This window comes from Sycon ciliatum, chromosome 11, assembly GCF_964019385.1.
Source record: "Sycon ciliatum chromosome 11, ocSycCili1.1, whole genome shotgun sequence".
NCBI lineage: Eukaryota > Metazoa > Porifera > Calcarea > Leucosolenida > Sycettidae > Sycon > Sycon ciliatum.
In genome coordinates this window covers 10,249,800-10,375,668 of record NC_088653.1, presented here as the reverse complement: position 1 = coordinate 10,375,668, position 125,869 = coordinate 10,249,800, and the positions used below count along the sequence as shown (strand labels likewise).

At 47.9% G+C, this 125,869-nt stretch overlaps 4 protein-coding genes across 4 annotated transcripts; all 4 read right to left on the bottom strand.

The window, feature by feature from the left end:
- Positions 1 to 6,114: 6,114 nt before the first annotated feature.
- Positions 6,115 to 7,322, bottom strand: LOC135827673 (uncharacterized). The gene is made up of 3 exons (XM_065340128.1): positions 7,184 to 7,322; positions 6,629 to 6,919; positions 6,115 to 6,481 (listed from the first exon to the last, which is right to left on the bottom strand). Exons 1-3 carry the CDS (start codon positions 7,299 to 7,301, stop codon positions 6,156 to 6,158), a joined length of 735 nt encoding a protein of 244 aa, XP_065196200.1. The 5' UTR covers positions 7,302 to 7,322; the 3' UTR covers positions 6,115 to 6,155.
- A 5,942-nt stretch (positions 7,323 to 13,264) lies between these two features.
- LOC135827072 (uncharacterized) lies at positions 13,265 to 19,881 on the bottom strand. The gene is made up of 9 exons (XM_065339596.1): positions 19,850 to 19,881; positions 19,446 to 19,450; positions 18,664 to 18,764; positions 17,894 to 17,985; positions 17,123 to 17,224; positions 16,523 to 16,575; positions 15,626 to 15,699; positions 13,925 to 14,031; positions 13,265 to 13,371 (listed from the first exon to the last, which is right to left on the bottom strand). Exons 1-9 carry the CDS (start codon positions 19,879 to 19,881, stop codon positions 13,284 to 13,286), a joined length of 654 nt encoding a protein of 217 aa, XP_065195668.1. The 3' UTR covers positions 13,265 to 13,283.
- A 129-nt stretch (positions 19,882 to 20,010) lies between these two features.
- On the bottom strand, positions 20,011 to 22,486 carry LOC135827071 (uncharacterized). Its single transcript, XM_065339595.1, has 2 exons — positions 22,480 to 22,486; positions 20,011 to 20,420 (listed from the first exon to the last, which is right to left on the bottom strand). The coding sequence occupies exons 1-2, from the start codon at positions 22,484 to 22,486 to the stop codon at positions 20,011 to 20,013; spliced, it is 417 nt and encodes a 138-aa protein (XP_065195667.1).
- A 2,612-nt stretch (positions 22,487 to 25,098) lies between these two features.
- On the bottom strand, positions 25,099 to 77,855 carry LOC135827362 (uncharacterized). The gene is made up of 11 exons (XM_065339870.1): positions 77,763 to 77,855; positions 66,200 to 66,322; positions 62,891 to 62,959; positions 58,692 to 59,085; positions 56,430 to 56,656; positions 37,022 to 37,228; positions 34,543 to 35,643; positions 33,987 to 34,164; positions 33,595 to 33,655; positions 27,222 to 27,298; positions 25,099 to 25,551 (listed from the first exon to the last, which is right to left on the bottom strand). Exons 3-11 carry the CDS (start codon positions 62,954 to 62,956, stop codon positions 25,235 to 25,237), a joined length of 2,628 nt encoding a protein of 875 aa, XP_065195942.1. The 5' UTR covers positions 62,957 to 62,959; positions 66,200 to 66,322; positions 77,763 to 77,855; the 3' UTR covers positions 25,099 to 25,234.
- Between the last annotated feature and the right edge of the window lie 48,014 nt (positions 77,856 to 125,869).

The following is a 125,869-nucleotide window of genomic DNA, read 5'->3' as shown; positions in this document are numbered from 1 at the left end:
GAAACATTGAAGTATTATTAAAAGCATGTCCGCGTAGGTGGCGGGGGTGCCACTTTCGCTTATGCCATTCAGGATTGATGTCTGACGAATAATACGATACAATGAAATGACAGAAGTGACGTCAACAAAAGCCGTTAGGAACAATACCAATATGACTAATGGAAAACTTCATCCAAAGTATAAATAAAATAGAATATGCATACAACATGTCTGGTCAGTCCTGTTAGGTGGGGCGGGCCCCACGCCATGCCTGTCGGTCTGCTGCCATTGTGCGGACTGCGTCAACATCCAGCGGCTGGTGGAGGGTAAGTCCATGCCATGATAACAGTTCCGTCTGCAAGACCGTTACCAAAGTCGTCCGAGGTCGACCCCTGAAGCGTTCAGTGCCCTCGTCGTTGGCCAGGCGAAGATACATATCCACTGCCAACTGTGGAGGAGCAGTTGGGGCCAAACGAAAGATATGGCCAGCGAGACTGTAGCGCTGCCTTGTGATCATCTCGCTGATGGGGACAGCTCCGCAGCTCTTATACAGAGTGTCATTGCTAATTCGTTTAGGGTACCGCATCAGGATGCTCCTTAGCTGGGTCCTGTGGAACGAATCCATTCGCGCGAGCTCCGACATCGGTAGGCCCCAAGTGCCGCAGTTGTAGGTAAGGACTGGGATGACGTAGGCGTTGTAGAGCCTCAGCCGAAGACCTTCACTGATCTGGCGCCTCCGGGTCCAGATCTTGAGGAGTGAGTTGAAGGCGGCGGCGGCCAGTTGACGCCTCCGAGCAGCATCTTCGGCGTCACCCAGGAGGGAGCCCTAGTTTGCGGACAGTACGCCACGTTTCTTGGTTCCTATCGGGAAATCGGGCGACGGTGGTATGCTCTGTCTTGGAGGGATTAACGTTCAGGTTCCATCACGCAAGAACTGCTGGAGCTTGTTGCTCAACTTCACTGAGAAACGTCTCATCCCGGCTCACAAAATCAACATCGTCCGCGTATGCGATATCCAGCGGCAGGTCATTGTCCACAGCAGGGCGAGATGGCAGCTCCTGTCGTAGGTCCCGGAGAGCAGCCTCCAGGTAAATGGTGAAAAGCACTGGAGAGAGACTGTCCCCTTGAGGGACTCCGATATTTGTCTTGAAGGAGCTTTTCGATGCACCTTTCACACGAGGTTCAAGCCAGGTTTCCGTCAACAGTATACGGATCATTCGGAGCTCACTTTCTTGGAGGAAGGATTCAAGGATCTTCATCAGGACATCGCGGCGGACAGTGTCGAATGCTTTACTCATGTCAATTCCCAATATGTGGATGGACGTATTGAATCGCTGCGTCATACTGCATAGCCATCTATGGCACCACACCACATCACTTGTGCTGCGACCACGGCGAAAAGCACTTTGGGATGTAGCCAGGTACTGTTCAACCGCTGGCTGTATCCTCTTCAGCACAATCAGGGACAGCGTCTTTCTCAAAGCCGAGAGCAGTACGATAGGACGCGTACTAGTAAGCGGCCCTAGTGGTTTACCGGGCTTCTGCAGCAGTATTAGGGTTCCTCTGCCAACTTCGAGTGGGTCATGTGTCTCAATAGCTCGGTTCAAGATGTCGGAAGTCATCTCAGCGACAATGGGAGGACTGTACTTGACACTGACACACACTCTCTCTCTCTCTCCTCTCTCTCTCTCTCTCTCAAAAAAATGCCACCCATGGGCTCCGAAAGGGGGAGGAGGATGAAGCCCTAGACACTACGCACGCACCACACGAACACTCTGTGTCCCTGGACGATTCTGCTGCGCCATATGACGATCCGTTGGGTTTGACCTCAAGCCAGCGGAAGCACTCCAGTACACGGCATGACACAGGTGAACATCATACATGTCCGAAATGTCACACCACCATCAAACAAGAACATAACCTTGCACGACATATGCGGACTAACAAATGCAAAACATTGGCTGCATCGCAGGCTGGAGCTGTGTCAGCAGTCTCTGCATCACCACCACACGAGACTCCAATGACTTTAGAGGCAAGTACACCAACCATTACACCATCAGACCGGGAAACAACATGTCCACACTGTTTGAGAAAACTCAAATGGAAACAAAACTTGCCACGACATCTACAGACCTGCCCGGTCTACAAATCACTTTCAACCACCTCAGCCAAAGCAGACGGCAGTAGCGGGATGGTCGGACGACTTCCATGATTGATTCAATGCACTTCAGCCCATCTGTAGGTCAGACAATGACTCCTGGAGATGAATTGCGAACAATCCCGCACGAATCCACTCCCTGTCATAATGAGTCTTTACTTCATGTCCTGAATCAACGGGACATGGACAAGGTAGAAGTCCGGCAGTCCCTACTGCTACCGTCAGCCAAAAACACCAAGGCATGGCACACAATAAACGCTCAGTTGAAGATCCATCTCACTCAACATTTCCCAACCTCATACCTCAAAAACACTAACATCGAAGAGACTCTGGACAAACTAGAGAACTTCATTCACTGGTTTTTCGACCAGAAACCACCACCACCACCACCTCCACCAAAACACAAGAATGCAAATAAAAACCGTGCAGTGGAAAAACTCCGGGCTCACAGGCGTGATTTAAAGCGCCAATTTCGTAAGATCAAAAACCCGGACGAAGTACCTGCAGCGCTCAGAAATGAGTATTTTTCAATTGGAAAACAAATCAAGCGTCTTTTGAAACAACAAAAGATGTACGACGATCGATCCCGGAACAAGAGGGACCAGGATGCCTTTCTCAAGGACCCATATGCCTTCGGAAAGAAATTGTTTCAACCAACCAACCATGTCAAACCCACTTTCTCTGACACTACCTGCTTTGAGTACTTCCAACACACATATGCAGACCAGGATCGTGCCACTTCGTACGAATCCTGCCCCAGTGCAGGGAAGCCCCGGGTTTGCACCCACCCAGTCGATGAGGGGACCCCTACATGGACTGAATTTCAGAATGTTTTGAAGAAGTGTCGCAACACCTCTGCACCGGGTCCTGACAAGATACCTTACATAGTTTGGAAGCTTTGTCCCTCCCTTCAATCCATTCTTTTCACCATCTTTGGGCGGGTTTGGGAGAGCAAGATCATTCCAAGGCAGTGGCAGGTAGCGTCTATCACACTCCTGGCCAAGGGGGAGGTGTCTGATGATCCTTCGAAATTCCGACCGATTGCTCTAGCGAACACGTCCGGGAAGATCTTTTTCACCTTAGTTGCAAAGCGCCTCTTGAAACATATGCTAGGCAATAAGTTCTTCGATGGTGACAACCAGAAAGGATTTATGCCTGCAAAGGCTGGGTGCTTAGAGCATACATCACTTTGTTATGAGGCGATGCGTGATGCAAAGATGCATTGCGTGGATAGATTTGAAGAATGCATTTGGTTCAGTGCGCCACAATCTGATACAGTATGCTCTAACCCACTACAGCCTTCCTTTGCAATTCAGGAAATTAATTTTTTCCTACTACGACAGTCTTTGCGCTTTCGTCGTACAACCACACACCCCCACCTTTAATTACAACCAGGAGTCGTCAAATACCGGGAGTGGAAACGCCGTTAATCTTGATTATCCATGCTCGCCTCGCGCAAAATTTTTGCAGTGCCTTGAGTACCTCAGCGTCGTCAAATGCAATTTAGAGTAGCCTTGAGTATTTTTTGGGAGAAAGCGTCCATCAGAACGTGTATACAGAGATATTTGCAGTGGTCTGCTCGTTTGATAGTAGGAGGACACCTAATTTATCGGTAGGCGTTATCGCAGTGTTGCGATGTTTGACTGGAGGCCCGATTCACGCGCGAATAGTGACGTGACTTTTGATGTAATTTATCGAGGAAAATAGCTCAGCCTCAGTAATCAAAGCCACTTGGTTCGACCCACGAAAAAACTTCTCGTAACCATTGTCCTTTCCATATAGGTGCTACCTGTGAATTTTCTCGGTGTAAGATGATATGCCACTGACTTTTTGAGGACCCTTCGTTTCTAAAACATTATCGTTTTTTAATGACGACCACATTATTATAAAGTCAAGGAATTTCTCTTATTTTCTTCTTCAGTGTAAGAGAACATCACCGCTTTCAGTATGTCTCATGTCAAGAGGAAGCATGACAACGTATATGCACCACCAACACTGAGAATCCAATTGCAGATTTGGCCGGTTGTGGCGAGTATCACGGAATTGACAATGCACACCGAATTAAACTGTTCTAAATCCCTCTCTCTTTCTGTCTCGCTTCTCTTTGCCTACTTTGGGTGTCAGCAGTTACGCATGTGTACATGCACGCACCAATATACGGGTGCGCACGCACTCATTGGCATGCACAAACTGCACATGCACACACACGGCATGCACGAACTGCGCATGCACGCACATTCACACACACTGGAATGCATGCATGCATGCACACACACACCGGGTCCTGGTAAACACTGCCATTACGGTCACCTGTCCCCTTGCGGGCCAGCAACATGGAAGCGACGGCAGAAAGTCGGCAGTCTGCCAAGAGATCAGGGACCATATTCAAATCGGCACGACGAGAGAGCCATCTTTGGCAGCACACACACACATACACACACACACACACACACACACACACACACACACACACACACACACACACACACACACATGTAACATGTTGCACATGTTCCGTTTGGCGTAGTAATATTTCCACTCTTGATTGTAGCTATGAATGTGACTCTACTTCATGACATGTATGCATACGTCATTTGTACACACTCACAGGCACACACGCATGCGTATCTTTTCGCTGGCTCGCTCTGTTATGATGCTGGTTTTTCCTTTTGCTTGGAGAGAATGTTTTGGACTTGAGAGTTGCAGTTTTGATCTCAACGTCTTGTCATGGTTGGAACTGGTGCCTGGCTGGGGCTGGGGAGTTTATGCTCCTGTGAATGTAATTGTAACCTCAGGCCAAGGTTACACGTGGTGGCAGCGAATTCGAATTCCACGTCTTGTGAGAGCACGCGTACCAGGGAGTCGTAAAATACCGGGAGGCGACACGCCACACATTTCACGATCCGAGGATTGCCGCACTCGACCCGCGAAATTTGAAGCGTGATTGAAACGTCGTCGTCATCTTCTTTTTCTCAATTGTTTTTGCTATATGCTTCGAGGCTATTCTGGATCTCCAGAGCGAAAGCTGGTTGTTTCTGATACGTACCACGCATTACCTTAGGTTGAGCCGTGGCTTTTAATTTTTTTTTGGAAGTTCACTGCTTTGGAGACGACGGAATGTCAAGGTAAGTTATTCACGAAATGTACTCAAATTTGAATTGAGTCAATGCGAATGACACCCTGTTTTCGGAATAGTTCTCCACTAAACACACCATGCCCATGGCCCCTTCATGTTGTCCAAGTTCCATTCTAGGTTTGTGTGAAGTTTCGAGATGAAGTTCGACGATGTACTCACCTTTCCATGGAAGGGAAAAAAAGTAGCATATCAAACAGAATCCATGCAGTATTTGATGCCACTATCCTCATTCTTCTGCATTCAAAGTGTTTCACATCTATATGGCCCATGAACTGCAAACAATATTAGTCATTTCTTAACTGTTCATAGCTGTTCATAACTGTTCTGAACACATTGCCTTCAGGAAACGTAAGGCCGAGTCGCCTCACCGACTGAGCAAAGTTCTCTGAGACGAAAGTCACACTATCGGCGAATGCACTCAAGGTGAATACCCGTCAATATCCTGTATACTGCTTGTACCGCTTATCACAGTAGCATACACACAAGCACACATACACACACACACACACACACACACACACCACACACACACACACATGCATGCTCGTGCACACACAAGCGCAAAATTCACATATCACTGGTTCAGTTGTTTTTATCTGTGTCGTATTTTGTCTTATACAGAGCTTCCGAGCCACGCCGAGTCACCTGACCAACTGAAGAAGGTTCTGTGCGACGAAAGTCACACTATCGGCGAATGCACTCAAGGTGAATACCCTGTGGACTGCTTATACCACTTATCACAGAAGCACACACACACACACGCACACACACACACACACACACACACACACACACACACACACACACACACACACACACACACACAAGCGCAAAATTCACATATCACTGGTTCAGTTGTTTTTATCTGTGACGTATGGTGTCTTATACAGAGCTTCCGAGCCACGCCGGGCCACCTGAATTCTCCAAACAAGGCTGAAGGCTTGTCACGGCATCCTTGCCAAATAAAGGTATAAGCTGCAGCAAGTTGTCGTTGCGACACCTTGCTCCTTCCAGCTCACGCCGCACGGCCACCAAGCACCAACCACCATGGTACTTTTCAGCAAGGTGAGACAAATTGTCAATCACCGGTTCGGGGATGGCTTCAGCAGCTTTGGATGGTGCTATTGACGCTTTCCTGATAGCAGCGGCAGCCGTGGCATGCAGGTAGCTTATCAGATTCGCTAGCACAGCAGATGTAACTTCCAAATCTGAAGAAGAGAAAAGAAAAAGACAACATATAAGGACTGGTGGTTGCAGAGACTGTACTAGTATTCAAAAGCCAGCGTTTGCATACCTAGTCTGCATACCTAGTCAGAAGCCAATTTTTTTCCAACATGCATGCAAAACGCACTGACCTTCACAATTGATTTTCACTTCGGGAATAGCTGTTGCGATGACGGACAGCATTTGTTGCCATGCTTGCGAAATATCAGCACCCTTGCATGCCTTCAGCTGGCACACTTCCTGGCGTAGCAGATTTGCAGTACCTGATGCCTTGTGTAACCGTGTCATAATAACATGCAGGAATGACTCCGTCGCCTCAGTAACACTCGCCTGTCTCATTGTCAGCAGTTTGCAAATTCCATGGATCACTGCACCTTCCATAGGCCTGTACACCATGATGGCACTACCACTCTTACATCGATCTGCACATAGACAAAGTATGGTTTGAGGATGGAGGTTTACATCATCTACGGTGATGATACATACTAGGTACACACGTAAATTTTCAGGACTTCAATAAATATCCTGTCACAGTGAACAGACAATGCATCGTGGGCAGACTAGGATGAAAAGGATGGTGTCGACCACCTAATTTATCGGGTCAGTTCGGGCACTTAGGTATGCTACAGATTATACATTCGTGTCCACAAGGAAGAGACAAAAACATGCAAACGAAAGAATCTCACCTGTAGCCCACAGCTGAACATCCCCACAACTCAGGTCACCAAGTGAATACGTGGCGTCATCTACATCTTCCACGGTGGACTCATCACTTTGGCAGTCATCTCTGTCAAGCTCCATCATCCTTTACTTCGAAGGCCAAGGCACAAAGTATTATTACTTAGAAAACAAAACGAACTGCTGACACTGGATTCGTTGTGTGCAGGATAATTTTATTGAGTTTTCAAATTTTTTGGACCAAACAGCGAACGCGTCCTTTGGCATGACCTGCGCCGCTTTGACCTCATGGGAAGTCCCTCGCCATGCAGCGCGTGAGGTCTCAGCACTCGTGCCCGAGCTGAGGCAATCATCCGACGCGGTTGTGCATCTCGTGTCGCCTCCCGGTATTTTACGACTCCCTGACGCGTACCAAAATTATTTGTGGAAGACTGATCGTGTAGAGATGGCTCAGCAAGGTGGCGCTCCTCCGCCCCCTCCACCACCACCACCGGGCCCAGCGCAACAACCAGCACGTCCACAACAGCAGATGCGGGTATGGGCCACGCCAGAGAAATTCTCTGGCGAGCGCAACGCCGACTGGACGTCATGGATTGGCCATTTTCGCCTCGTCGCGAATGCAAACAACTGGACACCGGCAGACCAAAGCAGGTACATTGGGTTGTACCTCACCGGCCACGCACTGTCTTACTTCCAAAGTTTGGAAGCCCATACGAGGACAGGCCCATTCGACCAGCTGCTGCAGGCGTTTGAACAGCGATTCGGCGACGCAAACTTCATCCCCACGTTCAGAGCAGAGCTGCAGTCACGCCGGCAAATTCGTGGCGAGTCCCTGTCGGATTTTGCGGAAGTCGTCCGCAGGCTCAGTAGACGGGCGTACCCCACGGTAGCTGGAGCAGTGCAGGATACCCTGGCGCGCGACACCTTTGTAGCCGGCCTTGACAGCAGGGACCTGCGCCTGCATGTTCGTGGCACGGACCCACCAACATTGGATGATGCACTCCGACGGGCTATGCATTTTCAGTGCATCCTGGAGGCAGACCAGCAGCAGCAGGCAGCTAGCCCAGTTATATGTGCGGTGCAATCTCAGCCCAGTGACCCTACACTCAACGCCCTGCTGTCGAGGATGGCAGCCCTGGAGGACAAGATCTCCAGGCTCACGCTGGAGAGGCCAACTAATCTGCATCGGAGTGGAGATGGTGACACCAAGCGGTGCTATGTGTGCGACAGCACAATGCATTTCGCACCTGACTGTCCGCACCAGAGATACACACCGGCTAACCGTGGTGGTCACCGGGGTCGTGGACGCGGTCGGGGAAACTGAGCGTCGCTGACAGCCAGGGTCCGCCGTCAGCAACCTCCCCAATGGACCCATGTACCGGTAAGCAGAGTGAACCGTGTTCGGTGTGTCATGAGGCTGTCTGCTTACCTACTGAGACAACTTGTCAGGCCTGCACAACTACTCCAGCCGAGTGTCCAGACAGCTCGATTGTCCTGCCTCTGTCGTGTCTTGCAACACAGTCCGACAGCACGGTGCAGATCCAAGGCACGGTCGAGGCTGTACCAGCCAACATGCTTGTGGACACCGGCAGTTGCGTAACGTTGTTGAGCACCAGCTTTGCTAAGTCTCTCTCTCATCACAATGTTCATTTATCTATCTCACCCGTTAATACTGTTCTTAAAGCGGTAAATAATTCTTCTGTCCCTGTGCTCGGGGAAGCTGTCGTATTGTTAGCAACTGGCAAGCTTGCTGTACGCCACAGAGTCATTGTTGCTGACATTATGCCCGATGTGCTAATCGGCATTGACTTCTTGCAATCTCATGGCTGCACAATTGATTTCGGTCGCAACATGCTCGATGCAGGCGGTGTCGATGTACCCCTAGAGCCCACCCATAATGCTAATCCTGTAGTCTGCCGTGTTCATCTTGCTAATTCGGTTACTGTACCAGCGTATACACAAGTCATTGTTCAAGCTCAGCTGCGTACCGATGATAATCATTTACCTAGCTCTGCTGGTTTTGTTTCACCCTCAGAGAAGTTTATTTCCAAGTTTAGCACTGCTATGTCACGTGTGGTGGCTACTCCTGACTCTGCTGGCCGTGTTTGGATTCGCCTACAAAATTTTCTTCCTCATTCCACAACTGTCCCGAAGAATTATCAAATTGCTGAATTTGATTCTGATATTTACATTGACGATGATCTCAATGATTCGCCTACGCATGCTGCCTCTGTTGACGAGCATAGCTGTAGCGCAGTACAGGAAGAGAGCTGCTCACCTTCCGAGCCAGACGATCTATTTGACTTACGTCACCTCGATCCGCAAGCGCAGTCTGCTATAGCTACTGTGCTCAACGACAATGCCGATGTCATCTCGCAGGGACAATTCGACCTTGGGAAGACTGATGTAGTAACACACAACATCCAGACTACATCTGATCAGCCTAAGAGACAGCCACCCCGCCGAATTCCTCTCAGTCAACGAGTCGAGGTAAAGCAGCACGTTGATCAACTGCTTGATCATGAGATTATATCTCCATCCAGAAGCCCTTGGGCTGCTCCGATAGTTGTCGTACGCAAGCCTGACTCTTCTATCCGGCTATGCATCGACTACCGGCAGTTGAACAGTATCACCGAGAAGGATGCCTTTCCCCTTCCTCGTGTGGACGATGCTATCGACGCTATGGCGGGTGCACGCTACTTCTCTACCTTAGATCTCGCAGCTGGCTATTGGCAGGTGGAGATAGATGAAGCTGCCAAAGCTAAGTCGGCGTTTGTGACACCGTTCGGATTATTCGAGTGGAACCGTATGCCGTTCGGCCTGTGTAACGCACCGGCAACTTTTCAACGCCTCATGAACCGGGTCCTTGGTGACCTAGTACCCAATATCTGTCTGGTCTACTTGGACGACATTATCGTGTTCTCATCAACGATTGAGGAACACATGAGTCGTCTGCAAACAATATTCAGTCGTCTTCGTCAAGCTGGCCTCAAGATCAAGCCCAAGAAGTGCTCACTGCTTCAGTCCTCAGTCACGTACCTGGGATTCTTATTCTCAGAGCAAGGTGTGGCACCGGATGCAAGCAAGTTCACGGCTGTTCAAGACTGGTCATCCCCAACATCACTGAAAGAGGTGCGTAGCTTTGTTGGTTTCGCATCGTACTATCGCCGCTTTGTGCCACATTTCTCAGAAATTGTAGAGCCCCTGAACCGTTTGTCCCAGAAGAATGCCACTTTCAACTGGACACATGAGTGTGAACAGGCATTTGCTGAACTGAAGTCCCGACTAGTCAAGTCACCTGTTCTAACATATCCTGATCCTGCAAAGCGCTTCATCCTGGACACTGATGCGTCAGATCTCGCCATGGGAGCTGTTCTCTCGCAAGTCAATAGTCACGGTGAGGAAGTAGTGATTGCCTATGCCAGCAAAGCATTAACGAGATCCCAACGTAACATGGGCAGTACACGCAAGGAGCTGCTTGCTGTTGTCACATTTACTGCACATTTCCGCCATTACCTACTTGGAAATCAGTTCACATTGCGAACTGATCACAAAGCGCTCATCTGGCTACATTCGTTCCGGGAAGTGGACGGTCTTCTAGCCCGGTGGATTGAGCGTTTGGCCGTCTTCGACTACGTCGTCACACATCGGCCCGGGAAGCAGCATGTCAATGCAGACGCCTTGTCAAGACTCCGCTACCACAGCCCGGCTACCGCAACCTCACCGACGCCAACGCCCGAGCAGAGAGTAGGTGAGCAGAATATTGTTGTCAATCACCTGTCTAGCGCTAGTCCTGATAGTAATCCTGTAACAGTCAATGCTGAAGTGTCGCCACCCAATTGGTGTGAGTCTTTCACTGTTGAAGAGTTGCGCAGAGCTCAATTAGAAGATGCAGATGTGAGTACAATGATCGGCTGGCAGGAGGCATTACTTGACAGGCCCCTGCGTAGTGATTCTGCCATGCACGGTGCGTCTATTGCATTGATACGATTATGGAGCCAGTGGAAGCGTCTAAGACTGGTTGATGGAGTGTTGTACCGGGTTTACCACCCCGAGAATAGCGACACACCGTACCTACAATTTGTTGTACCACAGTCTCTGCAATCCCGCATGCTTCAGTCTGTGCATGCTGATGTCTCTGGAAGCCACTTAGGTATTGAGCGAACACAAGACAAGCTTCGCAAGCGGTGTTATTGGCCCTTCATGTCGTCTGCAGTTAGTGAATTTTGCCAAGCATGTGATATTTGTGAGAGCCGCAAAGCACCGCTACCAAAGGCCAAAGCCCCGCTTGTCCAAGACCGCCCATCATTCCCGCTAGAGAAAGTTGCTATTGATATTATGGGCCCACTGCCTACTACGCCTAGCGGTAACAAGTATTTAGTCGTCATTTGTGACTATTTCACTAAGTGGCCAGAAGCGTTTCCTGTACCGAATATTACTGCTGAAACAGTAGCACATGTCCTTGTTGACGGCTTCTTCTGTCGTTATGGTATTCCATACCAGCTGCACTCTGACCGTGGTGCGCAATTTGAGTCGAGGTTATTCCAGCAGATCTGTCAGTTGTTGGATATCAGAAAGTCACGTACAACAGCATACCGGCCCCAGAGTGACGGCTTAGTCGAGAGGATGAATCGCACACTTGAGCAAATGCTGGCTGCTCACGTCGACGACCACCACACCAATTGGGACCGTCATCTGCAACGTTGTCTGCTGGCCTATCGGTCTAGTGTGCACTCCTCGACCAAGGAGACGCCAGCGATGCTCATGTTAGGTCATGAAATACACCTGCCTGTTGATGTGATGTTTCAGTCACCAGACTCTGAGCGCTCCCATGTGAACACGTATGTTATCAACTTACGGCGCAATCTACAACGAGCGTTCACGCATGCCCGTGATGCTGGAGCAACAGCTCAACGACGGCAGAAGGCCCACTATGACAAGCACGCTAAACAACCGAAACTCAACGTTGGTGACATGGTTCGGTTGCATTCTCCTGCCGTCAAACCAGGTACGACTTCCAAGTTCCATCGACCTTGGAAAGGCCCGTACACTGTGCTAGAACGTGTTGACGATGTAGTACTTCGGATAGCTGACAAATCCGGCACGACCCAGACTGTTCACGTTGACCGTCTGAAGGCTTGGACTGGCTCTGATCTGCCTGCAAGTGCCAATGAGCTCGTACCGAACTCGCCTCCGACTTCTATTGCCGACTACATGCCTGATGTTGAGTATAATATGCAACCAGTACCAATCCCGGCTCCAGTGCAGGCGCCACCTGCACCAGTAATTGCTGCTGCGCCGGTGCCGCCACCAGCCGCAGCACTGAATCATGCACCTGTGCCTGTTGTGCACCACTATGATCTGCGGAACCGTGCAAACATTCAGCCGCCAGCAAGGTTTGCTCAGTGAGTGTCTATGACTGTACAGTGTGATTATTGAGAAATTGTACATTCTTAGTTCAGAAATACACATATTTCACACAGTCCTACCTGTTGTTAGGTTAGTATGAATAATGTCGAGCATTTCACTTGCTGTTTCACAGTCCACTTACATAGCATTAGTAGTTTCTAAACTTTCCATTATACCTCACACCGATTAACTACACTTGTACCATACTTGCGCCACACTATTTCACTTTCCAGTATTTAATTTTCTCATGTAGAAAGCTATCACGGATATGCTCTAAGCTTTGTAACTTTCGGTCACTATCGTTCCCTCTGTAACGAGGGGGGAGGTGTAACATGTTGCACATGTTCCGTTTGGCGTAGTAATATTTCCACTCTTGATTGTAGCTATGAATGTGACTCTACTTCATGACATGTATGCATACGTCATTTGTACACACTCACAGGCACACACGCATGCGTATCTTTTCGCTGGCTCGCTCTGTTATGATGCTGGTTTTTCCTTTTGCTTGGAGAGAATGTTTTGGACTTGAGAGTTGCAGTTTTGATCTCAACGTCTTGTCATGGTTGGAACTGGTGCCTGGCTGGGGGCTGGGGAGTTTATGCTCCTGTGAATGTAATTGTAACCTCAGGCCAAGGTTACACATCTACTGCAAGCATACATGTGTATGATTTTGCCTAGACTGTATGCACAACACCTCACTCACAACTTACTCTGTGCTCTCTTCTCAGTAGCGAATCGCCTTGCAAGCGTCTCCAATGTGTCTAGCATTACAGACATCTCGGCATCGCTGCAGACAAAAGCAATACAACAAGACACATGGTTGCAGATCTGAATAGAAGTTTCTTTTCTTGATACCAAGAGTAGATAAACAAGAGTGTGCAACTCCGGATCTCTCCTGCACAATCTGCAGATACCCCTGCCCAAGGCGGATTTTTTTGTTGACGTCACCTTTTTTCAGAAAAACTTGCATTTTGCCGCAGAGCAGTGTGAGGGCGTGTGCTGGGCACCGACCTTGTAATGTTAAGCCGGGCCAAGTGCACAAGGCAAAACTTTCCAACAGACTCGCAGCGCGTGCGTCGTAGAAAAGATGAAGTCAGCAAAAAATTCCGCCGTGGGCCAACCCATCCCGGAGTTGCACACTCTTGTTTATCTACTATTGTTGATACTCATTTCCTCCGAGTCCAGTAAACCCAAGTCACTGTACTTATTTCTACAAGATAGCATCATATCCAGTCCAGCAACAGCACATAGAAGTTGAAGTCTGGTTTGCAACTTAGTTTCAGGGCCATGATACATTTCCAGCTCTGTGCAAGCACAAGTAAAACAATTCAACAACGCACCTCTTCTCCATGATGGCCACGTATTCCGAGAGGTCGGGTGGAATCATGTCCTCCGGCGCGGGCAAGCCTTCTAGGAACAGCTTGTTTTCTATGAACCGCTGGGCAGCCTAGTGGAACATAAATACAAGGTTAACAGGAAAGAAGGTCCCTAGCAACCAGTCCTATAAAATGGCAATGATCTTGCGAACCACCGTCCTAGCAAAGGTACTGGGGACTAAGAAGATGACAGGAAAAACGAAACTAAATGATGGCACCCTGGGTACATGTACTTGTGCACCTTCACTTCCACCTACATGATGTGTACCGGTTTGTCAATGGAGTGCACACCTGGCAATGCATTATACTAGATGGTGCACTCAGGGAGAGTTATGGCAGCTCGAGAGAGTGTCATGCATGAGCAGTACCGACAGATATTGGTATCCTGTTTTGTACAATTCCTTTTTTCGCAAAGCTTCCCCTTCCATTTTATCTTGGATATTTCGGGTGTTGTTGCTTTGCTGCGAATTGTAGTAAGACCACATTGTCAAGTTATCACCTGGTCTTGGCATCATCCTGTAACAGTATACATGCTTTGTTGCCGTCTGACATGGCTTTTGCGCATTTTCGCTGCGGTCACCGTCTTCCCCTCTTAGGTCCTACCATTACCTTGAATCTTTCCAAGTTGGAAGGCTGCTGGGTTTGCGCACTGGAGATGTGTTGACGCTAGGTGAGAGGTCGTTGAATGTATCAGTAGCCCGTCACTTTTGTGCTCAGTCATAGCACTTTCTGACTGCTTATTATCATCTTGTTGCAGTAGTTGACAGTTACCTATAACTCATACTACCATGTGTCTTTTATATATCTACATTTAATATTGGCTCAGTATCCGAGATAAATTAAAATCTTCATTATAAATAAACACATTTATAGAATAGAACAGGAAACAGATAGCTAGCTCTAAAACGAGGTCAAGTTTTCATGCGTTCACGCAATTTCGCGTATCCAGCCCAGAAGACACTTCACATAAGTCCTCATCGATTCCTCGTCACGGTGTGAACAATGCCACATAATTCGTTCACTGCGGTTTTCAACTCGGATACTGAACTAGTACTTGTAGTAAACGTAAAAAAGAGAAGAAACACATGAGAATGAGTTAAGCAGCAACTATCCACGACCGTAACAAGATGATAAACAGTCAAAAAGTGCGATAATAGAGCACAAAACTGACAGGCTACTGAGACACATTCAGCGACCCGAGACCTAGGTCTAACACATCTCCAGTGCACAAACCAACAGCCTTCCAACTTGGAAGGTTCATGGTTACGTAGGACCGAAGAGGGGAATGATTTTGTCGTTGTTATATTTTCCTTGTAAAACTTGATAAATTTCTACCTTGTTGCGAGTGTTGTACCTCACTACATTTATGCCATATAAATTTTAGTCTTTTTTTTCCACTTCAGCCATTCCCTGTATTGTCCTTGAAGTGAAGGGAACGAAAACGTTCGAAACCTTATGTGAAGTGTCTTCTGGATTGGATGCGTGGAATTGCGTGGATGAATGCGAACTTGACCTCGTTATAGATAGCTAGTTGCTTGTTTTTCATGTTTTAAAACATGGTGGCACAGAATACAGGGGAAATGCAGCACGGGACAGGAACACCACCGGTTGGGAATACCGATTGCAGAATAACACAAATGAACATGCAATGATCATTTTCCTCACCTGCTCAATGGCACGGTTGCAGTGTGACATCTTCACCTTTAGTTCTTCGTACACCGCAAGAGCTTGACAAGACTCTGTGCGTCATAGAAAATAAAAGACGGCAAATGGAGGGAGTAACGCTCAGAAACACTGCTTTGTTGACAATCATCCATCACATCTCAAGACAGGTGACACAGATCTAGCAATGTGAGCTATAATTGTGCCACGTGACCATGACAGGTTCCTACTTTGACCTTGTCGCAATTCATCTGCATGTGTCATGATAGGCGCAAAGCCAGCAAGGATTGAAAATTTTCACGCGAACTAACGTGAACACATTGAAATGCCGAAGAACAAATGTACAATAGAAAGCCATACATTACTCTTTATTTGAACTCGGATGGTGAGCCAATGTAATCATGGCTATAAAAGGAGAAGGACAAAATAGTACGAGTTATGACTAACTGTCCATCAATATAACCAGAGCATACACCGTCAGCGAATGCGACAAAAAGGCACAAAACTGACAAGGAGTGCCGAGACGTTCAACAATCAGACACCTAGCTCCAACACTTCTACGACACGCACATCAACAACCTTCCAACTTGGGAGACCTGAGCTTGACCTGACTTGAGCCTCCTAAGTTGGAAGGTTGTTGGTTTGTGCCTCGAAGAAGTGTTGGAGCTAGGTGTCAGGTCGCTGAAGGTCTCAGTACTCCTTGTCAGTGTCGTGCCTTTTAGTCGCACACGCTGACTGTACATTATCTGGTTACAGTGGTGGACAGAACTCGTACCATTTTGACCTTCTCCTTTTATAATCATGATTACGCCCTATGGTCACATTTACCGCCATATATGGCACATCACAGCCACATTACAGTCTCATGGGGCACATTACAAGCTTTGTGAGGCACATTACCGATCTCTAAGATACTGAGTATCTGGATGAAGCTGTCTGCCTCGGGTTGGAAGCTACAGCACAAACACAAAAAAATGTAAGAGCTCCATTTTTTAGAAGTATTGACAGAGGTCAATTAATTGCATTTTGCAGTAAATAATTCCACTTCTTCATTGGTACTGGCATACTGCACTCATAAAGAGAGAAAGAGAGAGAGAGAGACAGAGAGAGAGAGGCGGGGGGGGGGGGAAGACGGAGAGAGGGAGGGAGAGAGGGAGGGAGAAAGAGAGAGAGAGAGAGAGAGAGAGAAAGAGGGAGAGAGAGAGAGGGGGTGGGTGTGGAGAGAAAGCATGAGAGGTGAGCTGCCAGATAAGGTACACGTATGAGACTCCCATTTAAAGTAGCGAAGAGCCGCTGCAAATAATTTTACGAGTAGAACACCAACAAGTTTTTGAACCGTTCGTGGCACGCGAACCTAAAGAAAAGATAATACCACTGCATAGTGTGCAAAACAATGCCAGCACGTGAAGAGTTAACGAAGCAAGACTCAGCTGCAACTCAGAGAGAAACGGATGTACACCATTGTTCATAGTATCAGGCAGGCTCAGACAGTTAGCTTACAATGAAAATACAGCATTCCAAATCTTCTGCAGCTGTGACAGAGACGCCTTCTGTTTGGTAAAGTACTCTAGCGTGTTCTGATATTCACCGCTGATAATGGTACTGATAACAGTGAGAACAATACAGTGGGGAGACAGACAAAAAAAAAGGTTAAGCTCAATGATGATATTATCTTCTGCTTGCTATTTGCCCCAGAAACATGTGCTGGCTTCCTTGTCTCAGTTAATAGGGCAAGTGAAGCATTGCCGATTACCTACCACATACCGATACTCTACAATGTTCTGATATTCTGGCAAACATATGTCACAAGCCGTAATCTGGACACACCTAGGCGATGGGCCCAGGTATCACACAGCAATTTTCGCCATGCAGTTGTTCACAGGCAGCATTGGCGGAATTGTCTTTCTTTAGAAGTATCTGTGTATGTACAGTAAAACTCCCCAGATCCAGACACCCCTAATCCGGGCATGTCCATCTACCAGGCACCTTTCTGACCCATCTTTAAAGTCACAAAAATGGCTTTCCAACGAAAAACAGCTCCAAAAAATATTAACTAAAAATGCTTGCTTGCATGCAGTAAGTAAGTATGTATGTTCTCAGCTAAGGTCAATTCCTAGGTACACACGGACAGTGCTGGGTCCCAACCTGTTCGGATTACGATAGGTTTACTGTACTTGCAAGATTTTCTCGCCAAGCATGGCATGCATTTTCGACTATCGACAAAGCAGTCCACACAAGCAATAAGCCCACTCTCACTGGCTCGTCACCTACCCAAGGACGCTGACAGAACGGTCTGCGCACAAAACATTGCGCTTCAGAAATCGTATAGAGTTCTGAACAAGGTGAGCTCTTTGCCAGAATCGCTGCAACAATGGAAAGTAGATCAAACATGCAAATACAATACATACACAACAGGATCAGGTACTGCAGCATAGTCCAAGAGAACTCAGTGCAATAGAGGCAAAGCCGTGAGATGGCAATGATGAAGCTTGAAGGTGTGAACTAAATCGGGCCATCTGTTGTTTCACACGGAACATACAAATGTGGCGAATTAACTTCTCGGGATTTGCTGTTCTCATGGGGTGTGGCGCTACTATGCAAATCTTGCATACAGGGATATGCTACTAGAAGACATACTGTGAAATAGTTGAACAATGACCAAATCGGTGCAGCCAAGATATAATAGTTGCAACACACCATCCTTTCTCCCTGCCGGATGGGTGTTTGTGCGCATGCTTGTGCGTAAGCCTTGCGCATGCACTCCAGTCACATCAGGTTCCCGCATTGATAATAATTCTCAAACGTCTTCCCCAGGAATGCTGGTCGTTACCGCATTCTTACCTAATGCTAATACCAATTCAACAGCAGAAAACGCTCCAAGGAATGGTGCATGACAGTCACTTTCTCGTCAAACTTGCAGCTAATACAACCATGGTTCTATGCAAGGAAGCTGTACCCCTACCAGGAATTGAGCACAACGAGAGCTGAGGAAGAAATCTGCTGTGTAAACATACACAGTATGCGTTACCATGGTTACACACCTGTATTTGATAGAGATCGTCACTGATGGTTGGTTGGGTGACAGCGGACGCAGTAGCAATCGGCTCCAATCCTGTGCGGCCATATAACAGAGAATGGTAGACTAATTTTGATTAGAAAACATAATGTCACAGTGAGACTACGATGTGTTTTACTCCGAACCAAAATTTCATGGCTCTGCGATGACCAGAAGCGCCGTTGCTTCGCACTGTGATTTGAGTTTTACGTCTTTCGAAAAATCAACTTCTTGTCGCAGGTAAACAGCGGCTCGCCTCTCGCCAATAAAGCACCGTATACCAATGAAAACTAATGGAAGCACACACAATACTTATTGTTACTCTGTACTGGCCGTCGTGGAGCGATAGCAATTACCTAATTTCAGAACTCAGAGTGAATTTGGCGTGCACTCTAAAACCTTTCCGGTTTGGAGCCACCTCTGATTTGAAGCGAAAATTGGGCAACTTGGAGGCAATGGGCCAACACAAAGGAGTGGCTCAGTTTGATTGACTCTGGCCTCAGAGCAAACTTCAACATGCCAGTTTCCTTCCACAAACATATTTCGAGTGAACAATCCACGCTGATGGTTTGGGTCAATACAAATTTGGCTGGCTGTCAAAACGTCCCGGCTATCGAGCCGTCTCCTCTACTGGATGTGCACCCACAGATTTTCTCTTATAGCAACGATAGCGAACAAGATCTGAATGAAAGAGATCAAGACTTGCGCCAGGTAACAGTCTAATCCACACAACTGGCGAAGCCATGTGAATCGACCACCAATGCACACCTGGTCTGCACCACACCGAGTACATCGGCACAAAACGGCAAAGACAGTTACCTATGCACACCCTACACTTGTTGGGGTAACCAGTATAGACAGCACGCTGCTTTGATAGAAGCAGACACTAGATGCACAGGTACCTTGAAGTGAAATTGGAGTTACTTTACCAACCAGCCTCGGCTACTGAGTACTGGGAACCCAGAGCCAACAGACATACCAACAACCTCAGCCATGAAAGCTATTATAGTAATGACACACTGGATTGTGGAGCCGAAACTAGTCCAACTTCCAAATGCGTACACACACACACACACCCCCACACACACACACACTCACACATACACACGCATATACACACGCACACACACACACACACACACAAACACACACACACACACACACACACACACTTGAACTTGAACTTGAACTTGAACTTGCCCATTGCCGTAGGCAATGATAGCGAAAGGACTAATTCGGCGGCAACCGGCAGAAAGGTGCGTGGTGCTTGAGATCGCCGGGGCGGCAACACGTCTTCTCGCAAGCAAAATGATACTCTGGCTCGGCGGAGACATCACAAGGCTGACGGCTGGATGACCTCCCTCCACTCCCAGCGGTTCTGGGCAGTGTCGAGCCATTCCTTCTCCGGGACACATGGATGAATGCGGTTAAAGTCATCCACAGCCACATCCCACCAACGCCTGCTTGGGCCGTGCTGCGGTCGAGTTGCAGAGAGCTCCCCAAACAGGGTACACTTGGGCAGGCGGTCATCGTCCATGCGGCCAATATGGCCGAGCCATCGTAGCCGACGCTCACGGATGATGTCGCCGATGTCCGAATCAATTCCGAGGGTCTTCGCCAGTGTTGAAGAAGTGACTCGATCATCCCATTTCTGGTGTCTTGAGATGCTGACAATAGCCCGCACGCACTGATGGTGGAATGCGTTAAGACCGCGCAGATCAGGAGCCTTGCTCGTCCAGGTCTCTGCTCCATACAACAGGGTCGTAAGAACGAGAGCTACGTAGACACGACGTCGACATCGGAGGGACAAGGAGCGGTTCCCGAAGACAGGTGCCCGCAAGCAACCAAACACTCGAGGCGCCTTAGAAATCCACGACTTTACATCATGCGCACAAAGACCATCCCGGGGAATCACGGACCCAATATATGTGAATTGGTCAACGGCGTCGCACACACACAGACACACACACCCCATTGGACCATTGGACGCCCATCGCCCGAGGCGATGATAGCGAATCTACAGCAGAAGCCTCATCAGCTTGTGCTGGGATTGCACCATTCAACAGCTTGCAAGGCCGAAGAATTGACCGCCACTATTCAGCCTGGTCTATACCACACAGCTATGAAGTGGCTTTTTCTGGCCAGTGAATCCCTACTTTTTGGTCTTTTTCGGGTTTTTTTCACGCACACACATCACACCACATACTCCGGCATTCACGGGCTGTTGGTAACCACCCTGGAGAATGAAAGAAGAGTCAGGAGTAGTCTGAGAAAGAGAAGAAAGACGTGTGTGACCAAAATCGTCGGGAATCGAACCCGCAACCTATCGATTGGAAATCGCTGCACATACCCCTGCACCATATGGGACACAAACACACACACACACACACACACACACACACACACACACACACACACACACACACACACACACACACACACACACACTACTGTATTTCTTCACAGCCGCCAGAAATGACCACACTGCTCTCGAATATGCTGTGTACTTCAGTACACGGTTGGTGATGGTGGCAGTGACATCACCACTTTCATCAACACCAACAACGAAAACAATAACAACAAAACACTAGCGCACACACATGCACACACACACACACACATGCCTGCACACACACACACACACACACACACACACACACACACACACACACACACACCACGCCTGCACACACACATACACATGCACTAAACGCACTTCAGTGCATACTCGGTCCGTCTGTTTAAAATTGGCGCTTATCTTCGAACTTGATAATAAGTTGATTTTTCGGTGTTCTGCCAGTGTTATATTACATGGAACCACCAATTCACCATCTTAACATAACCATTGAGTCATGCTTCCGACAACATGGCAGCACAAACCACCGCTGAAGTTGCGATCGGTTCGTTTGAGTCTTTTTGACTGGAGCTGCCGCCAACGGACACTTCCGTCAGTGCAAGAAAACGCTGCAACCACCGCTCCAGCCCGTAAAATAGGTCGGGATGTTCGCATTTCTGAGCGAAGGAGAATACAGTTTCTGCTTACTTCCAGCTGTCTGGTGGCAAGGATGGTTTACTGCGGGACTTATAGAAAAGCTGGAAAAGTGCTTCGCGAGCTTGTATTTCAGTGCTCGCACAGTACAGCGCCTAGTAAAGAGTTACCACTAGCAAATCGCGAAGAAACTGCAGCTCATGCCGAATTCTCCAGAACGTGAGACCAATCAGGAAGACAAATTTTGAAGTTCACAGAGGACCGGGCAAACGATATAATCAAATAAACACCAAGTCCTGAGGGAAACGCTCGTTCAAAGGACTTTCAGGAAAGCAGCCGAAAAGACTGGTGCAAGGCGTTGTGACTTAGGAAGTGAGGTGCAGTAGATCTACGCCCAGGTGTTACATCAATCAAGCGGAAGCTGTCACTGCGCTGCATGGGCAAGCACCAGCGGCTCACGTGGGCGCTGATGAGCAGAGTACGACAAGCGTAAAACTCAGAGGCGATTTGAAAAACAGGACACTGATATGGCTTTGCCTTTTTGTCTGAAAGAATGGCATTATTGCGACGAATGGGATAACACTGACAGGCAACACGTGGGCAGTCTCGCTCAGCTTCTGAGCGGCAACGTGACAGGCATGCACTGGCTTCTGAGCGTGATTCAAGACGAGGAGAAGTGGAACAAGCTATGAAATGTGCAGCAGCTCGCCAGATCAAACAATTTGGACTCTTTCTCCAGCGACGATAGTGGCGAGGAGACGTCTAACTTGCTTTTAAAACTAACTTGCTTAAAGTTTCGGCCGAGTTGCTTACGGGCCATCCATTAATATAGATATTTATTTAGAAAGGAAACTAGTTGTTCAGGGGGAGGGGGAGTTGAGCGCCTGTTCGTTTCTCAATAATTATCGATGCACAATTTGTATGTGCGGGCACCTCCAGAAAATAATATATAATATCGATACAACACACACAACAGAGGCGAAAGGCTGTGTTAGCTGTAACATAAGTTCCACGCATCGGAGCGATCATCAGACAGCAGCATCCACTATCGAATTCTCTCCGAGCAGGCCTAGATATTTGATGCTAGTGTGGAAGTTAGTGCATATGTGCGATGTGAAGACGTGGCATTGGGACAATGGTATTGGGTTGTTTATATCGATACAATGTACCATTTGTCTGTGTTCGTTTCTCGGGGAGGTGGGAGGGCTAGGGGGTTGAAGAGAAATGACTAGTTTCTGTTTGTATCGGTATTTACGGATGACCTCTAATAAATACTGACATGCAAATAGTCATGTACATAGTGTTTTGTAATCGTGGCATGCTTCAAACATATGTATTTCCTTCCTGAGACAAGTGTGAAGATAAGTGCCAATAGATGACTTGCACAAAGATTGTCTGGGTTCGAGACGGGGCAAGTGGACCTTCTGACTCTGACTTCCCCACCTTTTGAGTTCGTGACTTTCGAAGTTTCGCTTTTTGCCTGACAAACACTGAGCTAGTTTTTTGGCTAGAGAGTAGAGTTGTTTTGATTCGACTTGTATCGTCATGCCGAAGCGCTGCTGCGCTCCTGAATGAACTAGCAGACGAGAGATGGAACTGATGCTCCCATTCCATACGTTCTTTTCCGAGCCGGCCGGGCGGGAGGCAGAAAAATGAGGGAATATTATTTCAGTATCATTGGTGTAGGCTGCAACAAGCACGTCGTGGTCCTGAAGTGTGACTACTTTCCCGCAGTGGAAGCGAAGTCAAGCACAACGAAAGTTTGTGGACGTCTGAGAAAGAACTCGATTCCCTTTCAATCGGCTGCACTAGCTCCAGAGCGACCCTCTCCTGAGGACAGACTGCGGAGAGGCCAGGAACTTGCCGAGTCACGAGTGGAAGCCTAAACCACGAAAATGAAGGGTGGAAGGACTGAGTATGAGAGCCAGATCATCTGGGCCTTTAGGTTAGTAGTACTTCAAGTAGTATCTGAGTTGAAGGAGAGAATAAGTGTGCTGGAGAAACGCTGCAAAGTCCTCAGGCCTGATGTGTACTAGCTACTGTTGAAGTCTCACTTGTTCCGATATGAACATTTCATCAGCCCTGACTCTGCGCAGCTGTATCTAGACTTGGATCTAGGCCAGAGACATAGCATTGTAAACTTTACTGAAGCCATATGTATCCGATGTCTGGCTCTAGTGAGAAAGCAGTTTGTCGCAGGCTCGCAAACTATGATTGAATCAGGGAGTGGTGAAAAGTCACATTATACCACTTTATGATTAGCTGGTAATGACGACGCTGCGGCTCCGGCTGGGTCTCATGGGTAAATAACTTGCATACCTGCTTAGATGCAACGAGGCAACGGTATCCCATGTACTGAAGACATGATTGAACTACATTTTATCTCCTCCTGGGAGAATGTGGAACAAATAATGCCAGAGTGTGTCTGATACACATCACAGTCTGCTGAGTATGTTCATTATTGTGGACGTGACAGAACTGCGCTGTGAGGTACCTTCTGCGTTGGACCTACAGTTGAGCCACTACTCTTCTTACAAATTCCATACAACGGTGAACGGATTTGTTGGAGCATCCTCAAACAGTGCATTCGCCTTCATCATACACTGGCTCCGTTGCCTACAGTAATTCACATCTTGACGGGGCGCGCTGGGACGATACGGAAGGAGCGGCGGGAACCATTGGAGTGCTCATGATGCTGGTTAGCGGAGATGGATGTGAGTGTCAGGAACGGGAACGCAACCACGCTACGGTACAGATCAGGAAGCGATGGAAGAGTTGAATCTGTTCAGCCTTCCATGCCGTGTACAGGGACACAAGCGTAAAAATGGCTACATTTCGAATGTGAACTGGCGATGGCATTGTGTGGCGACGTATGCCATATTATTGGGTGCATCGAGGTTGCTTCTATGCTCACTGTTGTTAGTAAGACAACTTTTTATAACTATTTCACCGAAGAATATGGCAAGAGTATTTTAGGTTGGTTTGGACGCCTGGCTTCTCTCACATAATATACAATCATGTACTTCCACTAACCCTACAAGTGCACATAACTCATGAGCTTCTGAAGACAGTGACGGTACTGATCATGTACATGTACATGCCGTGCACCGTTCATTCATGCTGACAAAAAAAGTACACTACAGACGGTGTAGGGTGCCTGCAGTGTAGCCTGGGTCACAGTGGGTGCACTTGCCCCGTCTCACTCGCGACTCGGATCTTTGTGCAAGTCATCTATTGTCACTGGGCGGACCAAGTAGGAAATTCACTCTGGTACTACTTCAAAATACACCATCCAATCCATGGCATTAATGTCTGAGTCATGACACCTGCATGAAATACAATCCATGACCTTAATTTCTGAGTCATGGCACCTGCATGGAATACCATCCATGGCCTTCATTTCTGAGTCACTCAACCTGCATAGAATACCATTAATTTTTCACGAGACGAGTTTATAAATATTTGGTAATGGGAGGACCTTCAAGCAGCCAAACAATTTTCAAGCAGTTGTCATGGCAACCGGCAGTGGTGATGTAATGAGATAGGAGTGTGCTGATGACTGACCTGATTAGACTCGATCACTCTCCGTCAGCAAACTGTTCATCTGCTCAAGCTGCGTTGTGTACTGTCCATAACCCTTGACGATCTTGCACAGCTTGATGTAGCCATCACGTTCCTGTGCCATGATAATATCCAGTAGTTCAGAATTGTGATCTCTGCCACCGTGGTTCCTCAGGGTCAGTTTGAGCTTTTCAATCTGACCAAAAGCTAAGAAGCCGTACTCCTGTGCTTTGTCACGCAGGCCATTAGCATCCAGCTTTTTCAGCCAGATGTGGATTTTTGTTATGAAGATGGCATGGTCGAATGGGTTATCCAAGAACGTCTCTGAAAAGCAGAAAAGAACGTGATCATATATTGCAGAGGCCAATATACAATCTGATCCGGTACTGTTTCTGCCAAAGCAGCAATGCGAGTATAAATGATCTGCAGACAAAGTGCCTGTTACGCCAAATGATCAAATACCCTTAGAAACTCTTCCAGCCTGTCAAATCTATTGAATAAGCAACGAGGAGATAATAGATTTCCCTGATGAGTGTCTCATGAAAATAGATTAGGAATTTTGTTTTTAGATTCATCATATTTTTTGTTTTAGTTTCGTAACCTCTGCCTCACTTATACTATTCTTTACTTGTTTTATCGTTTGAACGCGTCCTTATCAACATCACGTTTTTAAGTTGTGCATTTGCCTCATAATGCATGCTGCCAGAACACTCTGGTTGACTTTGATATGAATGAAGGCACAGTTTTCACATCTGACAATAGCGAGATTGTTTCAAAACTTCTACACCTAGGTACCTGACAACAACGAGATTGTTTCAACACTTCTACACCTAGATACCTGACAATAACGAGATTGGTTCAACAGTTCTACACCTAGGTACCTGACAATAACGAGATTGTTTCAATACTTCTACACCTAGATACCTGACAATAACGAGATTGTTTCAGCACTTCTACACCTAGGTACCTGACAATAACGAGATTGTTTCAATACTTCTACACCTAGATACCTGACAATAACGAGATTGTTTCAATACTTCTATACCTTGGTGGATCTACCTGGCGTGGAATTTGCATTCACGGTGCTAGCAGTACTTTTCTTTTCTCCAGCACATTTCAGGACAGGATGATACAGATTTTGCTCTAGCTCGTTTTTGCTCTCGCTTTCATTTTTAAAACTCACACTTGTGAATTTCACTGCTGTTGTTCTTAGTGTTATTTCTCTAACTTAGATTTTCTATGATAGCTCCATTTTGTTTCAGTGTCCTTTAGTACAACAACGGTTTGTGATGAGTGGTGCACGAAAACTTGTTCGAATCCTTGTTTTCTCTACACAATTTCTGCATATTTTCATCGCTTTATTGTACATTGTCTCCACCGTTTCACATTGTATGAATAAAGTGTACACAAATGTTGATTCAGCTTGTCTTATTGATTGCGGTTATCAAATTATTGTCTCCTTGCCGTTTGTTTAAGTATACTTATACCTCTCCATATTCACCCTATCATCCCTACAGCTCAACAAACGAGTCACGTTTGTCATACATGTACATGTACGCAGAACTAACGTAAGTCGTTGTTACTTCACTACACACTGGCATGTTCTTGCATGAATCGGAGAGTGATGTGTTCCTGACAGAGTCTTGTTCAACTTTTTGTTAGGATCGATCGTGTACACATACAGCACCGAGTACTGCTCTCTTTACAGTAAGTATGGAAAAGTGGTGAATAAGTGGTGAATATCAAGCAATATCCACCACTTCTGTTGATGGTCAATTGCATGTGGGTGAATATGTAATGAAGTATAAGCCAGTGTATATAGAGCAAGAAGGTAGACAAGAAGGTATGTATTTTTGTGTGTTTTCGTGTATGTATATAGCATACAGACAGACTAAGACAACAATGGTAGCAGCACACAAATTGAAGGGCATTTGAGTGCAGATAGATGAGAACAGGATAAAGAGAGCAGTCTTATGTTAAAAGGAATAACGCACCCGTTTCTTCAGAGAGCTCCGCTTCATCCTCCTGATACAGGTTTGCAATGCGTTCGTCCGTTGACCACATGGCATGGCTGAAGATACACACACACACACACACACACACACACACACACACACACACACACACACACACACACACACACACACACACACACACACACACACACACACAAACACACACACACACACACACACAAACACACACACACATTCAAAATGAACAAACATGGAACATACTAACTATTTGATGACATAAATCGATACTTGCACACACATGTAGATGCCTATATTGCTGGCCGCACTCCTGAGCGCATTCCTGCTCACACTCTTCCCAACGCCCAAACTCCTGCCCACAATCCTGTCCGCACACTTTGCCCACACTCCCCTGCCCACATTCCCCCCCCCCCCCCCCCCCGCCCACACTTCTATGCCCACACTCCCCTGCCCACACTTCTCTACCCAATCTTCTCTACCCACACTCCACTGCCCACACTTCTCTGCCCACACTCCCTGCCCACACTCCCATGCCCACACTTCTCTCCCACACTTCTCTGCCCGCACTCCCTGCCCACACTCCCTGCCCACACTCTCCCCTGCCCACACTCCCTGCCCACACTCCCCTGCCAACACTCCCCTACCCACCCTTCTCTACCATGGCTCCGGGTTCACGGAGGTGTGTTTACTCGCTGACATTATGCCATCCTTGGTTAGTGCACCCACACAGTTACTGGCCACAGCGTGAGCGGGTCTAGCTTCCCCAGTTGACCCCCTTTCAGAAGAACAGTGTACACTCTGCCCTCACTCCCCTGCCCACACTCCCCTGCCCACACTCCCCTGCCCTCACTCCCCTGCCCACACTTCCCTGCCCATACTTCTCTGCCCATACTTCTCTGCACGCATTCCTGATCACACACCTGCCCACACTCTCCTGCCCACCCTTCTCTGCCCACACTCCCTGCCCTCTTTTCTCTGCCCACACTTCTCTGTCCACACTCCCTTCCCACACTCCCCTGCCCACACGTCTCTGCGCGCATTCCTGATCACACTCCTACCCACACTCCTGCCCACCCTCCTGCAAGCCTTTATGAACATGCTCATACTCCTCCCCTCACTTCTCTGCTCGCATTCTTGATCACATTCCTGCCAGCCTTTCTGAACACGCTCATACTCCTCTCCTCACTTCTCTGCTCGCATTCTTGATCACACTCCTGCCAGCCTTTCTGAACACGCTCATACTCCTCCCATCACTTCTCTGCTCGCATTCTTGATCACACTCCTGCCTACACTACTGCCTACACTTCTGCCTGCACTACTGCCTACTCTACTGCCTACACTACTGCCTAAACTACTGCCTACACTACTGCCTACACTACTGCCTACACTACTGCCTACACTACTGCCTACACTACTGCCTGCACTACTGCCTACACTACTGCCTACACTACTGCCTACACTACTGCCTACACTACTGCCTACACGACTGCCTACACTACTGCCTGCACTACTGCCTACACTACTGCCTACACTACTGCCTGCACTACTGCCTACACTACTGCCTACACTACTGCCTGCACTACTGCCTACACTACTGCCTACACTACTGCCTGCACTACTGCCTACACTACTGCCTGCACTACTGCCTACACTACTGCCTACACTACTGCCTGCACTACTGCCTACACTACTGCCTGCACTACTGCCTACACTACTGCCTGCACTACTGCCTACACTAATGCCTGCACTACTGCCTACACTAATGCCTGCACTACTGCCTACACTTCTGCCTACACTACTGCCTACACTACTGCCTACACTACTGCCTACACTACTGCCTACACTACTGCCTACACTACTGCCTACACTACTGCCTGCACTACTGCCTACACTACTGCCTACACTACTGCCTACACTACTGCCTTCACTACTGCCTACACTACTGCCTACTCTACTGCCTACACTACTGCCTACACTACTGGCACTGCCTACACTACTGCTTACACTACTGCCTACACTACTGCCTGCACTACTGCCTACACTACTGCCTACACTACTGCCTGCACTACTGCCTACACTACTGCCTGCACTACTGCCTACACTACTGCCTACACTACTGCCTGCACTACTGCCTGCACTACTGCCTACACTACTGCCTGCACTACTGCCTACACTACTGCCTGCACTACTGCCTACACTACTGCCTGCACTACTGCCTACACTACTGCCTGCACTTCTGCCTACACTACTGCCTGCACTACTGCCTACTCTACTGCCTACACTACTGCCTACACTACTGCCTACACTACTGCCTGCACTACTGCCTACACTACTGCCTACACTACTGCCTGCACTACTGCCTACACTACTGCCTGCACTACTGCCTACACTACTGCCTACACTACTGCCTACACTACTGCCTACACTACTGCCTACACTTCTGCCTGCTCTACTGCCAGCACTACTGCCTACTCTACTGCCTACACTACTGCCTACACTACTGCCTACACTACTGCCTACTCTACTGCCTACACTACTGCCTACACTACTGCCTTCACTACTGCCTACACTACTGCCTACACTACTGCCTACACTACTGCCTGCACTACTGCCTGCACTACTGCCTACACTACTGCCTGCACTACTGCCTACACTACTGCCTACACTACTGCCTACACTACTGCCTACACTACTGCCTACACTTCTGCCTACACTACTGCCTACACTACTGCCTACACTACTGCCTTCACTACTGCCTGCTCTACTGCCAGCACTACTGCCTACTCTACTGCCTACACTACTGCCTACACTACTGCCTACACTACTGCCTACTCTACTGCCTACACTACTGCCTACACTACTGCCTTCACTACTGCCTACACTACTGCCTACACTACTGCCTACACTACTGCCTACACTACTGCCTACACTACTGCCTACACTACTGTCTACACTACCACCTACACTACTGCCTACACTACTGCCTACACTACTGCCTGCACTACTGCCTGCACTACTGCCTACACTTCTCACATCGACGAAGGCATTGCCCAACTACACCACAGACAGAGCATCTGTCCTGTCCTTGTGCGTCTGGAGGAGCATGACTGAATTTAACCGACTCTGGCCCATTGTGGAGCGGAGATAGGACTTGATTCTCCGCATTGCTGAGAAGGATCTCTCGCTGATGGCGTTGGTAGCTGGGCTTACCAGAATCAAGCGCACCAGCTTCACAACTTCAGACAGAAACTGCCTCTGAGATGTGGAGTAGCCCCGCAAGAACTTCAGCACAGACCTAAACGTGACATCGTCATCAGAGGTCAGCTGCGTCTGAAGGAGGGAAAACTGGGTCAGAAGGAGGTTGGAGTCGAGATCCTCGCAGTACAACTCTGTCACTGCCTTGAACTCGTCTGTAGCGTCAACCCCTTTGGCACTCTTCAAGAGAAGGTTCTCCATCTGCGTGTATATGGCGAAGCCCTTCTGATTAAACCGGGTCTGGATGGAGGACTTGGCACTGTCAAGCACTTCATAATACAGCTGCCGATAGTGGCCTTCCGGGGAGCTGGGGTGGCATGCTGGCTCATCTCCACCTTCAAACCTCTGTGGACGTTTGCGTTTGCGAGGGAACTGCGGTTCAGAGACATCAAACTGGTGACTTTTTGCCACAGTAGCCTCCCAGAACATCGAGAATGAATTCTCTGTTCGCATCTTTGTGATTGTGTTCACCGTCAAACGTGCTATTTTCTGGGCTTCGGCAGCAGACATTGTTGAACTCTGGAGGGAAACAGAGAGGTTGTCACCATGTGCCAGGACAAGACGGGCCAAACTGATTCCAAAGAAGAAGTTGAAAGTCTCCATTTGAGCCTTCACTCCGATTACGCGAGCACGCACGTCGGGGTCCACACTCCCAGCCAGAACTTCATCCCACAGTTCTTGCAAGACCAGATACTTATCCAGGATGCTTTGCAGACTCTTGCCTCGCACTGTCCAGCGGGTCGGGCACAGCACACGGAATCCTGGTGTGTCGGGCGAGATCTCACCCTTCAGGACGTCAAATCGGGCATTCCGTTTTTGCGAGTACTTAATTAACTTGCTGATCTCGCTGGTGACATCGAGGGAATCTCTGGTCAGCACAGTCGTCTTGATGGTGTCGCACATTGCCAGGTTCAGAGAGTGCCCGTAGCAGTGCACAAAAAGAGCCCTTGGCTCTTCATCTCCCAACTGCTTCGCGACACCAGATCTGTGGCCAGCCATATTTGAGGCACCGTCGTAGCATTGGCCTCGGCAACGGTTGAGTTGGAGGTTGAGTCGCAGCATGCAGTCCCGGATAGCCGCAACGATCGTATCTGCAGATATGTTGTCAATCTGGCACAAACCAACGAAATCTTCATGATCTTCCAACTTCTGGTCAACCCACCGGAAGCACAACGCCAGCTGTTCCTTGTTAGATACGTCTGCGCACTCATCGGCCATTACGCTGAACACCTCAGCAGTATGGATGGACTTGGCCACATTCCGGAGTATGCTATGCGACATTAGCTGAAGGATTTCGTTCTGGATTTCGGGGGAGCAGTACTTATCCCCTCGTCGCTCCAGCCAAGCACGCAACTCGGGAGTATGTAGCTTCTGTAGTTGCAGCAGTTGCATAAAGTTCGACTCTGCATCGTCGTGGCCACGCAAGGGAAGACCTTGGCGACCCAAAAACTTCATGTTCTGTAGGATTCTGACAAACATTCGCCGATTCAGGGCTTTCTCCTTGGCATGGGCTAGACTTAGCGCCTCACCAAAGTCCTGGACAGTCTGCGGTAGCACAAGCATCTCCTGGACAGCGCCGATATGACACAGCGACTTTTCGTGCCGGCGGAACTCCTCCGTGGCATCTTTCCAATTCTTGAAGGCCTTAGAAATGAAGGCCGAGTCCTTCGATGGCGCTTTCAGATTCCCTTGCTGATCAGCAAAGGAACACAAATGGCAGGTCACAGAATCCGTCGACTCGTCGTAGTGCAACCAGTTGAACTTATCGAACCAAGCTGGTTGAAACGGACGCTCAACGATCGATGTTCGCCCGAAACTTCGCTTTGGAAAAGCAATGTTCCGAGGCTGATGAGCCTCCATGGTGTCCACACAAGCAGCAATCAGAGAGGAAAAAGACACACAACTACGAGAATTCTTTGGAAAAAGTGGAACACAAAAAGCAGCGGATCAGCGAAGGCGTGAAAGCGAAAAGCGTCCGTGGATGTGCATCACACAGTGTACATGGTCGTAGGCCATACCGGTAGCCCTATATGCACGTACACTCGCATGTGTTACGCGTAGGGCTCCCTGGTGCAAGCCAGGAAGTCGTACGACCCCCTACGACTCCCTGGTGTAGGCCGTGCAGCCTTGCAGGGCCTTCAAAAAAACGTGGTCGGACGAAAAAGTGGTCATATCATTAAGCAAGCAGTGTAGGGAAATTATTGCCACTGCCTACTGACCAGTACTTTGGCCGAGTGGTTGTGGGCTTGCCTGCGAATCGCAAGGTTCTGAGTTCAAGACCAGTGCTGACACCAGTGAGCGTGTACATTGTTAACAAATGCTGTGATGCAAGCGTAAAGCACTTTACATGCAGTTAACTGCTCTGACAACCACTGTTAACTGGCTACTCACTACACTGTGTTCATAGTGAGGGTAACATAGATGCAGCTAACGAGGTTTTGCACCTTGTCAGGCATTGCTTGTGATACTAAGTTACCCTCGCTGTCACGTGCTACATCTGCCACCCTGGTATATCAGGCATGGTGGTGGCCTTGTACAAGCAAAACTTCCTAAACTGGTTGTGTTTCTCAACACAATTGCACAGCCGGTTTGGTTGCGTATCTGCGATCTTTACTTTCTTCTGCTTATGTACTTCAAAATAGGGAAGGGTGTTTTAAATAGGATCTGGGAACTACACAGCTCAATAAGACCTTTCTGGTTTCTAGGGATGACGACACCGCCACATGAAAATAACACATGAAAAGACTACATGAAATGACCACATGCAAAGGCGTCAGATGCCGCTTTTTTACGGATGGAGAGGAAAATTGAGATCCACCAATTTCAGTATATGGGCAAAGGTGAAAACCCAATTTCTGCATCAATGTTGCCCTGTTTTCCACACCTCGTGTTCCCAACTCACTGTGGTGTACAGCACAGTTGAAACAATTCTCTTCAAGTCAGGACTTGATCATGATACATATAGCTATCATTGCACAATCATGGTCTGAGAACTCAGTCACTGGGCCGGCCTGACTCATTATGTTGGAAATGGTGCAGTACATTTCACTGAACTTTACACAGGACTGATTCAACGGTTCTATACTTCATTGTTGAGTAATGCATGCGTAGAACTTACAGTGGTGAAGTGGATAGGAAAATTCCACAGCTGCCATCAGCAGCGTGATGCTCAGCATGGCCTGATACATTCAACAGGAAAGAACAGAAAACAGATTTTAAAACTATCCCTGTCTCTGTGCAGAAGTATTCGATTATAGGAATGGGTATCAAATCATCAAGGTTAGCATAACACATACCTAACCAGTCATGTGTTCATTATCCACAGAGAAAATAATTCATTTTTTTTTTTTCGCATAGAATCCCATGCAAACTGAAGTTCTCTTTGAGACCTGAGCAAGCCCATAGATCAAGTTGTGTTGCAAGATAGTGTGAAGTAGACATTTGCACACAAGTAAACTAACACTAGCATACAGGGAGCACACATGCTGTATTGAGCACATTCAACTTTACCAGCATCATCTTGCCGAGCAGCAGTGGACTGACTGGCTTGATCAGAGTGTGACTGGCTGTTCGAAGGAACGCTCTCCGCGGAGTCTGATTGAACAGTCGAGGAAATAGCTCTGGCAGAGACCGGCTGGACGGCTTGCACCCTACGCTTCCGGAATATGTCCGGGAAATCGGTGGTCAGCTGCAGTGTGGAGAGTAACAAATATACAAACAAGCAATAAACATGGCTCTGATATCAACATCAGCTAGTGTCAATATCATCCACACCACTGAGAGTGAAATCAATGAGAGGTACACAGCCGAGAATACATTGTGCATTGGGTAATGGTAGGTGACAGATGTTTTGTTGAGTAAAATGATAGAACAACTTGCATACATCAACAGAGACACATAGGCAGAGAGGGGGAGAAGTAGAGAGAGACTGAGAGAGAGGAGAGAGAGAGAGGGGGGGGGCAGAGAGAGAGAGAGAGAAAGAGAGAGAGAGAGAGAGAGAGAGAGAGAGGGAGAGGGAGAGAGAGACTGAGAGAGAGGGGCGTGCGCAACAGGCCATCACACTCACCAGTTCTTCATGCTGCCGTAGCACCTTGCAGATCTTTGCAAAGCGCTGGGCGTTCGGTGATTTCACTAGCAGCTGGTGAAGCTTGGTCGAGGTGTGATGGTAGTCGGTAACTGCCCAGCTGTGGACCGATGCTGCTGCAGCGTGTAGATGATTACTGTGCTCACGTGATGAAGATGATGATGTAAGGCCCAGGCAGGTGTCTAGCGCAGGCAGGTCGGACTCACCAAGGCTTTCTCGGATGGACTCAAAGGACTGTGCAGAGAGCAGTGAGGCATGGTTGACCGGCCATTCGAGAAGAAGCGAGGCACGATCAACGTAACGTTGGCTAGTGGAGAGATGAACCTTTGTTGCTACGGATGATCGGACTTCCTCTGCATCGTACACAGCGAAATCAAACTTGTCGCTTGGCTCGTGGAGGTGCTGACGAATGGAAGCAGAGCTGATGATGCTTGTGGAATAGCTAGTACCCGGGCTATACTGTGCTGCCAGGTCACCAAACACCTTGCGCAACAGAGCCAGCAGACAATAGCCGTCTAGCGTATCTTCTACGGGCGCATGGACAACAGCGACAGCTTGGCGCAGGCTGTCCGTGACGGAGATGCAACCACGGGCTGTAGAATGGACTGGAGCCACTACCACCAGATTCTTCCAGAGCTCAGCAGGAATGCCGTGAAGCTCGTGGAAATAGGCGTACAGCTCTGTCTGTAGCCGGATAACAAGAGCAGTGGAGAAGCAGTGCTGAGTCGTGAAAGAGACTCCTGCGCACGCCGACCGAGATGATGAATCTTTCTTGGCCAGTGAGCCGAGGCAGTTGTCAGCGGTCGGAAGACGGCTAGGTGCCAGGATCCTTTCTTTCTCCTGCAGCAACACACCTAGTTGTATTACCATCTGCAGCAGCAGAGGGCCTTGGCGATCTGCTCCCTCGCAGCTGTTAAGCTTGTCAAGGACTTCCTGGACCTTTGCAACACCATCTTTGAAGTGGAGCATAACTTCATCGTCAAGCCCAGGTGGTGCAAATATCAGACCAATGACCGTGGAGAGCAACCAGTTGGGTCGGTTAACAATGATGTCGTCCAGCTCAGGTGATGAGAAAGAAACAATCTAGAAACAAAAACACGACATGCAAACCCATACACACAGCAACAAACATAATTGTAAGCCGACGCACGATATATGCCAAAACATGGATACACACACATTCCACACGCATGCGCAGACAGGATATTAAAAAGGCCAAATACCTCCAAAATAATACAAAACAAAGCAAGTCACCCAGGCAATCCTCGACGCGTCATGACAGCACACTTTGCCAGACCCCACATTGAGTGGCAATGAGAAACTGTTAAATTAAATGAACCCTCCTAAGTTTTAAAGAAATGGAAGTAAGGGAAACGGGTACAGATGCCCTGGCTTGAGTTGCGCGGAAATCAGTGTCGTATCCTCTCATGGACACAGATACAACCCTCTGGTGCCAGCCAAAGCAGGACTATGCCGCACACCTTCAAAGAAACTCACTGTTGAAGATCAATCCACAAAGGTGTAAAGCACAATGCACCCGTTGTCAATGATTTCTTTTTCAGCCTAAAGCCAGCAATCTGTTGGTGATGTCCCCTGTCAAGCCCCAGCTAAGCAATTTGTGCACAGCAACACACTAAATCTTTCCCACAATTTTTACTTCACCTTGAAGTTTCCAGCAGCCTTACACTTACTAGTATCGGTGTATAGCTGGTCTAGCACAAATTAATAGATCATAAACTACAGCTAATTGCAGGATGGGCATCGTAATGTTCTAGATATGGGCTGTAAAAGAAGTAGGAACAAATCAAACCGGTTGCATCTTTCCCTCAAACCAACGAATAAGAACAAATCTAGTTTAGGGGTCGTTGCAAACGTTTTTTGTTGTCCCTGAGACAAGCATCATTCGTTGGAGGGGTGGAGGGGGGGGGGGGGGGCAAAAATCGCAAGTCGACCAACACTACAGTCAATTCCTCGGAAACTGTCTCGCTGGCTTTTGAAAGCTCGATCTGGGCTGAATTGAGGATCAAAAACCCACTTTAAATCTCAAAAATCTCATTCTGGGTTTGGGATTTGCTTCTCCACATATTTTGCCATGGCATACCGGTGCAAATTTTATAAACCTGGCTGAATGTCTACTATGTGAGGGAGACACCAAAAAGGTAGGGTGGCAGTTTCCAATAAATCGGGAAAAAAAATCACAAGTCGACCGATACTTTACATATGTACATGACTACATATACATGCATGCAATTTTCATCATCCAGCATAGCAAGCTGTGTTTGTTTCATAGGGACTGGAGGGTGTGCGAGTAAGAAATGAGCGATGTTCATTTCAGGGACGATAAAACACTTTTGCGACGATCCCTTAGAAATGTATATGACGTAGATGACATACATCATAACATGAAATACATCTACTGCAAGTAAATTGAAATTACTCTATCTGCAGAGTATGTACATACCAGACCATACGCATTGAGGATCTTGCGATATCGACGGATTTGTGCGGTGTTGATGCTATCTTCATCGTCATCATACTCTACGTTGCTAGCAGCACAAAGCTGTCGAGAGAACTGCCGACTTGTTGAGAATGGCTCACGGATGTTGTCGTGCAGTTGTGCCAGTACTTCCTCTGCCTGCCCGAGCACTTTGGGTTGCTTGCAAGATTTCTGAACATGAACATCAACACAGTGGGTTAATTAATTTTAACCCTAGAACAGCCAATGGTGTCATTTGACACCGCGCGAGTCAAACTTATGGAATTACCGAAATATGGCTAATCAGAATAAGCTCAAATCTTGTAACTATTCCTAATTTTGCTTCCTCTTTCGTCTGCCATAAACCTTTGATTTGTAATTGATGAGGTACCATAATGGCGAGTACGTGTACATATACCTAGAACGGCCAACCAGTGTCATTTGACACCTGCACTATAAAAAGCCATTATTGCAGTTAGATGGAAACAATATGAACACATTTCGAAGGTGTCGGCCATATCGAGTTGCTTGTATGCCAACCAGACAAAAGAAAGGTACATGTGCAGGAAAATTGCTGAATACAGGACAAAATATATGATCAACATCCAACCGTCGGGCGAGAATCGCGAATTTGTGGCGGGTAACCATTAGTGCACAGATTAAACAAACACTCCTCAGCTAATGTCCTTGATACTGCTCATTCCCTTTCATTTTCCTGTAAATTGCCCCAGAGGAGCCATCGCGGTCTGACGGCCAAGGAAATACTAGAACGGATGTAGCCTATTACCATGCATGAATCCGATGATCATGAAAGCGAAATTTCCTACTTTATCTTCATTTGATGGCTGTTCAAGTGTAGTGACCATTGGCAATGGTGAATCTGGTCTGTCATTGAGGGTGAATCGTACGGTCACACACCTGAGTACCTGTGGATTCAGAATGTATTGATGTTTACGAGCCTCCAGAGAGCGGACGAAGATTGTGGGATAGTCCAGACAAGGAATTGTCAGAAACAGTTGCAGGAGTGGTGGAGACCCCGAAATGGATAGTGTTGAGGAAGAGGAATTGCAACTCTGCAACCTGGAGATGGTACACCGCATTATCGCAAGGATGGTGCTGTGCAGATAATCCTTCTAACAACTTGACGAGCTAATAAGGCTCTTGAACCAAACCTCTTCCTCCCCCTCTTCAGGCTAAACGGTAGGCAGCCGCTGGGATGCCTTCTCTCTCTTTAGAGGCCCCGGCTGCTGCAGAAGGTGATTGCTAAGTAAGAACTAATAATTTCATCATCATCATTACTGGTCAAGAAACTGTTGGAGAAGAAAGAGTTGCAGTATGAACCACTTTGGTAAATTGAAGTGAACTACCATCTAACCTCATTGCCAATAATAGCGGATTGAATTTTGTTTTTCAAGATTACATTGTAGGATGCAAAGACGGTAGACGTAGAAGGTAGAAGTAGCAAGAATTATCAATGGTCCGCCTAGTGTAGACCACCTAGAGCCATATGTTTTACATGGTGAGCGTAGGAAGCCCCACATCGTCCAATTCTAGCAAAAGACGAGATGTAACAGATTCACTGTTACTACTAACACTAGGAATAGGATACACTTATCACCTGCTATTATCACGCTGCTGCTGTTAGGTGTTATGTCCATCATTGCTTGTTCATGTATATAAGAATGCATTATGGCAAGGATCATTGCTTATTCCAAGAATGACTACTGAAGTTAGTTGGACTGTTACACTGGTAGCAAGAGGATGGTTTTTCTTTTCGTCGTGTTCGGGCTATGCGCAGTGGCCGCATTAGTCCCCTACGGTATATTCGAGATTCAGAAGCGTCTGAATCACCTTATCGCACTCGGTCAGTGCGATGGATCAGATCAAACGCCAAGACGTGCTCAAGCTCCCAGCGGAGAGAGGCCACGCATGCGCCATGTTAAGTCTCCGCCTGTGTTTCGTGGAGATACAAGAGAGTTCAAGGAGTGGGCCTTCGCCATCGAACTCGCCATGAAGTCCCTGCAGCTGGACAACGCGGAGAAGCGCTTGAGCTACGCGGCGAGTTTTCTGGAGGGCAACGCTCGTCTTTGGTTTATCGCCTCTCAGGAGCCAAACACGCTGTTTTCCGACTGGCCAGACCTGAAGAGCAAGCTGGGAGAAGTGTACGGCCCGGTTTATGACAGGGAACAGGCGCGCATCGACTTATTCGCTCTTCACCAAGATGAGACTCTTGACGAATACACCAACAAATTTTCGCGGCTGAGCTTACAAGTTCCCGAGCTTGATGACCACTCCAGAGCTATCTTGTTCACGAGTGGGCTGGCTCAGGGCCTAAGCGGCGAGGTACTTAGGGAGCATCCGCAACATTTGGCCCAAGCCATACGAGCTGCGGTCTCAGCAGACCAGTCGATGCGGCTAGCCCAAGCAAGCTACGCCAAGGCAGTGCGCGCACCAGGGCATCAGAGGCGCCAGCCTGGACCCTGGTCAAGCCAACCAACACCATCCGGTGGGAGAGAAACCAGGGAGCCAGAGGGTCGTTCAAGGCTGTGTTTCACCTGCAGGAAACCCGGCCATATTGCCAGATTCTGTCCAGAAGGAGGGAGGAACGCCACAAGCAAGCCTTCTTTAAACGATGGACGCCAGTAAGGAAGGGAGTGCGACTACTGGCGAACACGAGAGCACCCAGGAATAGGCCACGAATCAAAGTTCAGAACAAATTCAGCCTCTTAGCAAATGAGGAACCACGCCTCGAGGAGACCAAAATTCAAGCCTCGCCTGTCAAGCATTCGTCACCTGATACTGTTGGCCGGCCTAATGAAGTAACCGCCAGCACAGGGAGCATTTCCGCCGACAACGAACACGACCTAATGCGCGTCCAGGGCAAGATAAATGGACGTCGCGTTACCATACGTCCTGAACGTCACACTTGCTGATGGATCGGTCCGCTCACAGCCTATTACGAAAACGGACAGCTTGAAGACCGTAGTCGGCGACTTTAGCGAGCACCAACAGTTCCTAGTATTCCCGATGACGCGGTATGACGTGATCCTCGGCAAACCATAGCTGACCCGGACGAACCCACAGATCAATTTTCGTACCAATGAAATCAAGCTGGAGGGTGGATCCATCATTTGTCAACCGAGTGAAAGTGATGGCACGGACAAATCCAACCCACCGATCGAGACGTTCCTCATCTCAGGGAAGCAGGCTAGGCATGCAATGAGAGGTGGCGCAGAAGGAATCCTAGCGTATGTGACAGCAGATCCGGACGAGCCACAGACGGTGGATAGTCCGGGTAGGGAGGATCAGAAGGATTTCAAGGACCTGCTGAAGGAGTTCGGGGACGTCTTTCCCGATGAGCTTCCAAACAAGCTGCCACCCAGAAGAGGCGCAGATCACGAGATAAAAACGGAAGAAGGAGCTAAACCGCCATCTCGTGCAGCATATCGTTTACCAAAACCAGAGATGGATGAGCTTCAAGCTCAGCTCACCGACCAGCTCCGTAGAGGATTCATCCAGCCCAGCAAATCCCCATACGGAGCCCCTGTGTTCTTCGTAAAGAAAGCGGATGGAGCACTTCGAATGGTATGCGACTGGCGTGAGCTAAACCGCATAACCATTAAGAACAAGGCATGCCTACCGAATATTGACGACCTCTTTGATACCGTCCAAGGCAGTGCGTATTTCACCAAGCTAGATCTGAGGTCCGGTTACAATCAGATTCGAATAGAAGAAACAGATATTCCGAAGACAGCAATAAATACCCCATTCGGTCACTTTCAGTTCACAGTGATGGGTTTCGGCCTAACAAATGCCCCGGCAACATTCCAAACCTTGATGAACAGTGTCCTCCAGCCATACCTGCGTAAATTCGTTGTGGTGTTTCTAGACGATATCCTCATATTCAGCAAATCATGGGAGGAGCACCTCGATCATGTCAGAACCATCTTAAACGCCCTCAGGAGGAATGAGCTATATTGCAAACCGTCTAAATGTGAATTCGGCCGGACAGACGTTCTGTTTCTTGGGCACCGGATAGACGGCCAATGCATTTCTCCAGATCCAGAGAAGATCAAGGCCGTGCATAACTGGCCTGTCCCGACGACGGTCACGCACGTAAGACAGTTTCTGGGATTCGCTAATTACTTTCGAAGGTTCATTAACCATTTCTCGGCCATCTCCAAACCCCTGGAGGAACTGACAGGGAAACATGTGCGCTTTGAGTGGAATCAGACTCGACAGGAGGCATTTGAGCGATTGAAGTCTGCTCTGCTGGATGCACCAGTGTTGCGACTAGCAAACGTCAGTCAGGATTTCCGCGTTGAGACTGACGCAAGTGACTTTGCTGTGGCAGGAGTCTTAACGCAGCAAGCAGAGGACCAGTCCTGGCATCCTGTGGCTTACGTGAGCCGAAAGCTGTCTTCTGCCGAACGGAATTACACGGCCGCCGAGCGAGAAACTTTGGCTGTAGTGTACGCCCTGCAGTGCTGGCGAGTCTACCTATTTCGCCACTTTCAACTCTACACCGACAACATGGGAGTTGTCTACCTCAGGACCAAACCAAACTTAACCAAGAGAGAGGCTCGATGGATTGAATTCCTGGCCGACTATGACTACACGGTACATCACAAGCCAGGGAAGTGTAACATAGCAGACCCGTTGTCACGTCGACCAGACTTGGAACTGAATGGAATCGAGTTCTCTCTGGATGTGAATCAAGGAATTGCGAATCAGATCTCAGCAGGGTATGATAGTGACCCAGAGCTTTCGCCAGTAATCAAGCGCTTGATGGCTTGCAGCGAAGACGCCATGCATGAGCGATACGTCTGGAACAGTGTGGACCGGCGGCTGTACCTAGTAACATCGGGCGATGCTCGCCTCTGCATTCCTCGCAGTCCGGTACGGCTGCAACTGCTCAAACAGAATCATGATTGCCTGATGGCCGCGTAGAGGCACTACGTGAGGCCCAGGATGCCATCGTGGCGGCGCAGGCCCGGCAATCATTGTATGCGGATCGAGGACGGGTGGAGGACGCCCTGAAGGAGGGGGATGAGGTGTTGGTCTTCAGGGACTTCCTGCTGACGCCCGAGGAACGAGACAGGCCTTCACACAAATTAAGGCTCAAGTGGTATGGGCCGTTCAAGGTGCAGAAGAAAGTGGCCCCGAATGCGTACAGATTAGCTCTTCCAAGAATCACTCGGGCCCATCCAGTGTTCAATATTGCTGCCCTCAAGCTGTACCATGGCAATGAGATACCGGGCCGTACTCAGCCGGCACCTCCACCCCTAACCGATGCGGATGGCCATACGCGGTACATTGTCGAAAAGGTGTTGTCGCACAAGAAGAGAGGACGGCGCACGCAGTACCTAGTGAAATGGAAGGGCTACCGAGATGCCACCTGGGAGCCGGAGGAATACTTGATGGATGAAGCAGGAAACGCTATTATACCGCTGAAAACCTACCTGGACCGTTTTTCATAAAATTGCTATTTAATTGGCAACCACAGTTGTATTGCTAGTTTCTACGTGTTGCAATAGAAATGTAGCATTCTGCATGATTAGGATAGTGCTTCCCTGCCAGCCAGGCGTTATTTGCAGAGGACATGCACTGGATCTTGAGTTCATCAGTGTTGTTTTCGGCTACCATGCATTCCACATATCCATGCATGATCATTAGTTACCATAACTGTTCCTTCGAATTGGTACTGTTCTGACAGTTGAGAGGGGGAATGGTGTAACAGATTCACTGTTACTACTAACACTAGGAATAGGATACACTTATCACCTGCTATTATCACGCTGCTGCTGTTAGGTGTTATGTCCATCATTGCTTGTTCATGTATATAAGAATGCATTATAGCAAGGATCATTGCTTATTCCAAGAATGACTACTGAAGGTAGTTGGACTGTTACACGAGATATGTCCTTGACCGTTTCGATCGAATGTGGTGGATCTACTCAACAAAGACTATTCCAGAAGATGTCCCCTGCAATGCGGTTACATAAATGAATAGATGTGACAGACATCAACGCCTTCACAATATCCCAGAACTTTGCTAGTTCATGCACATCCAGAAATGCTCATTCCTGCACTGGTCAATAAGCTTGTAGATAGTCATGGCATCTGGTTTCCAAGTGCCAGCTAAGGAGAAGAGAAGGGTATACCTCTTTGAAAGAGTCTAAAATGCAGTCGTTACTAGCCTAATCTTGAAACCATGTCTAGCAGCATATGTGTCAGCTTGGTGAAAAAAAAGATGCTCATAGTCAGTCCATGTTTGTACTTGGTACTGTTTGAATTCTTTTATTCTCACGATGGCCTGTGGCCAATAAGAGAAAAATAATTACAGGCACGGGGATCAGATACAGAGAGATCAAAGTTTAGCTGCTTGCTGAGGCAGTAGCGATGGCAATACTAATTGGGAGTTAATCACGTAGGTTGGGCGCAATGGAGCTATAGATGTGCTGAGCATTGTGAGCAAGTACATACGGAAGAGATGACAAGTGGTAGGATGTTTGCTTTGAAATCTCGTCTGGGGTTGATTTGCCGGATGCTGGGTGGGATGTTATTAAAGAGATCAAGAGGAGCATAGATGGGGGAGTCTCTTAGCCGGTTTGTACGTGTTGTGGGTAGCTCAAAGGTTCCGGGGAACCTGAGCAAGCGAATGGGTTGTATTCGGGGTAGGTGAATTGCAAGAAGGTGTGGTGACGCATATCTATGATGCAGGCTATGTGCAAGAAGGATATGGGAGAGGGTACGGCAGCTGCTGAGTGATGGCCATTTGAGTCGGTGCAGCAGCACGGAGTGGGTTCTGTGTTCAAAGAGGGGGAGATGCAAACAGAGGCGAGCAGCGCGCCGTTGGATGCGCTCAAGCCGGTCGTTCAGGGTTGCGGGGAGGGGTGAGAGGACAGTGCAAGCATACTCAAGAATAGGGCGGATGTAGGTTAGATAGATGGAGGAGAGAGCAGAAGTGTTTAAGGAATTACGTAGTCGCAGGAGAAGGAACATCTTCCTGGTCGCTTTAGTGATGTAGTCAACATGCGAGTTCCAGCATAGATTCTGCTGTAGGAGGAGGCCAAGGTGACGATGCCTTGGGGCCACAGTGAGGTTGGTATCGTTGAGTGTGATTGATGGTGGTCTGGGAGGTGACCGGTTGGTGTGGTGAAAGTGGATGACAGTGGTCTTACTTTCGTTGACCAGGATATGCCAATCCTTCAGCCACTGTGCCGCGATTGTCACAGCTGACTGGAGGTTCTCTTCTGCGGCTAGAAAATTCTCGTGAGCGGCAATGATGGCAGTGTCGTCGGCAAACTGGCTGCAATCAGTGTTGGCATTTATGCAGGCGGTTGGCAGATCAACTGTGTAGGCCGTGAACAAAAGCGGCCCCAAGACGGAGCCTTGGGGGACCCCCGCTGGAATGTTTAGCCAGGTTGATTTGCTGCTCTCCACTTGCACACGTTGTCGTCTGTTGGTGAGATAAGAGGCAAGCCACTGGAGGCATTTGCCATCGAGTCCGAGGTGGGCCAATTTTGCAAGCAGTCCTTGGTGCCACACCCGGTCAAACGCCTTAGATAGGTCGAAGAAGCAAACAATTAGTGTTTGCCCGGCGTCTCTTTTCTCGGTGATCTGATGGATTAACCGAGATAGCTGCTGTGTGGTGCCATCGTTTGGCCGAAAGACTGATTGGCCGTTGGGAGGTGAGGTTGGATGTGCTTCGAGATGCGGTCAGCAACTATCCTCTCTTGTACTTTCGACGTCACGCTGAGTAGCGATATCGGTCGATATTTGGAGGGTTCGGTTTTGCTGCCCTTCTTGTGGATGGGGGTGACTGTTGCGTCCCTCCACTCTTGCGGGAAAGTGCAACGTTCGAAGGAGATGTTAAAAAGGGTTGCTAGGGACGGCGCAAGTGAACTGGCTGCCTCTTTCAGTAGGCGGGTTGGTATGCCATCACAGCCCGGGCTCTTTGACGGGTCCAGGTTAGACAGTAACTTTGAGACCTCTTGGGCTGTTGTTTCAAGTGTAGTGAGGCCAGGTGTATTGGGCGTGGGGAATGAATGGATGGGAGTTCCTCGTGGCACCCTGTGACTGGACTGTTGGCTCTGCGAGATGAAGAAAGCGTTCAGGGCGGTTGCTTTTTCAGCGGGGGTTGAGAGAGTCTGGCCCTGGGAGAGCATGTCTGGCAGAGTAGGTCGTTGTGAGGACTGGAGGCCGCGCAACCGTTTGTGTAGGTTTGGTGTGGAGTGGCTCGTCCCAGTGCCATTACTGACATATGTAGACTTAGCGATTCGGAGAAGGTGAGTAACTTTGTTGCGTTGGGTGGTGTATACTGTCCAGTTGCAGGGCGTCCGGGTGCGCAAGTAGGCACGGTAGAGCCGGTGTTTTTCTCTGATGGCGTTAGTGAGCTCTGGGTTCAGCCATGGCTTTGCGGGGTGGCTAGTATGCCTCGGGGAGTGAGGTACTGCACAGTGTTTGCGGGCGCAAGTGAGGACTTTGTCCTTCCATGAGTGCCACAGGTTGTCTATGTTGGTAGTGTTCAGGGTGTCACCTTCCGGTAGCAGTTGTGTGCGTTCAATTTCGGCTTTCAGACTGCTGATGCTTGGGTTTGACCATTTCCAATGGGTGGTGTTATGGGTGGGAGGTGGTACGGCTCGAGGGGGTGCAGCGACTGGCTTGATTAAACCCCTGATGGATAGGTGGTCCGAGTTGCCGATCTGCGGGAGACTAGAGATAAGGACATAGTCACTGTATACATCCGTGACGACGAGATCTAGGCAGGATTTAGGGTGCCCATTCTGCACAAGAGTGGGGAATGTGACATGTTGGTGTAGAGAGTAAGTTTGGAACCGCACTGCTAGATCCTCGCCAACAGCATCTGTCATGTCAGAGTGGCACCAAGCGGCGTTCTTTGCATTAAAATCACCGAGGATAATCTTTTGCGTTGTTGTTGGTATGGCTCGTATCAGTTCCTCAAGGTGCTGGCAGAATAGCCGATGGTCGCAACGGGGTGGTCGGTAGACGCATGTTGCGTTGATGGTGCTGTTGTTGGCTGACAGTTTCAGCGATAAGAGGACAAAGCTGTCTGTGGTTGTTGTAGGGACGAGTTAATGAGGTATAGTGTCGTTCACGTAGAGACTCACTCCTCCACCTTGGCGGTCTGGGCGGTCTGCACGATGTAGTGTGTAACCACTGAGGGCAAACAGGGAGTCTGGGTCGTGCTGGGTACACCATGTTTCAGAGACAGCAATGACATCATAAGGTGGCGTTGTTGACGATGCTATTGCTGACAGTTCGTCCATTTTGGGGTAGAGACTGCGAGCGTTGAAGGAGAAGAAAGAGATGCTATTTTGTTCATTTCCGTTTTTCATAATTTTTTTTTTCACTGGTGGGACCTGGTGTTGATGCTGGTTCCAGTTCAGGCGTGGTCCATGGTGACTCCTGTAGGACTCTGGTCAGCTAGCTTATTTTGTTTTTGTTTTTTAGAGGCATGTGGCTGTTGTGCGCCTGGGGGCGTCTGCTCTAGCTGGTGGCGTCTGCGTCTGCGACGTCCGGTGTCGAGTTTCCATTCTTCCTCCGCTGCATTGAGCTTCTGCAGGAGTTGTTCGGCGCGATTTCCATCTTCCTCAAATAGGCTCTCGTTGTTGCTGTCGTCTTCCGCTGCCGTGCGAGGTGAGCCTGGCGAGTGGCAGTACATGCTTGCGCTGGGTGATAGTGCGCGGACTGCGCTCTCGTCGGCTCGATCGATATCTGTACTAGTTCTACGAGTACGAGTTTGGTGCTCATCAGAGGCACTGGCAGTGTGTCCGTGCTTGTCTGCACTTTTGCTGGGCTGGCTGTGTTCAGGGACTTCCTGTGCGAGTGAGCAGGCAGAGGTCACAGGGGACGCTACCTGTGCGTACAGTAAGCTGACCTGGCCTGTGGAGGCTGTCGGATCTGGTGCTGGATCGTCGTTTTGGGTCTGTGTGTTGCTTGTTTCGGTGATTTCCTGTACGAGTGTGCTGGCAGGGGCCAGGGTCCCTGCCTGTGCGTACGGTAAGCTGGCCTGGCCTGGCAGGGCTGTCGCCAGTGTTGGATCTGGTGCTGGGTCTTCGTTTTGGTTCTGCCGCGTGTTGGTTGAAGTGCGGGTCCGTGTGTTTTGTAGCTTGTTCGATTTAGGGCAGGAGCCGGCAAGGTGATTTTCTGAGTTGCAGAGGCGGCAAGTTGGCGCCTGGCCCTCATGCTTCACGCGGAAGGTATTGCCTTCGGCTGTCCGCGCGAATGATGGCACCTGCCTGCAGCCGTTGTTCAGGCGAACAGTTGCGAAGCTTACGCCTGTTCCGACAAATGTGCCCGACTTTGTGCGGGTACGGCCGTGGCGAATGGTGCCTTGCACCGTACCGTATTTTGTGAGTGCATGTATGATGGCGGCATCGGAGATCCAAATCGGGACGTCAAAGATGTGCACTTGCAAGGAGAGAGAATGGCGGACAGCAATATGTGTTTCGCCAAGAAAGAAACCGTGTTCTGCAATGGACTTAGTTGTAGATTGGCTGCAGAACGTTACCTTACAGGCTGATCCGGTAATTTGGACGGAGGCGACGTCAGCATAACCCTGGTCAATGAGGGTGTCCGCAATTTCTACTATCTTCTGGCCTGCGAAGCCGTCGACAAATATTACGGTATTGGCCTTCAATTCGGCCGGCGACATCGACCTCCACAGTGGCTCTGGGGGCTCAGGCTTTGGGCTGCCTGGCGTTGGGGAGTCATCCATGCTAGATAGGTAATACTAGTTAGAATAGCAGTGCATATATGCTTCTAGGGTGGGGACGTGGTCACGACACTCAGAGCTTCAAAACTTGCTTCTTACTCCTGGCGAGCTTTTGAAAAGTTGTTGTTGTGTGTCATTCATCGTGACGGTCGAGTAATCCGATTATGCCAAAGCACATAATCCCGAAAAGCAGTTCCCCATGTGCCCAGTGACGTTGACACATTGCTTGTTATTGTAGCTCTGTGATTATAAGACATTCCTATGCAAGTAATTGAAGTTTTGCCAGTCATTGAGTTCATCCTTCGCAATTGCCGTTACGCGTACATCGTTTTTTAGTTGCGTATAGCCAACAGTAGTGTCTGTGTGAATCCTAAAGTGTTGTGTACATCATAAATGCCGCTAGGGATAGCCAGCACTGAAAACAGTTCTTAGACATGGAAATGTATGCAGGTGTCAAATGACACCGTTTGACCGTTCTAGGAGTACTGAAAGTGGTGGCCGTCCTAGGGTTAAGTACTCTCTATGCACAAACCTGATTAACCCTGCTACCGTTAATGACGTTTAAATACGTCACTGAGAACGAACCAAATACACTAATGACGTACTTCCTCCGTAAGCAAAACTTCATTGCATATTTACAGTTCAGTCTAAAGCATTCTATGGCTACAAACATACTTTGAAAAGTGAAAAACATAGGAGCATATGAGAGATTCGTTATTTCCAGATGTCACACAGCTCGTTTCAAAGCAGTCTAGCTTCACTCTTCCTCTGAATCTGATGACGACTCACTCCATGATAACATCGAGTCTGCATCCTTGCTGACTTTCGTTTTTGTTCCGCAGCCTTTACAAGTTGCCAAGACACTAATTAATCATAAAGATCGCCAAGTTCTTTTCCAGAACTGTGAGCTTGACGACCTCCACAGTGGCGCTGGTAGTTGCTGTCTCTACCACTCTCCAGAATGCCGTGATGGAAAGAGGCGTACAGACACAGGCAAACGCTCCTCATCTTGGCAACGGGGTATTCATGCCAACATGTTTCCACAGCTTGCAGAAGCTTATTTCTGGTTTCCTTCGTCACAATGAACCAATCTGCCTGCAGGCTGTGGAAGAATACCAAGTCGTCGAAGTTGAGATTGGGACTTTGAGTCGGCTGAATGGCAACCCGCATGTCAAACCCTTTTCTTTCCCTGTGCTGCTAACACATGTGCATTGATTTTGGCTGTGTGCGGACGTGCAAGATCGTGCTGGTACGGCATGCAGTGGCTGGCCGGCTTCTTCGAGCAACGCATCTTTTAAACAGTTTCTCAATTTCGCACTTCGGTGTCGTCTCGGCCTGTCTGGGGTTGTGTTCTGGTGCCGATTTTCGAAAGAACTCCACCCTTTTCAGTGGCGTGTCCAGGATTTGGCAGGGGGGGGGGGGTTGCGGCCGGGATGGGGTGGGGGTAGACATCATGCTACTGTCCCAGGTCAGCCATTTTGAAAACCGGTGTCAAGAAGCCGTAAATCTCACACACCACTTAGAGCAGTATTTCTGTACACGCAGTTACATTGTACATTGTAAACTTGAAATTACAATTCTTTTCAAATATATCCATTTTCAACCTCATATCTTATCCCTTTTTCATATCAATATTTTTTCATCATCCATTTTCAACCTCATATCTTATCCCTTTTTCATATCAATATTTCTCGTAGTGAACGCAGACCGAACAACGTTGTTTTCAACTCTCATGGGAAATTTTTACCTTCCCTTTTCTTACATAAATCGGCAAATTATGGAATTGCTTTCCACCTAAAATTACCGCTATAGATTCTGTTTCAGAATTTCGAACACAATTTTGCGCTCATTATAAACAGCATATATTTGCCTGCACAAGTCGTTATAAATTAATGATCATTCTCACTGTTAGGAGATCATCCAACAATTTCTCACCGCTCAAAGCATCCTCTACATAGGCAGCGGTACTATGTCCACTTGTCACTGTGCGCTGTTCTTCATGTTATTGCTGCTCGCTGACCACAGGTACTTCCACGTCTGGCGGAGTGTGACTGTCAAGTGTCAGTCCGCTCCGAAAGTAAAAGTTCAACTGGAACAACAGCGACTTCATCACTCCCACTGTTTCCTGTTGGAGCGCAGCAGGAGTTGGAGCGGCAGAGGAACGCTTTACAAAAAAATCCAGGCTCTGCTGGCTAGAGCTTGGCCTTTGGGGATGTCGCTGAGACATCGAAGAAAAGTCCTCGAGTCAACCAAAACACGATTCGAACGAGGATGATCGCCCGAGCCCTCGGCATTCGAAGACTTTTCTTCGATGTTTGTACGTAGACTCTACGTTGAAGATGCGTCGAGCGCGTCCCAGCAGCCATCACACTGTACAGTTACAGTGTACACAGTCAGGTCACTGTGTTTCTGTAGCCGTGCATGCTCACTGCACTCTGTAGACTGTACGAGTCTGTACTGTAGTCTGTACTGTAGTCTGTAGACCATTAGTAGACAGTACTCTGGATTGTAGTGTGTACAATCAACACTAGTCACCAGCTCGAGCACCGAACCACGCGTGCAACCGCTTTTGGACGATCGTTTCAGGCCAAACGCGCCCCCGAGCCTAGCCTAGCTAGCCCCGGGTGCCCTGCCTTTTATTTTTCGAAACCAATGTCGAAACTTTGAGGGGGGGGTGCCCCCCGCCCCCCCCCCCCCCGCCCCCCTAAACCCGCCACTGCTTTTTGGAGGCTTAACAGCCTGTCAGAATAATAGTCGGCACTGCGGCTACCCTATGGAGGGGATAGATTACTGAAATGTTTGTCTATTGCCGACAAAAGAGACCATGAGCAGAAGACAATAAACACAACATCATCATCATCCTCTGCGTTGTCGAAAAATAATACTAGTGAAATAAAATAAAAATAATAAACGACACTATGCAGCTGTGTAAGCAGTAGATGCACAGTGTGACTGCCAGGCATCTCTGTCAGATGCCAACTGGCAATTCTCATGCAGAGACAAACCAGTCCACGAAACGATATTGTCAGAAAAGAAATCTTCGGACGACCACGCTTTCTCTTACCATCCACGACAACAAACATCACGTCACGTACAAGGTCGCAGGCAGATGGGCGGCATGTGTGCCCGAAATAGTCAGTTTGCGTATCTTGACCCTGGCTAGCCAGCTGTCTCTGTACTCCCAACTCCACCAGGATACTTTCATTTGTGCGCTTCTCATCCAGGATACTCTGAGCAGACGTCGGTAGCACCACATTTCTGCTGCCTGTATTCGTCGTTCATCTGTCTTCCGGAGAGTCCAACTCTCAGCTCCATACAGCAGGACAGACCAGACAAGGGCATGCATTATCCGGATTTTCAGTTGTCTGGAGATGTTGTGGTCTTTCCAGATGTCAACTAACTGCAGCATCCGCTCTTTCGCCATGGCACTTCTTGACCGAATATCGAGGCTGCAATCACCATTTTGTTGTCTTCCAGGATTCCAGATACTTGAAACTGCTCACCTCTGCAATTCGTTCTCTCCATCGACCACAAGTGGCGTTGAAGCAGTATCGTTTGCACCAGCAGTACAGGTCGATATGCATGATCTTGGTTATGGACAGATTCATTGCCAGGCCCTTCTTTCTTCCAGCGTTATTAACAGCATTGGCGAGGGTAGACACTTCTGATGGATGTGCACACAATCCCGTGTCATCTGCATATCGTAGGTTCGACAGCTGGCGTCCTCCGATGCTCACACCGATACTGTCCACATCAGCAACATGCATAATACTCTCAGTATACAGGCTAAATAGATGTGGGGACAAAATACAGCCCTGCCCAACACCATTCTTGATGGCAAACTCTAGCGAATGCGAGCCATTCCATCTGATAACTCCGCTCATCCCCGTGTAAAGATTCTGGAGCAAACAAACTATATGGCGAAGGAAACCAAAATCCAAAAGGCAACCGAAAAGATGTAAGTGGTTAACTGTGTCAAAGGCTTTACGACAATCGATAAAATAGGATTCTGCCATTCAAGAGATTTCTCGATAATGATTTGCAGAACACAGAGCATATCTACAGTACTGCGACCAGCTCGAAAAACAGTCTGCTCATCTGGTAACTCAGCCTCTATCTTCTCTTTCATACGATTCAAGATAATTGTCAGAAGGATCTTGCTTGCATGTGACATCAGAACAATGGTCCGATAGTTGGAACACTCCTTAGCTGATCCAGCTTCGGGTAGCACGACGATTTCTTGACGTTTCCACGCTTTTGGCAATCTCCCTGTTTTCCAAATCTCCAAACAAAGTTTATGTAGGAATAGAACACAACTGAGGATGCATGCTGAATCAGTTCCGCCACGATCCCATCAAGTCCAGGGGCTTTCCTCTTCTTCAAGGACAATATGGCTCGCTCAGCCAAGAGAGGCACATGCTCAGGGGTAATCAGTGGCGATGGAAGCTCCTCCGCACCATTCTCCGCCGAGGCCGAACACCCTTGATCTCCTGACAGCTGGCCAAATAGCTGCTGCCCATATTCACACCACCGCAGCAATACATCTTCCTTCTCCGTCAGGGTCGTGCCATCAGCAGCATTGATACATGCTTGATTTGGCCGGAATGATGATTTTTTAATGGATTTAATGTGTTGAATACCTCTCGGATATCATGGTTCCTCCCAGAAGATACAATGTGTTTACATTTATCCTCTAACCACTTTCTCCTGTCACAGCGAATCCTTCGGCGCACTTCTAGTTTAAGATCCTTGTATTCTTGGTCCTTACCAGTGCATCTGGCTATACGCTTTCTTTCTGCCAGAGCTATCACCTTCTCACTGATCCAGGGCTTGGGAGGCTTTTTCCTTCCTCTGCGCCCAACTACTTCCTCCGCAACCTCCGTAACTCCCGCTTGAATCTGATCCCACAACTCATCTGGTGTGTATTCCTGGTCCTGCAGCAAGCTGAAACGATTCTCAGTCGCCACTGAATACTTTTCCGGAACGTCAGGATTCCGCAGTCTCGCCACGTCGAACGGTCGCACAGACTTGCAGCGAACCTTACGGAAATGCTTGGTGCGTAACTTCATTGTAACTAGATGGTGACCAGTGTCACATTCAGCACCAGGGCGAGCTCTGGAATCCAGCACACTTGAGAACCATGACTTGCTGATCATCAGTAGTCGATTAGATTACGGGTGCGACCATCAGGAGATATCCATGTGTAGCGACTGCGCAGATTATGCTGAAAAGCTGTGTTACAAATGACCAAGCCATTAATCCTACAGAACTCTGCCAGCATGCCCCCACGTTCATTGCGCTGTCCAAGGCCTTAGTCACAAACACCGCTTTCAAAGTCTCTCCCAACTCCCAACTTGGCGTTGAAATCGCCCATGAACACACATACCTGACGACTCTTCATGGCGTCCATGACAGCTTGCAATTTTTCATAGAAATCATCTATTTCCTCTGCCGAGCATGACGAGGTCGGCGCGTACACTTGAATGATGGTAATAGGGACAGGAGTTGCCTGTATGCGCACCACCAAGAGACGATTTGATACTGGAGTATATGATAATAAGCTGTTCTTCACCGCTGCGCTCAGAACGACAGCCACTCCGCCATATCCACCGTCCGGCGAGCCGCTTGAAATTACCAACTTGTCACCGCTGGCGAAATGGCCTTCTCCGCTCCAACGCGTTTCACACAGACCAAGAACATCCAGCTTGAGTCGTTCCATTTCCTTCAGCAAAAGATCTAGCTTGCCCAGCTCTCACAGAGTTCGAACATTCCATGTCCCAAACTGATACACTCGTGAGTTTTCTGTCCCTTTTTTGTTGGTTTCCTCCAACTCCTTTGTGGACCGTTTCGTTGACCGGCTCTCCCAAAACTTTCTTCATGAAACAAAACAAACACCAGAGCACCGCTCGCCCACAACACCACAGTCTTCGGCAAGAGTAAAACAAGCACAGAAGGTTGCCATTACTTTCTGTGCTATCGATGTGCACCAAGAGAGCGGAGCACCAAAAAGTGCAACCGCTCTCCACCAGCGCACATCTTTGTGTAATGGAGGAAGTGCATTATCCTCATGAAGGGAAGAGCTCCATAAAAGTATGGTGAAATAGAATGTTGTTGCAACTGCGACTTTCCCGCATGTGAGATTATCAAACAAAAGGCATTATGCCATGAACAATAAAACACCACAGTAAGAACAACTACGCAAGCGCAGCACATTTTTCCACAAGCATCCGCCATTTTTCTTGTCTAGAGCCAGTTCAAAACAGTCAGAATTATCAATATCGGCGTGCTTTAGATCATTAATTTTTTAATATTGTCAATCCATCTGAGATGGGGTCGGCAACGTGGGCTCTCGATGTCCCGGGTATTAATTGCCATCTCCACTGCTTGGTAGGACGCTGAGTTAGGCCCATCGCGAACAACATGGCCCAGCCAGAGCAGCCGACGTCTGCGACAGGTAGTGCTGACTGGGTCTTGTCGCGTTGAGGAGTACACCGTAACAATTGACATGTGGTGAGGGTACACAACACCAAGCAGGTACCGCAATTTTCTTCGGTGACACGCATCCAGCCGAGTACTGAGTTACTGTGTCATTGCCCACAGTCCCCGCAGTTATACAACAGGATAGGCAGAATGAGGGCAGAGAACATACAAAGTCTGGAGCTCAGTTTATGACGCTTCCATGAAATCGAGCGGAACGCTCTATTTGCAGCACCTATTCTTGCCTGAATATCCTCTGCGGACCCTAACAAAGAGTCAAGCAGCTTGACAGATCGCCAAGAGGAGTTGGCTTTAGTTACTGTAATATATTGTGTTTTCTGCATATTTAACATTAGGTAATTTGAATTTTTCACTTAATTTCTCCACCATCTCCTCGACTTCTCGCCTCTCCGTGTCATGGATTGTTGTTTCGTTTGCATATTGGGTGGTTGGTGCTGGAAAAGATAAGTGCGATAGCATAGGATCAAGGTGGCGCATGGCACCCTCAGCATACACATTGTATATGATGGGAGAGAGCGGATCCCTTGCACTACTCCGATATTTGTAGCCAATGCTTTGCCTTAATGAGAACTGAGCTTCACTCTCACCGTCGTGTCCGAGATCAGAGTGGCAACGACATCAGTGGCAGCTCCAGAGTCTGAAAACCGCGCCAGCGCCTTCTCACGGACAATGGTATCAAATGCACCGCTGAAGTCTAATAGTGCGGCAGAGTATTTCCAGTCATCGAGTAGTGCACGTTTGCACATGACACGGGTAGAAACACTTCTTGAGCATACCAAGACCAATGCAATGCCACAAGAGCATCCTGCACCCGAGGATAATGTGCCTGAAGAAAGAGAATCTTCAGATACCAAATCTCTCCGCAGGACAAGAAGATCAAGATTCTGTGGGATTTCACCATCCGGTGCGATCGCTTCACTAAGCACCGACGGCCTGATATTGTTCTGGTGGATGGATCTGCCAAGAAGGCCCTGATCATTGACATTGCTGTACCTGGTGATCTACGCGTTGCTGAAAAGGAAGTTGAGAAACGTGCCAAGTATCAACTTCTTGCTTGCGAAATCCATCGCCTATGGCAAGTTGAGACTCAGATTGTTCCTGTAGTAGTTGGGGCTTTGGGCATGTTTCCAAACAGTTGCCAGGATACCTTGACACCATCGGTATCACCAGCTACTGCTCTGTATCTGAATGGCAAAAGAATGCTCTCTTTGGCTCGGCAGCTATCCTGCGTAAGGTCCTTGCTTTGTAATGCTCTGGGGTGGGTGGCGGAGTTCTTTCAGTCCTATTTTCCTCCAAACTCTCTCATGTTTCCTATGATCGATATTTAGAAAAGGGTTGTGTGTTTCTCTTTGTTGTTTACCTACCATCATTTAATATCCATATGATGCATGGCCCCACCTTTGGCTGCTGGATTCTAGCTCGATGGGTGCCTATCTCTAGCCTTCGGCCGAGTGATCATGGATAATTGGATAATTCAAAGGATGAGTCGGGGAAGTGAACTGCCTGAAAAGAAAAAAATCACCAGACCCCTAGGACCTTGTCCTGGTGGCTGAGTAGATCAGACTCACAGCCACGTGGTCTTGGACCAAAAATCGCTGATCCATATTTTCCCTCGTGTCAGGCCATGTTCCAGGCACCATCCCTGCAGCTTGCCACTTTCTATGCCGCACATTATTTTGTGAAGGTCATTCTTGGAACATCGTATAAGTTTGCTTTCCAGTTTGAATAGTTCTTTCATAACCAAATTCACAATTCACGGGAGAGGTGCAAGTGCGGATCACCATAAATGACTATAAACTCTGTCTAATGCACTGGTGTGCATTGCAGTTCTATCTCCGTCTCTCTTTAACTCCCAATCTCACTCTCTGTCTCCCCAACTCTTTCCCTCCATCATTTTTCCATCTTTCTCTTCTTCTCTTTCTGCCTCTCTTTCTCTCATTCTCTTTCTGCCTCTATTTCTCTCATTCTCTTCTCTCATGCTCTTTTCTCTTTCTCTTTCTCGTTCTCATTATCTATCTCTTTATACCTCTCCCTCTTTCTCTCCATCTTTCCAACTATAACTCTCCCTACCACACTTTATCTTTCCTGATCCCTTTACTATCCCCTAGTTTCTAGACTAGTAGTAATTGAAACATGGTTTACAGTTTTACTTACGCTCAGGATATCTGTGCAAACCACAGAAAGTTTTACTCTCAGGCGGTCGAAGCTTGTGTCATTGACGGTGGCATTGATAGCAAAGGGTCCGTGAAAGTGGAGTTTATCACCAAACTCCACCTTGACACTACTATAGCTTGTGGCAAGCTTTGCAGCAAGTTCTCCATGATCCTCTCTCTTGATCTCGTCGCGGAAGGTCGCAATGATCATGACATTGAACGGCTGGTCTGTATTTGGAACAACAAGAGATGGGAAACCGAAACAAAAAAAATTATAAAAATAATTATTATATATTTGTGGTGAGGAGATTTGAGGAAAGGTGATTTTAAGCAACACGCTCTCCGCAATATCATAGTATGAAGCTAAAAAAATTGGTCAAAAGAGTGTTTTAAAGCAATTGTGCTAATGCTACTTCAAATGAATTGGCGACCGATAGTACGTACTAGGGTGTTATGAGCGGCCTCGAAGATATATCTCGTGACTCGTGAGGATGGAACCATGCCTGACCTCCATATGTTCGGTCTCGGGCTAAGAACCTTGGTAATCTACTGGAGAAGTGGTTGCACAGGCCAGTCAGAAGTTATCGCTGCTGTTTCTGCGACAAATGAAGAAGAAGCAGCTAATGCCGACCAGGCTGATTCTATTATCAGATCTCTGGAGAGCAAAGTCTGGAGATGGCGAAAATAGATGCGAGTTCTCTGAATGTTTCCGAAAATCTTGGGCTCTATCGGGCATAGACAATTTTGGTATGGACATAGCTTATTTTGGACATTGCTCAATTGGAGAAGAGAGCAGAATATTTGAACCAAGGCTCTTCCATTCAAGGCTCTCAACACTAAAGGATCTGAACGTTTTCGATCCAGAAGCTGTTTGCTGTTTTCTCACTTGTCAGTTGTGGACTCATTGTTGCAGCAAAGATGAGGCGGGACTATTCCATGCCCTAATATGATTAATTTCTTTCTCAAACACAAATCTCACTTTCCCTGCCTGCATGTATGTGCACGTGACAAGTCTGTGGACTTGTGCCACGTGATTCATGTAGCACGACAGTCCGGGTGTCCAGTAGACTGGTAGCGGTACATACCTTTATGCACAGACCATAGTGCTCTGTGTGGTAAAACTGTTAACCACTGCACACACACAGCGTGAAAAGTCCATCTGTGGAAAGTTCGGAATAACTTGAGGATTTGTATAATGTCCACTATCCGTGTACGCCCATGTGCCATGTATCGACACTCTCATCTCATTTTCTAGACCACCTCCGTGTGAACATGCATGGGCAAAAGAAAAGACCCAGTACATGGGGCAGTGCATGTTCAGCTTGATGTGCAGTAACAATTCGTTAGTACAGTGTACAGTGTAGTGCACAACACTTGTGAATAAAACTATTTGTTCATGTGAAAACAGTCTGATTTCACGTATCCAAAATATCGCCAGGACCACATACGCTCCCGGGCCCATATTGACGCATATGTGCTCGACCTTCACCAATGTTTCAACCCAAGGACTTATTACAGGCATTTACCATGGACAGAGGGATGAATATCTAGGGTTGAGTCTGGTAGCATTTTCTTCAGGGGATTTTTTTGGGTAGTTTTCCATGGGTAGCACGGATACCCTATTGGGTAATGTTTCCAAGGTGACAGCACAATGCACTCCTTCCCTTACATACTGGATAGACATGCAGAGTACTACATGAATTTGTACATGTGCACTGTACATGATGCCATCAGCGACTTCGGGTTTTCAGGTACTATTCTGTACCCGTCTACACGAGATCCTCACGGGCTGCATGGGTATCCGACTACCCATGCACACCACTATAAATAACACACACACACACACACACATAAACACACACACACACACACACACCTGCATGCACACACACACACACACATACCTGCATGCACACACACACAGTGCCCTCCCTGCACCAGTATACAGAATCAAACACATACCCCAATCCTTCATTCATTCATGTACTGTCGTGGACATGGAAATCTGGTCACACATCTAGCGGCCCCAGGGCACTCGCCATGCGGCCGTGGACAAGCGATACACACATGTATCTATGCTCTGCAGAGCGCTGGTCGTATCGGATCAACATGTGCACTGCACGCAGCGTTCTGTTCGCGCTGAGGGCGCCGGCCCCGGTCAATCAACTGAATTTCCATGTCTGCTACAGTACATGCCGACATACGGATCAACAGACACAAACAAAATTTCACAAAAATGCATTTGATAAAATATCGCACTGACCTGATGTTACCGATGGTGGCCTCCGGCTCAAAAACCGACCAACTGTGGTGGTTATGCTTGTTGTAATCAGTTTCTCGTCCCATTTACTATTGACAACAGCAAGACCGAGGCTTGGTACTGATGTGGATAGGCAGAAAATGTCGTGTGTCGCTGAAAACGCGTCCTGCCCAGCGAGATCTTTGATACGCAAATGCTGACCAAGATTATCAGTGAAGTTGGACATCTGGATGCCTCGGGTTCGTTTCGAGTCGTTTGATGTGCCGTTGTTCCCTTCTTCTCTCAATGTCTTGATCAGTGTCGACTTCCCAACAAGTTGTTCCCCGCTAACTAGAACAACTAGATTATTAGCGTCCACTTGCCCTTCGGAATAAAATTCCTCCAGCTGAAGGTAAGTCTGCGTATATATAACACACACAAGAACAACAATTAAAGAATAGGGGGTTCGTCAACTTACAACCACTCTATGCAGTTGCTATTCACACTTGGCGCATGCGCTGGATGAAAATTCTTTATCAGTGACGTCAAAACATTGTGACGTTGCGGGCCACTCACTGTGAATAGCAACTGAATAGAGGGGTTGTCAGTTGATAAACCCCCTTTCCTTTATAATGCAGTTGCGTGATGCCCGCCATTTTCTTAGTAAAGAATAACAATTACTGGATATAAGTGTTGAAGGCAACTTTTCCTTAAGGAGGCTCCGAACAGTTGCGCACCGCAGTGTAAAAAGGGCACCTCCGAAATCTGTTTTTTACCGGGAGATTCGAAAAATGTTGTGTTCCATGCGGAAAAAAAGCTGTTGTTCAGAAAGAAGTTTTTTGATTTCTCTGTGCTCGCAGTTGTTCCAGGATGTAGTTCTACTCGTTGAAGTGTTTCTGTAGCCGTGGCTGTTTCTACGCTGGAAAGAATCACTGGCCATGGCTAATGCAAAACAAAGGCAGTTCCTACGCTGCTTGATGTTTTTGTGAAAACTTTGTTGAAGCAGTACGATGTGGCCACGAAGAACAAATTATATTACTGACGAAGAAGGGTGAGAAAAGCAGGCTGAAGTCAGTGAAGACATCGATGTCGAACGTAGTGATACTAGTACTGGTACTGGAATTTAGCATGGACTACGTGGAGCGTGATGTGGCTGCCCACTCGCTGGTAAGTGGACCCACTTGCAGCTCCAGCCGCACGAGTGCCGTTTGAAACTTTCTGTGGATCCTAGAGTATCCTGAGCTCAGTGGACGACGCATCTCAGAGCTGCTGAACTTTGGCTACTGTCCCTGTAGGAATGAGGTTCGTTGTCAACCATTGTACTGCACTGATGGTGTAAGGATGAACTTCTAAATTCCTGCTTTTGTAAAAATGGGGATGCCACAACGAAGATGTGCACACTCAGGTGTGTATTGGGCAAATGCCTGTGGTTGATTATTTTGAATCCTTTCCTATGCGCAAGTACATGCGTTTGTGTGTGTGTGTGTGTACGCACGCGCGCACGTGTGTGTGTACGCGCGTGAGCGTGCGCGAGTGTGTGTGTGTGTGTGTGTATGCGCGCGCATGCGCGCGCGCGCGCGTGTGTGTGTGTGTGTGTGCAAGCTGTTGAAAGGTGTAATCCGAGCACAAGTTGCTATGTATAACGTAGTTTGTTCGCTATCCTCGCTTCAGCGTTGGGCAGGTGTATGAGTGTGTGTGTACGCACGTGTGTATGTGCACGCGTGCTCGTGCCCGCATGTGTGGGTTCGCACGCAATGTTGATCTGGGTTATGCACATGTCCCCACGCGTGCACTGTGTGCATGTGCATGCAAATGTCTGTGTACATGTATGTGTGTATGCACGTGCATGTGTGCGCGCGTGTGCAAAGCTAGGTGTGGAAGGAGGGGGGGGAGGGGCTCACGGTGCTGGTTCTGTATCCCTCTCCTCTCTGGTGTCCGCAAGGACAGTGTGGTAATGGCTTTACAGTACAGGAGTTGCATGTGAATGCGCATTTGTGAACCGTATTTGAGACACAAAAATAATTGCCGAGAGAGCATGACAGTACACTACATGTATATCATATGTGTGCACACCAGCGTGTGTAGATGCATATTGCCCTTCATGAGATGTTTCTCTGGAGTCTGCTGCTATCAACGCAAGTGACAACCAGCAAATGCATGCACAGTGCAGTGGCTGGTCTTCATGCTTTTATTTAAACTAAGTCCTACTATGGACTAGTAGTGTTACAATGATGCGTGCACGAGAGTGCGTGCATGTGGGTGGGTGTTTATGTGCGTGCGCACGCACGCGTGTGAGTGTTTAGTGTGCCTTATTTTGAATGCCTGCTTTCACATTATTCATGTGCCAGTTTCATGGTCGAGGTTGTTATGAAACCTCGCTGCCTTACATGTACATGTACACTACTCGTATACCAATGTGCTAGGGCTGAAGGCTACATGACATACATGTAATGGTACATGTATCTTTCCAAGCACCGACTGTCTGGTATGTCCAAAGGAGGTTGCAGCATGAAAATAACTTCTTCTAAAATAATATTATCATACTACCATGTCATTGGTAGTGATATTTAGTCAAGAAGGCAAGAATGGTCAGATTTTCTAAAAATGCTTTTTCAGAATTGGCCTAAAAATACCATATTTTCATACCTATATTGTTTGGTAGGGGCCTAAAGTGCCTGGTGACACCATCACTGTCCATTATCGGTTTCCTTGGGGCTCAAGGATCACAGAAAGCCACAAAAATCAATATGTCCATGGACAAAATGTTGCAGGCTGAACCATTTCACAATTCAGCACCAGATGGAAATTTCGGTACCCGTAATTTCGAAAAAGTTGCTCGCCAAGGGCAAAACCAAGACACAGTCTATCTTGTGTAGCCAAAATACCTCCAAATGTGGTTCTTAAACATATGATGGAGAAAATGCTTAGTATCCTCCTTCCAGGAGGCTTCTTTGGTTCAAAAAGCAATTTTTTACCATTTTTTGCCGAAAATCAAGAAATTGTACACTCACTAAATACACCAGAGTACCTCTTATATGCCTGGTGACCCTACCTCAAAACTATACCAAATTGAAGGAGAGACATCACTCCACCATTCTATGCATAGAAAACAGGGTGTCCATGGACCTTTTATTTTTACTTCTTTAGGTGGGAGCCTCCTTAAAGGCTGTGAAGATGATAATGCTCCATAGTTGGCAGTGTTCATCTGTTTGACAGTAAAGTATGTGAGGAGCCCATTTCTTAAGTGGAGATGTTTTTTTTAATAAATCGGATAATGTAAATGAGAAGATTAGCTTGTCCACATGCTATTATGTTTTTTTCGGCAAGCGGCATGCACTGCACACATGTACTTGCCTGAATTTAAACACAAGCAGGAAATGAATCTATGAAGATTCTCGCTACTTTCAACACTAGGATGGTGGACATGGAAAAAATGAGTCCAAGATAGCTTTGTGAAACGTATTGAAAGTACAGACGACTTTTTACCATATGCACGGATTGAAAACGAAACTTCATCCTTTTTTTAACAATAATTATGTACTTGTACATAACATCAGTGAATGACCTCAATTGCCACGATACTCTCCATAGCAACGGGATACTTGGAATACTCAGTATAAAAGATAATATAGAGACTTTACCTGAAGAGCTCGGATCTTTAGCCAATGTAATCATGTAAAAATAAAGAAAGGGCAAAATGTTACAAGTTATGACCAACTGTCCCACAGTGCAACCACGTAATACACCGTCAGCATATGCGACAACAGGGCACAAAACTGACAAGGAGTACTGAGACATTCAACGACCTAATACCTCACTCCAACACATCTAAGAGGGGTAAACCAACAACCTTCCAACTTGGGAGGCTCAGGTAAGGAAATATCTAAATAGGGGAATGAAAGCGCAACGAAGATGAGCACGGGCTTTGTCCCACAGCAACAAAGAATGCCGAACGTTACTGTATAAAGACTTCACTCGTAAGACAATTGGACGTACCGGTTTTACTACAACCCAACGAAGCAAAGTAACAGACCACACAAATTGGGAGGTTCAAGTTTATTATTGTAAACATGGAAGGGTAATCTGAGCATTCCTTGTCAGTTTTTCAGCTAGAGACTCCTGATCAGTTTTGTGCCCTTTGTCACACTTGCTGACGGTATAATTATCTGGTTACACCGGTGGACAGTTAGTCATAACTCATAACATGTTGTGCTTTCTATTACCTGAAGAAAACGACGGTTGTGAGGGGTAGCAGTCTCCTTGTCAGCGGCATGTCGAACAATTTCCATTACCTACATTGCCAATAGAACACACAGGAAACACAATGACAGATGTAAAAGTAGGACCAGGGAAGAGGTGGTTGGTAGAGAATAGTCCGTAGAGAAACATGGTTGGAGTGAAGTGAGGTGCTAGGAAAGACGGTCACGGACAGGGTAGCATGAGCAGAAGGAATTCTTTCTTCTATGGCTATTCCACTTAGGGCTTGTTCGAATTGTCATTCTTTGACTTTTTTCCGAAGGGTTTGGAATAGCTACGTCACGTAGTGCGTGGAGATGGTCGATCTTATCGGACGTCATCGACAATTCCACTGAAAACTCTAAACTGATAGAAAACGTTCTAGTAATGGGACACTTCAACTAATCTCTTTAAAAAAATTGTTCGAACAGTTGCTGAAGACAATTCGAACGCCCCCTTAACTTAATATACGTGTATACGTAGTACATACAACAAAGTGTCTGGGGTCTTTGCTGCAAATAATGCTCAATACCTCAACAAGGGGCAGAGCTTACCACACGAGGCAGAACCACAGAGACCAACTCCGCAACTCGCAACTCCGAGTTTCGTGTTTCAAAAACACTCATCAGACGATAAAACATAATAATGCTATTCGCTAGTTATATAGGGTAATTGTAATGTAGGCTAAGGCAGTGCTGCAACCACGAAGCTTGAGGAGATAACATCAGCGCTGGAATACACTGTGCGTAATATGAATGCAAGTGTCATGGCTGAGGTATATTGCTATAACCAAGATGGGAGATACATGTAGAACCGACGCAGGAATTAAGTAGGTTTCAGTGGTAGTTGTGTCACGCCAAAGGGATGGGTAGTATGTTACATTGCAGATACCAGTGTCGCTAATGGCGCAAAAATGTGGTTTGGTGTGAGTGTGAAAGAGTGAGGGTGTACATGTGTGTGCACGAGAGAGAGAGATAGAGTGTGTGTGTGTGTGGTTGTGTGTGTGTGTGTGTGTGTGTGTGCGCGCGTGCGGGCGTGCGTGCTTGTGTGCGTGCGCGCGTGCGCGTGTGTGTGTGGGAACACCGCATATCTCATCATGTGACCCCGTGTAGTTCGCGTGCGAGAATTTGCTGGCATGTCTACACTTCGAGATAAGCTCGCTTCTCTTGTTGAGGCATGTTTCTCTATCCGCGATTATGATCGGAACTTCTCCGAGAGGCAAAGTTGGCACCTCTTGCTGATGTTGCTGTAGGCTTGTGCTCGTTCTGAAATACTCCACTGGATCGAGTAGTCTTCCTGTCTCTCCGTCAATTTCCAGACATACTTGGATAGTTCGGTGCTCTTTCGTCTCTGCTCGTGGTTGAATGTGTCCTTGTGGTTTCCGTACCGGGTCTTGAACGTTGGCTCCGTCGCTCCGAAGTACACACGTGCTGGGTTAACATTACGGCGTGTCACTTCGGCTTTGTAGACCAGCTGCAAAACGAAGTGTATTGTTGACTCTGACAAGGAAAAGTAGCGGTGACAACTTTTCACTCCAAACGACAAGCTTCCCCTTACGCCACCACAATTTTTCGGTGCAACATTTGATGCAAAAAGTGACTGTTTGGCATGTAGTTTTTGAACTTTACCGCAAGAGGAATGATGAAATCACATGCTTCATGATGTAGAATAATGATTTCCGGTTCACAACACAATGCACACGATCACGATCGTTCCTGATGTGCTATTCGAAACGGACCATAATGGAGGAGGTAAGACACATCATATTTCCTGCATGCTCTGCTCAGAACCCGCAGACCCTATCGTTACAGCGCTAGCAGTATTGCATTGGCAAGACTTCTTGAAGATATGTCCTCTTGCAGTGAGAACAGGTGCAGTCAACTTCGCTTATAACGACACTCGGTGGGCGTCAAAAAGGTGTCCTTATTCGCAAAATGTCGTTATTCCCAAAGTCTCATTTTATGTATTACATGGGATGGGACTTTGCTCTGGGCATGGAAATTCTGTCGTTACTCGCGAATTGTCGCTATATCAGCAGTCGTTATTGGCGAAGCTGACTGTATGCATATTTCACATTAGCCTCGAACACCCCGAACATGGCTCAACAGGAACCGTGGCTAGTTTACATGCTGATGCTTGATGTAGATCTGCAACAGCAAGGAATGACCATCGAGCATGCCATCAAGGTCGCTTGGAGTTGACCAGCACAGGCTACACTGGTTCCATGTGGTACATGACGTGCCCACATCACAGATTTCTTACGTGATGAACAACGCAATTCGGCCCCTACTCACCCTAGTCTCTGTGCTGCGTGTTGAGGGAAAGTCCCGGTTGGAAGGCCTACAACGCCACCAGCGTGCTCTTAAGCTGGGCATCAAAATGCATGTGATCCAATCTAAATATCAACGGGCGATCCTTGTAAGTGCACGCACTCTTGATCAAGGTGACTGAGAATAACTGATGAACCGTGATCTACGAGACCTGGCAATCTGGTGTCACGGGGCACGTGATTTGCACAGTCAATCTACACCCCAAAGGAAACTTACCTGCAAAATTTGAGCGAAATTGGAGAGATCGACTTGCACAAATTTTCTGGTTTTCTCTGATATGTTCTCTTTTACTAAATTTTATTGCTGGAGTGAGCGATTCAGTATGAGCTCGAACGTCACCGCCCGTATCTCAGGTTTTCCGTTATCTCAGGACAGCTCGTCTACCATGTATTATACCGCTTTTTGAAGAAGTGTTTTTGGCACATATTACCCATATTCAGGATAAAATATGTCTTGATGAAAATGAGTGAATTGCACAGGTGGGCAGTGATAAATTGACACTAGTGTACACGAAAAATTCAAACCCCCAAATTGGAAGCAGTTGTGCCATAGGAACTCAAGCTAAAGGTGCCCAGTAGAGAGGCGTGCCAGTATCTGAGGCATCCGGATAAGAGACGTTTGAGTGTACTCATTGCTATTAATATTTGAAACTATTGCATCCTTTCCGCAGTCTTAGTAAACTGCATTATTGCACTCATTCCAAACACCCACACCGGGACGTTTCTGCTGCGAACGTCACTTTTGGGTCACTAAATGTTTGGGTATAACCCATCATTAGTTTGAACCAGTAACCTGATACTGTGCCATGCCTGAATATTTGGTGAATCTAAAGCGGTGTTTGCAGCATGGAGACAATGTGTGAGTTTCAGGAGGGAATATAGTGATATTGTTACCTCATTGGTTACGCAAGTTTTCGAATGGGAAATTCTTTTTGATGTATATTCATTTCTTCTAAGTAGTGCTTACCTTCTTCTGCTCCTCTGGGTACTGGCTCTCAAGATGGCGGATAATTGCCCTTAGTCTAGCCGCAGGCTGAGCAATTCTGCTGAAATTACTTGCTACTGCACTGTCCAGACATGTCCTGTTGTTCTGGTAGAATGAACAATGGTCAATCAACAGGAAAGTAAAACGGACCTCTTAGTAAACATTGCACATAGCTTTGTAAACCAGAACAGCAGTTGGTTTTGAATACTTTGCAGATTCAAGAAACTAATGACTTTTCTAATGGCCGTTCTGAGAATTATCACAACTCCCATTAACCCTTTGAGAGCCGCCCCGTACTTGAATGTGTAGAATTCTACACACGACGTTGAGACTTCAACAGGCCGTAACCAAGGTAACTCGGTCAAAACTAGCTAAAATTCAACAATCCAAATATCTATGTCAAAGAGAAAACGTTCAGCGTGCCGTAGAACCCATTCAGGAAGCGCTGCGATCAACGGTTCCTGAGATTTCAACACATAATAGCGGAGCCAAACTATGTCTCGTGATCCGAAAATTGTACAATATATTTCAGAGAGCATGTCTGAGAAAACCAGAACATATGTGCAAGTCGATCTCTAAGATTTCGCTCAAATTTTGCAGGTAGGTTTGCTTTGGGGTGTAGATCGACATTCCAAAGCCCGCGCAAAATCTTTTGAAGGGAACCATGACTTTGGCATACCACTCAATTTTGGCCCAATATTGGCACGATTTATTGGTCTACAAACGAGCCACGGCACAGCGCACAAGAACAAGCTACGAACAAAACTCCATCAAGCCAACATTGCCTCATCTTAGAAGAGTTCTTGGGGCAGCCCCACTTAGCCACGCCAGCATCCCAGAAGACGAGGGCAATCATCCCTTGATGTCACAAATGATGGTCTTCAAAATAGCCAAATTACAAGCGCTGATAAAACTGCTAGCTACGTCCTCAATTAGCAAAGACTATACACCGGCAGATAGTAGAACACCTCTTCTAGCACTGAGGACATGTCCCCCATCATCCTTTTTGGGTTTTCTTGAAATATACAATTTTGATCTTTTCCACTCGACCATTCTGAAATTCGTCCAAACTCATACCTGCGCAGGAAAGCTCGCCCCTCCGCGACGTCTAGTCAGCAATTTCTACTCCAACACCACTCCCAACGCTGCAGAACAAAGTGTATTGTTGACTCTGACAAGGAAAAGCAGCGGTGATCACTTGTCACTCCAAACGACAAGCTTCTCCTTGCGCCACCAACATTTTTCGGTGCAACAGTTGATGCAAAAGTGACTGAATTTTTGCGTGTAGTTTTGGATTTTACTGCAAGAGGAATGATGAAATCACGTGCTTCGTGAAACAAGAATGCCAGGTCTCGTAGATCACGGTTCAGCAGTTGTTCCGAGTCGCCTTGATCAAGCGCACCTGCACTTACATGGATCACCCATTGATCTAGATCGGATCAAGTGCATCTTGATGTCCAGCTCAAGAGCACACATGTCGTGTTGTAGGCCTTCCAGCCGGGACTTTTCCTCAATATGCAGCACACAGACTGGGGCGAGTAGGGTCAAATCACGTTGTTCATGACGTAAGAAATCTGCCATGTGGGCGCGCCACATACCCAGTGTAGGCCGCGCGCTGGTCAACTCCAAGCGACCTTGATGGCATGGACAACGGTCACTCCTTCCTGTTGCAGATCTACGTGGATCATCAGCATGTAAATTTCCCATTTCACAAGCAATGGAAAATTGTGTAGTGAAGTGGGAATTGTATAAGGAGTTGGAGGTGAGATATAACTATGTCTAGCCCTCGCGATTTACGCGATTTCATGCTCGAACACAGCATTTTTTTAAAGTTCAATATTCTAATGAAGCTGTACTTGATGCAGCTCATCCAAGGCCCTTCAGGCCTATTTTCATGGAGAACAAACCCAAACAGGGTGGGTGGGTGGGACATAGTTATATCTCACCTCCAACTCCTTATACAATTCCCACTTCACTACACAATTTTCCATTGCTTGTGAAATGGGAAATTGCATGTCGGAGTTTCCGGTGAGATATAACTATGTCTTGTTTAAAGTCGGTTCCGCACCCTGAACGGAAACAAGAAACTATCACACTGTCCACACAAGGACTTAGTGAAAGTTCTAGTAAAAGGTGCGTGGCATGATAAACAAGCATAATCAGCCCACACTATGCCAGGCACAGACCACCGAATGACCATCACTGAGTACAGATGGAATTATCATAAAACTTACGCACGGAACGGCGAGTGGAGTAGATCATACCAAAATGGAATACAACTTAGCAATGTCAACTATGCAGAATTAACGGACAATGCAAACTCCTGAGTGGGAACACCTGGGAAAAACTGGTGCACCAGGTATATACAGGACCTTTGGAAAGGAAAAGGTCTGAGAAAAAACCCAAATGTGTAGGAGAAAAGAACACGGCGGACTGAAGCTGTGGACCCTATCGGCCGCAATCATGAGCGGCGGAATAACAGACTGTCAGCCAAGGACCGTCGCACCGAAGGTGGTGCCATCAGAAGGAGGAGGGTGAAACATCACGAGAATAAAACCTCTGGAATATAGAGGATTGCGCCCAGGCGGTGGCCCAGAGGATGTCGGGTACAGAGGCTCCCTTCCGACAGGCAGCGGAGGTGGCCGCACTACGTGTGGAATGCGCCGTGAAAAACGATGGTGTCCACACCAGCATCCGACATGGAAGTGAGGAGCCACCTCAGCGGCAACGGTGCTCGGTGAGACCAGCTTGTGAGGACGTCGGAGCGACAGCAGCAGAGGGTTGGCAGACGCGGCGGCAGCGGGCGGGAAACTCTCTCTCTCTCTGTGCGAGCAGAATACTGCCTTAGAGCATCCACACACAACGGAGGGTGCTGAGGGCAAGCAGGGAAGACAAACTGCTTGGCTGGATCACCGACGCGCTGATTCTGGGTAAAAGTGGGGATCCCAAATGAACTTGGCAGCGTTGACAATAATGTCCATAAAACGAACATCGAGCTTCTGCAGCTCAGAGCAACGCCGGGCACCCGTCAGAGCCAGCAGCATAGTCAACCTGAGAGTCAGTTCTTTGAGAGACTCATGCGTGAAGGACATGTTCCGGAACCGATCCAGGACTGCCTGTACATTCCACATGCTGCCATAGCACGGCTGAGAAGGACGGAACTGGTATGCACCGGGTAGCATATGAGACACCAGAGGATGCGGGCCAACCACAACGCCATCGATGGGAGAAAGCGTCATTGACATGGCTGACCGGTACAATCCTAGCGTATGATACAGTCGAGCCAGACGGAATGAAGAGGTCAGAAAATCGAGGACCTCTGAGAGAACACCCAGGGAAGCAATTTGCCGTGTGGCACACCAATCACACCATGTGTTCCATGCCGACTGATACACACGGTCGGTGAGGGAACGCCAGGACGCCAAGAGTAGGTTGGCAGGGTCGTCCGAAACTCCGCTGCGGCTGTTGCTAGCCCGGAGAGTTTCCATGCGACCAGGGTGAAGTGAGCTGACTGTACTGACGGGTGAACTTTGTGATCTGGACCAGCGAACAAGACCGGAGAGGTTGACAGCACACGCGGAATGTCCACCACGAGTGCCAAGAGAGCTGGAACCCAAGCCTGGCCGGGCCAAAGCGGAGTGACCATGACTATGGATGGGATTTCCTGTGGAACAACCCTGGCCGGGCATGTGCCAATCAGATAGATTGGAGGGAAGGCATAGACTTGCAGGCAGGACCAGTCGAGACGGAAGGCATGCGGGCTGTGTGCATATGGGCGCCAACTGACGTACGTGTGCAGTCAAAAGTTAGTGCGAGATGCAAATGGCAGTGACGAGCAGACTTCTGAGGCAGCCTTAGCCTTGTAGCAGCGGCATGTAACACATCGCTGAGTAATGTTGCGTAGCGCTCGTCGACCACCGATAATCCAGAATTTCTGACGGATGTACCACAATACCCCTTCTACACCTTGGTGCATCCTTTCGACATGCGTTTTCTCCAACAGCACTCGGTCAGATGATGTTTGCCTAATAGGACTGGGTGCTTGGCTTCATACGCCAACTCGCTGTGCTGAAGTCGTCCCCCGGCTCTGAGCACTCCATGCTCATCCAGAAACGATGCAAGCTGATACACCTTCGACCCAGGCTTCACTGGTTGACCTTGCTTGATCAGCTCAAGATCCTCAGCAAAAAATTCGGCTTGAACGATGCAGTAGAATACGTTGTCTGCTGCAAAACAGAGTCCAGCACGAGGCTCAGTGTGCTTCCACTGCAACATCCGAGTCACCGTGCCCTGTGCCCTCGCCCACCTACTGAATCGGAGCCACCATTCATTATCAGATTCTCGACTACAGGTGGTGGCTGACACTCACACTTCTACACTGGACTCATCTGTAGCTGCGATTAAGGATGCGGTGGGCCAGTCATTGGGCTCCGTGATCGAGGTTGGTCCACCCATCCAGAACGGGCTGCGGATCTGCTGTGCACTACTCCCGCTTGACGGTAAATCTGCTGGGTTGTGAAGGCTCGGGCAATGGTTCCACACAATGCCGACCTTCTTCAATATCTCTTGGACTTGACTGACGCGGTTAGCCACAAATGTTTTCTATTTGTATAATGGATTACTGATCCAATGAACGGTAGTGAGACTGTCAGTCCAGCCATAGACTTGCGTGACGGTCACACGCAGCTCCTTCACCACAAACTCAGCGTAGCGAGCCGCTAGACATACTGCTTGTAACTCACGGCGGGCTAACGTGGGCGGAGACACCGGTGCCACTTTGGCCTTGGCAAATACCAAGTGCGACTGTCCATTGACGACTGCATACAAAGAACATCCAAACGCTTTCTCACTGGCATCCGCGAAGGCATGAAGCGCAATCGGCATGTCAAGATTGCAGCAAATCCAACGTGGTATGTCAATGCTCACCACTTCAGCCAACTCTCGCCACCATTGCGCACATGTGGCTGCGATGCCATCAGGCAACTTATCATCCCAGTCGCCTCCGAATTTCCTGGCTTGTTGCACCAGTATCTTTCCCGGCACAACTGCTGGTGCTGCTAGACCTACCGGATCAAACACTGACACAACACACTTAAGGAGGGATCGCCGGGTCCAAACAGGTGGCCTATCGGACTCGCCTAGCGCTGCTAAGCTGAGCAAGTCATCACTGGTTTTCCATTTCAGACCGAGGACTTTATCTCCGGCCTCTGGATCGCACGGTATTTCGTTGCCTCGCCACTTGCGCAACTCCATGCCAGCATCTGTAAGCACACGCACACTGAACTCTTGCATCTTCTTGGCTTACGGGGCATTTGAGACACTAGAGACCAAATCGTCAACGTAGAAACTCGTGAGCAAGAGATCAATACGGTCTCGCTCTTTGGGTGCAGACAGCGCACGTAGCTCCTTGAAGTGATGCTGAATCACCGCAGTAAGCATGTATGGCGAGCAATTTACGCCAAATGTCAGTTTCGTTAGCCTCCAGGTTAACAGTTCATCGCTGTCGCTTCGACCGGGCCACAAGAAACGCAGGTACGGACGGTCTTCGGGATTAACCTTGACCATGAAGAAAGCCTAGCGGATGTCCGCTTGCAGCGCGCTCTTGTATTCACGGAACCTTAATAGCATACCCGCGAGACTCGGCAATAGCGACAGTCGAGGGTCAACCATGTCGTTCAATGACTTGCCATCTGGAGCCGTCGCCAAGGCATTTACCACCACACTTAACTTCGTGGTTGCAGCGTGCTTGCGGAATACACCATGATGCGGTACATAGTGCCCGGCATCGCTCTCACATGGCTCCAACTAAATTGCTCATAGCGCGTGGTAGTCCCTGATCAGCATATCATCATAGAGTGTACGCTTCCCAATACGCTTCAGCTTTTCCAGAAGCCGCGTTGCGATGACTCTAGTTTGAGCATAGTTATCCGTTGGGCGAAGCTCATTTCGCCACAAGAGACCCACTTGGAACCCCGCGCCCTGGCGACATAGCGGGAAAGATGGCAAGTGCTGATGTCGTTCTGGAGGTTGATCCAACTGCCATAGTTTGTCGATATGGGCTGTGACACATGACACGGTCACCGGCTGACTGTTTCGACTGGGTGCAGACGCTGGACCAGATACTACACTACCGATCTCTGTGTTCCACACAGTCTCGCCATTAACTTCTTTCTTGCTGTGCTGTATCGCGTTGATATATTCTGCACCGATCAGCATGTGTATTTCGTCTGTTGTTTCTTGCTGAGGTTTGTCACTTAGCTCTACTCTACAACTGTGCCACTGAGCAATGGTCTGCAGACTCGCGCACTTAAGGTCTAGCTCTAGCGTTGGTTTCACGAGCACGCATACCGGAATGCTAGCGGAGCTACCTTAGATTGTGAAGGCGTTTTTATCCATGCGCTGTTGGGTTGGCTCTGCGCCGAACGGCTTCACCTCTACATTTTCAGCACCAACGTGTTCTGCATCGATTTCTGACACCAACGCTGCAGTCAGAAATTACGCCTCAGCACCAGAGTCCAGGAACACGCGAACATTCGCCTTTCGAGTTCTTCCCTCAACTCGCGCCACTCCGGTCATCAGCCGCACACTTGCTGAGTGTAGACAGCACGATCCAACCTTCTTGTCCGTTACTATCTCAGTCGGTTTCTCCCGGCTGTAACCTGCTCCGTCCAACACATCATGTATTACCTCTACCTCTCGGCAAACACGAACAACGTATTGGTGAAAAGACTCATCTGACCGCTGCTTGCCTGTCAGCAATGTCTTCCACGCTTTATCCGGAATCTTTCCGAGCAAGGCAAGCAACTCTCACTTTGCTTCCTCGTAATTGTTGCATCCAATACATATCCTCTCCGCTTTGCTACCCGCTAGCGTGATGCGTAATCGCAGCAGCCATTTGCTTTCTTCGAACCCGTTCTTGGAACAGATGTCCTCGAACAGGTCAACATAACGCTCCTGACTGCGTTCCATCATATGAGATGATTTTCATCAACGGTTTACGCCCACCGCTGTGACTGGGAGCTTCCGTTGTACCTCCCATCGCACTCTCACTGGCGACTTTGCCCTCACCCTCATACGCCTTGGCGATGCGCTCCTTAATCTCCTTGAGCTTTTTTCCAAACTCGGTGCAGAGCGCCTCCTCTTGCCGTCTGGCACTGCGCTCCTCACGCTCCTCGTACTGTCGAAGCCTCTGCTCCAAATGTTCCCTCAACTCATCGCCTTCCAATCCTAACCGAACTCCATTGGCGATAAAGCTGGCTTCCAAATGATGTAGTTGCTCTGCCATGCTCGCTCCGTATCCTGGCGTGGTCGCCGACTGTAATGAACCCTCTGGTTCTCTTTAGTATCAGAAACGAACGACCACACGGCACGAGGACAACTATTTATTCTCAACAGTATATTTTGACTTCCATTGAATCTAACTAACACTAATAACACCAGTTTTTTATAGCATGCCAAAACAGTGTACATGTATAATCAAAGCATACACATGTAAAACATGACATGACAGCGTATACAGCAAAACTCACACAGCGCAAATAGCGTACGCAATGCAGCAAACATCAGCAGTACGGCGGAGTCGAGATACAACATCGCAACGAATACAATGTCATAAGCCAGAAGGCATTTCCCACTTGAGAACTGGTGGTTTGTAACACATATAGAAGTATATTGTCTAAGCAAGTGTGTTTTCTCGACATTCTTTTCGCCATGCAGGTATATCACAGTGCTTTGCCAAAATGCATTCTGAAACGCACTCTTTTCTCAATTCTGGGGATGAGTGGACACGCACATCTCGCAGCTCTTGATGACGTCAATGTCAACCGTCGCCACAGCACAACCAAAAAGATACCGATAGGAAGGTATGAAGTCCAGTTCTCATAGCATAAAGAAGACTATGTGGCCAAATAGATAATTATACGGCAGAAAGAGTTATGAGATTGATGACAAGCTCATGTGTGAGGTGGTAGCGGTTGCAAAATGGCAACCTCGATGTTCCTGCCTTGGAGAAGCGCGTTCCCTGCCTAATCCCGGGTGGAAGTCTCCTGAGAAGGCTGAGGTGGTGCAGGATTTGGATATCTTTGCATGATGGTATTCACAACGCAGGCTGGAAGACGACAACAAACGTGCTTGCCCAATTTGCCGTGTACACACAGTGTGTACTGCCTGTGTGCCGCATAGCGTAGAGATCTACAGAAACATAGAATGTCATACGGAGTGTGTATGCTGAGTGCTTGTACACATACCACATTGCTGGACCGTAATAATGATGAGTTATTATGGTATGGTATAATGACTATACTATAGTCAAATACTCATTTACTCTACATATGCGCTGAATTACACCTACCTGTACCTACCTGCACATTCAGTGCGCGCGCCATAATAAATTTTAGTGTCCACTGGTACAAAGATGGAGGTTCTTGCAGACTTTCCCATGATTGATGAATTCTGATTAGGTCACGTTCGATTACCTACTAGTACAAAGATGTCTTGGTCAGAAAGTACAGAATCTGATGTCTTACTCTCCTGCCAGAATTTGTGCATTATTTTGGTGTATGCTTTCTTGACCCCACGCTTGTACGTTGCATGACATGGTATACTAGAGGACGGGTGTATTGACAAAGCCTATTGCGTGAAACGATAAAGTATGGGTTCGGGTGTGATCAAATGCACGCATCGTGCTCATAAACTGTGTGCAGTGCTCTCTTCACCAACAGAACACTACCATACTTTGCAGATCTTGTACCAATCCCAGGGATAATGAAACACAAAATTAATGTGTGCGAGTCACGCATGTAAACATGTGATAACTACTAGCACTATAGTACCACGTTTTTCGTGCCATGCCTGACAACAATAAGTAAGTTGCACGCAAAACATTACGCGCATCGATCCTCACAAGGCCAGTCAGGACATACTCGGAGCAAAGAGAATTTGTTTGTGTCATGCATGAAATTTGTTATAACTACCAGTAAATTTTTTTCTTGTGCGACGCCTACTGTAGTGCACCTGACAACAATAAATTTTCCAAAAAATATTCTCTTATCATATTGATGCGCGATCCTCACAAGACAAGTCAAGACAAACTAATTGAGGCTTACCTAATTTCAGACTCTTCTGTCACTGGCATTGGCGGCTTCTGCATGTCGAGATAACTTCGAAGAGCAGTGGTGGGTACAGCCTAATGCAAGGTTACGATCTCGTAAACTGCGAGGTTCGCTACGCAAGAAACCTTGGGCCGTCTTCTCGACAGCGACGGCAGCATCCTACCAGAAAAATCATTCCCGCGGGCTGGGCATGGCTATACACTTTTGTCCACACTCGCACCAGTTGGAGTCCCAAACGAATCGAGAGTCTGGTGGCCAAGCTATTCGTCTTCTTCTGTCGAACGCAGCTGCTGAGGCATCTTCTTCCTCCACATTTGTTACACGCGATGGCAGCTCCTTAGCAGAGTATCTGGGCTCCCTGTCCCAACCATACGCGGCGGTGGGTTGATGGTGGTCTTCACTGACCTCAGCATCGCTGCTTTCATTGCTGGGTACAAAGAATTGTTCGGAATAGCTCATCTTTCCTTGAAATTTAATACTAAAAGAGTGCACCTAGATCCAGACCGTGCCACAATGACGTAGGCAGGCCGGGATGACATAGCCAAATGGCCGCATGACGTCACGGCGCGGCCCCCGTTTTTGCCAATATCTCAAGAACGCTTTGCCGTAGAGACTTCGGACCAAAACCATTCGAGTAAGCACCCGAGACTACAGGATATGAAAGTTTCATTTTCCGTGGAGTTCCCCTTTAAGTTAAAACATGTTTGCTTGCAATGTCTATGATACGAGTGCGCACTTGATTCTATTCATCGGCATATTATGATTGTTATTTTCACGCTACCAATTTAACCCTTTCAGCCCTGACCGGAAAATCACCTCCCACTGGGCCAAAAATGGCAATTTTTGAAAATGCATATTCTGGTCCAAAATTGATTGGAGATGTTGGGTATGGACATATGCACTGTGAATCCAAAGAAATTTTGTAGGATTTCATTGTACGAGACTCATAATACCATATTTAGATATGCGACTTTCGGCGATTTTTCCTCGAAATTCATTCAATTTAGGCAATTGACGACAAAGATCAGACAAGCAATGGCAAGCAGTGCTATAACTGGTCAGTGTTGACTTCAGAATGGAGAAATGTCATATAACATGCTTGATATGATCCTGGTGTTCTACGGCAACCTAGACTAGAGTACAGCAACTCGTTTTATACGGCGCTTGCATCATATGCGACTTCGCGATCCAGAATGGGTCTTTCTTTTTCTTGGGCGCCTCGTAAAGCTTGAATCCTCCAGCAGCCCTACCTACTTCAAGACAAAACCATATGATGGACAGTGAGGATGCCGAGTAACTGGAGTAGCAACCACAGCAACTGCATCAGCTATAATATAAGCCGGTGCAGTGGCAGCGGTTGCCTCACTGTGCTCGGCACATCCCAGGGTGATTCATCTCTGGCCGCACGCGTATGTACGTACGCGGCACAGGTAAAGTCATATTGATGGAGAATGCAATGCTGCTCATTCTCTGATTTAGACACTCACTGGCAAGACAATCCAGCTATCAAAATAGTCTGAAGCATTCCCTAAACAGCCGAGTGCATACTGCGTACCGGTGTACGTACGCCGCATGAAAATTCAAGAAACAATCGGCTGCGCAATTTCTGATAGTGGTTCAAAATTGCACAATTGTTGACTATTCTGGATTATTCTGGATTCATATTAGATAGCAATCTCCATCCTGTAGGTGCCTGGCTCTGTACTCAACATACAATATTTACATGTATGCACATCTCTATTGTGATCTGCATGCATGTCTGACCAGTACACTTGACTTCAAATTCAAATATTTTCAAAAATCTGACCTTCAAATTTGATCGCAGTTTACTTGAGGAACTTCAGCAAACGGGCTCACGACAGATAGCTCCTGCTCAGAACACCATGCCTAGGTGTCAGAGACTTCAGCATCGCTTTCCAAATCTCTTTGGTCTCCAGCATCCCCTGCGTCCGAGTCAGCTGCGATCTTTTTGAATAGCAGCAAATTCGTAATCCTCAGAAAACGACTCCGACACAATTTCGCTGTCTCCAGAATCATCCTCAGAGTCATTACCCGCCTCACACTGCTTCACAGGACTCCTTCCATCGACACAGAGTAGTTGAGCTACTTACCTTGCCGAGAAACAGCAGGGCAAGATGACGAAAACGAACTTTGAGCAAAACAATTTATTTGAACGATATGCCAAAAATACGCACTCCAAACTCGATGCTCGCGGCTGTTCTGCTGTGCAGACTGGCCACATACGCTGCGTACACGTCGATCAGGGTCTTCAGCCCACTGAGGAACAGTTCCAGGCCCCACTGATGTCGAGGCATCAGTACAAACGCGACGTACACTGAGGACGTATATATACGTCGTCAGTGGGGCAGGTGCACACCTCATGACGTATATATACGTCGACAGTGGTGAAAGGGTTAACTAAAAGTGTGACTTACATTTGACAAGGCAAGAAGATCTGAACCCGTTCGAAGCAGAAATTCTATAACCTCCGGCTTGCCGTGTGCACAGGCTTTGTGCAACGGTGTTTCTTGAACCTGGAGTAGGGAGAGGTGAGAACGTTGAAGATATTTTGTTTTGGGGAAACAACAAGGGAAGGGACAGAGAGACAAGCGACTATATGATTGATCACGGCAAAAGAGAGAGAGAGAGGGAGAGTGAGAGTGAGGAAGGGAGAGAGCTACAATTTAGATAAAAGGCCTGAGTGCCTATGACCAATACAGGTGCACAAGCATCTGCTATGCTGGAACTCATCAACCTTTGTGTACTGGGTGCAGACCAGCAAGAGAAAGGATTTACTAAGAAACAGTATGCAGAAGATGGGGACCTAACAGTTTGTTCAGGTTCTGAACAGAGTACTACTACTAGTAATCAGGAAATGTTATGCGTCAAAAGAGACCATGTCTGAGATTACCAAAGTATGTGCCCTTATGGCTTCACCATAGCAGGGAGGTACTGCCAATTGGTGACTCAGCATATATGGAGGTTCGCGTCCTTGCAATTTAGTCGCATCGGGCCAGGAGGAGGAGGATATGAAAAGCGATCAAAATTCGGGACATGGGCCCGAGAATAAAAGCCAACGCAGGATTGAACCTCCTGTAAAGGCATTCCTGATACAAATTACTGGCCCAGTACTTGCTTCTCTCGGATAGTGAATTATTTGTCTACTTCCATAAACTGCTGTTGCCAGCGCACTCAATTATGTGCACATGTACATATTTATAGAAAGGTAAAAGGACCAAGAAACTACAAGTTACTGTAAATATACAAAATTTCGGCGCTGCAAAATTTTGGCACTTCACGATTTTTGACATTTCGGCGGCGATTTATTTTCGGCGTGGGGTAGAGGGCGTGGTATAGTGCGACAGATGCTGTGAAAAATTTCATCGGCGTTTTTATTTAGGCGTTTTGGGTCGGTGCCGAATATAGCCGAAATTAAATAGCTGCCGAAAATTTGTATATTTACAGTACCCTATAATGGCCACTAACACCATCAGTTACTAAACAATCAGCTCATGCGATAACATTACTAGCCAGTTAGTTGTAGAACGTCAGTGCCGTCGGTCAGTGTCGTGCTATGTTATCGCATGAGCTGATTGTTTAGTAACTGGTGGTGCTAGTGGACATTATAGTGTAACTCGTAGTGTCTTGGCCCTTTTTGCTTTGCATAAATAATCATTGGCTCTCCATCCGAGTTCATAGATGTACATAATACACGCATCATGCTTTTGCTGTACCAGTTTTGTGTTTGTTTCTGATGTTTCCTCAACCTCTTTTTCTCTCTCTCCATAGTTCATGCATGAATGAATATTATCTCTCCACAGCACTGTTCATTATCAAACCTTTCCCAGTGGTGACCATGCCCAAATTCATTCTTGATGTCCTTGTTGCTATTATCATTTCTGATGATTGGTATTTTATGACGGAAACAATTACCGTATTTTTCCGGTTGTAAGTCGACCTTTTACGACTTAAAATAGAAGGAGAAAGCGTGGGGGTCGACTTACAACCGGGATTCGACTTATAACCGGTAACTATCAGAATCTTCGAAAAAATGACCTGCACTGCATGCACGAGTGCACCATGTTTACACATTTTGCCAGTTTATTAGCCTTTTTCAAGGATTGGGACGTTCTATCCTCCAATAAGGAATTTTTACATGATTTGTTGATGTGTTAGTAGCAGGAGGTGGTTAGTAGTGCTTCTTTGGGGGAAAACTTTTTAAAAACGCAGAATTGAGACCTCCAGATACTGTTAATATACAAAATTTCGGCGCTGCAAAATTTCGGCACTTCACGATTTTTGACATTTCGGCGGCGATTTATTTTCGGCGTGGGGTAGAGGGCGCGGTATAGTGCGACAGATGCTGTGAAAATTTTTATCGGCGTTTTAATTTAGGCGTTTTGGGTCGGTGCCGAATAAAGCTGAAATTAAAAAGCTGCCGAAAATTTGTATATTTACAGTAGAAGGGTCGACTTATAACCGGTAAATACGGTTAATATTTTCCTGATATGATTTTGCGTGAGTCTGTGTTGCTCACAATCCACATTCACGGAGCAGTGCCTACATCCTGGAGGTTCACTGGCCACCTTCGCCGATGATACAACGGTCTACACCTGTGTTGGATCACCCGAAATGCTCCCAAACAGTATTAAAGAAAAGCTTACAAGCTACCTTGGATGCGCTCAATGACTGGGGCAAGAAGTGGCGGATCAGGTTTCATCCCACAAAGTCACAGCTCATGACGATAGCCCATCAGCTGCACAGGTGGCCTATCATGGACCTCACGTTTGGAGATCAAACTGTGTCTGAGCTATCGGAGGTAAACCTCCTCGGCATCATATTTGACTTGGGCCTCTCCTTCAAGACCCACCTCTACAACACAGCACTCAAAGCGAATTCCCGCCTTGGCTTCCTGCGCAAAGCTGCTCGCGTACTCGATGGTGCTGGTAAACGAACCATCTGCAGAGGTTTTGTGGGGCCAGTCCTAGAGTATGCGCCATTGGTATGGATGGGAGCCGCTTCAGGCCATCTGCGCCTTCTCGATGGAGTGCAGAGACGCGCCCTCCACATTCTTGGCCCTGATGTCCTCCTCCAGAGTTTGGCAGCAAGGAGATTGGTCGCCACCCTCAGCTATATGTATAAACTGATGTGTCTGGCAGGGCCACCGCAAATAACGTGGAGTGTCTTTCTCCACCAACATGTCCTCAAACTTGATCCGATCACTCGGTGCGCAACGAGTCTCAGCTACAGAACGTCCTCCCGGCTTCCTCTCCTGATTACGTGCGACGCTGCTTTCCCCACAGCATCATTGATGAGTGGAGCAACTTGCCCCCAAATGTGCTGCAGTCCCTGCCACGCCTGACGGCCCTCCAGTCGTTCAAGGGCAAGGTGCATCAGCACCTAAGACAAAGCCGCTGGTATTGGGCTACATACTCGCTGTAACACCCCATACAACATACTCGCTGTAACACCCCATACTACATACTCGCTGTAACACCCCATATATCCACAATAAGCTCATCCCGCTCACTTGTCTATTTACATGTGTTTCGTAATCCCGTCCATGGTGCGCTGGATAGCGCTAACGCCGATACCCTAGGCCGGCGTTGCTAGTCCCGCCTCACCGGCACAGGTTCCCTCTAAGACCCTACTAGTATATTGTCTGTCTTTCCCCTCGGCTGCAGGAAGTAATGCGCGATTGAGGCCTTCCTCCAAGGCCTCTGTTGTCTTCAACATTGCGCCGTCAGTTTCTTTTGCCGCCGCCTTGAGTGTGACCCCTGATGCTTGCTTCTTGCTTCGGCTGTTTCTCAGGCCGTCGGCCAGGTCCTCCAGCCCCAGATGGAGCGAGTAGAGCAGTTGGAATATGCTGCAGCCGTTGTGCCGCCTGTCAACTCCAGCTCTGTTCATGCATTGGGTCATCCGTCACTCTCTGTACCTGATAACCTCTGTGGGGGAATTGAACGCGGCGAGCTTATTGATTTCGACGACCTCCTCCCGGACCATTCATCTTCAACTGGCTGGCAACAGTTATCAACTGGGTCCTTGTCCATGTCGGCTCCTTGCCCGACGTAATGCATTACCTCGATGACTTCCTCGACATCTGCCTACCAAGCTCCTCCTGGGTGGCCAAACACAAGGCCGTCATCTTGGACTTGTTCCAGTTCTTGAACGTACCTGTCGCCACAGAGAAAGTTGAGGGCCCTTCCACTGTCCTCACCTTTCTCGGTTTGGAGCTGGACACCGATCGCTTGGAAGTGCGTCTGCCTCGGTCCAAGCTTCTGGCCCTACGTCGTTTAGTCTCTACCACCCTCGACAAGGGTTGCGTTCTCAAACACGAACTCGCCTCACTCCTGGGCCACCTCTCGTTCACTTCCCGAGCAATTCCTGCTGCCCGTGCATTCTTACGCCGCCTGTAAGACCTCGACAAAGCCACATCTGAGATGTCATCTCACCGAATGCTGCACTCTCAGCCTCAGCCAAGGGCGACCTAATCTGGTGGCACCAGACTCTGTCAACATGGAACGGAAAGTCATTGTTCCTGCTAGAGAAGTGGATGACCTCCAGTTGCAAACCGACGCAAGTGGCACCATTGGATTTGGAGCCTTCTTCAATGGTCGCTGGTTCAGAGGTGACTGGTCTTCACAGCAACTGGAAATAAGCATTACCTACAAGGAGCTCTTCGCCATTGTCGCGGCCTGCGCCACATGGGGGGTCGAGTGGCTGCGGCTGCGTGTGGAGTTTCAGTGCGACAACCAAGCTGCCGTGGAGTGCCTGAAGACGGGCACGAGCCGGTCTCCTGCAGTCATGGCACTCATCCGCACCCTGTACTCAATCTGTGTGATTCACAATTTCCTAGTCCGAGCATCGTACCTGCCAGGCATTTCCAATACCATCGCTGATGCCCTGTGCCGGAACAAGATGGATGCCTTCAGGACCTTTGCTCCTACAACTGCAGAGCGGCCTGAGACCATGGTCCAGCCAATCACTGAGTAAGTGCAAAGAGATTCAATTCATGATTCAATAGGATGCAGATAGCGTTATCTGTGGATCCTTCTCAACAATATCAGTCTGACTTTATTCCTCTAGGACAACGCTCTTGTGCAATACATACTTACGATCTATATGTGCTGTTATCACCCGCTATCTCCTCTGGCCCTAATGGGAATGTCGGCATGGGCACTCCTCCTTAACTGGCCTCTCACGCACTACTATTAAACTCGCATGGGTCATAAACCGCTCCTGCTCAACGCAGGCCGACCCACGAACTCCTCCATTGGTCACAAACCGCTCCTGCTCAGTGCAGGCCAACCCACTTGGTCATATACAGCTCCTGCCCTCGGTAGGCCGACCACACGATTCGTTAACGCGCACCCAATTGAGCTATTCTGCCCGACACTCCCATTCTTCCAAACTCACTCTCTTGTCTTTTGGTGTGTCGCGTCCTGCACGCTTGTGTGTCTACTCTATACTCTAGCATAGGGAGTAGGATGTTAAATGTTCGGTTGACGTAGGAGTTAACCGTTGTTAACAGTCACGTACCATTGCTCCGCTGTTGGTCTTTATAACGGGTTGCATGACCCTCCTTACGTGTGTGCACGATCTTGCTCTCTCTAGATACTGCTGTGTATCATAGACATTACATGCCCACGCTCAGCCCATGAGCAGATTTCCTGTGCACACAACAAAGCTTGCTGTCTTTCCAGTTTCCTTGCCTGCAGTCAGCTTTCAAATTCTGACCCACCATCCTCATAGCATTTCTTACTCTTACACTACACTCCACATATTTTGAAACACACGATTCGTTAACGCGCACGCAATTGAGACCAGCTACTCTGCCCGACATTTCCATTCTTCCAAACACACTCTCTTGTCTTTTGGTGTGTCGGGTCCTGCACGCGTGTGTGTCTACTCTATACTTTAGCATGGGGAGTAGAATGTTAACTTATGTATATACAACGGTTTTAACGCAGCCGAATGCATTGGACATCTGCCACGTGACATTACCGCCCATCGGGCTTCTCTCTACCTTGTCGTCCCTGCCCCTCGGGTGTCTCAAACCACATGGGTATGTGTAGATTCATTGAATAGGCAATTCACGCAGAAAAAATGCCCTATACTAAAAATGGGCAGGGACAGAACAGCATAGGCAGCAAGCGCAAGAAAAAACACTAAGAGACAACAATAAAGGCAACTTAATGGCGGGCGACGGACAGCACAGGGGAGGTAACCAAAACTTCTAACTGAGGCCGTGTTGCAAGACCCCAAATGAGCACAGTTTCTGAGAGAACAAAACCGGACTGCATGAAAGCTGAATGGTGGTGGTTCCTGTCCAAAAAGACAGACCGGATGGGATGTATCCCGAAATGAGCCGAAACCGGGCTGAAAGGTTTCTCGGGTAACGGTGAACGGTGTTGCAAGCCCACTTGCGCGCCAGAACGGCCACCATGGTGCTGATGGCCAGTGAGGTAAAACAACAGTGGCATGACACGGTATAGCTCTGAGGAAATGAAACAATTTGCTTAACAAGCGAGGTGGGGGGAGACACTAATTGCTTTCACCCTCCCATGTGAAACAGTCAACACGACCACCAAAGGGAGTTGAAAGTAGGGAGTTGATGGGACAAATGACTCGCAAATCTATCGACAGTATGGGGCCCCACTTCTTATCAAAATAAACAAACAATACGGCCGAAATAGCCCAGTCATCCATGTCTAGAATCCGTCAGAGATAGTCAGCCGTGGTATTTTCACCCCGGGGGATCCACTGTGCAAACAGTTCAATGTGTTCACATTGACAGAAACGGAAAATGTCAACAGCTTCTTGGTGCAGCGTTGGGTTACGGCTACCGTTACATAAAATGGACACCACGTTCTGGTTGTCGGCATTAAGACAAATTGCATGGCCAGACAATCGAGACACTAAAAAGATTAGGGCAAAGCGGGCAGCAAGCAGCTCCCTCAATATGGAGCTGGTGTGTGCGGCTGACATGGTCCAGGGCCACTTGCTCCTTGCAATTTCAACCCCGTTCATCAGGCTGAAACGACCCCACCCGGAGTCACTAGCATCCGTGAATACCAATTGTAGCGTGCGGGGCCCAGCAGGCCAGATGGGTCTCCCGTGAAAATGATCAAATTCAGATTGCCAAAAACTAGATTCAGCCTTGGCAGCATGCTCAAGTGGGATAGCTATCTCCCAGCATTCTTCTTGGGTTGGGCCCAGACATGCGTGCAAGCTTCTTGTCTGCAAGCGCACCACGCAGCCCAGAGCAAGTCACATAGAGCTGAGCGACCCCATTAGTTTGGCAAGCAAGCGTGCGGGGACCACAGTGGGGTAAGACATAATCTCAGCTAGCAGCAGTTTAAATTTGGATACGCGGTTTGGGGTGACATGAATGCTGTTCTTGGCTGTGTCCAGGACATGACCCAAGACCGAGGCCCCCTGCCGGGGTTGAAAATTACTCTTTTGCTTGTTAATGACAAGACCGCATTTTTCCAAATCTGACCCCACAAGTTGGGCGACCCGCTGCGTCTCCTCTGCGGAGTTTGCGGCTCCAGTTCCGTCATCCAGATACAGGGAAATACGTATGCCTTGGTCGCGCATATGGGTGACCAAAGGCCGCAACACTTTTGTGAACACAAATGGGGCGGGCTTAAGGCCAAACAGAAGTGCGGCAAACACAAAAAAACCGAGCCTGATCCCGGAACTGCCATTGAAAACCTAGGAACTTCCTATGTTCTGGGGCAATAGAGACGTGATGGTAGCCATCCTTCAGATCAAAAGTGAACAGGAGACAACCCGGATCGAAGAGTTTCGGGATGAGTCTCAGGTCCTCAACTCTAAAATAGGAGTCTGCCAAATGCTTATTGAGGAAGCGGAGGTCTATATTTCCGTTGCCCTTGGGAACCACGTCCAACGGACAAATTACATGGGTAGCGTTTTCCTCCACCATCTCAACTCCCCCCGAACGTAACAGCATACGGATTTGGTCAGACACAAAACTGGAATGATCATTAGAAGACTTTAGGTTACATGTCCGGAACTGGGGTAGGGGGGGGGAACAAAACAAAAAATAGCCATATCGAATAATACGTAAAACAAAATCAATATTTTGCCAAAATGCAATGCAGTGTAATAACCGCCCATGAACGTTATTGTCACAAGCACTTATCTCGTCAGACTCCAGCGGGTCCGGGCACTCATGCTCTGTCCATTCCAGGACGAGCCCCGGCAGTGGGTTGTGGTTGCTGAGTCCAGTGTGGTTGGCGACTACTCCCTCAGCCAAACTCGGGGCAATGCCTGCTGACGTGACCCAACTGTTGGCAGTTCCATCAACGTGGGCCGCTTCCAGGGGTTCGGCCACCGTTGGCAAACGGTCAGTGGCCCGATGGCCTCCGCTCAAATTGAGAGTTGTTGCCAAAACTGGGGGCACGACAATTTCTACTTGGGTATGACATCTCAGTCTCAGGTTGGAAACCCCCTGGGCTGCAGTTGCCTGAGTCGACGATCAGTGGAGGCCGCGTCCGCCATCCTTTTGTCGTCAGCGAGGCTGTCACCCACCCTGCCCTCCTCATAGACTCTCCCAGTCTCCCAGTCGAACTAATCTGCTATTTTCTGTTGCTTCTGCCTTTTGCAGATTTTGCGCTTACCCTGCATCAGGAGTTCCTTGGCCTCGGGTGCGGAGTCCGGGAGCACCGATATGGCGGCATCCACCTTTTGGAACACAGTTTCATTGGTGGCGAACTGGGCCTGCAGCCCTGGTGACTTGAGTTTCGGCTTTGGGGCCTGGTTTAGTTGGCTTGTTAGGGACTGCGCTGCTTTGAGTTTGCCACCTCAGCGCGGGCCGCCATGGCCTCCTCCTGCACTCCCTTGATTTGTGATGACAGGTTGGTAAATGCGGAGGCGAACCACGACGGCATCTTCTCACTTGCCGAGCTTGGTGTTGGTGGGGCAGGTGAGGTGGTGGAGGTGGCGGTTGGGCGTCGTCTGGCGATCCTGGCAGGCTCAGGATGAGCTACAGGAGCCGTGGTTCCTTGGCTGCGAGTAGACGGCATAATTTATCACTTAGATCTCTAGACGTCAAAAAACTATACGAGGAATACAAGACCACGATGGCAGGTGGGGGAGAGTGGCGCAGTGGAAGAGGAGCAGAGCACGACAGAAAAATGGTGAGTGAAAAATACGTTTTTACACTCTTTCGCTACGCTCAGCCGTGAAAAAAACAACACTTTGCTGTCACCCTATACTGATGACTATCGTCTATGTCTGATTCCTTACCTGTGGTACGGCTGCTGGTGAGTATATACCCCGTTTATATCAAAAGTCAAACTGCGACAATTTCGATGACGATTTCGATGACGCTTAGGAGGTCATTAACTTGATGTGTCCTTTTTCTCATTTGTTTCTAAACCAAAGCCAAGTTCGCGTATATCTGCGCAATTAACCCATCCATTCCAGAAGACATTTCACATGAGGTATCAAGCCTTTTTCTTCCCTTTCTCTCCAGGATTATATAGGGAATGGCTGAAATGAAAAATACTACTTCGAAGTACAACGTATAGCGTAAATGTACTGAGATGCAACTCTCGTGACAGGGTAGACATATGTCAAGTTTTAGAAGGAGATATAATATAACTGTTAGGTGCCTCCTCCCGGTCAATCTTACCTACAACCATTCCTTAGCTGGCCGGCCTGCATGCACCCGTACTACGTCATACTCACCTTTCGTTCCATCGGCCTGGGTAGCTACTTGCGCGCCCATGTTTGCCATGGCTACCCATGTTGTTGTTTCTGAGTCGATCTCTCTCTCTTCAATAATCTCGCTCTCTTCAATAATCTCGCTTTTCTCACTCTTCATCAATGTAGTCGTTTCGTTCGTCTTGGTCTCTTGTCTCGTCCTCTATCATAATTGTTGTTCCCAATAACTTGTTCCCGTTGTCCGTTGTAATGTCTGGAGAAGATGTCGTCAGTTGACCTTCTTCGGACTCAACATAACAACAACAGCGTAGTGAAGAAATTGTGTAGCATTATTCACACATCGACGAGGAATAGCATCAAACAATTGTACAGACAATACATTTTCTTGCTGGAGACAAAGCATAGGATCAAACTTAAGATTGTACAACGCTTCCAACACAGCCGGATGCAATGGACCTGTACCACGTGACAGTACTGAGCAAACGTCATTGCAGTAGAACTACCGACAATTAGCATACGTGGACAGGTAGCTTTAGATAGATGAAATACCACTCTGGGCTCATTTCTTTGTTGTCCCCTCAAGTGTCCTGTCATCTCTCCTTTGCGTGACATCACAGTACCCATCTCATGGCCTGGTGGAGTTCATTGTCCCTTCAGCTGCATCTCCTCCAGTATGATTCTTCATGGAGCTTCTCACTCTAGCTTCTCTAGTCTCAAAGTTCTGGTTTAATTACGCGGTCTTCCACGTTGTCCAACACCCACTTTGGTTATCACTTCTATTGTCATTGTAAGTCGGTCCTCTCTAGTACGTCTTCTCACTTGGCTTCCTGTGACGCTGATGGATCCTTTCACAGTTTGGTTGGTTTTTCGGTGGGCCTTTCTCCAACTTTTACATTTCTCTGGGTTGAGTCTAGCCCCACACATGTGAAGGATGAGAAGCAAGTTGGCATATCTACACCGGAAGAGGATGATTCAACAGTAGACGGTGAATTACATATAGGAGGACGACCACGACGACGACGAGACTCAAGCGCATCAAGCGGAACAACACTTTACGGCACATTTTGGCGGATGCGTGCGCTTTATTATCATACTGTTTTTACAAAACACATACATCGTTATTTTGACGGCACAAAGCAGCAAGGCGGCAATGAGACATACGAAAGGGAGGGGCAGCTTGCTGGACATAGGATCTCGGCTTCATTGCTACCCAAGTTCGAGGCAAGGGGATCAACGGCCAGTGTTCATATCGGCAGCATCCACACAACGCAGACAGGAAAGGTGTCAGCTATGTATAGATGCCACAGACCTGAGCCTCGAGATAACTCCGGACTTCTGGCTAAGGCCTCTATACCGTGCGAAGCCCAACCGACAACACCCTGCCAGCGCTGCGAGAGATGCCCCTACAACTGATGGTGCTGACAAGGCTGACAGAGACGGTACGGCATTAGCTAGCGCCCCCCCCCCCCCACCCCCATTGATCAGTGCAGCTCCGCTGCTCCGCTGGCTAGTGACCAACACATTTGATCTCACCAACAAGCTGGAAGCGTGCCAGCATGCACTGCTCAACAATAACGTTGACATAACAGGCAGGCATAGTGGGATGGTCTAAGACCATGATTGAGAAACAGAGGGTACCAGGTTCAAGTCCTGCTTGGAAGCGGAAGGAATTTTTCCAGCCGTGCTGCGACCCACAGTTAATTGGGAACTCGTGGCCTGGCACGAGCGTAACATGGATGCAGCTAATGGGACTTCGGTCTTTGACCACTTGGTGGTGGGTCTGATCTACTCACCTCCCACCGTTTAGGCGCTGCATCTGCGCCTTTGATCCTAGAGGGTGGTGGCGTTCCCACGGCGGATGCGGAAAACTCGGCTTCCAGCCGAGTCTCACGCGAACCGTGAAATTTATTTTTATTTTTATTAGCAGTTATAACAGAAACGAACTTCTCAGCCAAGACTGTAGCCTCTGAGACGATATTTCCAGGAAACTAGCTTCCCATCCAACGTGACCGGGATGCATCTGGCAGCGGCATTGCTGTATAGGTGAAGTCCGGCCTCCCAGTGGGGCACCTCGACCATTCCCACTGATGACCACGAAGTCCTCCGGCTCGCAGTGAGTCTTTCTACGCAACAATCTGTTGTTATCGGTGCCTTGTTTCAGCCTGGATCCTGTGCGGACAACGACACCTGTCTGATTGAGTATCTTGGACCTGCACTATACATGGCCCGCACTCACGGCACTCACATGGTGCTAGCTGGGGATTTTAATGTCCATCAAGAGACTTGGCTCTGCAGCACCAAAACAACTATAGCTGGAGAGGCCTTGGAAGAACTGTGTGCTGAGCTTCAACTCCACCAGCATGTTGCAGCCGACTAGGGGTCTGAACACCCTGGACCTCATCCTCTCCAACATGCCCGTTCCTATAGACACCACTGTCAAAGCGCCACTTGGTTGCACTGACCATGGGGTTGTTCTTGCCGACTTCTAGCTCACCCCTGATGCTGAGCAAGCTACCTCCAGGACTGTCTGGCGCTACAATCAGGCAGATTGGGGGCGCTTCTGACTGGTCCACCATTGCGACTGACGACCCTGAAGAGTCCTGCAGAAAGCTGAGTGACGTCATCTCCAGCGGGATGCAGAAATTTATCCCCGACAAGCAGCTTGTTACCCGCCCAGCAGACCCCAAATGGTGGACTCCTGAGTGCACCACAGCAATTAACGCTAAAGACAAGGCATGGAAGACCTGGAGATGCAATATTGTCAGCGAAGCCCACAAGGCTTGCTTTATGAGGTCAGTAGAAGATGCTATCCTCGCGAATGTGCGAGCTTGCACACCCTGGGAACTGAGAGTTTGTCGGAAACTGTCACGCGAAGGCCTTAGAGACAAGCAATGGTGGTCAGTGCTGAAATTTGCTGCTGGCGCCAGTCACGGCTCGCATATACCATGCCTGGTGGATGACGCTGGTCGACAACTCCATATGAATGCTGCCAAAGTGAACTACCTTGGTCCCTATTTCGCCAATAAACGTAGCCTTGGAGATGATGACTTGGGCCGGGGGGGGGGGGGGATCTCCCTCATGCTCGCGAACCCGGGGTCACCCCACTTACCCGAATCCACTTCCGCCTGCAAACAGTGAAACGCCTCCTGAACCAGCTCGACGTTGGCAAGGCGTCCGGTCCGGACAACATCCCTCACCGAGTGCTCAAAGAGTGCTCCCATGAACTGGGGGGGGGGGGGGGGTACTAAGGGGAAAGTAGGTAAAATATGAGAGAGTCTAGAAGTGAATGGAAGAGGGAACAGAGTTAGAGCATTTTCGTCTTTTGCCTTTAGTTCGTAGCCTGTCCATCTTTGAACATCTGCAATGCTTTCCTTGTTCACGGGTTCAGAAGAACACACTGCGGGAGCTGGTTCCATACCTCCACAATATGCTGAGGGAAGGATGAAAGTACATCATTCCGTTCTCTGAGGGGAAGAGTGGGGGCGAGCTGAAACTGGTGTGATGAATGCAGTTGTGTGCTATGGCTTGATGGGTTGGTAGCGCAGGGTGGAAGACGGGCGAGGAGCATATCTGGGCCAGTTGAACAATGGAGCTTGTACAGAAAGCAGAGTGCTCCAAGCGTCCTGTGAATGCCTAGGCAATGGAGGTTTTTCTTTCTTTTTTCATTTTTCCACATTGATCATGGCTCTTGGGCAAAGACAAAAAAATTGCATAGTGGGAGCATAGTGATGGTGAGGCTTTCTGGCCTCAGCCGACCTGAGGTCTCGACATTATGGGGACATATAACGCACGCAAAAAGAAAGAAGAAGAAAAATGAAAGAAGTTACAGGTACATGACACTAAATGTTCGGAGGAGAGACAGCACATTAGAAGGAGGGGAAAGATAAGACAGAGACTGTTAGGATGAGTAGGAGAGAAAATAAGGAAACACGTTATTGGAATGAGTACATGGAGCGGATTTTGAAAATCATGGGGTGAGGCGGATATGATGCTGATACTCAAAGATGATCATGTGCCCACGATCAGTCGTTGTTTTTCTAACAGCGGTTGGCTGCAACTTTGAAATGTTGCAAGTTCTTGGTGCAAAATGGACCAGAGAAGACTCCGGCGGGCAGCTGGTTCCAGATGGGGAAAACTGCGCGAGGTAAGGCTCGAAACAGGTTGTTTCGGGAAGGGACTTGAAGTTCATTTGCCAGTTGGTGTGCGTGGGCGTTACATCTTTGAAACGCACTACGAGTGGAGTGGACTGTTTGGGATTGGGGCTGCTGGGGCGTCAACATTCTCTGTAGAAGGCGATGTGCATCTGGACAATGCATATTGTACAGGAGGCAAAGGTACGGTCCCTCACCGATAAGGCGATGGCCACCCTGTTGGATGGGGCGAGCCAGAGTGGTTTGTGCCCGGGCGGACAAACCGCTTGCAGATCACACAATGACACCTGGAGTACAGCACTCGAGAAGGATTCCGGAGGAAGCCGAGATGCTGCGATCCTCGAATACCCAACTTGAAAACATATACCAGATCTCTTCAAGACATTGGACTTACGAGCACGTTTGAGGTGACGCAAGTAACTTATCGTTTTCCAGGCTAATGAAGCTAAGGAAAAATGTTGATAGGAAAAACCCCAGGCTCTTCAACAACGTTCTGAAAACGAATGTTACTCGCGAAACCATTCGTTTTCAGAACATTCCGTACCTTCTCTTCAGGTTATATAGAAGCAAGAGCAAACAAGAGCAAATACAATGAATTATGAACTCGGATGGCGAGCCAATTAAATTATGGTTGAAAAGAAGAAGGACAAAATGTTACGAGTTATGACTAACTGTCCACCAACCACCATTTTGTCGCACTCGCTGACTGTATAAGATCTGGTTACGTTGGTGGACAGTTAGTCATAACTCTTAACATTTTGTCCTTCTCCATTTTCACCATAATTTAATTGGCTCACCATCCGAGTTCAACTTTGCACACCTTATGAGCCGCCATAACCTATACGGCGAAACATACGTCGTGTGGAACAACTTGTTACTGCACATAACTAGTCTATCATACTTAAATGATACAGTGTAGTGAAGTTCAATAGAATATTGACGTTTCGGTTTGTCACAAGTCGTCTTCGCTTAGCTTCCCCTTTCTTTGTTTTCCACATAAACTTGAGCCTCCCAAGTTGGGTGGTTTGTTGCGTCGTCGAGTTGCAGTAAGGCCTGTATGTCCAATAGTCTTACTAGTTTCGTCATCATCCAGTAACATTTGGCATTCTTTGTTGCCGTGGCGCGTAGCTCGTGCTCTTCTTCGTTGCGCTTTCCTTCCCCTCTTGGACCTTTCCGAACCTGAGCCTTCCAAGTTGGAAGGTTGTTGGTTTGTGCGCCTTGTAGAAGTGTTGTGCCATTTTTGCCCCAACTCTGCTGTGATAGTTGCTGGGACTTCAATGTACATAACCAAGAGTGGCTCCACAGTAGCAGAACAACTAGAGGTGTCGAGCATGCAGAGGACATGTGCTACATGCACGGTGTTGAACAGCTAGTCGACCAACCACCGCACGGCTGCAACACACTGGACCAGATGATGACCGATCTACCCGTAGAATCATTTGTTTCTGTTTTGCCACCTCTTGGTAAATCTGACCATGCCTGTCTACTTGCCGACTTCCAGATCCGTGCATCACTCGAGCCTCCCATATCAAGAACTGTATGGAGGTATCAGCATGCAGATTGGGCCAGGCTCCGTCACTTCGTCAGAATCACCAATTGGGCAGCTATTCCTTAGACTGATCCAGACCTGTCATGCAATGGCATCTTAGACAGGATCTTGGAGGGTATGAAGAGATTCATCCCCTCTAATACCCACCGTGCATTCGACCCTCCATGGTGGACCCCTGAGTGCACTGCTGCCACAGTGAGGAAATGACATGCCTGGAGATACCTGAGAGATGACGCGTCTGACGACAATCGACAGTCAGCTTACCAAGATGCTAGGCTCTCAACGGTTGCCTGTCTCAAAAATGCGAAGAGTGCTTTCATGGCGAAACTGAGACAGAAAATGACCTCAAAGCAGCTGCCACCCAGTGACCGGTAGCACACCGTCAAGTGTGCTTCTGGCAAAGGGCGTCGTCAATCTGTTCCGACATTACGTGATCCCAATGGACGTGAGTACACAGCCGGCGCAGACAAAGCAGAATGCATGGCCCGCTATTTTGGAAGTAAATGCAGTCTTGGCCAAGATGACCTGTCAGCCCCATTCCCATATGTCAGGCCTCTGTTAATGAACAGGCTCTTTCGGATGGCCGTTTCTGTGTGGCTGCTGTCGAGCGCACCCGTTGGCAGTTCAACCCATCAAAGGCTACCGGGCCAGATGGGATACCGGCACGAGTGTTGAAAACCTGCTCTGCTGAACTGGAACAAACTCTTTCTACACTGTTCACACAATGCTTCCAAACTGGGATACAGCCCAAGACATGGAATATTGCCAACATAGTCCCTATACTCAAACGGAAAAGCCTCTACCCTCCAATTACCGTCCAGTTTCGCTTTTGTGTATTCTGTCCAAAGTGATGGAGACAATCATCAACAGAAAATAACTAATTTCCTTGAGTCGAACAACGTCTTCTCCACAAGACAGCTTGGATTTCGCCATGGCCATAGTGCAGCCGACCTCCTCTCCAGCCTCCACAACCAGTGGCTGCATACAGCCGGGGAGAAAGGCGCAGCACGCATACTCACCATTGACATAGCCCGCGCGTTTGATCGCGTATCACACCCCGGTGTGCTACACAAGTCCAACGTATATGGCTTGCGTTGGCAACTGCACCAGTGGCTCAGCAGCTACCTCATTGAACGCTACCTTCAAGTGGTCATTTGTGGCCAGACATCCCCAAGGCTCCCAATTCAGGCTGGAGTCCCCCAGGGCAGTAATCTGGGTGCGACTCTCTTCCTCATATACGTGAACGACTGCGAAGACCACGTACCAGCCGGTCCTGACCTAGCCTCATTCGCAGACGACACTACACTGCATGCCAACATCACCTCCAACACCCAAGCCCTCCAGCTAGCAGTCAACAACATCTCCCTTTGAAGTCAAGAATGGAAGATAGAAATTTTAACCAGCCAAATCCCAAGCACTGACTGTTAGCTTCCACCGCACCCAATGGAACATGCCACAGATTGATTTCAACGGATCTAACCTGAGGGAACAAGAGGAGCTCAGGCGTCAGTTGTGATGGTCAGCTTACCTTCCGGTGCCAAATTCGTATCGTAGCCCTCCGGGCAACACAGCGACTTGGCGCTTTGTGTTAGGCTTTCCACCTTTTAGACTTGCCCGGTCGCATCCAAGCCTACAATGCCTTTGTGCGCCCAGTGATGGAGTACTGCTCCATCGTCTGGATGTTAGCAGCCCCATCCCATCTTGCAAGACTCGACCGTGTGCAAGCCCGGGCCATCCAAACCATCGCCCCAATGTTTTGGCTACCGAGTCTTTCTCTTCGTCGGATGGTTGCAGCACTTTGCCTCCTGTACAAGATGGATTGTCCAGATGCACATCCCCTTCTACAGAGGATGCTGCCACCCCAGCAACCCCAACACCAAACATGCCACTCCACCCGTAGTACGATTTAGAGATGTTATGCCCATGCACACCAACTGGCAAATGAACTTCCAGTCCGTTCCCGAAACAACGTGTGCCGAGCCTACCCTCACACAGTTGTCCCCGTCTTCTCTGGTCCATTCTGCACCAAGAACTTGCAACATTAAAAGGTTGCAGCCAACCATTCTTTAAAGACCAACCACTGGTCGTGGGCACATTACCATCTCTGAGTATCAGCATCACATCTGCCTCACCCCATGACTTATAAAATTCCACTCCAAATACTCCTCCCAATAACAACTGTTCTTCTTTTCACTCATTATCCACCTAACACTGGCTGTGTGATCTTTTCCTCCTTGAAATGTCCTGTCTTTCCTCCTAACATGTCGTATCATGTACCTGTCACTCCTTTCAATTGTGTCTTCTTCTTTCTTTTTGGTGTGTTTTATGTCCCCATGACGTCGAGACCTCAGGTTGCTGAGGGCAAAAAGCCTTACCATCGCTATGCTCCCACTATGCATTTTTTTGTCTTTGCCTGTGAGCTGTGTTCATTGTAAATAAATTAAAAAAAATGGTCGCACTCATTGACTGTATAAGGTCTGGTTACGTTGGTGGACAGTTAGTCATAACTTGGAACATTTTTTCCTTCTCCTTTTTCACAATAAATTATGTACAGCAATGTAGTGATAAAACCAGGTCAAAGCAGAGTAGCTAAAAACAACGATGATTAATACGTGACCAATATACATCATGCCTATACATAATTCATTGTTCTTGCTCTCATTTGCTCATGCCGCTATATTACCTTGTTGATGCGGAAGGAGACAATGTACGGGAGAAGGTACGTCACAACATGAAGAGAAGGCACGGATGTTTACTCGCAAAAAAGTATTCAACTGCATAATTCTTCTTTCTGCTCATAAAGACTAGCATGCATCAGGGATTCTGACTTACATTATTCTTTGGTTCCAACGAATGTCCAGAAGTGAGAAGATATTCTACTGCGGAAACATTACCACCGTGTGCTGCATGATGTAATGGTGTGTCAGCAAACTGGAAGTAGCAGAAAATTAAAGACAAGACATGTACACACATACCCACATTCATACACATGTTGATGCACACGCACCCTTGCACGCACACACACACTCATGCATGCACGCACACACACACACACACACACACACACACACAAACACACACACATTCAAAAACACACACACCTCAGATCCCAGATCTCAGACCTGCCCATCGCAGAAGCAATGGTAAAGAACAGCTACGTTAGACACAGCAACTAGTGATGGGATAACACACACACACACAAACACACACACATACACACACACAAACACACACACACACACTTTTTTTTAAAAGATAACCACAAACCATCATGGTGCGAACGCCGGCAAAAACGCACAGAGATGCACATAGCAATGGCAGCCAAAGCAGTGGAGGCGGGGCAAGAGCAGCTAAACCGACCAGGGGTCTCGGCCTCTGCACTGCTCATGCGCGCGAAACAGAAAAATACGAAAATAGAAAAAAATGAGCAGGACCACTAAAGAGCAAATGTGAAATAAGGGTGGCAGCACGGTCACGGAATGTTGTTCAATGGGAGGAAAAAAGTTGAGGTTCAGATACACCATACATTGACTGCATACGCCCAGCAGCAGGTATCCGAAATCATACACACACGCAAGCGCGCGTGCACACACACACACGCGCACGCACACGCGAACAGCCACACACACACACACACACGGAAGTATTACATACACACACATACTATACACACACATTCACACAACACACACACACACACACACACAAGTACTATATACACACTCACACACACACACACGCACACACACACACACACACTATACACACACGCACGCATGCGGTCGTACTCTAGCCGTGGGCTTGGGAAGAACTGGTGGTTAGCAGTCAGGATCAACTGCTGGTACGCAATCAGTTCAGTAGATCAGCAGTGCGGTGTGGGGCAGCAGCCGTGATAACAGACATGCATGCGGTCCATGCCTCGAGCTGGGTAGCAATATCGTGAACCTTGCGACGCTCCTGCTTTCCGTCATCCGACTCAACGATATTTAGCTGGCCATCGTTATTCGGGCTGTGCACCAGCCAGAATGTTGAGCCGGAAGTGTTGGCGGCCGACAAAGCCGACTAACTCTCATCCCGTACGAGAGCGCAGAGATCCGTTGAGCCCGCGTGACCTGAGCTGGCGGAGGAGGCATTGGTGCCAGTCGGGCTTCTGGGCTCGCGAGCCGTGTCCGCACTGTCATGTCGCTGGTTCTCCTGGCCGGAGCATACCTCACAACCAAGGGCTGGCTGTGCCAGCAAACGGTCCTGTAAAATACTTTTACTCAGTTTCCTTTCGGACGAGCATGCATCAGGGATTCTGACTTACATTATTCTTTGGTTCCAACGAATGTCCAGAAGTGAGAAGATATTCTACTGTGGAAACATTACCACCGCTTGCTGCATGATGTAATGGTGTGTCAGCAAACTGGAAGTAGCAGCAAATTAAAGACAAGACATGTACACACATACCCACATTCATACACATGTTGATGCACACGCACACATGCACGCACACACACACTCATGCATGCACGTACACACACACACACACACACACACACACACACACACACACACAAACACACACACATCCAAAAACACACACACACCTCAGATCCCAGATCTCAGACCTGCCCATCGCAGAAGCAATGGTAAAGAACAGCTACGTTAGACACAGCAACTAGTGATGGGATAACACACACACACACAAACACACACACATACACACACACAAACACACACACACACACTTTTTTAACAAGATAACCACAAACCATCCTGGTGCGAACGCCGGCAAAAACGCACAGAGATGCACACTGACCTAGCCTCGTTCGCAGACGACACTACGCTGTATGCCAACATCACCCCCACCACCCAAGAAGATACCACCCAAGCCCTCCAGCTAGCAGTCAACAACATCTCCCGCTGGGGTCAAGAATGGAAAATAAAATTTGAACCAGCCAAATCCCAGGCACTGACCGTCAGTTTCCACCGCACCCAATGGGACATGCCACCGATTGACTTCAACGGGTCAAATGTGACGGAACAGGAGGAGCTCAAAATCTTGGGCATCAGTTTCGATGGTCAGCTTACCTTCCGGCGCCACCTTCGTACCGTAGCCCTCCGGGCAACACAGCGACTTGGTGCTTTGCGTAAGGCTTTCCACCTCCTAGACGTGCCCGGTCGCATCCAAGCCTACAATGCTTTTGTGCGCCCAGTGATGGAGTACTGCCCTATTGTCTGGATGGGAGCGGCCCCATCCCATCTTGCAAGACTCGACCGTGTGCAAGCCCGGGCCATCCGTGCCATCGCCCCAATGTGTTGGCTGCCAAGTCTTGCTCTTCGTCGGATGGTTGCAGCACTTTGCCTCCTGTACAAGATGCATTGTCCGGATGCGCATCCCCTTCTACAGAGGATGCTGCCACCCCAGCAGCCCCAACACCGAACAGTCCACTCCACCCGTAGTACATTCCAGAGATGTAATGCTCACGCACACCAACTGGCCAATGAACTTCCAGTCCGTTCCCGCAACAACCTGTGTCGAGCCTACCCTCACGCAGTTGTCCCCGTCTGGAATCAGCTGCCCGCCGGAGTCTTCTCTGGTCCTTTCTGCACCAAGAACTTGCAACACTTCAAAGTTGCAGCCAACCGCTATTTGAAGACCAACGACTGGTCGTGGGCACATGACCATCTCTGATCATCAGCATCATATCTGCCTCACCCCATGACTTCCAAATTCCGCTCCACATACTATTCCCAATAACGTCTGTTCTTCTTTTCTCTCCTTCTCCTCCTAGCACTGTCTGTCTTATCATTCCCCTCCTTCTAATGTACTGTCTCTCCTCCTAACATCTCGTATCATGTACCTGTCACTCCTTTCATTTTTCTTCTTTTTTTGGTGCGTTTTATGTCCCCATGACGTCGAGACCTCAGGTCGGCTGAGGGCAAAAAGCCTCACCATCACTATGCTCCCACTATGCAATTTTTTGTCTTTGCCTGTGAGCTGTGATCATTGTAAAAAAAAAAAAAAAAAAAAAAAAAAAAAAAAAAACATAGCAATGGCAGCCAAAGCAGTGGAGGCGGGGCAAGAGCAGCTAAACCGACCAGGGGTCTCGGCCTCTGCACTGCTCATGTGCGCCAAACAGAAAAATACAAAAATAGGAAAAAATGAGCAGGACCACTAAAGAGCAAATGTGAAATAAGGGTGGCAGCACGGTCACGGAATGTTGTTCAATGGGAGGAAAAAAGTTGAGGTTCAGATACACCATACATTGACTGCATACGCCCAGCAGCAGGTATCCGAAATCATACACACACGCAAGCGCGCGTGCACACACACACACGCGCACGCACACGCGAACAGCCACACACACACACACACGGAAGTATTACATACACACACATACTATACACACACATTCACACAACACACACACACACACACACACACACACAAGTACTATATACACACTCACACACACAAACACACGCACACACACACACACACACTATACACACACGCACGCATGCGGTCGTACTCTAGCCGTGGGCTTGGGAAGAACTGGTGGTTAGCAGTCAGGATCAACTGCTGGTACGCAATCAGTTCAGTAGATCAGCAGTGCGGTGTGGGGCAGCAGCCGTGATAACAGACATGTATGCGGTCCATGCCTCGAGCTGGGTAGCAATATCGTGAACCTTGCGACGCACCTGCTTTGCGTCATCCGACTCAACGATATTTAGCTGGCCATCGTTATTCGGGCTGTGCACCAGCCAGAATGTTGAGCCGGAAGTGTTGGCGGCCGACAAAGCCGACTTACTCTCATCCCGTACGAGAGCGCAGAGATCCGTTGAGCCCGCGTGACCTGAGCTGGCGGAGGAGGCATTGGTGCCAGTCGGGCTTCTGGGCTCGCGAGCCGTGTCCGCACTGTCATGTTGCTGGTTCTCCTGGCCGGAGCATACCTCACAACCAAGGGCTGGCTGTGCCAGCAAACGGTCCTGTAAAATACTTTTACTCAGTTTCCTTTCGGATTCAAGCTGCGCTGAGAAACCGGGCCGCGGAGGGCTTGGCAATGCATTGCCTTGACAGTGTCGACAGTTAGGTCAGACATACTGAAGAAATAAAATGTTGAGGTGACACTCAGGCTGGCAGCAAAGCTATGAAAGGAAAAGAAACACTGCTGAAGCACGATCCGTTGTCTGGAAGAGCACCAAAAAGAAACACTGCTGAAGAACGATCCGTTGTCTGGAAGAGCACAACATGGCAAGCAAGATTTGATTGGCTGGTGCCATTTGTGATAACGCAGCAAAACATAGCGCATGACGTCAGTCTTGAATGCAGTACAGAGCAATGCAGTGCAGTGTGTGCGCTAGTTCGGATTGTTGCTAACAAGTACTAGCACAGCTAGTACCCCATTAAACTTGCTCCCTGGCGATGAGAGGAGTGTTGATGCTTAGCAGACAGTAGCGCGAGGTCCAGTCTAGCATGTACGGCCGAGTGATCACTCAGAGTACAGGGTATGACATTGCAGGAGACTGTAGCAGGGCTACTGGTGAGGATCAGGTCCAATGTCGAGCTGGCTGGTCATCTTGGGGTTACTAGTATTCGGGTTGGGAAAGAGTCTAGATTTATCAAACCGAGAGAGTGAATTCCAACATTGAAATGGTGGAGTTGGGGTGTTGCAGCTGAGCTAACTTTAATGTTGAAGTCACCGAAAAGGGTGACAGATGGAGATACCACTGAAGCCCGGTGAAGAGCCTGCTCAAATCTGTCCTGGTAATGAATTGATTCAGCAGGGGGGGGGGGGGGGGGGGGGGTGATAAATACACGCAAAAAGGTGTCTCTGTCTAGAGTGGGGCAGACTGATCCACACACCTTCAATACCATCCACCTTCAGATCTTCAGATCTGGCTGTATGGTGACAGGAAGAGTAGCCCTGTAATACAGGCACACACCTTCACCAGGACGGCCGGCTCGATCCAGCCTGGCAAGGCTTTATCCAGATATATCGATCTCATTGTTAGCTACTGTGTTGGTGAACCAAGTCTCGGCCACACCGACAATGCCCCAGTCCATCGAATGCACCAGGTCTGACAGTTCATGCATTTTGTAGCGTAGACTACAAAATTAATTTTGAGGAATACAATGGTCATATTTTGCTCCGATGTTGCAAGCACTGTTCTTGTAACAGTGGGTTGGAATGCTTTAGCGTTCGGATTTAGAGGAACTAGGGTATGATGAGGGGATTTAGCACCAGGGCGCAAAAGGTTAAAGGCTATAATCATTAGATCGATCGAGCATACGAGTAATCGGTATACAAAATGTTATGAGCAGAGGTTGTCGGAAGATGGTGCTGTTGTCAAGTTAGCACTCAAATGTTATTCCGTTGATTGTGACCTGTGCGCCACTGTTATCCGTATCTTCAGCACCTGAAACTTCGTCACGTTCAGCTGCAGTGGAGAAAACATTGGCGAGTTTGGCAGCTCGGGGAGTTGCTGGGAATGTATTCTTCCCTGACGCCATGGTGAATCCATCTTTGTCATTGTCAGGTGAGCGATGGGGTGCCTTCCGCTCAGGTCAATTTGTTTTATTTCATCTGGTTTGACACCAGAGGAAAGCAGCAGTCTAATAAAAAAGGCATGGTCCTGGGAAGGCTGTCACTCGGCTGTATAGAACATACTCGAGTCATTTCTAACAGGTATACATACACACAGGATTGAATGATTCCAGAGCGCCAAAAACTGCGTCCACTCGCCAGCTGGTGTTGGGGTTGCTGGGGTGGCAAAATCCTCTGTAGAAGGTGACGTGCATCTCGACAATGCATATTGTACAGGTGGCAAAAGTAGGTTCCCTCACCGATTAGGCGATGGCCACCAAGTTGGATTAGTTGAGCCAGAGTGGTTTGTGCAGGGCTCATTCACACGACCATGCCATTCTCCAGGACCGGGGGGGGGGGGGGGGGCACCTGGAGTCCAGCATTCAAGAAGGTTTCCGGATAAAGCCGAGATGCTGCGGTCCTCAAAGTGCCAATGTGGAACCATATACTTCCTCCGTTAACAAAAACTTCGTGATGGATTTTTGTGGGGCTGGTTTGCGCACAAACTGCCGTGAAATGAGTTGCAGTCACTTTCTTGGCCCTCCCTGGCGGGCCATGGAAGAGGTACGATTCAAGGAAAGCGACCTTTCACAACAAGCCGAGCGGAATCGATGGTTGCGCTGTGGAAACATAGGTGATGACAGTTATGGCGAGCAAAACTGAAATACCACTTCTCCGAGGGGATATTGCGTTGCTTAGCCTCTCTACTACTCTAGCACTGAGTCAGTTGGAGAGTGATAAAGAGCGATCAAACTGAACAGCGAGTCCACACAATGAGTGAGTGAACAAGGAGCTGGTCCGATCGCACGGCTCAATGAAAATATTTCTGAGCTCAAGTTCTTATTCAACCTGCGCAAAGCCAAGATTCGAATGCTGATGACCATGTATTCTTTCAGAAGTCTGCAGTCCGATGCAAGTCTCGTGGCTAAAGAAAGTCGACTGGACTTGCTAGCCGCTGCCGTTCAGTGCTGGCCGGGGTATCCATCAGAGAAAATGGAATCAGTTTGGCTGTGCCTTTACTCCTCGTTTCGCGGAGTTCTGGGGAGCGAAGATGAAAACAGGGAGTCGTAAAATAATTTTACGACCCCCTGGTGGAAACGAGGAATCGCCATCGCGGCGGATCACGCAGCTTGAAAGCCAACTACTTACTTGAACGACGGCTACATCAAGGTCAGCAGAGTGTGATCAAAAAAGCCGAGCCTAGGCTGAAACGAGCTGAACAATGATTCGAGAGAGATGACGACTCGCGTGCAGTAGATGACGACTCGTGTGCAGCAGATGACGACAGCGACGCAGGGTCAAAAATGAGTCAAGCGAAAGCGACGCCAACTGAACTCTCTGCTCATTCCGCCAACAGTTTCTCTTGTAAAGACGCTGTACATAGTCTGAATCACCTTCGTCCAGTGATTTGATGTCGATACAAACTGTTCTTGACCTGTTCTAAGCGTTTTCATATCCATCAAAATCCATCACGAAGTTTTTGTTAACGGAGGAAGTGCCAGATCTTTTCAAAACATTGGACTTACGAGCACGTTTGATGTGACGCAAGTAACTCATTAATTTTTTTCCAGGCTGATGAAGCAAAGGACAACTGCTCGTTATGTTGATAGGACAAACCTTAGGCTCTTCAACAACATCCATAATAATCTAATGGTTTTGCGAGTAAACTACCGTATATTTTTCTCAGGTGATATACAAGCAAGAGCAAACAAGAGCAAATACAATGAATTATGTACAGCAATGAGCTGATAAAACCGGGTCAAAGTAGAATAGCTAAAAACAACGGTGATAAATGCATGACCAATATACATCATGCATATCCATAATTCATTGTTCTTGCTCTTGTTTGCTCGTGCCGCTATATCCCCTTGTTGATGAGGAAGGAGAAAATGTACGGGAGAAGGAACGTTACATTTTTAAAGAGGAAGCACGGAAGTTTACTCGTAAAAAACATTAATTTTCTTTATGATGATGAACAGCCTGAACTTTGTGCTACCACTCAGTATTATAGCATATTTGAATCGCACAAAACTTTTTTGTGGACATAAAAAAATTGCCAATTGTGAATTTCAAGCGTAAAACAGACCCACAGGCATTGTCAATACCCACTGAATTTATTCACCTGCGTAATTCTTCTTTCTACTCATATGCAAACAAGAATGCATCACGGATAATAATAATGACTTACATTATCCTTTGGTTCCAGCGAATGTCCAGAAGTGTGAAGATATTCTACTACAGAAACATAACCATAATGTGCTGCAACATGTAATGGTGTGTCACCAAACTGGAAGTAGCAGCAAAAGTAAAGACAAGACATGTACACACATACCCACATACATACACATGTTGATGCATACACACAAACACACACACATGCATGTGCACGCACACATCCAAAAACACACACGTAAACACAAACACACACACACACACACACACACACACACACAGACCTCAGATCTCAGACCTGCCCATCGCAGAAACAATGATAGCGAATAGCTTCGTTAGACATAGTAAATGGTGCTAGGATTACACACACACAGACAAACATACACATACACTTACACACACTCACACACACACTCACACACACACACACACACATACACACACACACATACTCACACACATACACATACACATACACATACTTGGTCCGGCTCATCGCAATTGTCGCGTATCCCCCACGCACTTTTTGACGGGTAAAACCCAGTCCAATCACGATATCTAACTTACTTTTGCTTGGAAGATCGTGATGGCAAGATCAAAGGAGGCACCAAAGAAAAAATGTTCGCGATTGTAGCGCTTTGAATCGCGATGTATTTGACTTTTTTGGGAAGTGGGAATCTGGCCATTCACTGTCTGTGTTGCCAAAAGGCAACCGCAGCGACCCGAAAACCGGAACTGTAGCAGGGGCAACTGACATCCTGGCCTGGAGAGCGTGACAGGCACGCTTGCATGGAAGAGGAGTATGAGTGTTGAGCTGAAGAGGGAAAGGTGTTTTTGATGCGATGCGCCCGGCCGACGTGTTGGTTGTTCCCTTGGTGGACCTAGCAGCCGCATTACAAGAGTCGTGGCCAGCGTATCCAGCGGAGCGTATGACAGCTGTCTGGAGAGGCATGTACGCCTCATTCGAAGGCTTTGTTGAAACACACTGTGGTGACACACAGGTCACACTGCCCACGGTTCCTTCAAGCACCGAAGTGACAGCCACAACTGTTTCTTTCCCATTGCTGCCATACGATAGGCTGAGAACGCAAGAGATACTCTACCAGTCTACGCCAGCTAGCAGCTAGACACCAGAAAATGTCAGCTCATGTAACGGCTCTGCGAGAGATGCAGAGTTGAATGAAATCTGTAGCTTTATTACTAGTGCGAGTGCAAGAACGCGCTCCTTCGCTGATTTATTTCGTGCATTTTGCTTAACTTGCTTCCTTTCTTCGACATGCTTCACCTGATTCCATTGGTGAAATTTTTTCTTGTGGCGGAGAGTATTCATGTATCATGCTTCCTCACTATGCCTGTTGGAAATTTCACAGAGCGGTAAAAAATCCTGTTCTTAGTGCCAATTTGGCCGTCACAAGAATTCAGCGTATTCTTGCAGTTTTTTTCTTTTGTTTCTGCTTGTATTGGACCAATTAAACATGTTTATAAGTTTGAACTGAATATCTCCATGCGTTATGGAAATATTATATGTTCCCAAAAGGGAATGTTGGCCGGATCGCGTACCAAAATGCCCCTTGTTTTTGTGAAGGGAAGATGCAATATGATATAACGAATTATGTTGTCTTCAAAGTGTTTGTGGAACAATGCAAACATGAACAAGCAGTAATGGAGAAGAAAAAATATGTAATAGTCGTCAAGGAGTGTCCAGCAATGTTTATTAGTGTTTTCGTCTGCTACCAATCGCGTCTCGTATACACGTGGCATTCGATCCACGATCGAAATGCAGTCAAACTCCACACTTAGAAAAGTAACATTTCGTGGTTTGTCTTCACCATTTACAACGACATTGTGTTGTCCACATTCTGTGTTGTCAAACGCCCTTATATTGCACATCAATAGCAAGACACTGGTGGTTCTGGGCGAGATCAGCTATAATAAAATAGGACGGCGATCTCGGGATGAAATTGGATGTAGGACATCGGCTTGGGGCTCACGGCTGCTTGAAAAATTGGCATTCTTAGATCAGTTGTAAGAATGTGGAGCCAGTCAAAAAGAATTACAATGAATCTCTCAAGACTGTCGGTCTCCGAGCTAATGTTGGCCTTGTCCGTATCGCGGGTATCGCGCAGTACTTACGCGTCCAATAGTGTTTAGAGATGTATAGGGTGTGTATATCTCGCGATTGGCAAGTGGGTGATGCTGTAGTGATCTCGTGGTGATCATGAAGGTATTTGTCCAGTTCAGTTTCAGGACGCCTATTGTAAACACCAGTCTATTTCACCCAACGCGTTACTCTAGCGGGTTGGCGTTTTTTGGCCGTCGTACTCACTATCAACAGGACAGGCACCAACATCCTCTCCAATTCGTCACTTGGTAGTTGTCTAGTTCCATATCTCTTGCAAGTTCGACGAAACCCTTATCATCCGTTGAATCATCTGATTACTACTCTATTTCATCGTCCACGTTCAGATCAACGAGAAGTGGTGAGCACACATGCTCTTTCCCTGGGCACAGCAAATTCACTGCATCAGAATCACTGAATCAATAGCGCTATGCAGTGAATTGAGTTGCGAGTTTGCAGTGCTCAGGGAAGGACCAAGTGTGCTCACCACTTCTTTTCGAGTTTTGAAGCTGCAGGATTCCTTACCCCTATATCGAAAATCCAGGAGAACGGCGTAAAGCATCCTTACTTTGCTGAATATTGTTCAAGTGAATCTTGTTACACAAAAGAAAACCTACTTCAGAAGTATATCCTTTTGGAGATTGTTTAGCAATCTTTATTTTGGCAAATGTCAGGCTCGCAAAGCATTGCTGTATTCCGCATCCTCTTCGTGAATCACAAATATTATGACCAAATTTGGTTACCATGGAGACGGTCTAATCACCATCAAAAGGCTCCATTAGTTATAATTATATCCACGTTTACGGATGTTACAAACATGGTATATGCGCTAGATACACTGTTTCCTAAAATCAGGTGAAATGAGGTATATCTGGGTCTCGGATCAGGCCAACGTTCCCTTTTGGGAACATCGAAGAAAGACGGCGGTTTTCTATGTGCCGTGACCAAATTTCCGGTGAATCTTCTGGCCAGTTGGGTGGCCATAGTGGCCATAGAGGCAGAGTGCACTTTCTACGTGTGGATTAGTCTGATAAAGACTTTTTTTCACACCAGAATTCTCAATTTCTGAAGTACGGCCGAATACCGAAAATTCACGACATCTCGCGTTATATTCCGATACTTGAAAATTTCAAAAGTCTGACAAATATTCCAAGATTCATGATCATCAACCTTCTAGATATGTATAATATAAACAGAAAATGCGGAGGAAAAATGAATTTCCCTTTGCCAAATCGCATGCGGAAAGATATGTTCCCTTTTGGGAAAATTGGCCTGATAAGGTTAGTGGCGATAGATAAGCGACATTTGCGATGAGTCGGACCAAGTACACATACACACACACACACACACACACACACACACACACACACATACACATACACACACACACATACATACACACACACTCACACACATACACTAACACACACATACATACACATACACATACACATACACATACACATACACATACACATACACATACACATAGACACACATACACACACACACACCCATACACACACACATACACACACACACACACAAGTACACACGCACACGGGGGACTGATGGGTATTGACTCATAGGGCTGAAACGATCGCAACATTTTGTATACCGATTACTCGTTTGCTCCATCGATCTAATGATTAAAGCCTTTAAAGAGTTTCAATATTTTCCAAAAACGCCATTTTTCAAACGACCAGACATATCAAACGCAATTTTGTGGCTGCTTTTGAATACGTCAACGGGATCAAGTTTGGAATGCACGTTTCAGGCAGCAGCTATGACAACATAAGAGGGCGAAGGGACTAAAGGAAGACGCAAAGGGAGAACTGGACAATTGACAGGAGGTAAGTTACTACAACTTCAAACAAATAATACTATTCAATGTTAATGTTAATGTTTTCTTTATTTGAATACAGTAAAACCAAACAGACAGAACCGTCCAGTGACGAGGGAGTAAATGATGAACGTCATAATGATATTATCACTCTGACTGTATCAAATATCTCAGGGCAAAATGAGACCGACAAGAAAGGGGGTTTGCACAACAGTAGAACATAGAGGGGAGCACAATAACGAAGACACGGCAGGCTACACCAGAGATGTTGTTGTGCACCAAAAACAGAGGAAAGTAATTCACACCAAAAAAAACTGGTGAGTATAAAAACGTCTCGGCTGTTTTATAGGAAGTGACGGAGAAAGTAAAAGGATAAAAAGAAAAGAAATAAAGGGAAGCGGATGCCACTGTGGGCCAATGCCTGGGTTTGAGCAAAAACGGTGAAGGCTAAAAAGCTCTTCAGAGCGGGAGCAGGCCAGTACTCAGCGTAGTGCAATATGGACGAGACTGTTGGAGTTTAGTTGTGGACGAGACTGTTGTAGTGAAGTTGTGTTGTGGCGTCGTGCAGTTACACAGCAGCTAGGTGCTGCGAAATCATACAGCGAATAGCGGCGCGCAGTGTTGCAAGTTTGTGCAACAGTAGCTCTATGCGGCGAAAGCATCTACAGATAGACTCGCTCCAGCGCGGCACAGCACAAGCAAGTAGACTAGAAAAAAACGAAAGAAGGCTCGACTTGGTTGGCGAACACCCATCCCCGGCACTTTAGAAGCCGGTGTGGCGAGTTAAAACTAAGATTTGAAGGGTACCCAACTATCCTCGCTTTGTGGCTGTCCGACAACCAAGCGCCGACAAACTGCCTCTCGGGGACTTTTAAAACAGTGGCCAGTCACACCAAGCCTTCTCACGTCGCCTCAGTCAGATAACGTAGCTGGAATTTAGTGCTGCGTTTCTGCAGTTTCTTCTTAATTGGCGCTGTTTTTCCTTACACAAGCCCAATGCTCGTGCCAAACCGTCCAGGCTGCTGGAAATGGCTCCTCTAGCCCCCACCTCCGCTGTGAGGGCCTCGACTTCCCAGCCATTCTTCATACACTCCTGTTTGAAGTGGCGAAACCGTGACAGCTTCTTCTCCCTATACTGGAGGATGCGGTCTTCGCTACACACCATCAGTTCCAGCCAAAGCACCCTTCTCAGTTTCTTTGAGAAGAGAACTATGTCTGGACGACACGTGGTAGGTGAAATAAAGTGTGGGAATACTAGCCTCGCATCCAGATCTGAAAGAAGCCGCCGATCATGTGATCCCGACAAAAAACATCGCTCAGACGTTTCCGCTGAGGTAACTCGCCACGGGGGATGTTTTGACACGGTTTACAGAAGGTAATGTATGTACCGTTACAGTCCATTCAAAAAAAGATGGTCCCTGGCTCTGGCGAGCTCCCGTATTAGGCGATTTTTCAAGATTTTATCGTACACAGTGCAGTGCTGTGAAATTTGAAATTTGAAAAAGGGTCCAACAAGGGTACCTGAACTGGGGTTCGAACCGTACAATGCACTGTTGCAGGCAGGGTCAAACGGCCTGGATTTTGATGGATTTTCCCAATTCAGTGCTTTTGGGGCAAAACTTATTCTCATTATGGCTTGCTTTTTGAAGACATAGACTTCAGAAACATAATTGGAAGGGGATTCCATAGGGGATTTCAGAAAAAAATTCTAAAAAAACTCAACGTTTGACCCATTAATGGCCAAAAGCTAGAAATCCATATTTTTCTGAATGGACTGTAGTGGTAGTTTGTTCGGTATTTGACAACTTTTGCTTTGCTGATACTACTTCTGTCATGAATTTGCTGATTTGCTTGTGCACATTGTCATGGCGCCACGTGTACCTGATGGAGTGAGGAAGGGCAGGCGGTGAGAATGGGCCTCAGTGTTGATGTCCGCTGACAAAGAGGGCAATACTGGTCCACAACAGAGTTGCCCCATCGTCTCAGATTGTCGGGCGAAGGCAGAGTATTAAGTATCGCGTTCATTTGGAACGATATCGTCTGTCCATAGCCCTCGTATAAGAGTTTCCGCCATGTCATGTCCTCGAACATTGTGTCTGCCCATTTGGTCCAGGCCTCTTGAATTTGTAGGCCCTTTAGGTGCCGGAGCTGCTCCTGGCAGTCGCCTTCTCTGATTGTATTGAGGATTTGTTTCCTTGGTTTTACCACGGGTGCTTTTGGTGTCACGAAACCCAGTCCGGCTCTGGGCGGTCGTGAAGCAGGCATGTCCGATACGGCCGTTTCGGCACATTCCAATTCCACAACCGGCGAGAACCTACGGGTAAACGTTTGTTCTTGTTTTCTGTGATGGCAATACAGATGAACGATGTTGTGGTCTTTGCTGTGCTTGATAATGTGTCATTTAAGAGAGCATGTCTGAGAAAACCAGAACATATGTGCAAGTCGATCTCTCAGATTTCGCTCAAATTTTGTAGGTAGGTTTGCTTTGGGGTGTAGATCGACATTCCAAAGCCCGCGCAAAATCTTTTGAAGGGAACCATGACATTGGCATACCCCTCAATATTGGCCCAATATTGGCACGATTTATGGGTCTACAAACGAGCCACGGCACAGCGTACAAGAACAAGCTACGAATAAAATTCCATCAAGCCAACATTACCTCACCTTAGAAGAGTTCTTGGGGCAGCACCACTTAGCCACGCCAGCATCCCAGAAGACGAGGGCAATCATCCCTTGACGCCACAAATGATCGTCTTGAAAATAGCCAAATTACAAGCGCTGATAAAACAGCGAGCTACGTCCTCAATTAGCAAACACTAAACACCGGCAGATAGTAGAACACCTCTTCCAGCACTGAGGACATGTCCCCCATCATCCTTTTTGGGTTTTCTTGAAATAAACAATTTTGAATTTGTCCACTCGACCATTCTGAAATACGTCCCAACTCATACCTGCGCAGGAAAGCTCGCCCCTCCGCGACGTCTAGTCAGCAATTTCTACTCCAACACCACTCCCAACGCTGCAGAACAAAGTGTATTGTTGACTCTGACAAGGAAAAGCAGCGGTGATCACTTGTCACTCCAAACGACAAGCTTCTCCTTGCGCCACCAACATTTTTCGGTGCAACAGTTGATGCAAAAGTGACTGAATTTTTGCGTGTAGTTTTTTGGATTTTACTGCAAGAGGAATGATGAAATCACGTGCTTCGTGACACATGAATGCCAGGTCTCGTACATCACGGTTCAGCAGTGGACCGTATGCGTGTTAAAACAAAATGGCGTCACGATTTATTGTAAGTGGTATAGTTGGTGGAACGAGTTTTCAAACCCATTTGAACTTCATACTGTTCGTCTTCTTTTTGACATGCTCTCTTTCCATCGTCCTTAGCTTTTGTTTGTTGAGAGCTGTTTTGGCTTTCTCCTATACCTCTGGGGGATGCCAAGTGATGGTTTTGAGAGGCTGGTGATGGCTGTGAGCGAGAGTTTGCCGATCGGCGTCGTCCTCGCTATAGCGATGAAAATACTAGTTACTGCGCACCTGGCAGATATCACAACACGTCGGAGCGTCCAGGAGCAAAGGAATCTTGGGTTTTCACTGGAATCTAGTTCCACCAGCATCGTGTAGCCCACCGTCGGTGAATGGCGGTCCAGAAAGGTCGAAACTGGTCTTCTGCAGCATCTCGCAGTCCTGCGAGGCACACTGAATACGCCTGTCATGTATTCTACAAATAAAAATCACGAAGTAGTGGACTTTATAGTGATGAGTCTACCCTGTATGCTGCAAAAGACGCAGGAAATGTGACTGGTGTCCGTACACTGGACGCCAATATCATCCCAGTCTTCTCCTGCAGGATCTGTTTGACATTGACATACCGGTATGCAGTGGGTCGACATTGGCCTGGTTTGGCAGCTATCTGCCTGGGTGGATGTAGCAGGTTTGCATTGGCGCGTCGTCCAGTCCGACATTTTCTTGTAACTGTGGAGTACCGGCAGGGTCTGAGAGGTTGCTCGTGCTGTGAACACATCTCTACTGCCTGTCTCGTCCTGGAAGTGCCGTCTCGCCGCTTCCTTGCTCTACAGTCACGCCGTTATTTCGCTTTGTTTCGTGGTGCAGCTCAAAACCTGCCCAAACAACTGTGAGCTCGCAACATGGTATGGACAAATTGCACCACTCATGCTGGTTAACTAAAACCGGGATAGTCGAGTAAGCGAGTTCACTCCCTGGGCCATGGCAAGATCTGTTCAGCGCGGGCTATTCCAACCTCCAAGTGCATAGTCACCGATCGATCCATGCGATGGTGGTTGACCTACAAAGAGCCAAGGTCTACGAGTACTACTATTGGATGCTGTCTACATGCAGTCAACAAAATCAAAGTACCTCAGTATGCCCCAGTACAGGGCATGTGCATCTATAGCATGACACAACAGGGGTTCTGGCGGCACCTGTCAAACAAGCAGTAGCGACTAGTGCCAGCTACCTATTGGAGGCTAGCCGCTGCAGTCTGTCACTGGAGATAATTATTATGTTCACTGTTTAGACTGAGCACAATCAATGATGCCCAATCAATCTGCCCAATGTGTGTTCTGTTCCACCTATTTATAACGTCCCATCGCATCAACCCTACTACACGCACATGTCGTCACTCTAGCACGACTTGTTTTATTATTGTTTATTTTGATTCGCACGATAAATAGAGCACAATAAACGTTAACTTGACCGAAGGTTAAAGGCGACTGCAGATAGAGGAACACATCGAGGTACAGGTGCCGGCATCAATACAGTATCAGAGAGGTACGCAGAAAAAACTCTCATAAGCCCAAGGGGAAGTGGTTGATGAGGGATGAATGCACTCTCCACGCTCGTCTACACTGTTCGTGGAAATGCAAACATACATACAATAATATACAACATAGCAATAGCATGCACAGAACCGAACAATTTCATGTTCACACATGCAAGCACAGACCTGAACATTAGTACCAAAAGCCGATACAGACAATATCCCCATACACACAGAGGCACACACACACAATGTCCCATGTATGCGCCCGTGGCGAGAAAACCACGCAGATCTAAAAATGCACTGGATGTGAACCCACAGATTTTCTCTAATAGCAATGATAGCGGATCTGATTCTGAATGAAACACACACACAATACAATTATTGAATGCCCATCCGCAGATGATGGCAGGTCCTGAAAGAACAGGCAGTGTTCCAGTGATGGGGAACAGAACTTCGAGTGGCGAGTGAGGTATACACACACACGTGCGTGCGCGGGCACACACCAAAGTATGAAGAAATAGAATCAACATCGTAGTATTCATTGGTTGGGGAATGGAAAGGAAAATAAAACATTGCTATAGGTTATTGTTGTAAGGACACTGTGAGCACAACAGAAAGGCAAGCAACTTGCTTTGAAGCAAAGAAAGTTATTATTCCACTGATCTCAGAAGGAAGGAACGTTCCAGAATGCTGCACTGGCAACAGGCGGCCTGCATGTGCGCGGCCCCTGCAGTCGGTCCAGCTGCCGGCCTTGCAGTGCTGAAAAGAATGTGCAGTACAGCATGTCACATAGTATCGCAGCCTGGACAAATAGACGCTGGGAAGTCCTAGTTATGTGCTCACCTACACCACGATGCACCAGTATTCTGAGGTACTTTGGCAACAATTTTGTCCACTTGAGACTCCCATGGGCTGAGCCAGTTGTTGAGGGCTGCATCAAGGTGGACGGCAATGACCGCTGATGGCAAGGCAATCCATGACACACAGTCACTAGGGCATCGTCAACATGGCGCTAAGGCTGGATGAATAAAATCAACCTTTAGGCTGCCGCGGGATTGACAACGAGGCCGCTGTCTCGAAGCTAGTCAGTCAGCCTGGTCACCGCCATTGACGAACCAGTCGCCACCGCCAGCAGTGGCGGTAGGTTGTGACAAGTATGGTGCAATATTGTCAGCAAATTCAGTACTCAGGATAAGATGAGTGACAAAGGGAACGTTGTGTTTGATAATATTGAAGTGAACAGGGATGATCACAAACCCTGCGCGTACTCCACCGTGAGTTACAAGAAAATTCCGGACTGGACGACGAGCAAACACCAACCTGCTACATCCAACCAGGCAGATACTATAACGATAGCTGCCAAACCAGGTCAATGCCGACCTACTGCATAATGTCAATGTCAAACAGATCCTGCAGGAGAAGACTGGGGTGTTGGCGTCCAGTCACTGAGTGTACAGACACCAGTCACATTTCCTGCGTCTTTTGCAGCATACAGGATAGACTCATCACTGTAAAGTCCACAACTTCGTGATTTTTATTTGTAGAATACATGACAGGCGTATTCAGTGTGCCTCGCAGGACTGCGAGATGCTGCAGAAGACCAGGTTCGACCTTTCTGGACCGCCATTCACCGACGGTGGGCTACACGATGCTGGAGGAACTAGATTCCAGTGAAAACCCAAGATTCCTTTGCTCCTGGACGCTCCGACGTGTTGTGATATCTGCCAGGTGCGCAGTAGCTAGTATTTTCATCGCTATAGCGAGGACGACGCCGATCGGCAAACTCTCGCTCACAGCCATCACCAGCCTCTCAAAACCATCACTTGGCATCCCCCAGAGGTATAGGAGAAAGCCAAAACAGCTCTCAACAAACAAAAGCTAAGGACGATGGAAAGGGAGCATGTCAAAAAGAAGACGAACAGTATGAAGTTCAAATGGGTTTGAACACTCGTTCCACCAACTATACCACTTTCAATAAATCGTGACGCCATTTTGTTTTAACATGAATATCGCGGGTTGTTCCGAGTCACCTTGATCAAGCGCACCTGCACTTACATGGATCAACCGTTGATCAAGATCGGATCAAGTGCATCTTGATGTCCAGCTCAAGAGCACGCATGTCGTGTTGTAGGCCTTCCAGCCGGGACTTTCCCTCAACATGCAGCACACAGACTAGGGCGAGTAGGGTCCAAATCACGTTGTTCATGACGTAAGAAATCTGTGTGCGCGCCACATACCCCATGCAACCAGTGTAGGCCGCGCGCTGGTCAACTCCAAGCGACCTAAGTATTAGTTGATGGCATGAACAACGGTCATTCCTTGCTGTTGCAGATCTACGTGGATCATCAGCATGTAAACCAGCCGTAGTTCCTGTTGAACCATGTAACCTGTTCGGGATGAGCGAGGTTAGTGTGAAAAAATGCATCCCTGTTCTTACTGCAAGAGGAAATATCTCAAAGAATTATTGCCAATGCAATACTGCTAGTGCTATAACGATAGTTTCTGAATGTTCTGAGCAGAGCATGAAAGAAATATAATGCATCTTACCTCCTCCCTCATGGTCCGTTTCGAATAGCGCCTCGGGAACGATCGTGATCATGTGCATTGTGTCGTGCACCAGAAAGCATTATTCTACGTCACGATGCACGTGATTTCTTCATTCCTCTTGCAGTAAAATCCAAAAACTACACGCAAAAATTCAGTCACTTTTGCATCAACTGTTGCACCGAAAAATGTTGGTGGCGCAAGGAGAAGCTTGTCGTTTGGAGTGACAAGTGATCACCGCTGCTTTTCCTTGTCAGAGTCAACAATACACTTTGTTCTGCAGCGTTGGGAGTGGTGTTGGAGTAGAAATTGCTGACTAGACGTCGCGGAGGGGCGAGCTTTCCTGCGCAGGTATGAGTTGGGACGTATTTCAGAATGGTCGAGTGGACAAATTCAAAATTGTTTATTTCAAGAAAACCCAAAAAGGATGATGGGGGACATGTCCTCAGTGCTAGAAGAGGTGTTCTACTATCTGCCGGTGTTTAGTGTTTGCTAATTGAGGACGTAGCTCGCAGTTTTATCAGCGCTTGTAATTTGGCTATTTTCAAGACGATCATTTGTGGCGTCAAGGGATGATTGCCCTCGTCTTCTGGGATGCTGGCGTGGCTAAGTGGTGCTGCCCCAAGAACTCTTCTAAGGTGAGGTAATGTTGACTTGATGGAGTTTTGTTCGTAGCTTGTTCTTGTAAGCTGTGCCGTAGCTCGTTTGTAGACCCATAAATCGTGCCAATATTGGGCGAATATTGAGGGGTATGCCAATTTCATGGTTCCCTTCAAAAGATTTTGTGCGGGCTTTGGAATGTCGATCTACACCCCAAAGCAAACCTACCTGCAAAATTTGAGCGAAATCTGAGAGATCGACTTGCACATATGTTCTGGTTTTCTCAGACATGCTCTCTTAATAGTTTTCTGCTGTTTCCATAGTGTTACACGTGAGCCAGAGGCCTGGCCCATTCTCGATTTCCGGTGAAGAGGATGGCGGTGAATGCAGCCTTGGGAAGCCTGCCCACTTTTCAATAAAGGAGAGGCTGATGCGATGAATCATTTTGGCAAAACTGTGACACAGGTCAAGTATCTCTAGGTGGCATGATATTTTCGCGATGATCCGATGTTCATAGAGCCAGAGTTTCTGGTGACCGACAATGTGGGTTTCATGCACCATTTTTAAGAGGCATCTAGTAAGGTCAACGAGATCTTTGCGTTGTCCGTGCGTTGTCAGTCAAATTTCGAGATCTTTCACGTTGTCCGTCAAATTTCTCCCCAGAAATTTGAATTGCTGACCATTAAGCCGAGGTACATCCTTGCTGGAAAATGTAAGGCCGGGGTCGAAACAGGTGTACTTGTTGTTAATTAGTTTTGCCGCGTAGGTCCTGCATTTATGTGGGGCAGCTTCCATTTGTGACCAGGACAAAAACTTGTCAACAACATCTAGTTTATTTTGTGCGCCATGGGTTCTGTTACAAAAAACGGCTAAATCATCTGCGAAACCAGTGTTAGAAGCAGTGATAAACTGTGATATCTGTCCGCTTGAAATTGTATGAAAGTGCCTGTAGGGTTTCCTGGAGGGCATCGAGGAGGACTTGTCAGGTGATATTGAACAGTCTGGGGGACAGAGGGCATCCCTGTAACACACCAATACTGTACCGGAACGTCCGGGTCTGGGGCTTTTGTGCGAAAGCAGTGAGATGCTCGTAGTAAGAAAATACAAGTCTTCTGATTTTCAGTGGGATATGGTACCGATACAGCACTTGACAGTTCAAAGGAAGCAAATATCAGCACAACAACCATCAAGTCTCTACTTTCCAACACGATAGCCAGGATCAAGCTGAGTGGCTCCCTGAGTCCCCCTTTCCCAACTAACATCGGAGTGGTCCAGGAAGACCCGATGTTCCCTATTATGTTCATAACATATGCAGAAGGCATAATGCGCAAGATCAGGGAGAGCTGCACAAGTCGCTCACCAATGCCTGCTCCAACAACGCAGTACGCTGACGATACTACTCTGCATAACCGAAATGACGATGAGGCGAAGGCTCTTGTTGCTGAGTGTGAACCTATATTTAACGAAGACAACCTCAAGCTCAATACACAGAAAACTGAATATGTTGATGTTGCAAGAAACAGCAACGAATGGAGATCAATCAAACTCCTGGGTTCTCTATTGGGCTCTGCAGAAGACGTGGACATGAGAATCTCAAAAGCAAACAGGGCGTTTGGTTCGATTTCTTGGAGACGGCATTACTTTCAATCCCGACTGTGTATGTTTAACTGCCTCATAATGCCGATCCTTCTATACAATTGCGGATTGTGGACTCTGTCCAAATTGCTGAACGACAAACCGGACAAATGGCAACGGAGGAAGCTACGAGTACTGCTGCAGATTGTCTACCCGCAACGCATCACCAATAACAACTTATACACAGAAACAAAACAATCTCCAGTTAGTGCCACATGCCGGCGACGCAGGCTGCTGTGGTTTGGCCAAGTGGTGCAAGAGGGTCCGGAATCCGCCTCGTTCCAAGCACTGGAGCTATCAATCAACACAAACGACGTAAAAAAACGTGGCCGTCCGCCATTGCGGTGGATAGATACGATTCGGCACGACCTGAATGCAGCGGATCTCTCCTTGAGAGTGCTCTCCAAGCTGCAGGAGATAGACTAACTTGGCTTGACACTGTTGACAGATGCGTCGACTCTGCTCCTGTCTAACAGGTTCAGGGAAGATGCGAGCTGTGTTTATTATTATTATTATTATTATTATTATGGTACCGATGCAATGCCGCTTGAATTAAATTGTGCTTTACTGATCCGAATGCGTTCTTTAGGTCTCTTCACACAATCGCTATGGAGCGCTTGTTCCTCTTCAAGTCTTTCATGGCTTCGCTACACAGACTCGCATGTTCCACACAGCCCGACATTCCTGGCAGGAAACCTTTCTGTGTCATGCCATCAAAATACTCATTCACCAACATATGGCGAGTATCTTGGACAGCATGGCAAAGAAGATCTTACCATCGTTAAATTTAATCTCTAGCGAAGTTTCTTACTTTACAGTAATGTACGGAATGCCGTTGGAACCAGGAGCTGACTTGTTCCTGCATTTTCTTAGGTTATTTTGAAACAGGGTCCATGTTAGACTCCAGTCAGTTAACGGAGCGGATGGTTTGCTCGTGGCTGGAGAATCCAGCCGGTAGAAAGTTTGACCACGTTCTTGGTCTTCATACAACTTGGAGAAGTAATCAAAACAAATTTGTTCTAAGAATTCAGGATTCACGAGCGTTCCTTTCCGAGATAGCCGGAAAGGAATGCCTCAAGGAAAGTAATTCGCACCAAAAAACTGGTGGGCAAAAAACCGTCTCGACTGTTTTTTAGGCAGTGACGAAGAAAGTAAAAGGAGAAAACAAAACAAAAAGAAAAAAGAAACGACTGCCACTGTGGGCCAATGCCTCGTGGTGAAGGCTAAACAAATATTCAGGGCGGGAGCAGGCCAGTACTCAGCGTAGTGCAATATGGACAAGACTGTTGTAGTGAAGTTGTGAGCGAGACTGTTGTAGTGAAGTTGTGTTGTGGCATCGTGCAGTTAACCTTTATCATCCCGACCCATCAAGAAATTGCCCTATCATTACGAAACTTTCCACACAAGTGTATTTTGGTTGTATAACCCACGTGGCAAAATCTTTTTTAAATCAGAACAAGGATAGCTGAGTTAGAGGTATGTTCCCATATAGGAACAACGGGATCACGAGCGCATAAAAATACCCAATTTGGATGATACAATTGCGAGTAATGGGATTCACCCAAACGACTATGGAAACCAAATGGATAGGCGAGAGAAATATTTCCCAGTGTTGGACGACGTCCCTTGTGCCAAAGCAGCCAAGAGCAATTGGAATGTGACTGTGTCGATCATCCCAGAATCCTGACACCACATGTGTGGAAGAAGCGCATCGGATGTCTGGCCATGGTAGCTGGGCAGTGATGTATGAGATGTTGCTCGGTATCTGCTACTTCCCCGGTATGAACTCACGCTGCCAAAAATGTTGCCGTAGCTGTCAAGCAAATGGGCATGGTGGAGAGAGGGTGCCACCTACTGCCCAAGAGGCCCCGGTCGCCCTTGGAGTGTTCTGCAAGTGAAGACACTAGAGCTTAGTGCAGACCACAGCGGACAGTACCACGGCGTACTCGTCTGCACTGATGTGTTTAGAAGGTGGGTCGAGGTGAAGCCACTATGGCGAAATGATGCTGCAAGTGTTGCAGGAGCGCTGACTAGTATCTGCTGCAGTTGGGGTCCGCCCGAAAAGATCAGATTGGGCAAAGGGACCGAGTTCCAGAATACTCTTGTCCGGGCCCTCCTCACCCAGTTCGGCGTGCGTGTGAAGACAGGAGCAGTTCGTCACCCAGATACGGCAGCACATACAGCAGGAAATTGCAACGATGAAAAACGAAGGGCAGCAGGAGGGCGCGAAGACGCAAAGCACAGCTAACGTTAGGAACCGTCAGTACGCTACCGTAGCGCAGTCTGCTCCAGCCCCAGCCTGTGAACCCAAACCGTACTCCCACAAACATGTACAGCATCAGTCTATGCAAACTGCCACCGACACCCAGCAGACCAAGCAAACCGACAAACCCGCTCGTATGAGTACTGGCAGCACTGAAGATTCGAACTCGTCCTGGCAAACCCAAGGTCCACGACGCCCAAACCGCCCACGTGCATCAGGTGGGTCATCTTCACATCCCGGCACGAGTGCTACTGGCAGTACTGAACTACATGTACGTTCATCTGTCACATCGAAGTATGTGAAGGAGGTGACTGTAACAGCAGCCCCAGGTGTTCTAAGTGGAGTAGAACGCAAACGCCTTGCAGTGCTGCATGTAGGAAATGTTGAAGTTGGCTGTGAGGCGCAATCTATTGTCAGGTACTGTGCAGATCGTAACATTGACATCATCCGCTGTTCAATTGCCACAAATCGTTATTTCGGCACAGCATACGCAAAAGTTACCATTCCGGCTGATGTCATCAACACCGTACTCACGCCTGCGTTTTGGCCTGCCACCATCGGCCACACAGTCAGAAAGTGGCGCTTCCATGACGAGGCGTCCATGCCGACGAAGGAACAAAGTACTGAAGATTAACCATGGCTAGTAGTAGTAAAATGAACCCAGGCGCAACCCCGTTCTACCCTGGATGTATACGGACACTGTCCCTGAATATTTGCAGTCTACGTAATAAACTTACTGACTTGTCCCAATTGATATCGGACACAAAAACTGACATTGCTGCTGTTTGTGAAACGTGGCTTAACAACTCCGTTCCGTCGATGGAGATGTCAATCGCAAACTATACTTTATTTCGGCTTGACAGGCGCGACAAACCCGGAGGTGGTGTATGTTTGTATGTTAATAACTCACTGTTTAGTCACCTACGTCCCGACTTAACAGCCGATGGCGTTGAATGCATTTGGGTAGAGATCAAAGCTCACCCACAACCTCTTCTTGTCGGGTGTATTTACCGCCCACCGAGTCAGTCACTAGCTTACTGGCAGACTTTCGAGGCCATGTTACACAAGGCATCGGGAGAAGCCAAGAATATTCTGCTTTGTGGTGACTTTAATGTTGATCTGGTCAGTCAATCTCCCACATCCCAGCATGCTTCCTTGCATGACATCACAACCAGCTTAGGCCTGCATCAACTTGTAAAATCTCCAACACGCATAACGCTGCAAGGGAGCTGCACTCTATTAGATCATGTCTATAGTACAGCTCAAATCATATCCCCGCCTGATGTGTGTCCAGTTCCGTTCAGCGACCACTGTGCTATTGCAACCAAGATTTGTGTTAAACCAGTGCCGACAGCATTGCCTTCTCAGCGACTTTATCGAAACTTCAAGAGAATGGACTTGGCATCACTTCGTATGGATATATCTTGCGCCAACCTCTGTGAACTTCGTGGGTCCTGCGATGACATGTGGCAACAGTGGCTGACTAAGGTTGTGCCCATTCTTGATGCACATGCTCCATTGCGCCACGCGTCTTCCCGACCAAGACAGCATTCACCATGGGTCAATGAACATTTGTTCCTGTTGATACGACGACGTAACCACGCTCATCGGAAATGGCTGCAATCTAAGTGCCAGACTGATTACGATGCGTTTAAAGAAGCCAGGCGTATCGTGACTCGTATGAACCGTGAATTGAAGACGAATTTTTTTCAGTCTAAGTTCACCAGTGTTCAAGGTAATCCCAGGAAAACGTGGAAGGTTTTGAACGAGTTATCCGGAAGACAACGTGTTCAATCCGTTCCACAATGCTCTGCAAGCAACATTGGGTGTGTATTTGCTGATGTTGTCAGTGATCAACAACGAGCACCTGAACTGTGTCTTCCACAGGGCCCAGTGGGACCTAAAGGTTTTACATCCTTCAGTTCGGTGTCAATAGGTTGATTTGCTAGCTCCCTCCTTAACATTGATATTTAATGCATCTCTTGCTGTTGGTTCTGTGCCGGACGGCATGAAGTTAGCACATGTCACGCCGGTATTCAAGGCTGGAAATCCTCAAGATCCGGGAAATTATCGCCCTGTGTCTCTCCTGCCAATTGTGTCGAAGCTGTTAGAACGAATTGTCCATAGACAACTATCCTCATTTCTGGACAAGGAGAATTTGTACCCTCCCTGTCAGTTTGGCTTTAGACGTCAACATTCAACGGAAGACGCTCTAGTTTTCGTCACGGACACGTTTGTTCGCGCTCGCGATGCCGGACAAATTACTGGTGCTGTGCTCGTGGATATGTCCAAAGCATTTGACAAGGTCAGGCACCAAGTGCTCATTAATGATTTGTTTGAGCTTGGCATATCTGGTTCAGCATTAGTTTGGTTTGCCGACTATTTGTCCAATCGTCGCCAAATAGTGCACATTGCTGAGAACTATAGCCCTCCTTTCCCCTGCATGTGTGGCGTTCCCCAGGGCTCTGTTCTTGGTCCGCTGCTTTTTGTACTCTATGTTCGTTCGATCCAGTCCATTGTCTCCGAGTTTTGTGTGAAAGTTATTCAATTTGCTGACGATATTCTATTGTATGTTTGCGGTACGCAGAAGAATGCGCTTAGCAACTCCCTGTCTGCAGCTGTCTCAGCCATTAGTACCTGGCTGTCAAACCGCAATTTAATTCTAAATGCTCGGAAGACACAAGTGCTCTTCCTGTCTACGCCACATATTACTGACCACCAATTTGCAGTCTACTGCCATGGAGTGCAGCTCAAGCAAGTGACATGTGCAAAGTACCTTGGAATACATTTGGACCAGGATCTTTCTTGGAGCACTCAAGTTGATTCTATGGTCTCCAAACTAGCCAGTAAAATTGGTATTCTGTTCCGAAATCGACACAATATTCCGCTGACTTGCCGAGAAACCTTCGTAAAGTGCCTAGTGTTGCCAGATTTTCTATATGCATCAAATTGTTTTTCTGCTGGCCTTTCCTTAACCCAGTTAGGTAGGCTTGAACGAATGCTAAAGCGAGCTTTGCGTTCAGTGTACGATACTGGTTTTGTAGCCCATCAAGCCCTTTATTTGCGAGACTTGGTCTAGATCGTTTGGCAACCATGTATTGCAAGAAATTACTGTATCTGACGTGGCGCTGTTTGGAAGGCCGCTGTAGTGTCACATTAAGTCAAATGTTCGAGCGTTTAAATAATGGTCTTGCAACGCGCAGCCTTGTATCACGCACTCTTAAGTTGCCCATGCTCAGAACTGCCTTTGCCCGTCATGGCGCTTCCTTCCAATGTGCTAAGCTGTGGAATGATTTGCACCCTCTAGCTCGCTGTGTGGATAACTCCGCCCGTTTTAAGAAACTGTTACCCCAATGCCTTGCTTTTTCACGCTAGTAATTATGACTTTCAGCTATGCAAAATGCGAACATGATCACCTATCCAATACCGGTAGTCTATTATTATATTAATTATTCATATCTTTTTGCATCTTTCCCTCGAGTGGGTCTATTGTTATTAGGCAATTGTCTGTTATAGTCACCACTATAAATAAAAATCCAATCCAATCCAAAAAATACGGAAGGCGGCATGGAGAGTATGAATCGAACTCTCATAACGATGATGAAGGAAATACTAGATCAAGCATCTGACTGGAAGAAGGAGCTGGATCTCGTGCTGTTCAACCACTGTACACGGCCGCATTCTACGACAGCAGTGTCGCCTATGCACGCGATGTGTGCCTGGAAGCCCCGGTCATTAGTTGTGGAAGCGTGCCCAGAGGCCCTTGTGCCAAGCGAGTGGGTTGAGAACCTGAATGGATTGGCTGCCCATGTACACGGTATTGTGGAGATAGAGTTGTCTGCACCGAGCCCTCCACAACCACCCAGCAGCACCCAATCACCCTAAATTCCCGGTGAGGTAGTACTGTTCTGACGACCCGGGCTTCAGCAGAAGCTGTTGCCTGGAACACCTCCCCCCCCCCCCAAATGTTCCAAACGTGCAACGTTTCGTTGGGCAATTTTAGTAGGGCACGCGATTGATCTGACAAGAATGCAAGACTTCAACAGATCATAAATCAGTCAAATCTCGATCGAATCGAATGATCCAAATGTCCAAGTTGAGGGGAAACTCTCAACTAATTAATCACGCAGATGCACGGCGCTAATCCACAGCGCAGCTCCGAAATCGCGCCAATAGAGGTTGCAGCTCACACCTCGTATTTCTTCTGCTCCAAACATTTCCCGCATGCCTTGGGTTGAGTGTTGCCTTTGTGAAAGTAGAGTTCGCTGCTGTTGCCTGGCTTTTACAGTTTTGCTCCTAGCTTTTTCTTCAGCTCCTAGCTTTTCTTAGCTGCCTTGCTTTTGCAGTTTGTCCGTAGCCTCGTAGTTGCCCCGTAGCTGTTTCTGCTTGAACATCGCATACGACGAGTTTAAATCAGTCATTGCAGAGATTGCGTGTCGCCGAGCTGCGTGAACAGCTCGAAAAGCGCGGCCTAGACCCATCTGGCACCAAATCGGTCCTGATAAACCGACTTGAGGGAGCCGTAGACGAACGTGAGGACTTCGTTCCTTGTACTGCGGCTTCTGCGGTTTCTGTTGCTGTTACGTTAGACCCGGATAATTCGGATCGTGACAACTTTCAGCAGGAACTGCGGCATCTGGTGCGCAAAGAAGTATCACCTGCAATCGGCACAGTGTTATCGGAAGCACCAGAGGCGGCCTCTCAAACCACGGCAACTGCCACCCTGTCCAATCCTGCTCCTTCTATCCCCGGGTTGAGCTCCATTGCACCTGCGCCGGCGGCTAGCAGTACCGAAACCTCTGCAGCAGCTCACCTCCTTGTGCCCAAGTCACTTGAAGATCACATCGTGAAAGGTGAGTTCATTGAGCTGAACTTACTGTTGCCAGAGGGGCTAAGCAATTTTGTCTCTCAACCGAGTCCCGCTCGTTCGAGCTTCGTACCCCAATCAGTCTGGGGGAAGTGAGCAGTCGAAGGAACTGGTTGAAACCAGAGACGGTCGGCAAGTCAAACGGCGAGTACACGACATCGCAACATGGCTAGAGGCCTGGACCTTGTACATGGGGTTGTCTGTACTTACGCACCACACCGTCTCCACGAATTGTTGGCATACCAGTCCTTCATCCTCAAAGCCAACCGCCAGTATCTGCCAGCTGCTTGGCTCAGCTATGACCAGCAACTTCGGCTGTCAGCCTCGCTCCAGCCAGGCAAGCGTATTGACATTATCGACAACAAACTGTGGCAGCTATCCGTCACGGGTAAGGCTAGACCAGCATGTCCAGTATGCCACACTGTGCACCCTCCGTCCAGTCAGTGTCCTTTTCGTCTGAACAGAAGCCCCCAGCAGTATCAGCACGGGTCCACACTCACCCGTTCTGATAGCGGCCGAATCATCTTCTGTAACTTTAACTCCAGCCAGTGCCAGCACAAGTCGTCTTGCCGCTTCCTCCATGTCTGCAACACATGCGGCGCCAACCATTCCCGCCAGCAGTGTCCCAAGGCTGGGACCAAATCCTGAACCACTTCTCAGTAAGGCCAGCAACTCCGATAGTTTGCCTTCAGCCACCACTCCCCACGCTTCAACATTCCGCTCACCTTTGCATGTTACCCGCTTTTCTTCCTAGCCATCTACCCACCCAGATCCACAGTTTTCACGATATGTTCTGCATGTCTTGCATCATGGCTTCGATATTTGCTTTTCCATTGATCGTACTGTTAACGTTAATTCTCCTAATCTCCCTTCCGCTGCTTTTCACGCTCAGTTTATATCAGACCAGTTACCTGCCTCCTGTAGTCGAAGGGAAACTGCTGGCCCCTTAACTTCGCCCGCTTTCTCGTTTATGCATTACTCGGGTGTTGGTGCAGTGCCAAAGAAAAACGGCAAAATGCGCATGATCCACCCCCTGTCTAGCCGCTTCGGGACGAGTGTCAATGATGGCATACCTACTGATATATTTTCGATGCAATATGTAACTATTGATGAAGCGCCTTCAGGCAGATCCCAGTACGCATCAAAGATGTCCCGTTGCTTGGAATTTTTTTGGGAAGGCCATTACTATTACGAACAAGTGCTGCCTTTTGGTTTGCGCTCTAGTCCCTTCATTTTCAACACCTTTACTGATGCTATTGAATGGATCATAAAGCATCATTTCTCCATAAGTGATCTTTTACATTACTTAGATGACTTTCTGAACTCCGTTTCTAGCCTTTCTGTTGCTAACCGCCAGCTGGCTATCTTGCTCCGCGCATTCATGCTTTTAGGCGTACTGCTAGCCCCAGACAAGATAGAAGGCCCCGCTCAGTGTCTTACATTTTTTGGAATAGAGTTGAACTGCGTTTCCAAGCAAGCCAGGCTTCCATCCAACAAACTGACTGAGCTCAGATCTCTGATTACTGCCACCCTCCAGCGTAACTCTATTTCTCAGCGCAGCTTCGAGTCCTTTTTTGGGAAGCTCTCATTTGCAGCACGGGCAGTCGTCCCAGGGCGCGCATTTCTTTGACGGCTCTGGTCGGTGTGCAGCAGGTATCAAGAGCCCCACTACAAGATAGTACTGGACTCTGCTGCTATGGAAGATATCAGGTGGTGGCAGCACCATTTATGCCAGGGCATCATTTTCAG

What these genes read in the sequence shown, in the direction of transcription:
- LOC135827673 (XM_065340128.1), bottom strand. Translation starts at nt 7,301, where the DNA reads ATGATGGAGCTTGACAGAGATGACTGCCAAAGTGATGAGTCCACCGTG. An exon ending in TGTTCAGCTGTGGGCTACAG is followed by an intron (nt 6,920 to 7,183) that starts GTGAGATTCTTT and finishes GTCTATGTGCAG; the next exon opens with ATCGATGTAAGAGTGGTAGT. An exon ending in AGTGAAAATCAATTGTGAAG is followed by an intron (nt 6,482 to 6,628) that starts GTCAGTGCGTTT and finishes TCTCTTCTTCAG; the next exon opens with ATTTGGAAGTTACATCTGCT.
- LOC135827072 (XM_065339596.1), bottom strand. Translation starts at nt 19,881, where the DNA reads ATGGGCAAGTTCAAGTTCAAGTTCAAGTTCAA. An exon ending in GCAACCGTGCCATTGAGCAG is followed by an intron (nt 14,032 to 15,625) that starts GTGAGGAAAATG and finishes ATGTTCCACTAG; the next exon opens with GCTGCCCAGCGGTTCATAGA. An exon ending in GTGGCCATCATGGAGAAGAG is followed by an intron (nt 13,372 to 13,924) that starts GTGCGTTGTTGA and finishes TTTTGTCTGCAG; the next exon opens with CGATGCCGAGATGTCTGTAA.
- LOC135827362 (XM_065339870.1), bottom strand. Translation starts at nt 62,956, where the DNA reads ATGGAAATTGTTCGACATGCCGCTGACAAGGAGACTGCTACCCCTCAC. An exon ending in GCCACCATCGGTAACATCAG is followed by an intron (nt 56,657 to 58,691) that starts GTCAGTGCGATA and finishes TTCCAAATACAG; the next exon opens with ACCAGCCGTTCAATGTCATG. An exon ending in GGAGCTCTCTGAAGAAACGG is followed by an intron (nt 25,552 to 27,221) that starts GTGCGTTATTCC and finishes TCTGCTTTTCAG; the next exon opens with AGACGTTCTTGGATAACCCA.